The sequence below is a fragment of the Euleptes europaea genome, chromosome 1, assembly GCF_029931775.1.
Source record: "Euleptes europaea isolate rEulEur1 chromosome 1, rEulEur1.hap1, whole genome shotgun sequence".
Classification (NCBI taxonomy): Eukaryota; Metazoa; Chordata; class Lepidosauria; order Squamata; family Sphaerodactylidae; genus Euleptes; species Euleptes europaea.
Window position 1 is genome coordinate 181,281,585 of NC_079312.1, and position 140,315 is coordinate 181,421,899.

The 140,315-nt window shown below is 50.4% G+C and overlaps 5 protein-coding genes and 1 non-coding gene across 7 annotated transcripts; 3 read left to right on the forward strand and 3 right to left on the reverse strand.

Annotated features, from left to right (window-relative positions):
- Window positions 1-992: 992 nt before the first annotated feature.
- On the forward strand, window positions 993-23,678 carry DCAF15 (DDB1 and CUL4 associated factor 15). The gene is made up of 13 exons (XM_056867035.1): window positions 993-1,117; window positions 4,987-5,084; window positions 6,641-6,776; window positions 10,314-10,420; window positions 11,155-11,291; window positions 12,484-12,654; window positions 15,706-16,275; window positions 16,747-16,838; window positions 18,324-18,452; window positions 20,782-20,867; window positions 21,515-21,619; window positions 22,646-22,761; window positions 23,553-23,678. Exons 1-13 carry the CDS (start codon window positions 998-1,000, stop codon window positions 23,606-23,608), a joined length of 1,923 nt encoding a protein of 640 aa, XP_056723013.1. The 5' UTR covers window positions 993-997; the 3' UTR covers window positions 23,609-23,678.
- Window positions 23,679-28,773: 5,095 nt separating this feature from the next.
- RFX1 (regulatory factor X1) lies at window positions 28,774-68,135 on the reverse strand. Of its 2 annotated transcripts, XM_056867033.1 has the most exons (20): window positions 67,810-68,135; window positions 55,963-56,072; window positions 55,247-55,330; window positions 54,853-54,945; window positions 53,540-53,635; window positions 50,979-51,074; window positions 44,668-44,762; window positions 42,655-43,003; window positions 40,817-40,998; window positions 38,496-38,615; window positions 38,134-38,249; window positions 37,244-37,362; window positions 36,559-36,668; window positions 35,733-35,884; window positions 34,226-34,323; window positions 33,247-33,396; window positions 31,782-31,990; window positions 30,662-30,815; window positions 29,890-29,935; window positions 28,774-29,066 (listed from the first exon to the last, which is right to left on the reverse strand). In XM_056867033.1, exons 1-20 carry the CDS (start codon window positions 68,087-68,089, stop codon window positions 28,900-28,902), a joined length of 2,826 nt encoding a protein of 941 aa, XP_056723011.1. In that variant the 5' UTR covers window positions 68,090-68,135; the 3' UTR covers window positions 28,774-28,899. The 2 variants fall into 2 exon arrangements, with proteins under 2 accessions (XP_056723011.1, XP_056723010.1); XM_056867032.1 differs by lacking the exon at window positions 55,247-55,330 and having other exon boundaries at window positions 67,810-68,123.
- TRNAV-GAC (transfer RNA valine (anticodon GAC)) lies at window positions 57,637-57,708 on the reverse strand. The gene has a single exon. It is a non-coding gene; the product is annotated as a tRNA-Val (tRNA).
- A 17,063-nt stretch (window positions 68,136-85,198) lies between the features above and the next one.
- Window positions 85,199-88,786, forward strand: RLN3 (relaxin 3). Its single transcript, XM_056867037.1, has 2 exons — window positions 85,199-85,398; window positions 88,539-88,786. Exons 1-2 carry the CDS (start codon window positions 85,227-85,229, stop codon window positions 88,784-88,786), a joined length of 420 nt encoding a protein of 139 aa, XP_056723015.1. The 5' UTR covers window positions 85,199-85,226.
- A 9,522-nt stretch (window positions 88,787-98,308) lies between these two features.
- Window positions 98,309-120,488, forward strand: IL27RA (interleukin 27 receptor subunit alpha). The gene is made up of 14 exons (XM_056850540.1): window positions 98,309-98,375; window positions 100,596-100,719; window positions 102,807-102,973; window positions 104,005-104,159; window positions 105,638-105,791; window positions 108,225-108,304; window positions 111,586-111,784; window positions 113,570-113,761; window positions 114,433-114,534; window positions 115,444-115,608; window positions 116,034-116,162; window positions 118,122-118,212; window positions 118,631-118,745; window positions 120,327-120,488. The coding sequence occupies exons 1-14, from the start codon at window positions 98,309-98,311 to the stop codon at window positions 120,486-120,488; spliced, it is 1,902 nt and encodes a 633-aa protein (XP_056706518.1).
- Window positions 120,489-127,871: 7,383 nt separating this feature from the next.
- On the reverse strand, window positions 127,872-139,890 carry PALM3 (paralemmin 3). Its single transcript, XM_056867034.1, has 7 exons — window positions 139,838-139,890; window positions 136,366-136,446; window positions 134,487-134,611; window positions 132,552-132,675; window positions 131,827-131,857; window positions 130,690-130,797; window positions 127,872-129,760 (listed from the first exon to the last, which is right to left on the reverse strand). Exons 1-7 carry the CDS (start codon window positions 139,880-139,882, stop codon window positions 127,872-127,874), a joined length of 2,403 nt encoding a protein of 800 aa, XP_056723012.1. The 5' UTR covers window positions 139,883-139,890.
- Between the last annotated feature and the right edge of the window lie 425 nt (window positions 139,891-140,315).

Consider the following 140,315-nt stretch of genomic DNA (forward strand, 5'->3'; position numbering starts at 1 on the left):
TCCCTCTTCATCACCGGGCAGAGGTTTTTGGGATGGAGCCTAAGGAGGGCAGGGTTTGGGGAGGGACTTCAATGCCATAGAGTCCAATTGCCAAAGCAGCCTTTTTCTCCAGGTGAACTGATCTCTATCGGCAGGAGATCAGTTGTAATAGCAGGAGATCTCCAGCTAGTACATGGAGGTTGGCAACCCTAGGGGTATTCATGGCTACTAGTCAAAATGGATACTAGTCATGATGCATCCCAATTCTCTCCAGGGTCAGAGGAGCATGTCTACGATATTAGGTGCTTTGGTGCTTAAGCAGAAAATGAGTACAGTGGGAGCAAGCAAAGTTGGTGTCTTTTTCCTTGAGGAGCTAGTTCGCTTCTTGCAGGGAGCAGCTTGTTTTGGTCCTTGCAGGGATTTCCCCGCCCTTCCCAGGGAATTGTCCTACAAGCTGCAGCCTCACACCCATCTTCTCTGTGGTCCTCAAGGAAGGGGGCGTGCAGGCCCATCCGTTGCCCCAGCAACCGTCATGGCAACGCGTGGGCGGGGCCAGGTACCCGGGAAGGCGCCTTTCTCCCTCTTTCTCCGCGACCTCAAAGCCGTTCCTGATCGAAAAGCGATCTGTCCAATGGGAACTCGGCGAGCGTTCTGACACGGGCAGAAGGGGCGGGTCTAAGCCGAAGGACGCCTCGCCGCTTGGGAACGGGTAGCCGTGATTGACGGCCCGCGACTGCAATCTGTCCAATGGAAACTCGGCGAGCGTCCTGACACGAGAAGAGGGGGCGGGATCTAAACCTGAGGACGTCTCGCCGCTCGGGACGGGTAGCCGTGATTGACGCCCCGCGCCTGCCAATGACGGCCGAGCCGAGGGCTGGTCTTCGGGGCGAGGGCCAATGGCCGCCAGCTCACGTGGGAGGGCCGACCAATGAGCGGGCAGCGACGGGGGGGCGGAGCCTGGCCGGACAGCTCGCGCGGTTGAAAGAAGGAGGGAAGCGGCGGCCGGAGGAGGTGGAAAATGGCGCCGAGCTCGAAAACGGAGCGGGGCGCCGCCGCCTCAGGGGGGAAGCGGGGCGCGTCCGAGTCGGGGCGCGGGGGGCGGCGGGAGCACGTGGTGAGGCAGCTGGAGCGCGTCAAGGTGAGGAGGAGGAAGGGGGGCGTCGTCGGGAGAGGGGGGCGGGGAGGGAGGCCTCACCCTCAGGGCCAGCTTGGGGCCAGTGTGTAAAAAAGGGGCTCGAGGAAGGGGAGCCCCCCACTCTTCCCGCTCTGGAGGCGGACACAGAACCAGGAAGCCGTCCTTGGAGACCGGGTTGTAGGGCAGTTTGGGAACCAAACTTGGTCGTTTTGGCTCTCAGCCTAGCCTACCTCGCAGGGTTGTTGTGAGGACGCAATGGAGGCGAGGAGAATGAAGCAAGCCACTCCAGGGACAAAAAGAAGGGTACCTGCGAAGTAAGTTAGGCTGAGCGGCTGTGGCCGACCCCAAAACCATACATGACAGACACAGAACCAGGCAGCCATCCTTGGAGGCTTTGGAACTGACTATATATAAACTATATATAAAAAACTATATATAAAACTATATGTAAAAACTATATATAACTATATATAGAAAAAAATAAAAGGGACTACTGCCCTCCCAGCGCGCATGTTTCCCTTTCTTGTCTCGGTCAGTTCCAAAGTGTATATATATATAGAGAGAGAGAGAGAGAGAGATAATTTACTTCCCTTATATCTTTCTTTTTGTCCCTGAAGTGGCTTCCTTCATTCTCCTCGCCTCCATTGTGTCCTCACAACAACCCTGCGAGGTAGGCTAGGCTGAGAGCCTGTGGATGGCCCCAAAACCACCCACTTTGTCCCCAGACTAGTTTGCATCGTTGACATAAGAAAGGCCAAGGCCCATCAAGGCCAGCAGTCTGTTCCCACAGTGGCCAACCAGGCGCCTGTAGGAAGCCCCCAAGCCAGATGACCGCAGCAGCACCATCCTGCCTGTGTTCCACAGCACCTAACATGATAGGCCTGCTCCTCTGATCCTGGAGAGGATAGGGATGCATCATGACTAGTATCCATTTTGACTAGTAGCCATGAATGCCCCTCTCCTCCATGAACATGTCCACTCCCCTCTTAAAGCCTTCCAAGTTGGCAGCCATCACCACATCCTGGACAGGGAGTTCCACAATTTAACTAGTTTATCATCACAACAACCCTGTGAGGTAGATTAAGCTGAGTGTGTGTAGCCAAAATTCACCCAGTGAGCTTCCTTTTTTGTAATTTTAATTTGTTATTTAACCAAAAACCCTAATAAAATAAAATACGCGAGTCTAGAACAGAAAGTACTACAGAATATGCCAGCGCAAACTTAACTGCACATTCTAGACACACGCACACAAAAAAACCATTGTTTTTCAAACTTTTCAGACTTTTGGCCAAAAAGCCAAATAAAATACACCACGAGAGTCTAGAACAGAAAGTACTAAATACATCAGCAACAGAATATAACAAACTAACTGCATGTTCTAGACAAAGAATACATTCCATTTTTCAAACTGTTCAGACTTTTGGCTGTGTAAAAGTCAGTTTACTCAGATGGATTACACTCAAACAGCTCACCAGGTGAACTTCCTGGCAGTCTGGGAATTGGAACCCGGGTCTTGTAGATGCTAATCTGACACTGTAATTACTACATGATGCTGTCTTTTTTTTTGGCGGGGAGAGGATGAATTCTGTGCTAGGGATCATGAAAGGGATTAGAAAAACAAAACAGCCAATAATTATCAGTGGGAGGGGGCCCTGCCTCTCAATCTAGAACCCCCATTTTGTTTCAGATTTTGCCCGGTTTTAAATTCTGCAATCCTAATTCACGGAGGTCTATTGGTGACTAAAGGGAACCTCCCCATTCAGAGGCAGTCAACCTCTGAATCCCATGCCAGAAGGCAACATCAGGGGAAGGCCTCGGCCTCTGTGCCCTGTTGCTGGACCTCTAAAAGAATTGGTTGACCACTGTGCCAGACAGGATGCTGGACTAGAGGGACCCTCACTGGTGAGATCCAGCCGGTCTCTTCTGATATTCTCGTCAGGGGAAGGCCTCAGCCCCTGTGCCCTGTTGCTGGACCTCCAGAGGAACTGGTTGGCCAGGGTGTGAGACGTGATGCTGGTCTGATCCAGCCAGGGCTGCTCCTAAATTCTTATTACATTGATTATTGGATGCCTTATGAGGCAAGGCTTACAGATCTGGTGCTTTTTGGTTGGGGAGGGGGGAGGAATGGGGCTTTTGGGCTGAGCCGCAGGGCCTGCTTTTGGGCTTCCTTTTGATTGGCCACTATTGGGAACAGGATGCTGGACCATTGGTCTGAGGATGGCTACTCTTATGAGAATGAGGAGGGGCTGTGGCTTGGTGGTAGAGCATCTGCTTGGCATGCAGAAGGTCGCAGTTTCAATCCCTGGCATCTCCCGTTAAAAGGATCAGGTAGTAGATGATGTGAAAGGCCTCTGCCTGAAACTATGGAGAGTTGCTGCCAGTCTGAGTAGAGTGATGGACTGATTCAGTATAAGGCAGCTTTATGTGCATATTCAACAATGGGGTAGCATTGACTGCACTACTCAGACTACAATTCGCATGTTACATCCAGCCCCCGTACACTTGATTGAAACTGAACGTATATCGAGGTTTTGGCCCCCGGTTTCATTTGTAAAGTGAATGTGCTTTGGCTCTTTCTTACAAACGGGTGCATGTATGTACATGCAGGATGTACATGCGTTCACTGTAACTTGTGGACAAAGTAAGGTTTTATGGCGCTACAGTCCTCCTCTTTGTTTTTTATTGGAGAATGTTGGTATCCCAGGATCGGTCGTGCTATGAACTGTGTCCGAGAGGAGAGCCAGTGGGTGAGGATGGAGGAGGTGGAAACTGCTTCATGTATGGGGAGAGTTGTGAAGTGCCAGAGGGGGGGGAATGTATCAGTGGTATCAAGAGGCGAGCAGAGAGAATGGGTTTGTGATAGATGGGGTGTGTTTGTGTGCGTGCGTGTGCATAGTGAGGCCTTTAAGAATATTTGAGCCAAAAGATGATGTTGCATTTATTTTTGATGTAAATATAGGAATGTTAAAATTTGGTTTGCATTGTTTTCCTATTCTGTAATCTAATTTCCTATTCTGTATTCTAGTCCTGTTGCATTTTTATTGGATTTCATGTGCTGTCTGACTGTTATTTTATGTTTTGTAATCTATCGAGTCCAAGTGAGAGAAGCAGCCTATAAATAAAGTTAAATAAAATTAAGGCTGTATCTGTTGGAAAGATGCCATGGTGAGTTGTGGTCCATGCGTATGGTGTAATATCACTGAGAATGCTGAAGTAAATTATATACATAGGAACATAAAAGCTATTTAATATGTCTGAAACATGAACAATGAAATTTGACATGTGTGGAGTCTCTGAGTTCTAGTATGGGAGAGGGAGAAAAGCTCCATCTGTTCACTTGCTCCACGCATGCATAATTTTATAAACCTCAATCACGCTTCCCCCTTCTTTTTTCTAAACTAAAAGGTCTCTGCTAAGCAGAGGCAGGCAATAACAAACCACCTCTAAACGTCTGTTGCCTTGAAAACCCCATGGGGGTCGCCATAAGTCAGCTGTGACTTGACAGGGAAAAGGAAGATGTTTCAGACTCCCTGGCCTTTCCTCCTAGTAAAGATGCTACAAACCCCTTGATCATCTTGATTGTCCTGTACTTTTCCTTTCTATGATACAGCTGCTAGAGCAGCACACAGTATTCCAAATAAAGCCGCACTGTGGCTCTCTATACAAGGGCATTGCAATATTTGCTGTTTAATTCTCAATCACAAAATGCACTTGATATGTGTGTGCTGTTCGTTTAGCACCATTAATTTGCATGTGACCCGGAGGTGGTGCATATTCCTCTTCCTTTCCTCCATTTTGTGGTCCCCCTGGGGGTTAGATACCTTATGTTCTGTAAGAAAACCTAATATATTGTCTTTTATATCCTTCTGTAGATCAGCGGACAGCTCTCGCCTCGTCTTTTCCGTAAGCTTCCGCCCAGGGTTTGTGTCTCCTTGAAAAGCATCGTGGACGAACATTTCTTGTGTGCAGGGTAAGGTTGCAGTGTGCTGCCCATGTATTTCTCTGTGGTGCTAGCTGGAGAAGGCCCTGGGGAACCCCCCCCCCCAAAAAAAAATTCATTGGATCCCCCCCCCCCATTTTTCCTATAGAAAAATTTGAAAATTTCTGGGAGTGCTTGGTGGAGGGGAAGCGCCTATGAAATATCTTCTCTTCTCACACACAAACTACATAGCGTGAAGAAGTCCGAGGAGTCTTTCCATTTTTCCACAGAAAAAAATTGGAAAATTTGGGGGAGTACTGGAATTTTTTTTTTCCAGGGGGGAAAATTAGGGAATTTGGGGGACCACTGGGGGGAAAAGTCGCACAAAATATCTTCTCTTTTACAGTGAGTAAAATGCTTTTTAAGGCGAAATATACCACTGTACTATGAGCATATACAGCATTTTCAAGTTTTGTTTGTTTAAATGTAAATAATTTTGGCAAAAATTAATATCATGATATACTAAAGAGTTCAATATTTTCAGCATTACAAAAGTTCACCTTATTTTCCAAATATCTTGGCTGTCCTATCTGTTGTGACTGTTTCTAAATGATATGCTTTCTTTCATTTACCACAGTTTTGTATCTTGAATTCCTCCCCCCACTTTACCTCTCAAATGGCAAAAGTTTAAGATAACATGCACTGTGTTAGCATGGAGTACAACAGTTTGCAATTCTTTCTCAACTATTGGGTATATTTGCAGGATTTTTAATAGAAAGTTCAATATATTTATAAATTTAAATGCCATACATATTAATGCAAAAATGTAATAATATATATAATAAAAATAACACACACACCAAAGGCGGGGCAAAGTGAAACAAAAACTTCAGAAGATCAAGTGGAGGTTTAAAAAATACAAAAGAAAACAGAAATAAAAATAATAGAACAGGAAAAATAAGTGAAATTAAAACGCCAGCAAGACACTGCTAGCAAAACACAGCCTGAACTTGGCAATATTCCTAACTTTAATTAAATAACGAAAACTCCACAAAATATAAAGTACTACCTAAACAGATATTAAATAACCCCCAATCTCCAGTTTGAATGCAATCAATCCCAACAATTCTAGCAAAACTTAAATATATGCCAAATGGTACAGCTTTATATGCTAAGTTAGAAATGATGCATTTTGTGTTCTTAAATCAGAAAAAGGCATTTAGGTATGATAGGAAAGTAAGTATTGCATATATAGGGTAAAATGGTCCTGTCCCCCCCGATGACTTTGAAATTTTTGGGAATTTTACATCTCTAATTCGAGTCCAGGAGCACCTTAGAGACCAACAAGATTTTCGGGTTGTAAGCTTTTGAGAGTCAAAGCTCCTTTCATCAGATATGGAGTTCCGACTTGCAAAAGCTTATACCCCAAAAATCTTGGTCTCTTAAAGTGCTACCAGACGCAAATCTAACTGTTCTACTGCAGATAGACACAGCTACCCTCTGAAACTATCTCTAGCTGCTGTGGAGGTAAGGGGGGGGTTTCTATACACTAGTGGACTGTATCTGCGAGGGTCTAAGTTTCATCTCCTTTTTATGTTATACTACAGGCACATTTTCCTGGGCTTCTCTAAGTGTGGGAGATATGTGTTGTCCTACACCAGCAGCAGCGGCGATGACGACTTCTCTTTCTACATCTACCATCTCTACTGGTGGGAATTCAATGTCCATAGCAAGCTAAAAATGGTATGATCAGTGCTGCATGAGATGGTAGTGGAATGTTTTCTGGGATTGTGGAAGTTGTCGCATTTGGCTGGACCCATGTTCTTAAGGAAGAGTTGGCTTTTTAAGGGTGGGACACCACGAGAGATGCTTAGTGGGAGGGGGGATTCACCTTCATAGCAGGCAGCATTGTGTGATTTTTCATGCACCATCATTAATGGAAATTGCATCAAGCAAATGAAATGTTCCATATCTGTGGTGTTAATTAATTGTGTGAACTTTAGTTCCTCCTATATAGTTATATCCCAGACAATAATTATACTATAGCAACCCTGAATAGAAATTCAGCAGGATGCTGTGTCTTCTTAAAGCCTTGCCCTGATATATTTTTACTACATTTTGCTGATCACAGAAGGGGTGATTAACTTCTTGATATTCAAACAGCTCTGATTCATTAACACATGGCTAATAAAGAGGTTTGAAAAGACCTTACCGTTATGAGAACAAGTGATAAGAGCTAGTGTCTAAATATTTCTTTGTGCTGGTCACAAACCCTTTATGCGTTGCTGGGATGCTTGTGTTCTTTTATGGTAAATGCCAGTTGTGGTTATAGATTACTACTGGTTGAAGATTGTCTTGTAAGGTTTGGGGAAATGAGAGCTTTATTGACAAATCCAAGCTCAGCCTGTTGAATGGCTTATTTAATAATTTAGGCTCTAAATTGGTTTGACTAGATGTATGTATGGCCTGTGGTAACCAGAAGGCCTCTTACACTAATTCCCTCTTGTAAATAGTTTCCTACCTTCTCTTCGGTAGTTAGAATTGGTGCCAGCTTGCCTGGGCAGGGAAGCTTTTGTGAACTGAAGGAATTCTGCCTCTTTCCCTGACAGGTAATCTGTATGCCATGAACTACTAACGCTAGGTATTTGTGGGTAGGTAGGCTAATCCATATTGTTATGGTTTAGAAGAAGAGTTGGATTTTATTTGCCGACTTTCTTTACCACTTACGGAAGAATCAAAGCGACTTACAATCACCTTCTCCTCCCCACCACTGACACTGTTGGAGGTAGGAGGGGCTGAGAGAGTGTGACTAGCCCAAGGTCACCCAGCTGGCTTCTTGTGTAGGAGTGGGGAAACCAACCCAGTTCACCAGATTAGCCTCCGCCGCTCATGTGTACGAGTGGGGAATCAAACCTGGTTCTCCGGGTCAGAATCCACCACCCCAAAGCACCACTCTTAACCACTACACCACGCTGGTGATTCTGTCAATTTATTTGCAGGACTGTCCCTGCTGTTATAAGACCACTGATATCAGTTGACATAGAAGGGGAGTAACTCTGCTTAGGATGGGACTGTGGAGTTCTCATGCTGTGGGAAGCGCTCCTTGAGAGCAAGAGGCCACAGGGTAGAGATGAACCACAGGGTAGAGATGAACCAGGAATAGAGAGAGACATAGGCCCTTTCATCTTGCTGATTCTCCGGGGGCGGGGGGGAAACTCAGGTGCTATAAAATCATGATTTATTTCCTCAGGGGGACCCAATGCATTCTAAACGTATTGCTCTGTCAAGGACAGTACGGAAACATACATATATGCTAATACGGCAATAATATCTCAGTTGTTATTAAAACTAATGTGTTTGTTTTACAGGCATTGAATTTATATTTAACAATCTTTTTAAAGTGAGGATCATATTATTCCTCTTTAAATCTGCTCATCTGAGTCAGTCTTAGGAATATCACAATAGCCATAGAGCTTATCTTTTCCAACTAGCCCTTTAAAATAATATATTTTTTTGTCTGAAAGTGTCTCCACATACCTCTTTTTTTTTTTGAGAGACCTGTAGTCCTTTATTTTTATTTTGAAGGAACATATCCCCCAAAAACACTGCCAGCCCCAACTAAAAAGTTCTTTGATTCTGTATTTAATGTGTACATTACATTTAATGATAATGAGAATGATATTTCTGTTCTGAAATATATGTTTTTTTATTTTAAATTTTTATTATTTTTTTTAACAAACGAAAAAGAAAAATAAACAAACAAATAAGATAAAAACAAATCATAAAAATACAAAAAGAAAGAAGAAAAATACAGAAGGGTATCTATATACCGTAATCGTTACATCTGTAATTATGATATTACAAAGATAAAGAAGATACCCCTTTCCCCTCCACCCACCTATAAAAGTGACCCTTCACCCGACTTCCGAAGAAGTGTCTAGACAGTTTATAACACTTAATAATTAAAAACTTCTAAGATCATTAATGCTAATTTCTATAACTCGTTAATTAATACTGTAAACTCCATTTTTGCCAAATTATCCCAATATCAGGCGGCCTTAAACCATGTTTTTTTTTAATCTTCCATATCTTTTCCTTGTAGGAATTCTGTTAATTTGGCCATCCTCACATATGTCCATAATTTCTCTCTCCAGTCAACGATTGAAGGTTTATTCACTTGTTTCCAAACTTTAGCTATCACAATTCTTGCAGCAGCAAAACTATATTGGCTAATAACCCTGTCCTGGTCATTCAAATTTTTTGGTGGAATACCTAATAAACAAAATGCAGGTTTCCTTTTTATTCTACCAGTAATCAGATTATTCGTTTCCATCGTTATTTTTTTTTTCTTTCTGAAATATATGTATTCTTGGTAGCACCCCTGACCAAAGGCAATATGCTTGACACATGCTGGGTCAACCTCAAAAAAGATCATTATTTTACAGTGACGGTAGCTATTTTGCTCCTGGTTTGATGTGGGTTGTTTCTGGTATAGCTCTGGATTGCATTTAAGTATTTTTAGTCACTGGTTTACTGTGAGCCTGTCCTACGCAGCACAATTCTATACATGCTTATTCAGAAGCAAATCTTCTTGTATTCAAGCGACACAGGATTATAGCTTTACCGTCCAGCACTAAGCAGAGCTGCCCCCTTATAAATCCATTGAGGTCGCTGGGCTTAGTAGGACTCAACTCTGTTCAGGATTCCATTGTCAGTCTCGCTTTTAGGAAATCAGTCCAATTTAGATATGAATATGAGAAGCTGCCTTATGAATATAGAAAAGCTTTTTTTAAACTAGTATGTAGTATATCTAAGGCTTTTGCTGCTTCCTCCCAGGATCTGACAAAAGCAGACATCATTGTCTAGTCGCGCCAAGGATCTTTACCGCCTGTAGCTAGGTTGCAGAGTAGGTTGAGTCCACGGTAACAATAAAGAGATGACTGTTCAGCACCATATTACCTCACTAGCTGTTGCTTGAATACATGGCAACTTGCAGGTGAGAAACTTGACTTGCTCACAGGTGAAAAAGTCTTATTGGGGGATATCTTGATCACATTATCTGTTATTGCTCGTTTGAAATTTTCTGTCACTTAACAATGGCAGTTCTCTGAAGAGGATCTGTACAGCCCATTCTCAAAACACACTGAGATTCTGATTAATTGGTTGGATTAATACATTTTAATGCACATCTTGTGCCTTTGTTTGTTTGCTTTTTGGCTTCTCCTGATAGTACGTTTCTGTCCAGCCATGTCCCAGAAAGTCTCTTGCTGTTTTTTTCAGGTGCGTCAGGTTCGGTTATTCCAAGATGAAGAAATCTACAGCGATCTGTACCTGACCGTATGCGAATGGCCCAGTGACTCCTCCAAGGTCATCGTCTTTGGCTTCAAGTATGTGTCTTTGAACCAAACTTGGCTGTGAACCTACCTGAGACGTGCCTGCCCCCCCCCCCCTTGAACGTCCCATGTTCCCTGTGACAGCAAGGAGTGCATACACTTGCTCGAGGCATTCTGGACTCTTCCCTCTTATACCCTGCCACACCAGTCAAATGAAAGATCTGGGGAAGAGGCGTGTGTCATATGACGACTTCACGAGATTTGAAAGTTGACGTTAATGCCCTGCCTTGACTTTCTGGTGCTTTTTAAATTGCGGTGGGACTAGAAGTAAGGTAACCCACGTTACGCTGAGCAAAAATTAAAACCCCACATCTTAGTTTGGCAGAATAAGAGACCAGAGCGGCACATAGCCAGTTCTGCGCCAAAGCCCCAATACATTTAGGATTGAAAAGGTTGTGGTATTTCAAGTTAAAGTGATGTTCTGCTCTCACTGTTAGAAAATTCTTCCTAATGTCTAGACGGAAACGCTTCTGATTTAATTTCAACCCGTTGGTTCTGGTATCCGAACCGTGAGGCAGCCCCATCCCCACCCCCCACTCTCGATCTGGGCTGGTGAGGCGTGCCCGGCCCAACCAGGTGACATTTATGTCATATCCGGCCCTTGTTAACAATGGTGTTCGAAGCCCTCGGTGTAAGTGGCCTTTAACGGGGCTTCTCTGTTTGGCTGTAAGAGCCAGAAGGGCGGGTCTTTGTGGCCTCCTCTGAAACTGATTCCTCTTTCTTGGCAGCACCCGCTCATCTAACGGCCTGCTCATAAACATGATGATGAGTGACGAAAACCATCGGGACATCTACATTAGTACAGTGGCCATGCCTCCTCTTGTGCACTGCGCCAGCTGCAGGGACATGGCCCTTGCGCATCAAGGTGAGCAAAACCCTCCCTGGCACAGAGGCAGATCTTTCGTCCTTTTCTCTCTCTCTCTCTTTCTTTTTGTGGGGTACCTTTAATTGCAGAAAACCTTAGTGGGAACGATTTATATGGTTAACACACTTGAGAAGCAGCAGTGTAGTACAGGGGTCCCCAAGGTTGTGCCCATGGGCACTATGGTGCCCACCAAGAAACTGGGTGGGGGTCTTTGCTCAGCAGAGCTTCTGATTGGTCACTGGAGATCTGAATGGCTGTGCAGATTTTTTAAAACATTACTTTGGAGGCAGCTGCCATCACAGCCTAAGGATCTTTACTGTGCGACTGAAGGTGAGCTGCGGCAGCCATTTCATGGCCACGCCCCCACACTGTGTCAGAATTTCAAAAGTGCCTGCAGGCCCCAAAAAGGTTGGGTACCCCTGGTGTAGTAGTTGGAACCTGGCTGCGAGAAACTCAGGAGATAATGTTTGGAAAACAGTTCTGCCTATTTTTATTTATTTATTTTGCTTTAACATGTTTTCATATTTTGGGTGCTGCCAGTCATTTGAGGCTCCCCCTCACAATACTCAAGCCAGTGATCAGTCAGAGAGCCAGCGTGGTGCAGTGGTTAAGAGCGGTGGTTTGGAGCGGTGGACTCTCATCTGGAGAACTGGGTTTGATTCCCCACTCCTCCATGTGAGCGGCGGAGGCTAATCTGGTGAACTGGGCTGGTTTCCCCACTCCTACACAAGAAGCCACCTGGGTGACCTTGGGCTAGTCACAGCTCTCTTAGAGCTCTCTCAGCCTCACCTACCTCACAGGGTGTCTGTTGTGGGGAGGGGCAGGGAAGGTGCTTGTAAGCCGGTTTGATTCTTCCTCAAGTGGTAGAGAAAGTCAGCGTATAAAAACTAACTCTTCTTCTTGAGAGGCAATAAAAATGTGCCGTAAATACGTCAGCCACAAAATACTTGCTTAATTTTATAGCCTGCCCTTTCCTAAAGCTCGAACCATGTAATGTTCCCATATTAATTTTCAAGTGTTCACCGTCACACATCTGGAAATATATCTCCACTGTGAATCCTTTGGCAGAAAACCGCAGCTTTCTGCCAAGTGTTTTTATGGCGAACTGTTTTCCCTCGCCTGCTGCCTGTGTTCGGGGCTTTCCCGGAGTCCTTGCTGATGCCGCTTTGTGCTCGCTCCCTCCCTCCCTCAGGTGACCCTAATGCCAAATGCTTGCAGCACGGCTTCATGCTGCACACCAAGTACCAGGTGGTGTACCCCTTCCCCACATTCCAGCCGGCGTTCCAGCTGAAGAAGGACCAAGTCGTGCTCCTCAATACCAGCTATTCTCTAGTGGCGTGTGCGGTTTCTGTGCATACATCAGGTAAGAGGTGTGTGTGTGTGTGTGGGGTGGTGGGTGCTGTACAAAGTCTTCCTGTTCAGATACTACACTAAACCGCTAGGTGGGGGGGGGGGTCCGTACAAGACTTCCAGCCGCTTTCTAAATAATTTTTTTTAAAGACCAGCTGATGAATGCGACAGTGCAAACTTGTCCGCCCGTTCTTTTGAGACAGGGGCTCCGATTTATCACATTTATACATGGAAAGCTTCTTTATGGTTGGGGATGTGAAGCAGGTATCCCCTTGTAGTAATGAGATTGAGCACTTCTGTGCTTTTCGTAAGCACCAGAAAAGCCCTGCTGGATCAGACCACTGAGGGTCCATCCAGTCCAGCATCCTGTCTCACACGGGGGCCAACCAGTTCCTCTGGAGGGCCAACAACAGGGCACAGAGACGGAGGCCTTCATAAGAACATCAGAAGAGCCCTGCTGGATCAGACCACTGAGGGTCCATCCAGTCCAGCATCCTGTCTCACACGGGGGCCAACCAGTTCCTCTGGAGGGCCAACAACAGGGCACAGAGACGGAGGCCTTCATAAGAACATCAGAAGAGCCCTGCTGGATCAGACCACTGAGGGTCCATCTAGTCCAGCACCCTTTCTCACACAGGGGCCAACCAGTTCCTCTGGAGGGCCAACAACAGGGCATAGAAGCTGAGGCCTTCTCCTGATACTGCCTCCTGGTACTGATATTCAGAGATTGACTGCCTCTGAATGTGGAGGCTCCCTTCAGTCACCATGGCTAGTAGCCACTGACAGACCTGTCCTCCGTGAATCTGTCTTAATACCCTCCAAACGTTGTCTATGCCTGCAGCCACCACGGCATCCTCTGGTAGTGACATTTTAATCGCTTGTTGTGCAAACAAGGATTTTCTTTTGTCCGTCCTGAATCTGCTACTCGTCAGCCTCATTGGATGTGCTTCAATTCTAATATTTTGGGAGAGGGAGTACAAGTTCTCTTTGTCAGCTTCTCCGGACGGCCGCCTGCAGTTGCCGTAACTTTAGCTGAGTCGTTCCAAGTTCTCTTTGCGCACTGCTGTTCCCCCAGCACCCCTGAAGTTTATTGTCACGTTGTCGTCTTCGCATGGCATAATCAGGCAGTGCAGATTTTTTTGTTGTTGCATAAAAACTTCTTGTGTGGATTAGACTCTGAACAGTGAAGTCAGTGTATCAGGAAGGCTCCCTTTATCCTAGAAAGCCTACTTCAAAAGGAGAGCAGTTTTGTGTTTGTCTGGGTGGTGAAGATGAATCAGCTCTTGAAGCGCTGATTTCAATCTTCTCAATCTGTTGGAATCCCTTGACAAACTGGTTCCGTTGCTTTCTGTAACGTTGTAGAAGCCGAAACTTGATGGACAACAAATGCAAGCTCCTAGTGGCCATGGTAATTTCCTTCTCGCATAGACTTTAAACTTTGGGGTGTGGAGCCACTCTCTGAAGAAGAATCAGGTCCCGTTTGGGGCCTTCTTGGAGAAATAGCTTGGGTCACTTTCTGAAGTTAGGCCTACGTGCCTTTACCAGTGAACTTATTTATTATTTTACTTATTTGCTTCGTTTATACCCCGCCTTTCTCCACAGCGGAGACCCAAAATGGCTTACGTCATTTTCCTCTCCTCTCTTTTATCCTCATAACGACCTCATGTGGCATGTTAGGTGGAGAGCGCATGACTGGCCCAGGGTCCCTGCAGCAAGCTTCCTCGGCAGAGTGGGGGTTCAATCTGTGTTCTCCCAGACCCCAGCCCAACACTCCACCATTACACATGAACACATGAAGCTGCCTTCTACTGAATCAGACCCTTGGTCCAACAAAGTCAGTATCGTCGAAGGCTTTCACGGTCAGAGTTCATTGGTTCTTGTAGGTTATCCGGGCTGTGTAACCGTGGTCTTGGAAGTCAGTATTGTCTACTCAGACCAGCAGCTGCTCTCTAGGGTCTCAGGCGGAGGTCTTTCATATCACCTACCTGGCCTAGTGACTATTTTATCTGACTTAGTGGTGCTGGAAAGGGCTGTCAAGGTACAACCAAGTTATGGAGACCCTGCAGAGTTTTCAAGACAAGAGATGAACAGGGGTGGTTTGCCATTGCCTGCCTCTGTGTAGCCACCCTGGAGTTCTTTGTTGGTCTCCCATCCAAGTCCTAACCAGGGCCGACCTTGCTTAGCTTCCGAGATCTGACAAGACCAGGCTAGCTTGGTTCATCCAGCTCAGGACACATCTGACTTAGAGAGAAATAAATATGCCACAGATGTTACACGTGTGACTGTACCAATTTCTGTGCCGGGGGTGGGGGGGGTGCACTGTTACAGGTAAGAGAAAAGGCTAACGCTGAATCTGAGGTGGTGTATGGCAGGGCTTCTTAAATGTTTTCCACTCACGACCCCTTTTCTCCTGAGAAATTGTTACGCTACCCCAGGTATATAAGGTAAAGGTCCCCTGTGCAAGCACCGGGTCATTCCTGACCCATGGAGTGACATCACATCCCAACGTTTACTAGGCAGACTTTGTTTAAGGGGTGGTTTGCCAGTGCCTTCCCCAGTGGTCTACACTTTACCCCCAGCAAGCTGGGTACTCATTTCACAGACCTTGGAAGGCTAAGTCAACCTTGAGCCGGCTACCTGAAACCAACTTCCATCGGGAACGAACTCAGGTCGTGAGCAGAGCTTGGACTGCAGTACTGCAGCTTACCTCTCTGCGTCACGGGACTCCTGGGTATACAGGTATATAAAATAGGTAAAATAGAAAACTTTTACTGTTGCCAGATTTTTCACGACCCCCACATTCAGCTATGTGACCCCATATGGGGTCGCGACCCACAGTTTAAGAAGCTTAGGTCTACAGGAAGGAGGGAAACGAATCTAATCCCCTCCCAGACTGAGGGCAGAAGTCCCATTACTGGCATCTAAATATCTTTTCAGCCAGACTAAACTGCTTATAGCAATGCCTGAAAATGTGGGCAGGAGTTACCACAGAGGTTGGCAGCAGAAGTCCGTGCACCACATTAAGCCAGCTTTTCTTACGCTTCCCTTTGGCGCTTCCTTTCAGACGACAGCGGCTTCTGCCAAATCCTTTACGACAGAAGTCACCAGCCCCGGTCCTCTGCCAGCGAAGCCTGCCCTGCGGCCGTCCCCTCGCAGTGTTCCACCAGCCCAAAGGACGGGCTGGAAAGAGACAATGGCCCTTGCCGGAGCGCAGCTTCCTCCCACCAAGCTGTACCGGAGCCTCTGCAGGATGCAGAAAACCACGTCTCGCCCGCGGTAGCTCTCGCGAAGGAGTTTGTCGCAGATATCTTTCGAAGGGCTAAAGAAGCCAAAGGCCCTGCCCCGGTGGAAGAGGAAGCTGGCGGCGGGCCGGAACACCGTCTTGACTCAGGGGCTGCGGGCCAGGGTTCTTTAGCCTCTTGGGATCTCGGGAGGAGTTCGGGATCTTGTTTGCACAGCAGCGGCATTCTCAGCTCTCAGTCTTCTGGGGCAGGGAGCGTTTCCGACACGGGGGGGTCGCCCAAGGATTCCCCCGGCCTCGAGCTGGAAAGCGAGCCGGCCGAGCCGGGCTACGTGAACTATACCAAACTGCGCTACGTTCTGGAGCCCGGCGACCTCTCGGAGGCAGAGGATGGTCAGTCCCTTTTAAAATCCTTTCTGGGGAAGGAGTGGGTAGCAGAAAGGGAGGTGCAGAATGGAACCAAGAACGGATGGCCAGTCCAAAGGGCAAGGGCTGCGGAAGGAGCTGACAGTTCTCACCCTCATGGATGAGAGTTCTATGTGGTTCTTCTTTTTGGGGTGCTTTCCTAGCCCTTCCTGTGTGTAGTTAGTCAGCTTGCAAATGAACAAAGGAAGGAATGTGTGTACTCTTGCAGTGAAAAGAAAACCAAACTCTGTGCCAAGAAAAGCTGGATTGTTGTGACCCGAATAAGCCATGCAAATGTGTGGAATGGTTATGTAGCATACATCTACATAGAAAAGGCCAACGGAAAAATTGGGAATTTTTGGGGAGCACGGGGGAACTGTTATTTTGCATGAGGTCTACTTTGATGATTTCTCTGCTCAGTTGTCCTCCGCCTGCCCTCTCACTGTTTCTCCTTTTCAGAGTATGAGGATGACAAAATCTCCTTGCCGTTTGTTGTGACGGACTTGCGAGGAAGGAACTTGAAGCTCCTAAAAGAGAGGGCTGTCTGTCAGGTAAGGATGGCTTTCAAGGAGCCCCCCCCCCCCGTTGTTGCCAGAGGAGAGAGACTCTTGCTTTGATGTGGGGGGTTGGGGGGGAGCATTCTTGACCTGAAATCCAACAAGGTTGGCAAAACTGGGTGTTAAGGTTGGCTTGGCTCTAGATCATGAGGAATCTGGGAGGACTGACTCAGCAAGGGAAGACCCATTTAAATTGTTGACAATTTAAAGGCAAAACTGGATCATAGAATCATAGAGTTGGAAGGGACCACCAGGGTCATCTAGTCCAACCCCCTGCACAATGCAGGACATTCACAACCACCTCCCCCCTCACACCCCCAGCGATCCCTACTCCATGCCCAGAAGATGACCGAGATGCCTTCCCTCGCATCATCTGTTTAAAGTCACAGAATCAGCATTGCTGACAGGTGGCCATCTAGCCTCTGCTTCAAAGCCTCCAGGGAAGGTGAGCCCTCCGCCTCCCGAGGAAGCCTGTTCCACTGAGGAACCGCTCTAACTGTTAGAAAGTTCTTCCTAATGTCCAGATGGAAACTCTTTTGATTTAACTTCAACCCGTTGGTTCTGGTCTGACCTTCTGGGGCAACGGAAAACAACTCGGCACCCTCTCTCTGTGACAGCCCTTCAAGTACTTGAAGATGGTTATCTTATCCCCTCTCAGTCTTCTCCTCTCCAGGCTAAACGTGATGAGATGAGGCATTTTCAGTGGTGTGTGTGTGATTGGAGGGCCCCCCCCCACTGAGAAGTCCACCTGGCACCTAGTCTGCTGTCTTCTAAATTTAAAGTCACAATGTTCTTATTCATCCTGGTTGGTTTGTTTTTGTTGGTAGCATTTGTCTCTGCTGCCTCGGCCAGCACTGAAACACATAGAATTCATTTAACAGTTAACTATCTGTCCCAAGGCATAGTGTGCTGTCTTTTTCCTTTTGTTTCATACTTTTTATACTGCTTTTAATTCGCTGTTTTATCTGCCATTTTTGTGTTTGAGGCAGTTCTTCCATTTCTTCTTTTATTTGTCTGTGCTTTGACTTTAAGCTGCTTCGGAGGTGATGCACGGACTTTAAATAACATAATAAATTAGTCGCCCAGCAATGTAAACATCTTCAGGCCTCGAAAGGGATATTGCAGATTGTCCGAAGGGCCCGGCCACGGAGACCTTTGATCTCTTTTTGACTGCCGGGACCATCTCTGGCTCGCAGTCAGTCAGCGGGGCCTTGAATGATTGTTCATACCATGACCTTTTTAGGACTGTGAAAACGCCTTTGCAGTCGAAACTTCACAGGCTCTCTTTGGTGGGGGGGGAATGGGATTGGAAAAAAAGAGGGAACGCGGTTGACAGCTCCCTAGAGCCAGTGGTTAGAGAGCAGAGCGTATTGTTCCCAGCTGGCTGTAAATCTCTGCCTGAGGATTAGGCTCTTGGGAGGAAGCGGAGGAACAGAGGCCTGCCTCGTGGAGAAGCCTCATCTTTGATTCTCTTTCCAGGGCCAGTATTTAACCGTGGAGCAGCTCACTCTGGATTTCGAGTACGTCATTAACGAAGTCATCCGGAACGACGCCTCGTGGTCCAAGCAGTTTTGTTCCTTCAGCGACTATGACATTGTCATCTTGGAGGTAGGGACGCACTGGGCACCTGTCATAGAGTTGGAAGGGACCACCAGGGTCATCTAGTCCAACCCCCTACTCCATGCCCAGAAGATGGCCAAGATGCCCTCCCTCTCACGACCTGCCTAAGGTCATAGAATCAGCATTGCTGACAGATGGCCATCTAGCCTCTGCTTAAAAATCTCCTGGGAAGGAGCGCTCACCACCTCCCGAGGAAGCCTGTTCCACTGAGGAACCACTTTGTTAGAAAGTTCTTCCTAATGTCTAGATGGAAACCCTTTTGATTTAATTCCAACCCGTTGGTTCTGGTCCTACCTTCAGGGGCAACAGAAAACAACTCAGCCCCATCCTCTCTGTGACAGCCCTTCAGGTACTTGAAGATGGTTATCATATCCCCTCTCAGTCTTCTCCTCTTAAGGGTAAACACACCCAGCTCCTTCAACCTTTCCTCATAGGACGGTCTCCAGACCCCTCACCATCTTTATTGCTGTCCAGATGGCCAACTCTTTTCCTGGGGCATTCTTGGCCCCCTCCCATGTAGTAAATTCTCTGTCGCTTGCTTGAGATTTGAGGAAGGGCAAAAGCCAGGATATTTCTGGCCAGTGAATACCGCTGAAGCATCTTTAACCAAGAGCCTCTTGCGTTGACCTGCAAGGGTCATATTCTCTCCCGAGCAGGGAAAGAGCCGGAAATGGGTAGGAGCCTTTCCTTCGGGTTTCTTTTGACTTTGGTTGGCTGTAACAGGTGCCTAAACCATTAGTGGAAGAGGGGTCCCTTCGAGGCCGTTAGCTCTAGCAATGGAAGGAAAGCTCTGCATTGAAAGGTTGGAACACTCTCCGAATAACAGGGATGCAGAGCAGTGGGTGTTCAGCCGGCTGCTCTGAAGCAGGATGCTAGACCAGAGAGACTGTTGCTCCGGCACTGCCGTTCTCGCATGACAACCAACCCTCTCTGGCAACTGTTGGTTTTGCATCCCGGCTGTTCCCACGTTAAGGCTGCCTGGCGTTTGAGAGAGCTCATCCCGGGTGGGTGGGAGAGAATTCCTTGCTTCAGTTCAATTTAGTAACGCAGAGGGGAAAGACCTTCTCCTGTCCTCCGATACAGGCTGACGATGGATCCTTTTTTAAAAAAAAAAAGCACGGCTGGCCCACTGTCATTTTTCTACCAGGTTTGAGACACGACTTTGTTGCTGCTGCTTCCCTCTCACTTCCTGGGAAGGGGCTAATTCAAATACGGCTCAGGGGAGGTACTCAGGAAGGGAGGGGACAGCCCTAAAGGTTTCTCTGGGTTCACAAATGGAGAGGTTCCTGCCAAGTTCTTGAGAGCCAGAGTGGTGTAGTGGTTAAGAGTGGTGGTTTGGAGCGGTGGACTCTGATCTGGAGGAATTGGGTTTGATTCCCCACTCCTGCACATGAGTGGCGGATTCTAATCTGGTGAACCGGGTTGGTTTCCCTACTCCTACCCATGAAGCCAGCTGGGTGACCTTGGGCTAGTCACAGTTCAATTAAGAGCTCTCTCATCCCCACCTACCTCACAGGGTGTCTGTTGTGGGGAGGGGAAGGGAAGGAGAAAGTCAGCATATAAAAACCAACTCTTCTTCCTCCTCTTCCTTTTCCTCTTCCTGTGAGTCTGGGCCAGGGTGTTGGAGGTGGGGTTAGGAAAAGAAATGACTGGAGCATTTGAGACCGATCCCTGGACAGCATTCCTTGGGATAGTCTATTCCAGGGTCCCCTGATGTAGGGCTTGTGGAGCACCAGGGTGTCCACCAGTTGCTTCCTTCAGCGCCCACTGAGCTGTTAAGAAAGTGGGAAGGGACCCTGGTAAGGTGGGGTTTGTTATAAGTTGCCTTCATTCAAACGCAAGGGTTTCCCACGGCTGCAACAACAGGCAGCCCACTGGAGGCCGAGGAGGGCTTGTAACCATCTGGGGGCTTTCCTTTTGGCAGTGAGTGGTTCCTTTGCCCCCCTGGGCTATCCTTCTTCCCAGGAAGTGCGAGGGGGAGGCATCCCATCTGGCTCTGCCGTGTGCGGCAGCCGTTTTAGGCTTGGCTCCACCTCCTGCGGCAGCTGCTCAAATTCCCAAGGTGTCCGCAAAGCTCAGAAAGGTTGGGGACCCCTGGTCTGTTCGCTCACCCACCCCCCCAACCCATTAAACCATTATTGGCCCATAACTTGTTGGGGGGACAGGATGGCTAGGCCTCAGTGCTGTCCGTTCAGGAGCGTGTTGGGTCGGTTGTTCCTCTGAGTTCTGACCAGCGAATGCAGGGCCAAGGGCAACCAAAGTGCCTTTGGAGTCCCAGGTAGCCTCATTTGCCCACTTGCCGAATTCATCTTTCTAGGTCTGTCCAGAAACCAACCAAGTGATCATCAATATTGGACTTTTGCTCCTAGCCTTCCCTTCCCCCGACGAGGAGGGACAGCTCCGGTGAGTCCGCCCTGCTTCCGGGCCCTCCTTGGGTCTCTGTTAGCCCTCTCCCACCCGGACACCACCTCACGTGTTGAAATGCCGTTCACCTTGATTCATGAGAGCTGAACGCGTGAAGCTGCCTTATCCTGAATCAGTCTCCTGGTCCATCAAAGTCAGTATTGTCTGCTCAGACGGGCAGCGGCTCTCCAGGGTCTCAGGCAGAGAAAGCTCTTTCACATCACCTACTTGCCTGGTCCCTTTAACCAGAGATGCCAGGGATTAAACCTGGGACCTTCTGCCTGCCAAGCAGAGGCTCTACCACTGAGCCACAGCCTCTCCCCTTTGGGAAGACCTCTTGGAGCTCTCTCGTGGCACAGAACACAGTGAAATATTTAGATTTGGTTCTCTGCAGCCTGGCCCCTGTCAGTTTGAAGTGAAGCTTTAGGGTTGAACACTAAGAATAATTTGCCACTGGACTAAGCAGCCGTTGGCTAGGGGAGACCTGAGGTTCTGGGGTGATGTGAGAAGGTATACTGGTGGGCTTACCAAAACATAACTGTCACGTGTTTATGTACTAATACTTGATAGGGACCGCTTGTGTTTCCAGTAGTGTCCTGAGCTTCACATCTAATTAATTTTCTCCCCGCATCCAAATACCCTTGCAGGCCAAAGACCTATCACACCAGCCTCAAAGTGGCATGGGATCTGAATACGGGCGTCTTCGTCACCGTCAGTGTGGGGGATCTCACGGAAGTCAAAGGACAGACCAGGTAGGATGGAAGTGTGCGAGGTGGGGTTTTCCTTTCCTTGGCAGAAGCCTGCCTTGGATGGCTTGTGCCGGAGCATTGCCAAGGCTGCTGTGCGAACATCTCCTGGGAGGAATGGGGGGGGGGGTGTTTTCCTCTGTCACGTGCTCTAACTAAGCTTTGCACCCAGAACACTTCGGCTGGAAAATCTCCAGTCCAAGCGAGTTCTCCAACTCTGCAGTTCAACTACTCTCAGCTTCCCTTTATTTTTAGGGTCTACCTTCTTTGTCGTGATAATAACTTTCTTTGGAAATGGCTTTTGGCTGGCTGAATTTCACTTTTGTTTAGTCGTGGGTTGAGTGGGGAGGCTGGATGGGGATCGTGGTGTAGTGGTTAAGAGCGGTGGTTTGGAGTGGTGGACTCTGATCTGGAGAACCGGGTTTGATTCCCCGCTCCTCCACGTGAGCGGCGGAGGCTAATCTGGTGAACTGAATTGTTTCCCCCAATCCTACTCATTAAGCCAGCTGGGTCACCTTGGGCTAGTCACAGCTCTCTCAGCCCCACCTACCTCCTAGGGTGTCTGGTGTGGGGAAGGGAAGGTGACTGTAAGCTGGTTTGATTCTCCCTTAAGGGGTAGAGAAAGTCAGTATATAAAAACCAACTCTTCTTCTTCTTCCCTTTATTTTAAGGTCTACGTTCCTTGTCGTTATATAACTTTTTTTTGGAGATGGCTTTCAGCTGGCTGAATTTCACTTTTGTTTAGTCGTGGGTGGAGTGGAGAGGGTGGATGAGGATCGTGGGTTTTGCCTTGTGAGCGGTCAAGAGAGCTTACAGAAGCCAGCCAAGAGCTGCAGCCTGGTAATTCCTGCTTTGATTTGAGCGAGCCAGGTGTCCCCACGTGAGCCGGAAGCGGAGGCAGGTGTCACTGCTCACCTCTGCTGGCTTCAGGGTCTGCGTTCTGCAGAAACAGTGCCAGGGACCCAGGGTGGCCTTGGCTGGTGGGCCCCGCTTGCTGACACCTCTTCCGCCCCTCTCCTCTCCCTTCCTCAGTGGCAGTGTCTGGAGCTCCTACCGCAAGAGTTGCGTGGACATGGTGATGAAGTGGCTGGTGCCCGAAAGCAGCGGCCGCTACGTCAACAGGATGACCAACGAGGCCCTTCATAAAGGTGACCGGCCAGCTTCCCTGCCCTTACCTCAATGGGAGGGCCCTACCTCAGGGGTGCACTTGGAGGGCTAGGCAATGCTGACCAGCAGCCTGCTCCAAACCAAATACATTACACCTGTGTAGCGTTAGTGGTTTGGAGCGGTGGACTCTAATCTAGAGAACCGGGTTCAATTCCCCCACTCCTCCACATGAGCGGCCGACTCTGGTGAACCGGGTTGGTTTTCTCCACTCCTCCACATGAGCGGCAGACTCTAATCTGTAAAAGCAGGTTTGATTCCCTACTCCTCCACATAAAGTCTGCTGGGTGACCCTGGTTTCCTTCCCTGGAGGTTTTTAAGCAGAGGCTAGAGGGCCATCTGTCAGCAATGCTGATTCTGTGAACTTAGGCAGATCATGAGAGGGAGGCCATCTTCTGGGCATGGAGTAGGGGTCACTGGGTGTGTGTGTGGGGGAAGTAGTTGTGAATTTCCTGCATTGTGCAGGGGGTTGGACTAGATGACCCTAGTGGTCCCTTCCAACTCTATGATTCCTTTTGTTTGGGGTGCTCTGCCCTACTTGTCTCCTGGGTCCTCATTTTGCCCATGGGGGAAGGGGCTTCAGGGTGCTGTGACTCGCATAACAGTGCGAAGGTTGCAGACATCCGGCTTCTGCGTTAGGGGTCATACCCACCCACCCCGGAAATGCAACATGGTGGGTTCTTGGGAGACCCTGTGGCGAATTGGAAGGGAGGTGTTCCTTCTCGCAGGAGGGGGTGTGAAATGGTGCTGATCAGCTATCCCCCTTTCCCTGCAGGCTGCTCCTTGAAATTCCTCGCAGACAACGAACGCTACACGTGGATCGTCTTGTGAAGCTCCAGTAGTGCATTCCCTGCCATAACTGCGTTGAATTCAACTACCTCCGTGTTGGAAAGGTTTTTTTTTAATTTCCCCATCCCTTGGCCACAGACGGCCTCTTGTTTTGCATTGGGTGGAACCCCACTGCCCGGGCTTCACTGTCTCCGTGTGTGGGGCGGGTGCCGCAAAGCCTTCTGCTCCTCGTGGGCTCGTCCTGCTGGCGTGGAATGGCTGGCGTGCCGCTGCTGGATCCTTCCCAGAAAACAAGCGGTTTCTGCTGGGAGGCAGCAACCGGGTTCATGTGCACTTAGCAAAACTTTAGGGAGGGGAGCCACCTCTCCAGTGCTGAGTGGAACGCTGAAGCGTGAACGGTTCCAGGGAAACAACAAGTCTTTGCAGGAGACAAAAGACCCCCACCTCTGTTGGAGCCTCATCCGTGTTCTCACTGGAAAAGTGATCCCCCGTCTCAGTATAAATGCCATCTCTCCCCCCCTCTCCCAGATGTGCGACAAATGTGCATTTCCCCTCCTTTGAGTTTATCTCAGGCAGGCTTTCTCTTACCTGCAATAAACATTTAAATTTGAGCCTGCCTGCCTCTCGCTGGTTCTTTTACTCCGGATGGGGGATTTTAGTGGGGAGACTGCTGATTGGGATTGAGGAGGAGGTTTGGTTTTGATACCCCACTTTTCTCTACTGAAATGAGTCTCAAACCGGCTTACAGTTGCCTTCCTCTCCCCACAACAGGCACATTGTGAGGTAGGGGGGGCTGAGAGAACTGTAATTGGCCCAAGGTGACCCAGCAGGCTTAATGTGGAGGAGCGGGGTATCGAACCCAGTTCTCCAGATGGGAGTGTGCCGCTCTTAACCACTACACATGCCAGCTGCTGAGCTTTCGGTTCCTAGAACACCCCCCCCCCCGGCTATGACTTTCGTTCTGACCAGTGATTAAAAGCTGCAGGGGAGCAATTCAGACGTCTCGTCCATGGCCAGTCTCTGGATCACTGAACAGCAAGCATGTCTGTCTCCCATGGAGAGCTGCTGGCGGTCTGAGTAGACAATACTGACTTTGATGGACCAAGGGTTTGATTCAGAAGAAGGCAGCTTCATGTTTTAGGGAAGGGCTATGGCTCAGTGGCAGAGCCTCTCCTTGGCATGCAGAAGGTCCCAGGTTCAATCCCCAGCATCTCCAGTTGAAGGGACTAGGCAAGTAGGGGATGTGAAAGACCTCTGCCTGAGACCCTGGAGAGCCACCGCCGGTCTGAGTAGACAATACTGACTTTGATGGACCGAGGGTCTGATTCAGTAGAAGGCAGCTTCAGGTGTTCAACCCTTTGGCGTAACAAAGCCCCAGTAATGCCCGTGTTTGGCTGCTTTCAGACTTGCCGCCCAACCTGGTGTGTGCTCGGAGTTCAGAACGCGCCGCTAATGCCCCCACAGCAGAGTTTTATGGTGGCAAGAGTGAGCAAACGGCACGGTAGGCAAAGAACACGGCTGAATTTATTTCTTTTAAGAAAGAACTACAAAAGGTAGAAAACAGCTTTTGCACTCTAGACTACACACACGCACGCCAGCTGACCACAGGCACTGCCCGTCTCACGGGCCGGGGGACGTCTACAAAGCTCTTCACACTCCACTGGAAGTCTATCGAGCGGCCCAAAGCCGCTGCTGCCGCACAAAAATCGACACAAAATATATATTTTGTACAATATGTAGATTTTTGCAATAAACATCTATATCACAGGTTTAAAACACTGGAAAAATCGAACAAATAAGGCCATGATGGTTGAAAAACCCAAAAATATCAAGTAATTTTATCTTCACCAAATCTCACAATATTTAGGTGGTTTATAGAACAAGAATTAGTAATTACATATAAAAGCACGGAAATTTTTTTTGTCTGTTTTAAAACTAGAATATCTAATATTCAGTTACAAACCAGAAGGTTGGTTACTTTCTGTGGGTAGGAAATAACCAGATCCATTGGCTGGCTGGCTGGCGCAGAGGGGGTGCTGAGCAGAGGGGGTCCTGCTGACCGCCGCCCCCCTGCATGCTCTGCAGCCAGCCTGCTTGGTTGACAAGGAGAATCTTGGTTTGGAGGGGAACGGGGTTTGTCACTGTGTAAGGCAGCAAAACAATTTAAAAACAACAATAAAAGGTAAGCTCGTTCATGTTGTTGAGTCCTGCGCGAACGGCGGATCCGCCCTTTCTGCACGCTTCGTGGGTGGAACAGCTAGCTCACAGAAGCGAGGGTCGTGTGAATGACGAGATCCGTTGGCGCTGCTAGAGTTAGGACTTTTCTAAAGCTAAAAGAGGTGCAGGAGAGCAGGGACGGGCGTGGAGCCGTGGGAGAACGGCGCTCCACTTCTTCGACCGTGATTACTGCCCGTCCCTTAAGAGATCATTGGTTTTTTTCCCCCACCCCCGTCAGAGCAGGAAATGTACCTGTTACCCGCCGCTGGACACACAGCTGCCATCTTGGAGATGACAAAATCGATTTTTCGTTTTATGTACAACCTGAAATGGCATATTGTAAAAAACCGGGTGGCGATGTTGGAGCGTATGCGGTCGTTGCGGATTGTTAGGGAAAACTGCAGTATGGAGGAACAAAGGTGCTTTGGGAGGCTGAGCTGCTTTGGGTGGGGGGAATTTGCTGCGAGCCCAGCTGGGGGGTGGGGAATTAGGCATTTTCTATAGCTAAAAACTGACAGGTGCTTTATGTGCCACCCACCCCCAAAGACCCCTCTTCTCCAAGACAGCATGTTGCTACAGGAGAACAGCAAAAGGTTTGGCACCTCTTTCTCCCCCCCCCCCCCCGTTCAAAAAACGTCTCGGAGAAAAGTGCCACTCTTAGGCTAGAGAAACAATCTTCAGAAATGAGTCCTTCTCTAGAGCAGGTTGGCTTGGATGGCCCTGAAGCCATGAGCAGCTCCTGCCTGTTTGGACAAAGGAAGTTTTTTTGCACACCAGCCTGTAGCAAGGAAATGGGTTACCAGGAACTGAGGGGCTGCAGGGAAAGTAGGCGCGTTCCCTGTCGAGGGTACAGGATTAGCCAGAGGGACTTTGAATGCTGCTTGATGGCTGGATACATGTGTGTGCTGGGGAGGGAGAGGGAATTGACTGCATTTGTATCACTTGAACACTTCCAAGGGTCAAAGGATGCAACTGCTTAGAGAACCTGTCCAGAAGCCAGAGCTGAGCTAAGGACTGGGGCTTTTACTCTGAGGCCTGCCTGATTGAACCCCTGGTTCAACCCATGAGCCAGCATAAGAAAGGGCATCTGATGCTCCAGCCTGGCTGTGCCTTCTGGGCCTCCTACACGCTAGTGATACAGGCAGCCTGCTGGGGCAGGAGTAGCCCCTGCCCACCCGCAGACCAATAGGAGGTGAGCACCTACAACCCAGATCCTGCCTGAATCCACCACCTCCTCGCCTGGCGCTTTCAAATCGGCTTTGCATCTGGGGAAAGCAAGCTGGCTGCATTCTTGTAGCAACAGGAGGAGAGTTGGGGCACTGTAGCTGTGAGCAGGCTGGGAAAGGCCATGGTGGGGTAGCCGCTCCTGTAGTCCAAGCAAGGCCGTCTCCGGCTTCCACGAGGACCCCCTCTCTCTGCGAGCGCCATACCGAGTGAGACGAATGACAAGCCGAACGGGACGGGCCTGCCTCTGATCGTGCTATGGAAACGAGAGGCTTCCGTAACAAGCAAAAGTCACGGCGGCATGGAGGGAAGTTTAACCGAAGCAGTACAAAGATTGTGTATCCCCCAAAGAGAAGCCTCATGATCCCAGGTTTTTTCTGAAGCCTACACACGGAGCTGGGGGTGGTGTGAAGGCGGAAGCCCCTCTCTGGCTGCCTGTTCAGCTGGGCCAAAGGGGCTCTGATTCAATCCTAACCTCCTCCCGGGGCCCGCACCCTTGGTGGCATAATCAAAGGGGAGGCCAGGTGGGGCTTTTCGCTCACTGCCCGTGTGGCTGACTCCTGAGCCACCCACACACACTGACTATCAGCCGGCCCCAAGCTGCAAGACGCAGCCGGAGCTGTCACACCTCTGAGGAGGGTGCTGCTGCCCCCAGCTGGAAAGAGGAAGCAGTCAGGTTGGTTTGTTTTTGAACCTAGCAGTGTAGTTTGGGGCCAAGCAAGATGTCTGCGTGAGAATGGGGAGAGGCTGGGATTAAGACACGGATAGTCGAACTCCGAGAACCCGAAGGAGCTGCCAGGTGCGGATTTCAGGGCCATGGTGCTACCGCGGACTCGCGGGGGCCTGCTTACAGCCTGCTTAGTTCTAAAGGCGGACGGTGCATTCACGTGCCTGCGTTTGGGCCTTTGGGCACAGGCTGGTGGCAAAGGAGAGCTTCGCCACCACTCCAGCGGCTCAGAACGGAGGCTGCCCAGCTCCACGTTAGAATCGTCATGCCCATTTTTTCATGAGGCAGTCTGCAGCACGCGCCAGAATGAGAGAGACGGCCCCGCTGGGCTCGACTGGCAGAGAAAGCAATGCTGGAGCGACCCTTGAGTCCGTGTGCCCCATGGTCAAAACTGGCACATCTTGTGGGAAAAGGAATAATCCTAAACGAAGCTTGCCCCAAACTTCTCAAAACCGGAGAGTGTTCAGAACTACAAAACTAAGGAAGGTGCCAGGACCAGCAGTAACTCCCGGGGAGCTGCCAGGAAGATTCCCTACCAGTCACACCTGATTCCAGGAGGCCCCTCCTGTGGGTCGGACTGCCACCCCACCAAGTGGCAGGCTCAACAGCCCCTCTGGGTGCCCACTAAGGGAGGCCCAAATTGCTAGATGTTGGCATATCTCAGTCCTCGCAGAAAAAGCCAGAGGTCGGGTGTGCCTGGACCAGTCTTGGGAGTTAAAGGCGTGGATCTCCTCCACGTCTGGCAGGGTCAGTGGGGCTGGGGGGTGGGGTGTTAGGCAAGGATCCCTTCCTCCTACCAAGTAATTAAAAGCAGCTATGGATTAGAGGGGTGGGGCACAAGATGCAACCCAGCTTCTAACATCCCACGGGAATCAGGCACCTGGAAAGAGGCAGAAACCAGCCTGTGTGACCGGAGACCAGGGCCGCCCCCACCCCCGGTGCTACCCCCCAGGGGTTGTGCACGCCTTCGGGGCAAACGCTCCAAACCAGGGCCTTGCCTGGGCCGCCCCAGCCCACCAGCGGGGCAGGGAAAGAGGCGAGAAATGAAAGCGCGTCGCATACCACTAGGAGACGGGACAGCTCATCTTTTATCACAGAGCGGCGGCGCAAGGTGCATCCCGGCTTCCTGCCGGCCATGGGTTCAGTCCATCCCTCCCTGGCTGCTCTAGCTGGAGGGCAGCGCTTGCACGAAGATGCCCCGTGAGTCTGCCCGCGCCAGCTTTGAAGGGGGCTCCATAGGCTCCGCGGTGAGGCTGCTGGACTCGGCGGAGCTGAGCGAGAGCTCTTGGGGCATCTCCTCGTCGCTCTCTTCTTCCTCTTCCTCCTCTTCGTCTGGAATTGAGAGGGGGGGGGTAAATTACAGCAAAGCCGGAGCAGGCAGCGCTCTCAAGGGGGCCTCGGGGCTGGGCGACTGGGTGGAACAGGAAGAGAAAGGGGACGGCCTGGGAATTCTGGGCCAGCTTGCTAGTGAATGGCCAGATTGCACAGGGATTCCAGGTAACAGCAGAGGACGGGGCAGCTGGAGGATGAAAAGGCCGTTAAGTCACAGCTGGCTTATGATGAACTTGAGACCTTCGGAGCTGTTTGCCACTGCCTGCCTCTGCGTAGCAACCCTGGGCTTCCTGTGGGGGGATCTCCCCTCCAAGTATGGACCAGGGCCCACCCTGCTTAACGTCTGAGATCTGATGAGATCAGGCTAGCCTGGGCCACCCAGGTCAAGGCAGGAGATGAGGAGAGGTGGTTGGCCAGCGCCTGCCTGTGCGTGACAACTCTGGACTTCCTTGATAGTCTCCCATCCAAGGCTGACCCCGCTTAGCTTCCAAACTCTGACAAGATCAGGCAAGCCAGGGCCACAAGCAACGTCTGGACCCGGCCCTTTCCATGCTCCGGTTGCAGAGCCGCCTCCCCCCAGAAGGCACAGCTGACCCGCAGCTCCTTTGAATGCTCCCAGCACTATGCACATGTCGGCTTTTCCGCACCGTGAGTTCTGGGCTCGAGTCCCTGCCCAGCCCTGCGGTCAGGGAGCGGCTGAGCGGCCCTCTCTCTTCCGCTCCAGCTAAATGGGATCAGCCGTATTCCCCCGGGACAGCAGTGATCACAGAGGTCTCCCGTCCCGCCCAAGCCCCAGAGAGGCGCCCACGTGGCCGGACAATACCTTTGTCTGGGTCCAGGGGGTTCAAAGAACTCGCCAGGTTCGCGAACTGAAACGAGAAGCAAAGTCAAGCCGCGATGGTCCCTGTCTCACAGACTGCCCTGCTGCCAGAGGAGGGACTCCACCCGAAAGGGAGTCCTGCAGAGCCGTTCTGATTGATGCGAGGGCTGCTGATCCCCCCCACCCCAGGCAGAGATACAAAAGTCAGGTGCCGGGTGGGAGAGGAACAGGTGAGGGCTTCTGCTCCCCAGAACATGGCAATGCGCGCACTTCGCGCCCTGGGAATTTAGGGGTAAGGGAACAGACACGGACACTGTGGCTCAGTGGTAGAGCCTCTGCTTGGCATGCAGAAGGTTTACACGTTCAATCCCTGGCAGCATCTCCAGTTAAAGGGACCAGGCAAGTAGGCGATGTGAAATTCCTCTGCCTGAGACCCTGGAGAGCTGCTGCCGGTTTGAGTAGACAAGACTGACTTTGATGGACCAAGGGTCTGATTCAGGATAAGGCAGCTTCATGTGTTCATTGAGATTTTAAATTGTGGCCTTTGATGGCTTTTTAAAATAACTGTTTTAATTATGTTGCAAGCCGCCATGAGTCCTGCAAGGCAGAAAGGTGGCAAACAAACAAACACACAAACGAATAAACAAATAGAAGTGCTTTTCCACTTTGCTGACAACCCCGTCCAAAAGGGGTGTTAAGCCGAACGTCTCCTGCTCTTCAAGCAGGGGGTCCCAGAGGCCCCTCCCCCTTAAGGATCCAAAGACCCTGGACCTACCTCTCCCATGACTGCTATCGGGGTCTCGCCCTTGGCCTGAGCCACACGGTGCTCTATCAGGTAGTACATGTACTCATCGTAGAGGAGGCGGATGAGATGGAAAGAGCCGAAGCTGGCCGCGCTCCGCAGGGTCAGGTCCCGAATGACCATGGAGCTGCAGGGGGGACAAAGAGGCCCATGCAGTGGAATGAAGGCTCCTTAACTGTACCCATGTTACAGAAGTGCCCCTGAAGCCAAGCCCTGGGCAAGTCTCTTGCTGGCGAATGGGCCACCAAAGACAGGGTGGCCAAAATGAATTTAACCCGCAACAAAGCCCCAAACTGAGCTGATAACAAGCTTTTCTTTTCTTAGCTGTCAAGTCGCAGCTGGCTTACGACGACCCCTTGTGGGCTTTTCGAGGGAACAGAGGAACAGAGGTGGTTTGCCATTGCCTGCCTCTGCGTAGCAACCCTGGACTTCCTTGGTGGCTTCCCATCCAAGTACTAACCTGGGCCAACTCTGCTTCCAAAACTTCATGAGATTGGGATAGCCTGGGGCCATCCAGGTCAGGCCAAAAGACAAACAGAGGTGGTTTGCCATTGCCTACCTCTGCATACCAACCCTGGACTTCCTTCGTGGTCTCCCATCCAAGTACTAACCACGGCCCACCCTGTTTAGCTTCTGAGATCTGACAAGGGAATGGGAACAGGTCTTGCAAGACCATCTCTGCACAGCATGTACTGGACTGCATTTGGACAAGTTTTAGACAAGATGGACCTCCTTGACAGTCTCCCAGCCAAGTACTAACCAGGGGTGACCCTGCTTAGCTTCCGAGTTCAGATGAAATTAGGCTAGCCTGGGCCATCTATTTCAGGGCAAGAGACAAACAGAGGTGGTTTGGCATTGCCTGCCTCTGCGTAGCAACCCTGGTCTTCCTTGGTGGTCTCCCATCCAAGTACTAACCAGGGCCGACCCTGCTTAGCTTCTGAGATCTGACGAGACTGGGCTAGCCTGGGCCATCCAGGTCATGGCAAAAGGCATTCGAAGGTGGTCTCCCATCCTGGGCCTAGCCTGGGCTGACCCTGCTCAGCTTCCGGGGGTCTGATGAGACTGGCCCGGCCCGGCACCCCCAGCTCCTTACCTGTAGAAGGACCACTTGAGGAGGAAGAGTTTGGCGGCTTTGGGGAAGCTGGGGCTGCCGTGGTAGGGCTTCAGGACCTGGCTGACCACGCCGTCCAGCCACACGGCCCACTGCTCCAGGGAGTTCTGCTGCTGCAGGGTCATCTTGAAGTCCTGCTCGAGGCGCTGCACCACACGGTCCTCGCACCGGCACACCCACGAGGCCTGCTCCTGCGGGAGAGGAGGGGAGGGGTGGGGAAGGCGAGGTGCACGGCTGCAGCCCAACAGGAAGCGCTCATGGGTCGCTCTAGGGGTTGTGGCTAAAGGCCATCCATTACAACATATATCCACTGTTTAAATAACACCATCAATAATATTCCGGATTAAAGAATGTAAAGTCCTTACGCAGTGCTTGTTCTCTTAGGGGAGGAGCTGTGGCTCAGTGGTAAAGCATCTGCTTGGTAGAGCATCTGCTTGACGTCCCAGGTTCAGTCCCCGGCATCTCCAGTTAAAAGGACCAGGCAAGTAGGTGATGTGAAAGACCTCTGCCTGAGACCCTGGAGAGCCCCTGCCGGTCTGAGCAGACAATACTGACTTTATTGTCGAAGGCTTTCACTGTCAGAGTTCATTGGTTCTTGTAGGTTATCCGGGCTGTGTGACCATGGTCTTTTTCTTTCCTGACGTTTCGCCAGCAGCTGTGGCAGGCATCTTCAGAAGATGCCTGCCACAGCTGCTGGCGAAAAGTCAGGAAAGAAAATACCAAGACCACGGTCACACAGCCCGGATAACCTACAAGAACTAATACTGACTTTGATGGTCCAAGGGTCTGATTCAGTAGAAGGCAGCTTCATGTGTCCTGGCTTAAAAGTAATCACGTGGAAGTCCAGGATGGAGTTATGTATTTTGATATTGTTATTTGTTGTTGTAACTGGATAGTGTGAAGGCATGTTTTATTACACATATTACTGTCTAAGGTTTTATTTTCATTTGTAGAAGCTCTGATGAAGATTTGCACGAAATGGGACCGGGAGCTGGCAGCCCGTCTGATTCACTGATTTAGTCTTCGACTAATGGTTATAACTCCATCCTGGACTTTCACATGATTACTTTTAAGAAAGAATCATAGAGTTGGAAGGGACCACCAGGGTCAAAGAGAACAAGCACTGCACATAAGGACTTCACATTCTTTAATCTGATTGATGGTGTTATTTAAACGGTGGATATATATCACAATATATGGCCTTTAGCCACATGCTTTTGTATTCTTAGATTTGGGTATTTGCAGGTGTGGCATAGCTACCCGTTTTTTGTTAATTTGCTCCATAGCTCGGCCATTTTAAAAAAATTAAACAAGGATCCGCATTTAACGCAAACAATGACGCTCAGAGGGTTCCAAGAGGGAGAGGAGAAGAAAAGTCTGGTCTGCCAGGCGGCTCCCCGCCCCCCAGGGGCTGTTTTTGGCAGGCGGAGCTGGGCGTGGCCCTTACCTGGACATTGGCAAAATCTACCCGGTTGAGATCGCTCAGCATCTGATTGATCTGGGCTGTGTTCTGTAAGACCGCCCGGGCAGCCTGGGCAAGGTGGTTCAGGGAGGTGTAACGCCTCAGCGTCTGGGCAAAGGCACTTGCTGCCGCCACCTGGAAGACAAAGCGCAGGTCACACAACCTGTCCCATCCCAGATGAGTGCTGTGTAAGGAGAAGGAACTAAAGAGCTGGCGGGGGTGGGGTGGAGAAGAATAGCTGGTTTTTATACCCCGCTTTTCTCTACTGTTAAGGAGTCCCAAAGTATTTTACAATCTCCTTCCCTTCCCCTCCCCACAACAGACACCTTGTGAGGTGGGTGGGGCTGAGAGAGTTCGGAGAGAACTGGGACTGGCCCAAGGTCACCCAGCAGGCTTCATGTGTAATGCGGTGTAATGGTTAAGAGCGGTGGTTTGGAGCAGTGGACTCTGATCTGGAGAGCCGGGTTTGTTTTCCCACATGAGCGGCAGAGGCTAATCTGGAGAACCGGGTTGGTTTCCCCACTCCTCTACATGAAGCCAGCTGGGTGACCTTGGGCCAGTCACGCTCTCTCAGCCCCACCTACCTTACAGGGTGTCTGTTGTGGGGAGGGGAAGGGAAGGAGATTGTTAAGTCGGTTTGATTCTTCCTTAAGTGGTAGAAAAAGTCGGCATATAAAAACCAACTACTTCTTCTAGAAGTGGGGGGAATCAAACCTGGTTCTCCAGATTAGAGTCCACCACTCTTAACCACTGCACCACGCTGGATCAAGGAAGTATAGAAGGGAGTGTGGCACCAAGCTAATGTCCTCTGAGGCAGCAGCAGAAAACTTGATGGGGCATAGTTAGGAAGCCACGTATCAGACTGCTTTGGCCCAGGCAAAAGGCTCCAGGGGGCTGTCCCAGGAAACGGTAAAGAGAGGCCAGAGATTCTCCCCCATCCCTAGGGTCCCTTCCTCGGGCTCACCTTCACGCGGACCATCTCTTCTGGAATATTCATCATGGCATTAGTCAGCCAGCTCTCCAAACTTTTTGCAAAATTTCGGATTGCTTGCGTCAAGGCACCTGGGGCAGAACGTGACAGCGGGAGTTATGCCGGGGGTGCGCAGCTCAAACAGCTAAGTCTGCTGTAAGGGGTCCGGACTGAAGGTACGTGGACTGTGACAGCACCTGGCTCCACCCTTTGATGGGGCCGAATTCCTTTATGGCCCAAGCAAGTTTCTTTTGGGTTGGGTGGGTGGGTGGAGGCCGGAACACTCTCTCAGCTGTTCTCTTTGCTGAAAGGCAGAGTTCAGCACCCCACCCCAAAAATGTCTTCGTTGCATCTGGGATGCGGTGGGGAAATCTTCCATGAGAAGGGGCCGAACGCTTCTGAGAGATGGCACCCCCAAAAAAGTTCCTGCCCCATCTCTGGAATGCAGGAAGAAGTGGGCTGGGGGAGTCGGAACGTTGCTTCTTAGTAATCTGACCCCCCACCCCGAAACTCCTTGCTGGTTCCCAGCAGCGACACAGCAAGGGGTTTCAGAGTAGAAGTATCACATTAGTGACTCCCACCTAGGAGATTCTGATCTCTGCCCCTTCCTGGGTTGGAGGGGAGGGCTCAGAATGACAGTGTCCACCTGGGGGTCAGAATTCTAGTTTCCCCAGGGGGTGGGCTGCACAATATGGGTCCCCTCCAGGCCACACAGAGCCCCTGTATGCTGTGCATCCCAGTGACATGATCCTGACCTTCCAGAGATACTGGCAGTCTTTCCTGTATGACAGGCCCCCTCCCCCCAACCTTTTTGAGCCTGTGGGCACCTTTGGAATACTGGCACAGGGTGGTGGGCGCAGCCACAAAATGGCTGCCACAGGAGCCAACCACTAAATGTCAGGGAGAGAAGTTAGGCACAAAGCTCTGTTTAACAAGATGCCTTTTGAAAATGCTGTGTGTGTGTGTGTTGTGTTAAGTGCCATCAAGTCGTTTCCGACTCATGGCGACCCTACTGCTTTTAAAATACTTGCTTACATGCACACAGCTTACCTTCAGTCCCACACCTAAGACCCTGGTGCTGGGGTGGAAGCTGCTGCTGAAGCAACATTTTTAAAGATCTGTGCAGCCAATCAGATCTCCAACAGCCAGCCGGAAGCCCTGCTGGGCAAAAGCCCCATTGGGCCCCACCCACTTTCTAAAAACACTTGGTATGTGCCAGGAAAGGTGTCGGCGGGCAGCACGCCACCCATGGGCACCATGCCAGGGACCCCCTGTTTTATGATGATAGGGAACAAGTCGAGATGGGGGGGGGGGGCTTTGAAAACTCAGTCCTGGCCAAAGGCGTCCCAATATTGCAACACCAAGCCTGCTGCGAGGCGGCCAGAAGCGCCAAGCGGAGCCCCGTGAAATGCACGAGCCTCCCCCCCTTCAGCATCCGCATTGTCCGCGCCCCGTGAATGCCCGAGGCTCGGCTGTCGCAGGTCTCACAGGGTGGGCTTACTCGGAATGGGCCGGAGCACATCTGGGATCAGGACCTCGACCAGCCCCTGGTACAGCAAGTTGTCGCAGTCCTTCGTCCATTTGAGGACCGGCTCGTACTTGGACAGGGTCACCAAGCAGCTCTTGGGGAGACGCTTCTCCGCTTCATCGTGGCTGGAGGCAAATGCAAGCGCCAAGTTAGAGAGAACATAAGACCATAAGAAGGTAAGAAAAGCCCTGCTGGATCAGACCCAGGCCCATCAAATCCAGCAGTCCGTTCCCACAGTGTCCAACCAGGTGCCTCCAGGAAGCCCACAAGCAAGGTGACTGCAGCAGCACCATCTTGCCTGTGTTCCACAGCACCTAAGATAATAGGCATGCTCCTCTGATCCTGGAGATAATAGGTATTTACAACTATTATCCATTTGGACTAGTAGCCATGAATAGCCCTATCCTCCATAAGAACATAAGGAAAGCCCTGCTGGATCAGACCAAGTCCACCAGTCTGTTCACACAGGGGCCAGCCAAAGTGGCCAACCAAAGTGCTACTGTACTCCAATCTATAAATGGACAAAGGATCTGATTCAGAACGAGGCAGCTTCATAGGTTCATGGAGTTCACTCCAGGTCTAGTCTTGTTAAGGGGATTAGTGGGGAAAGAGCCAACAGGGACAATGCCAAAAGTCTGGCCTGAGGGATCAGGGTGAACACACTGTGGTTTCCTTGTCCCGGTAGCTGCCAAAAGTGGAAGTGCGGCTGAGCGACAATGGTCCTCGGTGCCCGGCGACGGGAGGCGTTCTTTAGCCCAAGGCGTTCCCGGCCCCACCCGCTTCCATCAACCATACTCACACGACGATATTGCTGGCTTCGCTCGGCTGGTTCATGTTGTACCTCCAGAAAGTCTTCCAGAGCGTCTCTACCAGTGTGAACTGGAGGTTGATCATCACGTCAACAACAGCCTGAGAAGGAGGACAAGGAGGAGGAGAAGACGTGGTCGTTAACAGCCCACATGTACGATTGGTCCATAAATCTGGAGTAACGAGGGCAGGATTTGACATTCTTCCTAATGTCTAGACGGAAACCCTCTTGATTTAATTTCAACCCGTTGGTTCTGGTCTGACCTTCTGGGGCAACAGAAAACAACTCGGCACCCTCCTCCATATGACGGCCCTTCAAGTACTTGAAGATGGTTATCACGTCCCCTCTCAGTCTTCTCCTCTTCAGGCTAAACATACCCAGCTCCTTCAACCTTTCCTCATAGGTCTCCAGACCCCTCACCATCTTTGTTGCCCTCCTCTGGACACGTTCTAGCTTGTCTACATCCTTCTTAAATTGCGGTGCCCAAAACCGAACACAGTACTCCGGGTGAGGTCTTCCCGTTCTGTTTCCACTGCTTGGGCTCTTCAAGCAAGCTGAGTCCTGCCAGGCCTAGCGGCTCAGAATGGGCATGGAGCAGGGTGGTCCCAGCAGACCCTCACCCTACCCGAAAGACACGACGGCCTGTTTCTCTCTGACCGCCTGGGCCCACACTTACCTCGCAATGCTCCCGGTAGAGCAGCTGGAAGGCTTTCACGTCCTCCGCCCCGATGCCCTCAGGGAGGGTCTTCCCTTGCAGATCCAACTCCGCAAAGTCAGGCAGGCTGCGGGAGGGATCTGCCAGAAGGAAGAGGGGAGAGAGGGCAGACTTCAGAGTTCCCTCCTGGCTTCTAGAGAGCAGCCCAAGGGTCATCTAGTCTAACCTTCCGAACAATGCAGGAAATTCACAACTATCTCCCCCCACACCCCATGACCTCTACTCCATGCCCAGAAGATGGCCCAAAAAATCCTCCAGGATACTTGGCCAAACTGGCCTGAAGAAAAATTCCTTCCTGACCCCAAAGTGGTGATCGGCATTTCCCTGGACATGTAAGAAAGGGCCACGAGAGCCAAACACTGACCCAACCGTTCCTGCCCTCCCTCTCGTGATCTGCCTAAGTTCACAGAATCAGCATTGCTTACAGATGGCCATCTTGCCTCTGCTTAAAAACCTCCAGTCGGAAACTCTTTTGATTTAATTTCAACCCGTTGGTTCTGGTCCGACCTTCTGGGGCAACGGAAAACAACTCTGCACCCTCCTCTATATGACAGCCCTTCAAATACTTGAAGATGGTTATCATATCCCCTCTCAGTCATCTCCTCTTCAGGCTAAACATACCCAGCTCCTTCCACCTTTCCTCGTAGGACTTGGTCTCCAGACCCCTCACCATCTTTGTTGCCCTCCTTCTGCCCCCCTACATCTTCCCACAAAGCGGTGTTTGCCGTAAGCTGGGCGGTCATCGTCTTTGGCTGCCGGGGGTGGGGGAGGGAGATGGGTGCCGCAGCCATCTCTGGACCCTGTGCAGAGAGCGGGCAGGTGGAGAAGCCCCCTGACACTGGGTTCCTTACCCAGGAACTGCTGGTACTGCTGCACCTGGGCACTGATGTCAGACAGCCCCGTGGCCTGCTGCTGCCCCACGGCCACTCCGTTGGTCATGCCCTCCATCTTCTGAATGGGCTTCAGCCTGGAAAGCAGAGGGACGCAGGGTCAGGGCTGGCCACGCCAGCTGGCCCCCGAGGCACGCGGGAAGGGAGGGAGCACGCGGGACAGGGAAGGGGTGCAGCTGCAGCCTGCCCCGCGAGGGTGCTGCAGGGGAGCAGGCCACTCAGGGGGCCACGTGTGCACCTCACAGCGAGTGTTCCCAGGGCCTTCTGGAGAGCCGCGGTGGGCAGGGAAGGAGGAAGAGCGCCATCCCGGCACCGCCCCCTACCTTTGCTTCTGAGAAAAGGGCTGCTGCCTCATGGCCAGGTGCTGCTGGTCCTCCATGAGCCGGAGCAGCGGGGAGTTGGCTTTGATGCGCAGCCCGTAGTAGTGGTACTTGGAGTTTCCTCTGAAAGACAAGCGGGGAGAGAGTACAGGCCTGCCGGTCACTCCCTCTTCCCTCGGCGATCGAGGGGATGTGGCTCAGTGGTTCCGCATCTGCTTGGCATGCAGAAGGTAATTAATCTAAATGTGCTTCCCCCCCATGTCGTCTTCTCTTTTTTCAGGTTTCAAAGCTTGATCAGAAATGCGTTATTTTGTATTTTGAATGCTTTTACTTTCAAGGTGTGCATTTTAACAATTTGTACCACTAAGGAGGCCCTATTGGCCGAAATGCATTGTTTTAATATTCTTTTACTATTTGTAATGTATTAAAGCTTTGTTAATTTATCGTATGTAACCAACCCATTAGCATTCATTCTGTTACTAGTCTTTTTGTTACTGATTTTTTCTGGGTTGAAGTTTTTCTCTTCCCCTTTCTGTTTAGGCCTTTTTTTGCTTACAGGCATCCCCCTAACCTACAAGAATTTCTCAACACGAGCAACGCGCCGCCTAACCAAGAGACTGGACACTTCAATACACCAGGATGCCAACTTTGCTCCCGGGTACGCAGAGGCAGCACTGCTATAGAAGAAGAATTGGTTTTTATATGCTGACTTTCTCTACCACTTAAGGGAGACTCAAACCGGCCTACAATTGCCTTCCCTTCCCCTCCCCACAACAGACGCCCTGTGAGGTAGGTGGGGCTGAGAGAATGTGACTTGCCCAAGGTCACTCAGCTGGCTTCATGTGGAGGAGAGGGGAAACAAATCCAGTTCACCAGATTAGCCTCCGCCGCTCATGTGTAGGAGTGGGGAAGCAAACCTGGTTCTCCAGATCAGATTCCAGCGCTCCAAACCACCATTCTTAACCACTACACCACGCTGGCTCGAATAATGTTAACTCTACCCTCAAAACAGGTCAAGAAGTTCAGCCCCTACCCAAAAAGAATGGATGTCAATAAATGGCACCATTCAGAAACTGATGGGATAACACTTTCAGAGGCCAGCCGTGTTAGTCTGCAGTAGAAGGGCTGGGTTCAAGTCCAGAAGCTCCTTAGAGACCAACAAGACTATTTGGGGTATTGGTTGAATAAAAGACCTGTCGGGGAGTTCCAGAAAAAATGGAAACCATATTATGATTATGCATAATGTAATCTTAATATTCAATGGTAGAATAATTAGATAACAATCAGAAAACAATGAAATGTAGGAAATATAGGTAGAATCGATGTTTTATTCGATTAAATACAAACTTAACTTAAAGGAGAATGAAATATAAATAAAAATATTGTATCTAATTAAGCGTGAAATAGAGTTAAGAACGGAAGTTTGCCACTAAAGAGACCAGCAGAGTAGAGACTGTGGTGAAATAAGAAGATTTAAATACATAAGTTATTAGGCAGTATAAAGGGACCAAAATGTCAATTATAAGTGCATTTAGTGAGAGGTTTTTTTGATTATAGCAGATTATTTATGGCAGCCATAAACGGCACATTAAGGAAGGATGATTTGTAGTATGTATGACTGGTGTATGTATGATTTGTTGTTCTTTTTTCTATGTTAAAAAATAAATTATAGTAAAAAGACTATTGGGATATGAGATTTCGACAGTCAAAGATCTCAAAATCTGACAAAGGGCACTTTGACTCTAGTAAGCTCATAACCCAAAAACTTTGTTGGTCTCTAAGGGGTTACTGGAATTGAACCTAGCTGATGGGAGAACTTTTCAGTCCACTAGGACACTCTGTGGCTGACCAGAAAATCAACATCTGTCAGCAAAAAAAAAAAAGCTTCAAAGGGAGAGTCCAGTGTGAGCAGCGATTCATTAACAGGAGTTTTGTGGCACCTTAAAAGCTATCATTTTATTTCAGCTTAAACTTCCCAGGACTGCAGTCCACTTCTGCAGACGCAGGAAAAACCCCATTTATTTTTTTGCTACATCAGGCTAACATGACTACCCCTCTGGATTGCTTAACCAGTTCCACACTAACCCCCTACCCAGACTGAACCAGGACTTGGGATTTTTATCTTATTACTAGTGCTAACTACCTTAGCGAAACCTGAGAAACCCCATCTATTACAGCTCTTTTTTTCCCTGTCACTTTGTGAACTTGGTTTAACACACGTTATCGATCTTAACTAGCTTTGTGCTTCCCCACTCTCTTGATTCTTTCTCTCAGAGTCGTGGGCGGAGCCACAGCAGACCCTTCTTCTTCCTGGATCCATTTACCTGGTTCCAAGCCGACGGGTGCGGAGTCCCATGAACACTGAGCGGATCAGCTTGCCGAAGGAGGCGGCATTGACCGGTTCCAGCTTTTGCTCCTGACAGTGCAGCAGGTAATGGCAGTACAAGGTGCTCCGAGGAAGACTCACCCCTTCCGCGGTCTCGTAGTTATCCAGGAGCCATTGGACCTGCGAAGAAGAGCCAGGATACAGGATGATCTTGACAGCTGGAGAATTGGGCTAAAACTAACAACAGAGAGAAATGAAAAGTTCTGCATTTATGTAGGAAAAATTGAATGCATGATTACAGAACGGGGGAGACTTGTCTCAGCAGTAGTGTGTGCGAAAAGGATCTTGGGGTCTTAGTAGACCAAACACTGAACATGAGTCAGCAATGTGATGCGGTAGCTAAAATGGCAAATGCAATCTTGGGCTGTATCAACAGAAGAATAGTGTCCAGATCACATGAAGTGATGGTATCACTTCGCTCTGGTTAGACCTCACGTAGAGTATTGTGTTCAGTTTTGGGCACCGCAGTTTAAGAAAGATATAGACAAGCTGGAAGGTGTCCAGAGGAGGGCAACAAAGATGGTGAGGGGTCTGGAGACCTATGAGGAAAGGTTGAAGGAGCTGGGTATGTTTAGCCTGAAGAGGAGAAGACTGAGAGGTGATACAATAACCATCTTCAAGTACTTGAAGGACTGTCATAGAGAGGAGGGTGCCGAGTTGTTTTCTGTTGCCCCAGAAGGTCGGACCAGAACCAACAGGTTGGAATTAAATCAAGAGAGTTTCCATCTAGACATTAGGAAGAACTTCCTGACAGAGCGGTTCCTCAGTGGAACAGGCTTCCTCGGGAGGTGGTGAGCTCTCCTCCCTGGAGGTTTTTAAGCAGAGGCTAGATGGCCATCTGTCAGCAATGCTGATTCTATGACCTTAGGCAGATCATGAGAGGGAGGGCATCTTGGCCATCTTCTGGGCATGAAGTAGGGGTCACTGGGGGTGTGGGAGGTAATTGTGAATTTCCTGCATTGTGCAGGGGGTTGGACTAGATGACCCTGGTGGTCCCTTCCAACTCTATGATTCTACGATTCTAAAAATGAGGCTACAAGTTACAGGCTCCCCTACTGAGTCTTGATTATGAGTCTTCTTTAGTTTGCCATGATTAATGGTCAGTTTTTTGGTGGTCACTCTTTGCCTCTCAGGGAACAGGGCCAAATCCTGCAACTTGCACTTGGAAGGCAATGACTGCAGGTAGCAATTGTTGAGAGCCAGCATGGCACTGTGGTTAGGAGCGCTGGACTAGGAACTGGTGGCCATTTTCTCCAGGGGAACTGACCCCTTGTTGCCTGGAGATCAGCGGTAATAGCGGGAGATCTCCAGCTAGTACCTGGAGGCTGCCGACTTGGAAGGCTTTAAGAGGGCAGTGGACATGTTCATGGAGGAGAGGGCTATCCATAGCTACTAGTCAAAATTAATCATAGTTACGATGCATTGGAAGGCTTTAAGAGGGGAGTGGACATGTTCATGGAGGAGAGGGGTATTCATGGCTACTAGTTAAAATGGTTACTAGTCATGATGCATACCTATTCTCTCCAGGATCAGAGGAGCATGCCTATTATCTTAGGTGCTGTCAAACACGGGCAGGATAATGCTGCTGCAGTCATCTTGTTTGGGGGCTTCTTAGAGGCACCAGGTTGGCTCCTGTGTGAACAGACTGCTGGACTTGATGGGCCTTGATCTGATCCAGCAGGGCTTTTCTTATGTTCTTATGCATGCCTATTCTCTCTAGGGCTGGACTAGATGACCCTGGTGGTCCCAACTCTATGATTCTAGTGGGAGACTTACGGTTGCTGGGGAGGCACGGGTGGTGTGTGAGTAAGACTGGCTCGAACTTCCCAGCATGTAACCCCCTTGGATCACGTAGGTCCCTGTACTGCTGCCGCCACTGCTTCCTCCACTGCTGCTGCTGCTGCCGCCGCCGCCTCCTCCGCTGGCTACGGTATTGCCGCCCCCGCTCGGGTTGGCTATGATTTGCCCGCTGGAGACATACATGGGCACTGACCCGCTGCTGGCCACCGTCTGGGAGGTGGCTGGGGTGGACACTTGTGTCGGGGTGGTCTGAGACTCATAGTAGCTGGCTCCCGTGTTCTGAGTGTAGAGCGGGGTCTCTGTGTAGGGGTAAGTGTTGGAGCGTCTGAAAGGGAGAAATGCAGTCAGGGGCCGGCACCATCTGCTTCCCCCTTCCCAATGGTGGGAAAAGGGGCACAGCGAGGAAAGGGAAGTATTTGGTGAAAGTGAGCTGTGAAACACAAAAGCTCATACCCTACCAGAAAATTTGGTGCTACTGGACTCTTGCTCTTTTCTACTTTTGGAGACCGACAAGATTTTCAAGTGTACCCTTTCTTCAGAGTAAGCCCTCCCCCCGAGTAGGATTCTGATTCTTAGGACTTTCAATAAGGGGTTTAACTTGTGGGCAGAAAGGTACTGGCTGGATATTAGGGGAAAGTTTTTTACAGTAAGAGTTGTTCGACAGTGGAATCAGCTACCTAGGGAGGTGGTGAGCTCCCCCTCCCTGGTAGTCTTTAAGCAGAGGCTGGACAAGCACTTGTCAGGGATGCTCTAGGCTGATCCTGCATTGAGCAGGGGGGTTGGACAAGATGGCCTCTGTGGCCCCTTTCAACTGTGATTCTACTAAGAAGAGGCAGGGCTGCTCACTAGAAGTGAACTCTGAAGCCTGCCCTCTTCCTTCTGGCAGATCCCTCCCGCGGCCTGCCTGACTTTGCGGAATTGGATCTGCAAGGGAAGACCCTCCCCAAGGGAATCGGGGTGGAGGACATGAAAGCCTTCCAGCTGCTCCACCGGGAGCATTGCGAGGTATGCGTGGGCCCGGTCAGTCGGAGAGAAGCAGGCCGCCAGGTCTCTTGGGAAGGCTGGACAAGCACTTGTCAGGGATGCTCTGGGCTGATCCTGCATTATGCAGGGAGTTGGACTACATGGCCTCCATGGCCCCTTCCAACTCTATGATTCTATGACTGGACCTGCTTAGTCACAGAAAGAATCCATTTGCATCAGATCATGACTATGTACAGCAGAAGTCCCTTTTTATTTTTTATTTATTTATTTATTACATTTCTACCCCACCCTCCCCAACTTGAAGGTTGGGCTCAGAGCAGCTTACAAAGTTTAAAACACAATAAAACAATAACCCATTAAAATAGTTTAAAATACATTGGTTCTTGTAGGTTATCCGGGCTGTGTAACTGTGGTCTTGTTATTTTCTTTCCTGATGTTTTGCCAGCAGCTGTGGCAGGCATTTTCAGAGGAGTAACACTGAAGAGGAGAGACACTGTCCTTCAGTGTTACTCCTCTGAAGATGCCTGCCACAGCTGCTGGCGAAACATCAGGGAAGAAAATACCAAGACCACAGTTACACAGCCCGGATAACCTACGAGAACCAATGAACTCTGACCGTGAAAGCCTTCGACAATAGTTTAAAATACAATTTAAAATAGTCCAATAATGCCCCTCAATGGCGCCAAAACTCCAGAGACAGAAATTTGCAGGTAATAAATTAATCTAACCACACCCTAAGGTGGTATAGAAGGGGTGGTTAGATTAAGGGGTGGTTAGATTTCCTCAGCAGCGGGGAAAGGGGGGGAAAGGACTAGGGAGGCCAGTAATTATAATGAGAACCGGCGATGGCCTCTACCATAAGCCCGGTGGAATAGCTCCGTCTTGCAGGCCCTGCAGAACTCCTGAAGGTCCCGCAGGGCCCTGATCTCACTAGGGAGGCTATTCCACCAGGCAGGGGTCAGGGCCAAAAAAGCCCTGACCCCTTGATTCTCCGGGCACACTCACATGGTACTCGCTGCATAGCTGGCATCGCCTCCTTCCACGTACTGCACTTGATTGGGATAGACGTGCTGCACCGGGACTTGCTGGAGCTGCTGGACCTGCGGAGGCAAAAAGTGGCAAGGAGAGGAAAGGCAGAGGTAGGTGAGGCAGAGAGGGACCGGTCTCTAGTCTCAGCTGGCAGGGCTGCCTCCCCGCAATTCTGCTGACACCCCTCGTAAAACTAGCTTGCCTTTGTGAACTGGCTCATGGCTGACATTCTGTCTTTGTTCTGTGCCTGACACTGTAAAAGGTAAAGCTCCCCTGTGCAAGCACCGGGTCATTCCTGACCCATGGGATGATGTCACATCCCGACGTTTACTAGGCAGACTTTGTTTATGGGGTGGTTTGCCATTGCCTTCCCCGTTCGTCTACACTTGACCCCCAGCAAGCTGGGTACTCATTTTACCAACCTCGGAAGGATGGAAGGCTGAGTCAACCTTGAGCCGGCTACCTGAAACCAACTTCTGTCAGGATCAAACTCAGGTTGTGAGCAGAGCTTGGACTGCAGTATCTGCGCCACGGAGCTCTTTGTGCCAAACACTGAGCCGTCACAAATCCCCATCTCAGAGAGATGGTGCCAGTGTGGAATAGGGGACATAAAAACCATGGAATTTCTGGTTTTAAAAAGGATCAGGCCGGTTAAGGGACAGATAGACCTTTCTCTGGGACCCTGGAGAGCAGCTGCCAGACTGAGTAGACAATCCTGACTTGATGGCTCAGTGGTCTGACTCAACAGGAAGAAGCTAGAATCTAAACCGGTTAAGCATGACAAACGCCCTGGCCCATGTATGTAACATATAGGGACATTTGTTAAGGAGTTGTGATGGATTGTAACTCCCTGGCACGTACACCACTCAGTAGTTTGCACAAGGTGTGAAACAGCCCTTGAGTAAGGATGGCACGGTATGGCTTCCAAGACTGGCATTACGGCATAAGCCCTGCTGGAACAGGGACCCTGCTTGTAAAACCAGAAGCCCTGCGCTTGCTGTGATGGTTCTGGGGCTTTAAGATTTTAAGTAACTCTTTGGAGCAGGTTCATAGCTTGGGGTGGGGATGCTCCTGGATGGGGGCCCCCTGATGGATAAACAGGTGGTAGTGGTAGCTGTGGGCACCAGCATTGGCTGGTGAACCAGAAGTGGCCCTTCCTAGGCAGAAAAGACCTTGCCACTGTGGTGCATGCCCTGGCAACATCTAGATTAGAGTACTGCAATGTGCTCTGTGTGTGGCTGCCCTTGAAGACTGTCCGGAGGCTACAGCTGGTACAGAATGCTGCAGCCAGAATGTTGACTGGAGTGAGTTACAAGGACCATCTCCAGTCTTGTTCCATCTACACTGGGTCCCATTTTGCTTCTAGGCTCAGTTCGAGGCGATGGTATTGACCCTTAAAAACCTGACTGGGTTGAAAGTTGGTACAGAAATGTTTTAAATAAATTTTTAAAAAATTGCCTGCAAGCCCCCTTCACTCCTCCCCTTGAGTGCTAAGTGCCACTTAAGCCACCTGGGTTTAGGAAGCCTCAAATCAAGCTCCGGTTCATTGTAATGTCCAAATGCAAGCGACTGTGCCAATGGGAGTTTCCGTTCCCCTAAAGGCAAAGTGTAGGGTTGTCAGCTCCTGGTTGGGAAATACCTGGAGATTTATGGGGTGGGATCTATGGAGGGCGGGGTTAGGGGAGGGGAGGGACTTCAGTAGGGTATAATGCCATACCCTCCAAATCGGCCATTTTCTCCAGGGAAACTGATCTCCCTCCCTGGAGACCAGTTGTAATAGTGGGAGATCTCCAGCCACCACCTGGAGGCTGGCAACCCTAGCAAAGTGGGACAGGTGGGATTCGAGCAGGGCGTAGGATCCTGGTTTGGGAGGAGAAAACAAACTGCAGTTGGCCTGGGGGGGGTGCATTCAGACAGGAGCTTCATTCAAGACTTCCCAAGCTGAGAAGTTTTCGACTGCGCTCTGTGAGAGGGAGAGGGGAGGATCAGCATTCGCACCCACCACCCAAACAAGCCTCGGTTTGCCGTCATGACTCAACGCAGTTGGAGGCAACTCAGCTCCCACCCTACTAAAGCAGTCACCTCCGACCCAGGGCCTCCCTCTTGCAGTACCTGCGTGTAACTACTGAGGGTAGGAAGCCGAGGAGTCTCCACGCAGCGATCACTGCCGGATCCAGCTTCCGTACACTCAACTGTCAGCCTGACGGCAATGAACTCGCAGCCCGGCTCATTCCGACAAGCCCTGCTTCTAGCTCCCAAGCCCCATGGAAAATGTTGCCCCTTAAGCCCTGATGCCTCCAAATTGCCATATGTCGACTCAAGGAAATGACTCCTGGATAAAAACTAAAGCTGAAGCCATCCCTGCATTTCAGATCCTGAAGCCGGGCAGGGTGGGGGAGAGGAAGACCGGCTGGTTCGCCACCCCCACCCCCCAGTAGTGGAGAGTCCCTGGGAGAAGGAAGAAGAAGAGTTGGTTTTTACATGCCGACTTTCTCTACCACTTAAGGAAGAATCAAACCGGCTTACAATCACCTTCCCTTCCCCACCCCACAACAGACACCCTGAGAGGTAGGTGTGGATGAGAGCTCTAAGAGAGCTGTGACTAGCCCAAGGTCACCCAGCTGACTTCATGTGGAGGAGTGGGGGAACCAGCCCGGTTCACCAGATTAGCCTCCACCGCTTCTGTGGAGGAGCAGGGTATCAAACCCGGTTCTCCAGATCAGAGTCCACCGCTCCAAACCACCGCTCTTAACCACTATGTCATGCTGGTGTAGCAGATGCCCCCACCTTGACACCTCCGTGAGCAAGTCTCGCTCTCAGAAAACACTGCTGTGTAAGAACTGAGATTGCTGCTTCTTAAAACAGAAGAAGAGCTGGTTTTTATATGCCAATTTTCTCTACCTTTTAAGGAGAATCAAACCTGCTTACAATCATCTTCCCTCCCCCTAACAGACACCCTGTGAAGTAGGTGAGGCTGAGAGAGCTGTGACTAGCCCAAGGTCCCCCAGCTGGCTTCGTGTGTAGGAGCAGGGAAACCAACCTGGTTCACCAGATTAGCCTCCGCTGCTCATGTGGAGAAGTGGGGGAATCAAACTCGGTTCTCCAGATCAGAGTACACTGCTCCAAACCACCGCTCTTAACTACTACACCACGCTGGCTCTCTTGCCCAAAAAGAAGGGTCACGGGACGACTCTGGCTAGGCTCCCTAGCCGGCCTCTTCGGGAAGCAGAGTGCACCCAGAGCTCGCCGCTCCCGGATCTCAGAGGGCACCCTCGGCGGGACCTACTTTCAGCGCTGTCGCGGCCGTTCCGAACACTAGCACCTGGGGGACTCTCTGAATCTTGACTCTCTGGTCGGGGCCGGCGTGGTGAGCGGAGAGGAAGGGCAGCTGCTCTATCACCACCTTTTGATGCGGCAGAAGGAGGGGCTGTGGCAGCATGCGGACCAGCTCCACCCACTGCTCCGGGGCGCAGTCTAGGGAGGGCAGGTAGTGGAGCCTGTGCTCCGGGCCCGACAGGCAGCAGCTGGCCAGCTGGGGTGCGCCACCGCCTCCGCCGCTGCACTCTAAGGAGAGACCTTGCTGCACTGCGCGTTGCTCTTGCTGCGGCGACGGCTGACTGCTCTTAGGTGGGCCACTGTCTGCGCTCTAGACAATAAACAGAAAGACTGACGGCGTCAGGGGGAGGGGAGGAACTGAGCAAGACCTATGGGGACAGAAGGGGCCTAGGCAGACGGACGTGTCTCCCGGCCCGCATTTTAACCAGGGGTTGTGGCTCAGTGGTAGAGCATCTGCTTGGTACGCAGAAGTTCCCAGGTTCAATCCCCGATCCCAGGTTCGATTCAGTTAAAGGGACTAGGCAGGTAGGTAATGTGAAATACCTCTGCCTGAGACCCTGGAGAGACATAGGGAGGGTCCATGGCTCAGTGGCAGAGCATCTGCTTGGCATGCAGAAGGTCCCAGGTTCAATCCCTGGCATCTCCAGTTAAAGGGACTAGGCAAGTAGGGGATGTGAAAGACCTCTGCCTGAGACCCTGGAGAGCTGCCGCCAGTCTGAGTAGACAATACTGACTTTGATGGACCAAGGGTCTGATTCAGTAGAAGGCAGCTTCATGTGTGTGTTTAACAGGACCCTGCAGCAGCAGGAAGGGCACGTCTTTATTTTTCTAGCTGTCAAGCAGCAGCTGACATATGCTAACCCATAGGGTTCCCAAGGCCAGAGAGGAACAGAGGTGGTTTGCCTTTGCCTGCCTCTGTGTAGCAACTCTGGACTTCTTGGTGGTCTCCCATCCAAGTACTAACCAGGGTCAACCCTATCTTGTTTCTGAGTTCTGATGAGGTCAGCCTAGCCTGGGCTATCCAGGTCAGGATAGAGATAAGCAGAGGTGGTTTGCCATTGCCTGCCTCTGTGTAGCAACCCTGGACTTCCTTGGCGGTCTCCCACCCAAGTACTCACCAGGGCTTCCCTTCTTAGCTTCCAAGATCCAACAAGGTCAAGCTAGCCTGGGCCATCTAGTTCAACGCAAGAGACAAACATAAATGGTTTGCCATTGCCTGTCTCTGCGTAGCAACCCTGGACTTCTTGGTGGTCTCCCATCCAAGTACTAACCATGGTTGACCTTGTTTAGTACTGAGTTCTGATGAGATCAGGCTAGCCTAGGATATCCAGGTCAGGATAAAGATGAGCAGAGGTGGTTTGCCATTGCCTGCCTCTACACAGCAACCCTGTGCTTCCTTGCTGGTCGTCCATCCAAGCACAAACCAGGGCTGACCCTGTTTAGCTTCAAAGATCTGATGAGATCGTGCCAGCATGGGCCACTGAGCTCTGGACAGGTGGTTTGCCTCTGTGTGGCAACTCTATTCCTCCTTGGTGGTCTCCCACCCAAGTACTAACCAGGGCTGGCCTTCTTTGCTTCCAAGATCCGATGAGATCGGGCTAGCCTGGGCCATCCAGTTCAACACAAGATACACACAGAGGTGGTTTGCCATTGCCTGCCTCTGCACAGCAACCCTGGACTTTTTTGGTGGTCTCCCATCCAAGTATTAACCAAGGCCAATACTTCTTAGCTTCCAAGATCTGGCAACATCAGGCTAGCTTGGGTATTCCAAGTCAGGGAACAGACAAAGAGAAGTGGTTTGCCATTGCTTGCCTCTGCATAGCAACCCTGCATTTCCTTGGTGGTCTTCCATCCACGTACTAACCAGGGCTGACCCTTCTTAGCTTCCAAGATCTGACAACATCAGGCTAGCCTGGGTCATCCAGGTCAGGGGAAAAACAAACAGAGGTGGTTTGCCATTGCCTGCCTCTGCATAGCAACCTGGGACTTCCTTGGTGGTTTCCCATACAACAATGAACCAAGGCTACCCTGCTGAGCTTCCGAGATCTGACAAGATCAGGCTAGGTAGGGCCATCCAGGCCAAGGCAAGAGACGAACAGAGGTGGTTTGCCGTTGGCTGCCTCTGCATGGCAACCCTGGATTTCCTTGGTGATCTCCCATCCAAACACAAACCAGGTCCAACCCTCCTTGGCTTCTAAGATCTGATGGCCAGAGTGGGCCATTGAGCTCTGGGCAAACATACAATAAAAGGCAAGAAACAGGCAGAAAATTGTCACTGTTTCATTCCCTGGCAGCCACAGCAGATATTAAGCTGGAGGAGGAAACAATCCACAAGGGTAGTAGAGTTTTGAGTGACTCTTAATTATATCCTTAGGGAGACCGGGGGAGGTAGAAAAAGAAGAGTTGGTTTTTATATGCCGACTTTCTCTACCACTTAAGGCAGAATCAAACCGGCTTACGATCACCTTCCCTTCCCCTCCCCACAACAGACACCCTGTGAGATAGGTGAGGCTGAGAAAGCTGTGACTGGCCCAAGCTCACCCAGCTGGCTTCATGTGTAGGAACGGGGAAACCAGCCCGGTTCACCAGATTAGCGTCCGCCACTCATGCGGAGGAGTGGGGAATCGAACCCGGTTCTCCAGATCAGAGGCCACCGCTCCAAACCACCGCTCTTAACCACTACACCTCGCTGGCTCAGGTGGAGATTTGAAAAGCCATTCCTGGACTGGGAAGGTGATGGGCGGCTTGAATGGAATGCAGCAGGATGGTTCTCTGCAAGGGAGGGGTTTCAGCACGTTGTTCGGAATTTAAGACGAAAATGGATACAAAGGGCTTAGGTGAAGGTCCTGGCATTAGCCGGCCGTCTCTGGATACATCCGGCCTAACTGAATTCCGGCAACATTGGGCAGGCTGCAATGAGGAGCACCGAACAGAACGGAAGATACACGCACCTCTTGAGTAACATGAACCTGCTGGAGTCCTTGCACCGCTAGCTGTTGCACCGTGCCGGCTTTGGGGACCGAGGGCGTCGTCTGCACTACGGATCTCTGTGGGGTGAAACAAACCAGATTCAGTTGGTGCCCTTCGGGGAAGAAAGTGGGCTAAAAAACACGCTTGGGAGGCAAAAGGGCCCCTTGCCCAGAGGATACCTCTAGCCTGGCATGAGAAAGGGTGAGAAAATACAGAGCACTGTACAGAGCACCTGTTCACTGAGAACCCTCCAGGGAGGCCAGAGCGGAGACTCTATGGTTGACTGACAGGAAGCGCTTCTTCGCCATGCTGACAGCCATGACTCTGAGGGTGAAGGAACTCGCCCAAAGGAAATGCACGTAGTGTTTTTGGAGAGGTTTAAGCTCAGTCCACAAAATGCTGTTTTTATAAAAGTCATGGTCAAACTGTTCAGGAAACAGTGCTACCAACCTCCAGGTGGTGGCTGGAGATCTCCTGATATTACAATTGATCTCCAGACAAAAGGGATCAGTTCCCCTGGAGACATTTTTGTTCTGTGAGCATATCTGGAATTCTGACACAGTGTGGTGGGTGCAGACACAACATGAAGTATAACAAATAACGGTCTGTGTGTGTGTTTTTTTTTTTAAATCATGAGAAATTACCACTTCTCAGAAACCACACACACAAATATTTTATATGGGCAGTCAAAAATATATTAAAAGGAAAGCAATTAATTTTAAACGCTGAGGTTGTGCCCCCCTGTGCGTGCCTCAGCTGGAAAATATCTAGCTCCTGAAATTTAGCAACGCAAAAAAATTACTCCTGATCACCAATCAAAAGTATTTCACAAAAACACAACTATATTCTTATTTGTATTGAAAAGAAGAAGAGTTGATTTTTTACATGCCGACTTTCTATACTATTTAAGGAAGAATCAAAATGGCTTACAATCACCTTCCCTTCCCCTCCCAACAGACACCCTGTGAGGTAGGTGGGGCTGAGAGAGCTGTGACTAGCCCAAGGTCACCCAGTTGGCTTCATGTGTACGAGTGGGGAAACCAACTCAGTTCATCAGATTAGCCTCCGTCGCTCCAAACCATGGCTCTTAAAAATAACAGACTGCAAGACTGTGGTGTGAAACAACAGCTTGTCATGGTAAACGGCCACAGGCCGGCCTTTTTGGAGTGGCACAAATCTGGGAGTCAGTGCGACAAAAGAAGAGTATTGCATGGGGATCCCAACATGTTGCCTACAGGAGCCATGCTGCCCGCCAAGAACTTTCCTGGTGCCCACCAAGTGTTTTTAGAAAGTAGGAATGGCCCAGTGGGGCTTTTCTCCAGCAATGCTTCTGATTGTCTGAGCAGTTTTTTTAAAATGTTGCTTTGGCAGCAGCTGGAATTGTTTCCCCACTCCTACAGCTGGGTGACCCTGGGCTCGTCACCCTGTCTCAGCCTCACCTACTTCACAGGGTGTCTGTTGTGGGGAGGGGAAGGTGATTGTAAGCCAGTTTGATTCTCCCATAAGGGGTAGAGAAAGTCGGCATATAAAAACCACCTCCTCTTCTTCACAGCACAAGAATCACTGCGGGACTGAAGGTAAGACGTGGCAGCCATTTTGTGGCTGGCTCTGCCTCCTGCGGGAGCCATTTTGTGGCTGCACCCACCATGCTGTGTTAGAATTCCCACAGTGCCCACAGGCTCAAAAAGGTTGGGGACCCCTAGAGTATTGTGAGGAAGATCACAATGAACTTAAAAACACAATAGAATGCAATAAAGTGATCCTGGAAACACCGAGCAAACAACCATCTGAGATTCTGGCATGACCCCTTTGACAAGCTCTGGCTCCTGCCACCTAAAAACCTGACTGGGTTGGCTGGGCTGGGCAGTGACCCCCAAACTTCTAGGGTTGCCAGCTTCCGGGTGGAGGTCTCCCAGAATTACAATTGGCCTCCAGACAACAGAGATCAGTTCCCCTGTAAAAAATCGCTGACTTGGAAGGTGCTATCTATGGCATTCTATGCCTCTTGAGGTCTCTCCCTTCCCCAAACCTCACCCTCACCAGGCTATACCATCTTCAAGTACTTGAAGGGCTGTCATATAGAGAGGATAGTGCAGAGTTCTTTTCTGTTGCCCCAGTAGGTCGCACCAGAACCAACGGGTTGAAATTCAATCAAAAAGAGTTTCCGTCTAGATATTAGGAAGAATTTTCTAACAGAGCGGTTCCTCAGTGGAACAGGCTTCCTCGGGAGGTGGTGGGCTCTCCTACCCTGGAGGTTTTTAAGCAGAGGCTAGATGGCCATCTGTCGCTATGCTGATTCTATGACCTTAGGCAGATCATGAGAGGGAGGGCATCTTGGCCATCTTCTGGGCACGTAGGGGTCACTGGGGGTGTGGGGGGAGGAAGTTGTGAATTTCCTGCATTGTGCAGGGGGTTGGACTAGATGACCCTGGTGATCCCTTCCAACTCTATGATTGTATGATTCTACCCCTAAATCTCCAGGGATATCCCAACCCGGAGCTGGCAACCCTACGGAACACCCCCAGGAGAAAACACAGAGCACCTCTTGAGCAACAGGCACTTGCTGGACTCCGTGGACCTGGAGCTGCTGTACTTGTCCTGGTTTGGCTGAAGAGCTGCTGTTCTGCACGGGAGAGCGCTGAAAGGCAAGCAAGAAGACATCACAAAGGAACATGGTGCAGATCCCTGTCTGGCGGGAGGCTGCCTACCAAATCCTCCCTCTCAGCCTGATGTCAGGTTAGGGTGGCCAACCTCCAGGTGGCAGCTGGAGATCTCCTGCTATTACAACTGATCTTCAAGTGACAGCTATCAGTTCCCCTGGAGAAAATGGGTGCTTTGGCAGTTGGACTCTAAGGCATTGAAGTCCCTCCCCTCTCCAAACCCCAGCCTCCTCAGGCTCCACCCCCAAGATCTCCAGGTATTTCCCAATCCAGAGCTGGCAACTTTAGGTCAGGTCCCACCCTCCCCTTTTCAGTGCTTCAACACTTGATTCAAGAAAATCTGGGATGGCATCAGCTTACCATCAGGTGGGGCAGCTGCCAGGGCCTGGGGCACATCGCTTCCCCCCCGCCCTCCCCCTGCCGGCGCTGTTCACAGCTGCAGGCCCTTTCCAGCACCATCAGAACCACAGATTTGGAAAAGGCCATACAGGCCATCTAGTCCAACCCCCAGCCTAGAGCATCCCTGACAAGTGTTTGTCCAGCCTCTGCTTGAAGGCTGCCAGTGAGGGGGAGCTCACCACCTCCCTAGGCAGCCCATTCCACTGTTGAGCAACTCTTACTGTAAAAATTTTCCACATAATATCCAGCCGGTACCTTTCCTCCCATTATTTAAACCCATTATTGTGAGTCCTATCATCTGCTGCCAACAGGAACAGCTCCCTGCCCTTCAAATACTTAAAGAAAGCAATCATGTCCCCACGCAATCTCCTCTTCTCGAGACTAAACATGCCCAAGTCCCTCAGTTCTTCGACTCATGGTCGGAAGAAGAGTTGGTTTTTAAATGCCGACTTTCTCTACCACTTAAGGAAGAATCAAACCAGCTTACAATCACCTTCCCTTCTTCTCCCCACAACGGACACCCTGGGAGGTAGGTGGAGCTGAGAGAGTTCAGAGAGAACTGTGACTAGCCCAAGGTCACCCAGCCGGCTTCGCGTGTAGGAATGGGGAAACAAATCCAGTTCACCAGATTAGCCTCCGCTGCTCATGTGGAGGAGGGTGGAATCAAACCCGGTTCTCCAGATTAGAGTCCACCGCTCCTAACCACTGCTCTTAACCACTATACCATGCTGGCACTGGAACATATAAAGCATGCTTTCCTCAAACCTGCAAGGTCTGAACATCTGGTCTTACCCACCTCAGGTGAAGAGTGGACCTGCTGCACACCGTGGACGGCCAGGGTGACCGCTCCTCCTTTACTAGCTTGTGAAGTACTCTGCACCACCAGTCGCTAAAGCGGGATGACACAAAAGAAGCAAGGGTGATTAAGTCAATGGACCTCTTGCAGGCGGGGGCCCGGTCGCACCGGCTCAGACAAAGCTAAGCTGGCCAATGGGCTACACAGAGTCCGATCCCGAGCCACACATCGCACCCAGTTCACCAGATTAGCTTCCGCCGCTCATGTGGAGGAGAGGGGAATCGAACCCGGTTCTCCAGATTAGAGTCCACGGCTCCAAACCACCGCTCTTAACCACTACACTATATTGGACATATGGAAGGGTAGCAGCATCGTAGAGATCGGTGAGACTCACCTGCTGGGGTACTTGAACACCTGTGAGCTGCAGAGGGGAGACCGTCCCTGCCTTGGTCTGCACACTGGCTTGGACCAGCAACCTCTGCCAAGCAAAACAGCTCAGGGTGAAGGCAAACGGAGACGACTCACAGCGGTGGCAGGTAAACGTGGCGCCCCTGAGCGGCCCACGCCGCTTCTAAAGCCCTCCCGCTCCAAGAAATCTAGCCAATCAAGCACTTCTTTTTTTGCGTTTAATAGAGAGGGATGCCAAGGCCGTGGGAGGCGTCGCCAACTACAAAATGGCTGCCACAGGAGGCGGAGCCAGCCACACAATGTCAGGGGGGGCGATGTTATGCTTAAGTCTAATAGTAACTCTTCAACAGATTTCCAGCAGCCAATCGGAAGCCCTGCTGGAAAGCCCCACCTGGCCCATCGGACCCATATGGAAAGATATGCCCCAATTTTTGTGTTACATCACATGAACACAAGAAGCTGCCTTCTACTGAATCAGACCCCTGATCCATCAAAGTCAGTATTGTCTACTCAGACCAGCAGCGGCTCTCCAGGGTCTCAGGCAGAGGTCTTTCACATCAGCTACCTGCCTAGTCCCTTTAACTGGAGAAGCCGGGGATTGAACCTGGGACCTTCTGCATGCCAAGCAGCTGCTTGGCCACTGAGCCATGGCCCCTACCCAATATCGACCTGCCCCACGACAAAGCTGGTTGATCTCCATACCTGCTGCGTTGCCTGGACTTGCTGGACCACCTGCGTCGGCACCCCTGACTGTGTGGCGGTGGAGCCCGGGCTGGTCTCTGACACTGTGTCGCTGGGCCGCATGGAGCCTTCTGTAGAGAGGCAGAAGAGGAAGGTTGATGCATTGACCCTAGGAAGGCAATCAGAGGAAGGCCTGGCTCCCCCTCCCTCAAAAGGACGGCAAAGGGAAAACAGAGGAGATGAGAGGATGGGATTATTGAACCCCTAGAAGGGGAGGGACATCTAGCAGCCCAGCCATCAGGAATTCAGTTTCATAGAATCATAGAGTTGGAAGGGACCACCGTGGTCATCTTGTCCAACCCCCTGCACAATGCAGGAAATTCACAACTACCTCCCCCCACCCTGCACCCCCAGTGGCCCCCTACTCCATGCCCAGAAGATGGCCAAGGTGCCCTCCCTCTCATGAACTGCCTAAGGTCATAGAATCAGCACTGAGGACAGATGGCCATCTAGCCTCTGCTTAAAAACCTCCAGGCAAGGAAAGCTCACCACCTCCCGAGGAAGCCTGTTCCGCTGAGGAACCGCTCTCACTGTTTGAAAATTCTTCCTAATGTCTAGACGGAAACTCTTTTGATTTAATTTCAACCTGTTGGTTCTGGTCCGACCTTCTGGAGCAACAGAAAACAACTCAGCTCCATCCTCTATATGACACCCCTTCAAGTACTTGAAGATAGTTATCATATCCCCTCTCAGTCTTCTCCTCTTCAGGCTAAACATACCCAGCTCCTTCAACCTTTCCTCATAGGACTTGGTCTCCAGACCCCTCACCATCTTTGTTGCCCTCCTCTGGACACATTCCAGCTTGTCTACATCCTTCTTAAATTGCTGTGCCCAAAACTGAACACAATACTCTAGGTGAGGTCTAACCAGAGCAGGGTAAAGGGTCACTTCATGTGATCTGCGACACTGGAGCAAACTGAATGTGGGAATAACTTCATGAGCGTATTCGAAGCAATATATTCCAACCAGCAGGCCAGACTTTTGATAAACGGGAAACTTACAGAGAACTTTGAAATCGAGAAAGGTACCAGACAAGGATGCCCGTTCTCCCCACACTTATTTGATTTGACAATGGAAGTTCTTGCTAACTACATTAGAGTAGACTCTCACGTCAAAGGTCTGATGTACAGAAAGGAAGAGCATAAGATAAAAAGCTATGAAGGATGATGTGGTATTAATCTGTCAAGAACCACTTGCATCAGCTTCTGCGATTAAATCTCATATTGAGATGTTCTCCCAATACTCAGGATATAAGCTCAATAAGGTAAAAACCAAAATTATAACCTTCAGTCTTACTGAAGAAGAACAAGCACTTTTGATGGAGATCATTTGGTAAATGTCAACTCACAAAAGACCCAGTAAAATAAATGGGTATATGTATAACATCCCAAAATAATATCCTCTTTCAGACCAACTATCTCAAAGTATGGAAAGAAATTGAGAAAGACCAGGAATTTGGTTTCTGTCACTCCACTTTCTAACCGAAGGCCAGGTCACATGAACACATGAAGCTGCCTTCTACTGAATCAGACCCTTGGTCCATCAAAGTCAGTATTGTCTACTCTGACTGGCAGCGGCTCTCCAGGGTCTCAGGCGGAGGTCTTTCACATCACCTACTTGCCTAGTCCCTTTAACTGGAGATGCCGGGGATTGAACCTGGGACCTTCTGCGTGTCAAGCAGATGCTCTACCACTGAGCCACAGCCCCTCCCCTAAACATATACTGAATCAGACCACTGGTCCATCAAGTTTTGCTCAGACTGGCAGTTTTCCAGGGTCTCAGATGAATGTCTTTCACAGTACCTATTACCTGGTCCTTTCAACTGGAGATGCCGGGGATTGAACCTGGGACCTTCTGCAAAAACTAGCAAGGTTTCATCCAGCAGCAATTTTCTACTATTTTAGAAACCTGTTCTAAAAAATGTATTTATTTATTTACAAAATTTATACCCCGTCTTTCTGCCCTCACTAGGCGGCTAAACATATGTAATAAAAACACATCTTAAACACCATTAAAAACAAACAGAACGCATCACTAAAACAATTCAAACCAAGCTAAAATACACATACAAAAACATAAAAACAACAATGAAAAGATAAGAGGAGGAAGGAGGGAACACCAGATGAAACAAAAAGGTTTTCACCCGCTGGTGGAAGACAGCAACAGAAGAGAATAGGTGAGTCCCTCTGGGGAGAGAGTTCCAGAGATTTGGTGCCATGACCGAGAAGGCCCTCTCCTGGATTGCCAGATCTAGGTTGGGAAATATCTGGAGATTTTGGAGGTGGAACCTGGGGAGGGCGGGGTTTGGGGAGGGGAGGGACCTCAAAAGGGTATAATGCCATAGAGTTCCCCCTCCAAAGCAGCCATTTTCTCGAGGGGAACTGATCTTGGTCGTCTGGAGATCAACTGTAATAGCAGGAGATTTCCAGGTGCCGCCTGGAGGCTGGCAACCCTAGCTGCCACATGTCTAATCTCAGAAAGCGGGGGGGGGGATCTGAAGCAGGGCATTGGAAGATGATTGTAGCAGTCAGGTAGGTGCGTAAAAATTAATTCTTTGAAGTCAGTGGGAACCGCACAGTTCTCCCATCTCAGAACTGTCTACAGTCAGGGATATGGCTGGTTGGGTCCTGCGTACACAGGGTGATTTTTGCTCACACAGCAATCCCAAACACCCCCAACAAAGCTGATCGGGAGGGGGGACAGAGGGCCCCAGAGATAGCTTGGAGGGGGATGTTGGAGGTCTCCTGCAGGGGGAAGGGAGATCAGCAAAAGTCAACCACTGCCCCACCCCACACCCACAGAAACTGACTGCTCCCCTGACTGCAAGCTTATCGTGAATGATGACAGGCCAGGGTGCTGTAGATAAAAAAGGAGGAAATCTCCAGGAGACCACAAGTCAGCTTGCATAGCCTTCCATCACAGTGAGTAAATAAGAACATAAGGAAAGGCCCTGCTGGATTAGACCCAGGTCCAGCAGTCTGTTCACACAGGGGCCAACCAGGTGCCTCCAGGAAGCCCACAAGCAAGTTGACTGCAGCAGCATTGTCCTGCCTGCGTTCCACTGCACCTGATATACTAGGCCTGCTCCTCTGACACTGTAGAGAATAGGTATGAATCATGACTAGTATCCATTTTGACTAGTAGCCATGGGTATCCCTGTCCTCCATGAACATGTCCACTCCCTTCTTAAAGCCTTCCACGTTGGCAGCCACCACCACATCCTGGGGCAGGGAGTTCCACAATGTAACCATGCTACTCCCAATAACAGAGTGACCTTGAAACAGGAGATCTTAAACTTTTTTTTATTTTGGGATGCCTTTCGAGGTTCTTCTCCTTTTTTGTCCACCTGCACTGGGACCTGCTCTCCACCCCAACCCCAAAACAGGATATTGTACTACTCGTCTTAAATCTATGCTAAGAAGAAGCTTAAGAGGGAAAACAGGGCCTTCTTATTTTCTGGAAAGAGCTTTCACTTCACAGATAACCCCCCTGGGCAGCAAACAGAGCTCTTGGCCAAAAAGCAAGACGGAGCGACGAAAACCCTGCAGCCACTGGGGCAACCAATAAAATTTCAGCAGTGAGATCAGAGCCCTGAAGTTGCAGTGCTCAGGAGCCTGATCTCAGCTGCTTCTCGCCCGAAGGGGTGGCTGGCCAGCTCCGGACAGCCAGGAGATTTCGGGGTGGAGCCTGGGGAGGGCAAAATTTGGGAAGGGGAGTGGCCTCAGCAGGGTATGATGCCCTGGAGTCCACCCTCCAAAGCTGCCACTTCCTCCAGGGGAAGTGGTCTCTGGGGGATCTGCTGCAAATTCTGGGAGATCTCCGGGCCCCGCCTGGAGGTCGGCGACCTTACTGAACGGAGCTCGCCGGTTTCCCTGGCCACAACGGATCTGCAAGGAAGCTCTCCCTCCACGGCAGGGGTGGATCTGAAGCGGAAAGCCCTTTGCGGATACTTACGGTCGAAAGGCACGGAGTAAAGGCAGTCATAATACATGGTGAGGCTGCCCAGAGGGTTTTCGGCGCTAGCAGTCCCTTTCCTTGAAAACAAAGCAGGCAAAGGCTTTTATAACCTGGAACCTTGGCCAGCTAATCCCTGCTAGTTCCCACCAAAGCTCCGGCCAGGTTGCTTTTGAATAAACATTCGCGTCCTAGTAGGTGCAGAAACCAACCGGCGCCCTCCGTTTTCTCATGGGGTGGCGGATGCCGGCTGCTCCTCCGATTGTAATCACAAAAAGCCGGAGTTCACATTTCAAAAGTTGTCTCATTTGACATGCTCAGGTGGGGGGCGGGGAGAGAAAAGGCCCAGGGAGTCACTCTGGGCCACCTGCATGAGGATTGTTGGTTTGTTTACTTCCTTATGATTTCTACGTTTTCCAGGACAGCTTCCTTGAAAAGTGGATGCTTCTGTAACACGAAGGCTGATCGGCGCCACAAAGCGATACCACTGTGCACATATACCACTGTAAACACATATGAAGCACCTTTTAGAGAGCCAGCATGGTGTAGTGGTTAAGAGTGGTGGTTTGGAGCGGTGGACTCTGATCTGGAGAGACGGGTTTGATTCCCCACTCCTCCACATGAGCGGTGGAGGCTAATCTGGTGAACTGGGTTGGTTTCCCCACTCCTCCACACGAAGTCAGCTGGGTAACCTTGGGCTAGTCACACTCTCTCAGCCTCACCTATCTCACAGGGTGTCTGTTGTGGGGAGGGGAAGGGAAGGTGATTGTCTGCTGGTTTGAGTCTCCCTTAAGGGGTAGAGAAAGTCAGCATATAAAAACCAACTCTTCTTCTTCTTTTACTGAATCAGACCATTGGTCCATCAAGGTCAGTACAGTCTACTCAGACTGGGAGCGGCTCTCCAGGGTCTCAGCTAGAGGTCTTTCCACTGAAGATTCCGGGGATTGAAGCTGGGACTTTCTGCATGCCAAGCAGATACTCTGCCACCGAGCCATGGCGCCTCCTCAATGCCTTATACTGAATCAGACCGCTGGTCCGTCAAGGTCAGTACCATCTTCTCAGACTGGCAGCAGCTCTCCAAGGTCTCAGGCAGAGGCATCTCACATCCCCTACTGCCTGGTTCTTTTTTAACTGGAGACGTTGGGGATCGAACCACGGACCTCCCATGTGCTAAGCAGATGCTCTACCATTGAGCCACTGCCCCTTCCCAATACTGTTAAAGACGCTATCTGCTCCTCAATCATCTCTCCATTCCTTTCACTCTCTGGGTATGTTTAGCCTGAAGAGGAGAAGACTGAGAGAGGATATGATAACCATCTTCAAGTACTCAAAGGGCTGTAATACAGAGGAGGGTGCCGAATTGTTTTCTGTTGCTCCAGAAGGTCGGACCAGAACCAATGGTTTGAAATTAATTCAAAAGAGTTTCCATCTAGACATTAGGAAGAATTTTCTGAGTCAGAGGGGTTCCTCAGTACAACAGGCTTCCTCGGGAGGTGGTAAGTGCTCCTTCCCTGGAGGTTTTAAGAGGTTAGATGGCCATCTGTCAGCAATGCTGATTCTGTGACCTTAATCAGATGATGAGAGGGAGGGCATCTTGGCCATCTTCTGGGCACAGAGTAGGGGTCACTGGGGGTGGAGACAGTTGATAATTTCCTGCATTGTGCAGGGGGTTGGACTAGATGACCCTGGTGGTCCCTTCCAACTCGATGATTCTATGATTCTCTGAATGTTTGACCTATTGCCTCCAGATTTTGCTTTTATTGTGGGATGGCTGGTCAATTTGTGCCACTGCAGCTCAGCTCCCTTGCCCACAGGTGGATATCCTCAGACACATTTTTTTGCTTCTTCAGCTTCCTGCGACAAGCTTTCTCTCCCTTTGAAAGGCAGCAAAGCAAGATAACTGTCTGCAAATCAACATTTCCATCAGCACAGATGAGTTTCGGCTAGTTTGCCTATCCCCACCCCGTTTCAGTGCTTCTGTAAGGTAACATCCCTCGAGGCACACACCTTGGCCACTCAGGTGAAGGACATTACTTGAAGCAGGACCGTAAAAAAATGAAAGGCAGCCATGGTAACCCTATCCAGCTGAAACTCTGAACCAAATCCTCTGTTAACTACAGACTCATTTAATTTAGCTCCATTTGAAAGATGGAGGGACTCTTTCTTTTTCTCGGGGGGGGGGGGGTTTGACATATAACTGCAAAGGGCACCCTCGTGGCCTGCTCAAATGTGTCAGGCATTGTCCTGGGGCGGCAAACGGGAGGGGGTAACAAGGTAATCTGAGCTCTCTGAATATCCACGTAAGACACCCAGAGAAAACTACACAGCACAACCATTTGGCAATGTATATAAGGCAGCAGAACTGGACTTCTGCAGAATGATTTTAAAAACTGAATTTGTAGGTTCTCTGTCTCAGGACAGCTAAAAATCAGCAGTCTTTTCCCATTTGCTGGATAATGGTGTGTGTGTGCAATTCAAAACTCCAAAATCCCTGCCTCAGAAGAAAGATATATCATCTTACTCCTTTGTTATCTCTTCTTTTGCCCAACACAAATATCTACACCAGTAATAAAAAAATTAAAAATTATGATTAGGTCTACACTCTGAAAAGGCTACAGTAAAGAAAATCTTAACATGAATGCAACCCTTCTTAGATTCGTTCAGGTAAGTGAAATATGACCATCTATGTGCACACGAAACTCGCTGGCCAAACTACCTTCTGTGTGTTTGTGTGTGTGTGTTACGTGCTGTCAAGTTGCTTCCGACTCACAGAATCAAAGAGTTGGAAGGGACCACCAGGGTCATCTAGTCCAACCCCCTGCATAATGCAGGAAATTCCCAACCTCCTACCACACACACACCCAGTGATCCCTACTCCATGCCCAGAAGATGGCCAAGGTGCCCTCCCTCTCATGGTCTGCCTAAGGTCATAGAATCAGCATTGCTGACAGATGGCCATCTAGCCTCTGCTTAAAAACCTCCAGGGAAGGAGAGCCCACCACCTCCCGAGGAAGCCTGTTCCACGGAGGAACCGCTCTGTTAGTATGCTTTAAAATTTTGTTAACTGCCTTGGTGGCAAGATACAAATTTTGTAAACAATCACTTTGCTGGAAAACTCCAGGGGACATCCCCCCCAGATGTGGTGCTATCTGGTTCAGGGAGAAGGATGAAGACGATGGACTGTTGGCTGTTTGCAAGGCCACCATATGCAAAAGCAAATGCTTCCCCAGTTTCTCTCCGCTGCTGGAAAATCTAATATCTCCAGTAAAACTCCCACCCACCACACAAATCAAAGGGCTCCACTCGGGCAGCTTAAGGCGCTACCCGATTAGGATCAGAGACTGGCCAGGTTTCTCGGGATAATGTTTCAGGCCAGATGAAGCGCTGAATTACACGGCCCAAAAGGCAGAAGGAATTCTACCGCGCCTGTTTGCCTCGCCCTTGGCAAGCTGCAGAGATGGCTCTGCGGTCAAGAAAGGGGGAAGCTGCCAAATTCGGGAGGCCTTAAAGACAGAAGAGTGGGAGACGGAGAGCTCCGACCTCTGCCGTTCTTGCATAGGTCCCGTTCATTGAAATGAAGACTGCACAGGAAAACTTCTTGGAGAACTGAACCTCATCTTAAAGAGAGGAGGGGGACCACCGGGGACTTCTAAAACCTCCGACATCAAAATGTTTTATTATACTCCAGAAATTTACCAACCCATAGCTGGCAACCCTATTAATCTCCCCCTCCCCCAATTTCCCCCAGGGAAAGGAAAAAATATTTTAAATTACATCTCTGGGCCAGGTATGTCTGTGGCTCAGTGGTACAGCATCTGTTTGGCATGCAGAAGGTCCCAGGTTCAATCCCCAGCATCTCCAGTTAAAGGGATCAGGCAAGTAGGTGATGGGAAAGCCCTCTGCCTGAGACCCTGGAGAGCCGCTGCCGGTCTGAGTAGGCAATACTGACTTTGATGGACCGAGGGTCTGATTCTGTAGAAGGCAGCTTCAAGTGTTTGGGGAGGAGCTGTGGCTCAGTGGTGGAGCAGAAGGTGATGGGAAAGACCTCTGCCTGAGACCCTGGAGAGCTGCTGCAGGTCTGAGTAGACAAGACTGACGTTGATGGACCGAGGGTCTGATTCAGTAGAAGGCAGCTTCATGTGTTCATGTGAACTAAGAAACAAGCCGCTGCAAGTCTAAGTCTGGAACCCTTTAGACAGGCATGGCCCACATCTGGCTGCCTTTCCCTTTAGCCTAGCTGCCTCTCAAGTGTCACGTCGGTGTTAAGGTGTCCCTCCAAGCTGATTAATCACACGACAGGTCAAAACGTGGCAGTGGAAACCACTGCTCATGTTTCCTAGCCTAGCCTGATCACTATTGTGGGAAACAGTGGGAATAAGCCGAAGACAGCTCTGTGCAGCGGGCATAAACGCTGCCTAGTGTAACTTCCCATCCGAGGCACAACACAGCCCAAGTCAAATGTTCCCAAGCGCGGTGCCCTCCGTGCAAACGGCAGAGTTAAGCAACTGCTATAACTCTCTCGCACTGAAGCCACAAGGACTTGTCAGAGGCCCTCGGGCTGGAATCTCACCGTCAATCATCAGCAGTGCATAGGGTTCATTTCAGGTGTCCAAGAGATAGACCGGGTACAAGCTTGATCCTCAAGAATAGTGACACACGGATTTACGGATACAACAGCGATGTACGGATCAAATTCACTAACTATGGCAAGCTCTGATTAGTGACAGGAAAGCCCTGTTGCGGGAGATTGAGCTCGATTCTCTTGGAATGGCCACCCCGGGTTCCAAATGCAAATCTTCATTGTTGATGCAGGATCCAGAAAGAACTCGGCAAGACCCAGCTCCGACTTGCAAAAGCTGATGCTGGGAAAAGCGTCGTTCATCTTCAAGGAGCCCCTGGCGTTCTTGTTGGTTGTGCTATCAGTACTGCCTAAACACACAGAATTCTCGCTGGTTTTCACACCTGGGAGAGCCAGAGTGATGTAGTGGTTAAGAGCGGTGGTTTGGAGCAGTGGACGCTAATCTGGAGAACCGGGTTTGATTCCCCACTCCTCCACATGAGCTGCTAATCTGGTGAACCAGGTTGGTTTCTCCACTCCTCCACAGGAAGCCAGCTGGGTGATATTGGGCTGGTCACAGCTCTCTTAGAGCTCGCTCATCCCCACCTACCTCACAGAGTATCTATTGTGGGGAGGGGAAGGTAATTGTAAGCCGCTTTGATTCTTCCTTAAGTGGTAGAGAAAGTCGGCATATAAAAACCAACTCTTCTTCTTCTTCTTCTTTATGGTCTTATCCCAGTGACCTGTAGTGTGTGTGAAAAGGATCTTGGGGTCTTAGTAGACCAAACACTGAACCTGAGTCAGCAGTGTGAGGTGGTAGCTAAAAAGGCAAATGCGATCTTGGGCTGTATCAACAGGAGGGCAACAAAGATGGTGAGGGCTCTGGAGACCAAGTCCTATAAGGAAAGGTTGAAGGAGCTGGCTATGTTTAGCCTGAAGAGGAGAAGACGAAGAGAGGATATAATAACCATCTTCAAGTACTTGAAGGGCTGTCACAGAGAGGAGGGTGCCCAGTTGTTTTCTGTTGCCCCAGGTCAGACCAGAACCAGTGGGTTGAAATTAAATCAGAGTTTCCGTCTAGAGCAGTTCCTCAGTGGAACAGGATTCCTCAGGAGGTGGTGACCTCTCCTTCCCTGGAGGTTTTTAAGCAGAGGCTGGATAGCCATCTGTCAGCAATGCTGATTCTATGACCTTAGGCAGATCATGCGAGGGAGGGCACCTTGGCCATCTTCTGGGCATGGAGTAGGGGTCACTGGGAGTGTGTGGAAGGGGAGGTAGTTGTGAATTTCCTGCATTATGCAGGGGGTTGGACTAGATGACCCTGGTGGTCCCAACTCTATTATTCTATGAGTGTGGTTCATTAAAAATATCAACTGTGCATGGTGGCGATAAAAAAAAAGACACGTTTCCTGTTAGGAATTATAAACAAAAAGGATGAAAATAAATAAAACATCCTGTGTAAGAATGTGTGTGTAAAGGGCAGTCAAGTTGCAGCCGACTTATGGCTACCCAGTAGGGTTTTCAAGGCAAGAAATTAGCAGAGGGGGTTTGCCATTGCCTTCCTCTGCGTAGCGACCCTGGTATTCCTTGGTGGCCTCCCATCCAAGTAATAGCCAGTCCCAATCCTGCTGAGCTTCTGAGAATGCCTCCATGTAAATATATGGAGAGGTCGAGTTTGGAACTCTGTACAGTTTTGATCACCCCAACTCAAAACAGGTATTGTCGCTCTGGAAAAGGTAAGAATAGCCAAAATGATGGTGGGATAGGAGCACCTTGACTATGAGGCAAGTCTACACTATCTGGAGATTAAAAACATTATTAACAGATTGGGTAGAGATTTTCTCCTTCTGTTATAACAAAATCACTGACAGAAGGGCCACTGTAGACAGTGTAACAAAAGAGTTTCAAAATCTAATGGCGGATTCATACCATTTGCATTTATCACTTAAGTTTAGAGCAACCTACATTCACCCACTAATCACATGAATCCCTTTAAAGAGTCCTCTGAGGATAAACCAGAAAGGAAAGTTAGATTCAAAGTAAATGTGGGGAAAGTTACCAATTATACTGTGATTCGGCAATGGAACATGTTTGCCTAGAAATACGGTAGGATCTTGTTGTCCGTAGGGTTTTTAAGGGAAGGCTTACCAAGTACCTTCGAAGGATGTTTTAGAGTCACAGCTGTAAGAAGCTAGTGCTCCTTACGCATTTTAAGGGGAAGGTTAACCACACGGTGTGGGCCTTGAGTGGTTCAGGAGATGGGTTCGCTTGTTATCGCTCTGACTGGTAATACCTGGAATCGACCCTCCCATGGCACAGATGCCAGAGTCCCTCATAATGCTATAAACCGCTGCCCCAACCGCTTCAGGTCCCACGATTCACCGTATTTATTTATTATTGAACTTGTATCTTGCTTCTCCCCAACAAGTCGGGCTCAAGGCGGTTTACTTCAATATAACCAGCATATAAAATTAATTAAAACATGGTGAAACCCGTAAAACACACGACATGCTATTAAAACTAATAAAACAGCAATTTATATAATGCCAACAAATCCAAGATTCAGGAACCACATGTAAACCCTTAACCAGGAGAGCGAGACAAGTAGGTGATATGGAATCAGGCTAGTTATATCGGTGCCAGAACAGTGAGGCCAGTTTTGATGGAAGCTGGTGCTGCCCTCGACCACAGGCCTACTCCAGGGTTGCCAACCTCCAGGTGGGGCCTGGAGATTTCCTGGGGTGCCAACTCATCCCCAGAAAACAGAGATCAGTTCGCCTGGAGAAAACGGCTGCTATGAAGGGTGGACTCAAGACATTAGGAAGAATTACGTATAGACATTAGGAAGAAGTTTCCAACAGAGTGGTTCCTCAGTGGAATGAGGCTTCCTCGGGAGGTGGTAAGCTCTCCTTCCCTGGAGGTTTTTAAGCAGAGGCTAGATGGCCATCTGTCAGCAATGCTGGTTCTATGACCTTAAGCAGATGATGAGAGGGAGGGCACCTTGGCCATCTTCTGGGCATGGAGTAGGGGTCACTGGGTGTGTGGAAGGGGAAGGCAGTTGTGAATTTCCTGCATTGTGCAGGGGGCTGGACTAGATGACCCTGGTGATCCCTTCCAACTCTACTATTTTATGATTCCATGACTCCTTGGCGTTTGACCCCACTGAGGTCCTTCTCATCCCCAAACCCTCCCCGGGCTCCACCCACCCCCACATCTCCAGGGGTTTCCCACCCCAGAGTTGGCAACCCCATTCACCCTTCTCCTGCCGCTCCCGCCCCACCCCGGCAGGCACTTACCAGAGACGGTCACCACAATATATTGCTGGGGGGCCGGCGCCGGCGTTTGCTGTCCCGTGGGCGGAGCCTGTGCCTGGGGAGGCGGGATTTCCGAGACATACTGTTTCGGAGCAGGCTGTTGCTGCTGCGCACTTTGCAGTTCGGCCACATACTGTTGCTGAGCCGCCGCCACAGGGGCCGCCGTAGCCGCCGTTGCTGCTGGCTGTTGCTGTGACTGTTGCTGCTGCTGCGGCTGTTGCGGGGCTGCCTGTAATTCCGTAATGTACGCCTGTGTTGCCATGCCAACAGTGGGGAAAATGATAATAAATAAGGCTTTTTTTTTTTTGCTTCCTTGCGTTGAAGAAAAAAAAGAGAGGAAAAAAAAACAAATAGAACAAAAAAGAAAAGAAAGAAAACGATTAATCAGTTATAAAAAGCATTCCACAGGCAGAAAAGAGCTCCCTACAGTTCTATTTACTTGAGCGCTAACTTAATAATACGCTGTGCTTTAATACTTAATTGTAGACAATTAGAGGAAAGAATAACAGTAGGTAACGTTGATTGCTCCGTGTGGAAGTCGAGCATGGAAACCTGGCAGTCACCATCATGCGCGCGCAAGCATGCACTAACACAAACACACACACACTTCTCACAAGCTTCAAGAGACGGCTTGTTCTCCCACAGTTTGAACAAATGAAGCTGCCTTCTACTGAATCAGATCCTTGGTCCATCCAAGTCAGTATTGTCTACTCAGCCCGGAGGTGCTGGGGATTGAACCTGGGACCTTCTGTATGCCAAGCAGATGCTCTACCACTGAGCCACAATCATAAACATATGAATACATGAAGCTGCCTTCTACTGAATCAGACCCTTGGTCCATCGAAGTCAGTCTTGTCTACCCAGACTGGTAGTGACTCTCCAGGGTCTCAGGCAGAGGTCTTTCACATCACCTGCTTGCCTAGTCCCTTTAACTGGAGGTGCCGGGGATTGACCCTGGGACCTTCTGCATGCCAAGCAGAGGCTCTACCACTATGCCACGGCCCCTCCCCTGATCCAGCTCACGGTTCAGGTACCGGGACTTGTGGTCTAATGAAACGCCTCGCAGTCCCAAGGACTGCAGGAACGAACAACGCAAGCTCATAAAAATGCAGGATAGCATTATTCTGTCTTTTGGTAAATACCCCTTCTTCCAGTGAGCTGACATTCTGATGACTGAAACGGGGGACACGGGAACATCCCGTGGAGACATGGACACATGAAGCTACCTTCTACTGAATCAGACCCTTGGTCCATCAAAGTCGGTATTGTCTACTCAGACGGGCAGTGGCTCTCCAGGGTCTCAGGTAGGGGTCTTTCCCATCACCTACCTGCCTGGTCCCGTTAACTGGATTGAACCTGGGACCTTCTTCATGCCAAGCAGATGCTCTACCACTGAGCCATGGCCTTGGTGGTGTTGCTATGTTACCTGTTGCTTAGAGCTTTACCTTTTCTGGTTTTGTGCTGGGAGAACACAGCACACCAACTAGTAATTCTTAGGAACGTCGCTGTCTGGCTAAAGTGTCTATTATTCTCTCTGGAACTTGCTGGGATCTGGTTTCATCTGTGAATAGGGGGAAAGGCTTTCAGGAATCTCCCGCAACGGTGTGGTTCGCCTGGGCCAGGGCAAAGTCCCCTTCCTCATCCCATAACACATGCGGAGCCCTTTGTTGAGGAATGCATCGTTTCTTGGTTACAGGCGCACAAAACTGTCTTATCTTGAGTTTACCCACTCCAATAGCGCTGAAGCAAAATGACAGCAGCTCTCCAAGACATTAGGCAGAGCAAGATTTCTCCCAGCCCTGCACAGTGAGTGAGCAAACTGTCTCTTTTGGTACATCACCCTTCCCTCCCCCCCCCCCAAAAAAAAATCTAGAAAAAATCCAGGTCCAATTGGCCATATGAATGGCGCTCAGAAAAGTGGCACAGCAGTCTAGGACTTTTGAAATTTTTTAAAGCTATGGTGGTGGCTTCTGGAAATCTGACCTCATTTAAAGGCCTTGTTCCGCTCAACTGTCTCCTCTGCCGCCTTCTTCCCCCTTGGAAATGTGCTTCTAGCTGCGTGTTTCTCACATGACCACTGTCGAGAGAGCCGGGATCACTTTCCCTCCAGGCCGGCGCTGCATGGTCCCCTGCCCGGCAGCCCTCTGCTTGGCCTGGATTCCAAAGGTTCCTGGGACCCCCTAACCGCTCCTTTTGGAACGAGCCAAACTTGGAAATGACCTGGCTGTTTATGAACCCTGTAAGGATTTTCTCAGCTACGGTAAAGAGCAACTGGGCTGCATCCCGACTGGGGCAGCATTCTCAATTCTCAGGGCAGGTGCTGCCAGTACCTTTGTCTATCAACTGACATTATTATCAAAGCCTGCGTGGCGTAGTGGTTAAGAGCGGCAGACTCTTATCTGGAGAGCCGGGTTCGGTTCCCCACTCCTCCACGTGAGCGGTGGACTCTAATCTGATAAACTGGGGTTTGAATCCCCACTCCTCCACATGCAGCTTGCTTATGCTAGACACAGTCCTCTCCGAACTCTTTCAGTCCCACCTACCTCACAAGGTGTCTGTTATGGGCAGGGGAAGGGAAGGTGATGGTGAGCCGCTCTGAGACTCCTTACAGGAGAGAAAAGCGGGGGTGTAAAACCCAACTCTGCATGAATTTGCTCCTAGCAAGAAAAATGTAAATGCGTAAGTATGAGTCTGTCAGTAGTTTGCGTTGTGCTAGGGTTGCTAACAGACCTGGAGAAAAATGCCCTGTCCCTTTGACAGGGGCTGAATTTGCAGAGATGAGCAACTGAAGCTTTTCATGGCATTGAGGTAAATAAAATCCCCTTAATAGCATTTTTTTCTCCAGGTAGTTGGCATCCATATGTTGTACTAGCCCAAAAGAACATCAAGACAAAGCATAGATAAACCAAAGGTAATATAAACTAGTGTGTCTGTCTACTCTCATACAAGTTACTAGCCTACCGACATTTTTTACTTGTTTGCCTGCTCACATATGACCTACTAGGACTGCCAACTGCCTGGAGAAAAAAATGTGTTGTCCTTTTCATACAGGCTTAGTGGTATGTTATTTACCAGGTGATGTAGGTTACATCAATTCCATGAAAAGTTTCAGCTGCTGGTTCCTACACATTAATCCTCTATTGAAATGTCAGGCGTCAGGACATTTTTCTCCAGGCCCGTTGGCAACCCCAGGCCAACAGCATACAACCCTTACCAACTTGTCTTGCTCTCCAGAAACAAAATATGTACAATGGCTTGTTTTCCTTTGCAGAGGTTTTCCAAATTCCCACATAGGAATTTAAACAGAGGTCACTCACTGGCTAACAGACAATTTAAAAAAAGTAGCTCTCCAGGGTCTCAGGCAGAGGTCTTTCCCATCACCTACTGCCTGGTCCTTTCAACTGGAGATGCTGAGGATTGAACCAGGGACCTTCTGCATGCCAAGCAGATGCTCCGCCTTTGAGATACCCCCTGTTCTGAGGGATGCAGCATGGTCCTTCAACACCCCAGCCACCAAATACAACCGCTCTGTGGTCCAATACTGAAATAATACTTTAAAACCTCACAAGGTATCAGGTACGCTAACATACCAGCAGGCTGCCATGCGGCGAATCGGGCCTACAAGGTGGCATAAACAACTTGGGTGTGGAAAGGAGATCACATGTTTGTAGAGGAGGAATCTAACAATGCTAAAGGCCAAGCCTACGTTATGGAAGTCCCGACTGAAGCTTCACCCACACCTTATGAAACTGCATTACGGCAATATACGTTTTTGGCAGAATCCCAACTCCTGACACGAAGCAATTACCTCTCTCCAACACGAGGCCAAAGCCACAGCCAAGGTGACCGCAAGCGGTTGCCGTGAGCAATTAAAGAGAAACATTTTCAGTCTTGGATTTTCTGGGTAAAGTCAATTTTCTATAGTATTTTTTTTTTGCACTGATAATTAACTTTTGGCCAGGGGTAGAAACACTAGGCCTACTGCACATTAGAATTGCAACCTCTGTCATGATGCAATTTGGGACGTTGATCTAACTGGCCTACATTCAAGGTCCGTAGGACCTTAGAGACCAAACAGATTTTCAGGGTATGAACATAAGAACATAAGAAAAGCCATGCTGGATCAGACCAAGGCCCATCGAGTCCAGAAGTCTGTTCACACAGTGGCCAACCAGGTGCCTCTAGGAAGCCCACAAACAAGACGACTGCAGCAGCACCATCGTGTCTGTGTTCCACCGCACCCAAAATAATAGGCATACTCCTCTGATCCTGCAGAGAATAGCTATGCATCATGACTAGTATCCATTTTGACTAGTAACCCTCTCCTCCATGAACATGTCCACTCCCCTCTTAAAGCCTTCCAAGTTGGCGGCCATCACCACATCCTGGGGCAGGGAGTTCCACAATTTAACTATGCGTTGTGTAAAGAAATACTTCCTTTTATTAGTTTTGAATCTCTCACCCTCCAGCTTCAGCAGGTGACCCCACGTTCTGGTATTATGAGAGAGGGAGAAAAGCTTCTCCCTGTCCACACTCTCCATACCATGCATAATTTTATAGACCTCTATCATGTCTCCCCTTTCGAAAGTCAGATGCCAAAGGGAACTTTGACTCTTGAAAGCTCATACCTTGAAAATCGTGTTGGTCTCTAAGGTGCTACTGGACTCAAATCTAGCTGGTTCTATTGCAGACCAACATGGCTACCCTCTGAAAATAACTGGCTATGACACTATCATATGATCTGTCAAAAGACAGTGTTATAACCAAGCTCCTCAAAGGCTATGGATCAAAGCATCAGGAGAGGCAAATGCATGCTTATCGATGTATTATTTATTTTGGAATTTCCACCCCATCTTCCCAAACAAAATATCACCGAAGGCTGCTGGGGAGCCTCCACATGTGGAGGGATTCTGGATGCTGAACATGAGGAACATGGATATAATGGATCACAATGCCAGATCCATTGGGGTCTAATACTGGATTGTTTTACTTGTTATCAGAGCAGACTGAATAGCTCTGACTAGCCCAGTCTTGTCAGATCTCAGAAGCCAAGAAGGGTGAGCCCTGGTTAGTTTTTAGAAGGGAGACCACTGAGGAAGTCCAAGGTTGCTACGCAGAGGCAGGCAATGGCAAACCGCCTCTGAATGTCTCTTGCCTTGACCTAGACGAAGTCTAGGGTTGCTACACAAAGGCAGGCAATGGCAAAACCAACTCTGTTCGTCTCTGGCCCTGATAACCCCACGGGGTCACAGTAAACCAACTGTGACTTTTGTCCCACACACACCCCCCACACACAAAATACTTTTTTTGTTTTATTGTGAAACATACTTGAAAATGACAAGTAGCACAATATGTTTCGACTACGGGGTATTTAACTGCATAAAGTTAATCTCTGGATCTCTTAAAGAAATTGAACTTTTAGCACATCATATTGTCAAATAAATGTCAGGAAAACAAGTAATCAGTGACAGTTATTTTACTTTGATTACACTGGGAGTTGAATATCCTCTGAATCCTTGTTTTTATGTTGAACAATTTTTCCAATTACTACCCTAATAATGAAAATATGATACCTCAATGGAACGGTTTTTATTTCTTTATTTGTTCTTTATTTCACAGTGGCCCAATACCAAAGCACTTAACAATCTTTGACACAATTCCCCAGCACAACACTACACAAAGTACTAGCCTCAAAAACACTTTTTCTTTATCTACCCATGCCTCACAGAGCTCCCCAGATTATGATGAAGTCGCTGCAACATTGCAAAACTCTTTGGCAATGGCTGCCACTCAACACACCTAGCGTGCTACTTCGCTTACACGTGTGCTTACACAGACATAAAAACACACAAGACCGTCTCACATTCTCTGGTCCCTCTTTCCTTATATGGCTCAGGACAGCGCTCCAAAGTTTCCCCCGCCCTCAATATCCCTTCACTGGAGATGCCAGGAACCGAATAACATGCATGCACGCCACCAGTATGAGACACCTGTGGTTGCCAACTCCAGGTTGGGAAATTCCTGGAGATTTGGAGGCAGGAGCAACCTTAGCAGGGAGTAGTGCCATAGACTCCACCCTCCAAAGCAGCCATTTCTTCTAGGGGAACTGATCTCTGTGGGCTTGAGATCAGTTGTAATTCTGGGAGATCTCCAGGCCCCACCTCAAGTAGGGTGGCCAAGGGATGGTGTGTGTGTGGGGTGGGTGAGTAGGGAGGCAAGATCCGAGTTGGGAAACTCCCGGAGATTTGGGGGTGGAGCCTGGGGAGGACAGTAGGGTTGCCAACCTCCAAGTGGTGGCTGGAGACCTCCTGCTATTACAACTGATCTCCAGCCGACAGAGATCAGCTCACCTGGAGAAAATGGCAATTGGACTCTATGGCATTGAAGTCCCTCCCCTCCCCAAACCTCGCCCTCCCAAGGCTCCGCCCCAAAAACCTCCCACCAGTGGCGAAGAGGGACCTGGCAACCCTAGAGGACAGGGACAGTGGGGTATGATGCCAGATTCTACCCTCCAAAGCATCTGTTTTCTCCAGGGGAACTGATCTCTGTAGTCTGGAGATGAGCTGGAATTCCAGGGGATCTCCAGGTCCCACCTGGAGGCTGGCATCCCTAACCTGGAAGTTGGCAACCCTAGGTATATATACCCCATTGCATAGGAGCTCCCATATGGGTAGGGCTGCCAGGTCCCTCTTCGCCACCGATGGGAGGTTTTGGGGGTGGAGCCTGAGGAGGGCAGGGATTTGGGGAAGGGCTTCAATACCATAGAGTCCAATGCCCAAAGCGGCCATTTTCTCCAGGGGAACTGACCTATATCGGCCGGAGATCAGTTGTAATAGCAGATCTCCAGCTAGTACCTGGAGGTTGGCAACCCTACATATGGGGGTACTATGACATCACTCTTTTAGGACACCAGTTCCAGAGGTGTAGAGGGGCAGGCCTCTTGCAGCCAAAATAAACACTTAAACTGCAAAATAAACGAGTTTTTCAGTACTTAAATTAAGTTTTATTTTAGCAAGGAGCTGTTAACAAAAACAGCTGTCGCTAAAAACCTCCCCCTCCAGGCAAGAGGCCGACTGTTTTCCTATGACGTCACTTCAAAAGGATTACACAGTGTGATGTCACTGTTTCCTGGCCAGTGCCACCCAATCATGTTCAAGCAGTTCCACGAGGAGGCTGACGCTATTGGCTCAAGCGTCACAGCAACGGACTTTTTTTTAAAAAAACCGTCAAACCTCGCTGCGCGTGACGTCACCGCCACGTTACGACGCGCTCTGAACTCAGCGACTCACTCGCTTCCCGGGAGGGGGGAGGGTGGGCCACGCCCGCCTCTCACCAGCTCCCATTGGTTGCCCTCGGGATCCCGGCCGCCTCCCATTGGCCCGCCCGCCCACCAATCACCGGGGAGCGCCGAGGCCCCGCCCACCCGGGCCTGGGCCCTTCCCGACCAACCTCGTCCGGAGCGGCCTCCGCGGCAGGGACGGAAGCCGTGCGGGGGCAGAAGGCGCCTCCCGCCCGGCCTCCTTCCCCGGCGGGCCGGCCGCTCGGCCCCCCGCCATCTTTGAGGCGGCGCGAGGGGAAGGGAACCGGACTCGGACCCACCTGGACCGCCCCGGCCCCGCGAGGCCGCGTCCCCTCAGGGGGAGGGGGCGGGGACGGAGCCGCGGCCGTCGAGGCCTCCTCTCCCGATTTTGGCGGGAAGCGCTGAGGCGGGGAGGGCGGGCGGTTGTTGTTGTTGCCGGGTTTCCTGGTCGCCACGACTACGGTGGCTATGGCGCCCTCCGTGTTCCCTCACCGGGGCAACTGTTGCTACCCACCTCGGCGCGGGGAGGGGGAAGTGGGAGGCGCCCGGCGCCGATTGGACGGGGCGGGGAGGCCCATTGGGCACCGCGCCTGTCCGTCACCCGCAGGCGCTTCCTCCACCCTGTCGGCTCTGGGTGACGCCTCTCTCCCGGATGCTTGGCTCTCCCATTGGTCGGCCCCCCACCGTCCGCGGGACCGATTGGGCCGAGGCCCTGCCTGTCTGGCAGGAAGGGCAAGCCGCGAAGGCGGGTAGGGACAGAGCGGGAGTTGGCAGCTGGCGATTGGCCGGCGGGTTTGTCAGTGAGCTGGTGGGCGGGTGGGAGGAAGCGTGCCCTTGATGCGTCAGTGACGCCAATGCGCGCCTCGCCGTGTGGCTTACTGGGAATTGTAGTTCGGGTGAATCAGGAAGTATCGCCTATCTGCATAGGAGACCACTAAGGGGCGTCTGCGTCGCCCACTGAACGGCCTCTTGTGTCTGCAGGGGCTCTGGTTGCCAGCTGTGGGTTTGGAAACATCTGGAGAGTTGAAGGTGGATCCTGGGAGAGTGGGGTTCAGGGAGGGATGGGACCTTGGGAGAGTATAATGCCATGCAGTCCACCTTCCAAAGCAGCCATTTGCTCCAAGAGAAGTGAAATAAATGTTTTTTTTATATATTAGGGTTAGATATTTAACGAAATTAAACATGAGCATCCAGTGGGATGCAGCGACAAAAAAGGCTAATGCGATCTCGGGGTGCATCAACAGAGGCATAATATCCAAATCGCAAGATGTCATATTTCCTCTGTACACTGCATTGGTCAGGCTGCACCTGGAGTATTGTGTGCAGTTCTGGAGGCCACACTTCGAAACAGGACGTGAACAGAATGGAGCGTGTGCAGAGGAGGGCGATGAGGATGAGGGAGTTGGGAATGTTCAGTCTGGAGAAGAGGAGGTTGAGGGGGGACAGAATTGCTCTCTTTTAAGTATTTGCAGGGCTGTCAAATAGTGGAGGGCAGGGAGCTGTTCCTGTTGGCAGCAGAGGACAGGACTCGCAATAATGGGTTTAAATTGAGGGCGGAAAGGTACCAGCTGGATATTAGGAAAAAATGTTTACAGCAAGAGTTGTTGGACAGTGGAATCAGCTACCTAGGGAGGTGGTGAGCTCCTCCTCACGGGCAGTCTTTAAGCAGAGGCTGGACAAACACTTGTCAGGGATGCTCTAGCCCCGTGTTGGCGAACCTATGGCACGTGTGCCACTTCTGGCACGCGTAGCCCTCTCTGCCGGCACGCGCGGTTCCTCCAAGCCGCTGGCCTTTCCGGCTCTGCCCCGCCCCTTATGGGGGAGGCTGTAGCCCAGGGGTGGGGAACCTCCGACATCATTGGCGGTGGCCCCCAGACTCTCCCACAGAAGCTGCTGCCATTGCCGCCGCTGGAGCGTGCGCGGCCAGCCAGGCAGGTGGGAGAGCGGGGAACAGAAGCCGAGCGCCCACACTGGGCATGGCCGGCGGCTTCTCCGGTACCCTCTGGGCCTGAGCGGGCAGAGGGGCGTGGCTGGCCGGTGGGTGCGAAAGAGGCGCCCTCTGCCCCAAACCCCACCCTCCTCAGGCGCCACCCCCAAAACCTCCCACTCATGGCGAAGAGGAACTTGGCAACCCTAGCTGCTCCCTCTGGGCCCCCTCTGGGGGTGATATTCAGGTTAAATTGCCTCATTGGCACTCGGCGATAAATAAGTGGGTTTTTGGTTGCAGTTTGGGCACTCGGTCTCTAAAAGGTTCGCCATCACTGCTCTAGCCTGATCCTGCATTGAGCAGGGGGGTTGGACTAGATTGCCTGCATGGCCCCTTCCAACTCTGTGATTGTATGTAGTCTGGAGGTCTGTTGTAATTGGATAAGGAGCATTAAAAACGTATTTGCATTACTTATTTGTATCCCATTTTTGTCACCAGGTGAGATTCAAAGCAGTTTTTAGAACAGCATCTGCCCCTGCTCCATATTGCTCACAACAGCACCGTGAGGTAGGCCAGGCTAAGAATTTGTGACAGGCCCAGGGTCACCCAGCAAGCTTTCATAGTAAAATTGAGGATTCGAACCTGGGTCGTCCAGGGTCCTAGTCTGCTACTCTGTCTGCGATTACCCTACAGTTTTAGTGGCCCGGCCCAGCCCACTTCATTTGGTGGCTTGTGTTCGCCTTCCTTTTCTGAAGGAAGAGTGGGATAAAAGAGGTGTGGGGGTATTAAGAAATCTCCTGATCTTTCCATGTAATGGAGGCCTTTTACGCATGGCTGTTTCCTCGCGGTCACACACACCCCCTCCCCGACTGCTTCAGGGCTTTCCTTTTGCGTGCCTTTTCCAACCATAAGAAGTCGCCTCACTCTCCCCATGCCTTTCCGCGCATTTTGCCCACGGGGAAAACATGCTGAAAGGCTCAGGGAGAGCGAGGCGACCTCCAATGGTCGGAAAAGGCATGCATAATCAATAGGGTTGCCAACCTCTCGTGAGAATGAGCAAACCGTAGCACTGTGGCTAAATAAGAGAATGGTATAATATTACAATGATATATATGTCTCATTACACATCAAAGAATCAACACTAGTGAATTTTCAAAAGCAATATATTGTTGCAAAAAGTCCTTTGGGTTGCTAACTCATGCAACCGTTGCATAACATAACTTCCAGTATATACATGCCAGAAAAATCCAGTTTACATACAGTCGGAAATAAGAGTCCCAATACAAAAACTGCAAGACAGCACTAGATCTTCAATGAAGATGTAATTGACAAGAGCGAGGTGGAGGGGCTGTGGTTCAGTGGCAGACCCCTGTTTGACACCCTGGAGAACCACTGCCAGTCTGAGTAGACAATACTGACTTTGATGGACTGAGAGTCTGATTCAGTATAAGGCAGCTTCATGTGTTCATGCGTATTGCCACAGACACTGCAAACACAGCACAAATCACAGGCAACTATCACGACTGGCAAGACAGGCAAGCAGCTCATGGCCCATTTCACTCGGAGGTTTCTTCAGTCGCCGATCAACTTGCATATAACCTAAAGCTGTGTTCAGCACTGGCGCACATATAATATTATAATCCGACGTGTAATGTCACGTCATCAGTTGCAGGTGCATAGATCCAAGGACAGTCTCTGGCCGGTCTCAAAGGATCCTGTTATGTTATATGGGAGTTTATTTTTCTGGCATGTATATATTGGAAATATAGCCCTGTGGCGCAGAATGGTAAGCTGCAGTACTGCAATCCAAGCTCTGCTCACGACCTGAGTTCGATCCCGACAGAAGTCGGTTTCAGGTAGCCGGCTCGAGGTTGACTCAGCCTTCCATCCTTCCGAGGTCGGTAAAACGAGTACCCAGCTTGCTGGGGGTAAAGGGAAGATGACTGGGGAAGGCACTGGCAAACCACCCCGTAAAACAAAGTCTGCCTAGAAAATGTTGGGATGTGACGTCACCCCATGGGTCAGGAATGACCCGGTGCTTGCACAGGGGACCTTAACCTTTATATATTGGAAGTTATGTTTTGACAACTTAAGGGTTATGCAACGGTTGCATGAGTTAGCAACCTAAAGGACTTTTTGCAACAATATATTGCTTTTGAAAATTCACTAGTGTTGATTCTTTGATGTGTAGTGAGACATATATATCTATTGTAATATTGTACCATTCTCTTATTTAGCCACAGTGCTGTGGTTTGCTCAGCCTCCAGGTGGTGGTTGGAGATCTCCTGCTATTACAACTTATCTCCAGCCGATTGAGATCACCTGGAGAAAATGGCCGCTTTGGCAATTGGACTCTATGGCATTGAAGTCCCTCCCCTCTCCAAACCCCGCCCTCCTCAGGCTTCGCCCCCAAAATCTCCAGGTATTTCCCAACCTGGAGCTGGCAACCCTCATAATCAAAGCCCTGAAGCAGTTGGTGTGCGTGTGACTCTGAGGGAAACAGCCTTTTGTAAAGGTCCGGAGAAAATTGCCCCAATGTCATCGAAGTCTCACACAACCAGACCGTTAATAGGGTCAGCAGCTGTTCAGTCTTTACATATCAAGTATAATAAATATTTTTTGTTTGAAGTGCTGGCTTTAAAAAATAAAACTTGCAGCAAAGAGTGAACATTTGTATCCTAACAGGGATATTGGGACGAGGTACACGTTAAGTTGGGCTGTATTTTCAAGCAATCCAAGCCCGTCTGTCCTAGCAATGTGCAGTGGGAAAATTACTAATCGTGATGCAAAACAACTTATAAATCCTGCAAATGCTTCAAGAAGAACAGAACTATTTTTGGCAGCAGTTGGAAGCCTCCCACTCCAACCATTTACTCTGGCATCTCACAGTTGGGTTCCATTTTGCTGGGCGGTGGGTGGGTGTAGTAAGGATAGAAGGACTCCGTAGATTTGTGCCTAACAAGGGCTTTTCTGCATGTTTCCCCCCCCATCAGCTCTGGCCCCGTACTGCTTTGGTTTATTCCATGATTTCCCCATGCGTTTTTGTGCATTTAATTTTCACTTTTTTTGTTTTCTCCCCAGTTTTCCCCCCCAGCTCTTTTGAGACTACTTTTACCCCAATGTTTTTCTGGAAGCCAATTTTGAGTTGGCTTTTTCCTAGTGCATAATGTTGCTATCAGTTAGAACATGAAAGGTGGAGTGTAATTTTCCTAAAGAGCTGTTTAGAGATTCAGAATCATAGAGTTGGAAGGGACCACCGGGGTCATCTAGTCCAGCCCCCCTTCACAATGCAGGAAATTTACAACTACCTTCCCCCCCACACACACACACAGTGACCCCCTACTCCATGCCTAGAAGATGGGGAAAAAACCCTCCAGGATCCCTGGCCAATCTGGCCTGGAGGAAAATTGCTTCCTGACCCCAAGTGCAGGGGAAGAAAGAATTATTCCGGTCTAAGGCTGAAAAAGTACAAAACGGAGCTGGAACGCCTGGCTGCAGAAGTTCTTGGCACTGTCCGCGCTGCCACTTCTTGTCTCTAGGGCTTCAGCATTTCCTGTACAAAGACGTGCTGCTTCCTCATGCATTCAAGAACTGCTCTTTAGCAAGCAGGAGTAGTTGTTTGGGGTTTTTAAAGACAACCCCAGGTTAAGAAAGGGGCCTGCTGCAACATTTTTTCCCCAGGTTAGAATACAGCAAGAGTCCAGTAGCACCTTAAAAGACTAACAAAATTCCTGGTAGGGTATGACCTTTCGTGAGTCACAGCTCACTTCTTCAGTTCATACCCTACCCGAAATTTTGTTAGTCTTTATGGTGCTTAGTGGACTCTTGCTCTTTTCTACTGCTTCAGACAGGCTAACACGGCTCCCCATCGTGATCTTTTCCCCAGGTAGTACAGAAGTGGGAGGATGGAACCATGAACCCTTCTATGTGTAGAGGTTGCCAACCTCCAGGTGGTGACTGGAGATCTCCTGCTATTACAACTGATCTCCAGCTGATAGAGATTGGTTCAACTGGAGAAAATGGCCACTTTGGAAGGTGGACTCTATGGCATTTAATCATGGAATCGTAGAGTTGGAAGGGACCACCAGGGTCATCTAGTCCAACCCCCTGCCCAATGCAGGAATTTCACAACTACCTCCCCCGCACAGCCCCAGCAACCCCTACTCCATGCCCAGAAGATGGCCAAGGTGCCCTCCCTCTCATCATCTGCCTAAGGTCATAGAATCAGCATTGCTGACAGATGGCCATCCAGCCACTGCTTAAAAACCTCCAGGGAAGGAGCACTTACCACCTCCTGAGGAAGCCTGTTCCACTGAGGAACCGCTCTGTTAGAAATTTCTTCCTAATGTCCTGACGGAAACTCTTTTGATTTAATTTCAACCCATTGGTTCTGGTCCGACCTTCTGGGGCAACAGAAAACAACTCAGCACCCTCCTCTCTATGACAGACCTTCAAGTACTTGAAGATGGTTCTCAAGTACTTGAAGATGGTTATTGAAGTCCCTCCCCTCCCCAAATCCCGCCCTCCCCAGGCTCCACCCCAAAAATCTCCCACCGGTGGCGAAAAGGGACCTGGTTGGCATGAAAGCACAGTAAGGGGCTGTGGAAGGAATTGCCTGTTAGAGAATGGAGAGCGAACCATCGCAGGATGCTTTATTTCATGCTTGTTTTCATTGATGCTTTGCAAACACAGCCTTTGGGATGGCATAACACAAGAGGAGACTTGGGGGGGGGTATGGAGAGAGGGAGACACTGACCCACTCCCAGGAGCTGTTTTCCTCACTGGGGCCAATGCAGCTTAGCATGGAACTGGTTAAAGCTTCTTTCTTTCCCTGGGCCAGTCTCTGCCTTGATCAAAGCAATCCTGGAAGCTGCATTTGCAAAAGGATGGTGATGATGATGTATGTGTGTTAAGTGCCACCAAGTCCCTTCCAATTTATGGTAACCTGCTGGGTTTTTTTTTTTTTTTTTTAACTTGAACCAGTAACTCCCAGTCTATCCTACACGCTATCCATTGCAACACACTAGCCCCCACCCTTAGCCCCAAGCAACCGCCTGGCACTTTTAAGAGCAGCACCACTAAGGAGGCCGTTGCTCCAAAGTGAGGGAGATGACTCCCCCCAGGAAAATTTCAGCTCAAAGGCTGCATGGGGAGGAAGGCAAAGGACCTTCTCCGTGCTGCAGTTCTGAGTCAAATTGGGCTCCCAATTATTTTTAATTTTTTTAAATTTTATGAACACATGAAGCTGCCTTATCCTAAATCAGGCCTAAATCAGGCCCTCGGTCCATCAAAGTCAGTATTGTCTACCCAGACCGATAGCGGCTCTCCAGGGTCTCAGGTAGAGGTCTTTCACATCACCTACTTGCCTGTTCCCTTTAACTGGTGATGCCGGGGATTGAACCTGGGACCTTCTGCATGCCAAGCAGGTGCTCTACCACTGAGCCACGGCCCTTTACAATCACTGACACAAGGACACAAAAAAAGAGGGGGGAAACTTCATCATCGAAACAATAAGTACAACAAAAAAGAACGAAAACACAAAAAAGGGAAAAAAATTACAGCGTTATTGGTCGAGGGCTTAATATTTGTTGCAAGTTCATATGTATGTATGTATAGATGATAGATAGATAGAGATAGATAGATATTCTTTTAATTACAGGTATAAATGGAATACAATAATAGCACAGGTGATTGATACGATTAGAAATGAAAAGAAGGGTCATTATAATTTTAATTCATCTTCCGTAATCTTTGAAATGGCTTGGATAGATGTTGCATTTCTTTCTGGTTTGTGTACGAGATGAAATTGTGCCACCTTTCATAAAAATCCCATAGCTTTGCCTTTGATAGCTCTAAGCTGACGTGTCAGTTTTTCTGCCATAGCCATTTGCCACAATTCAGAATACCAAAAGCGTAACGTTAAAAATTCTGCTGTTTTCCAGTGATGATTTTTAAAAATCACATTACCTGTGGCTGCTGTGTGACGGCAAGGAGAGGGAAAAAATGTATGTGTAGTTTGGCCTGAAGAAACCCAAGTTTTCAGCCTTCCTTCTTCTGACTGATCGTGGTGTAGTGGTTAAGAGCGGTGGTTTGGAGCGGTGGACTCTGATCTGGAAAACCGGGTTCGACTCCCCACCCCTCCACATGAGCGGTGGAGGATAATCTTGAGAACCGGGTTGGTTTCCCCACTCCTCCACACGAACCCAGCTGGGTGACCTTGGGCTAGTCACACTCTCTCAGCCCCACCTACCTCACAGGTGTCTGTTGTGGGGAGGGGAAAGTGATTGTAAACCGGTTTGAGTCTCCCTTAAGTGGTAGAGAAAGTTGGCATATAAAAACCAACCTTTCTTCTTCTTCTCGCTGGTAAAATTAAAAGTTTCACAACCTCTTTGCTCACAAAGTAGGAACTTTTTTTGGGGGGGGGTGCCTCGGTTGCTGGCAGGGTCTGAGGAGTGGGCGAGGAATTCTTTTGTTTGAAACATTACACTTATCATGCGCAAAGAGGGCATGCACTTGGGCCAACGTTTATCTCTGGTGCGCCAGGCCAGGCTGGTGGCATTTGCCTCGAGCTGGGAAGGCGCTGGGTTTCTTATCAGGAGGCATAGACTCACTTCTTCTTATCTCCCACAAGCTGAAAGGACAGGACGCGGAGCGATAAGCAAAGTTCATTCATGTTCCTGCTGACGGCACAGCCTGGAAGACATTTCACGCCGGCGGCAAAGAGGAAGAGTAGAGGCTGGCTGCCCAGGAGGTCCAGGGGGCAGCCATCCTCAGGTGATGTATTGTGAGTGGCAGGCAGATAGATCTGATTTGCCTGGCCTGGCACAGTCTGCCGGGAAAGTTCCTAGCACAAGGGCAGGGCTGTTGTTCTGCACCTCTCCATCATGTAAAAAAATAGTTTTAAAAAATTCAATCCCGAAGTTTAGATGATACATCCAAGCTCCTAATTTTAAGAGCAGAAATAATAAATTCAACTGCAGAGGGCATAACTCCCTTATTGCTACCAGCCAAGAGAAATAAAAGGTAGAAATCATGTGAGCAGACAGGAAATGTAGCAACAAGAGGTGTTATGAAGCAAGCCCTTTGAGTGGAACATAAAACAACTAAAGAAAATATAAGTTAATTATTCAATGTCTTCTCTTCTGCATGGACAGGATTTCTGGACTAGAGGGACTCCAGCGTAATGCTACACTTTTTTCCAAAGGTAGAAGAAGAAGAAGAAGAGTTGGTTTTTATATGCCGACTTTCTCCACCACTTAAGGCAGAATCAAACTGGCTTACAATCCCCTTCCCTTCCCCTTCCCCTCCCCACAACAGACACCCTGTGAGGTAGGTGAGGCTGAGAGAGCTGTGACTTGCCTAAGGTCACCCTTGGCTTCGTGTGTAGAGTGGGGAAACAAATCCAGTTCACCAGATTAGCCTCTGCCACTCATGTGGAGGAGTGGGAATCAAACCCGGTTCTCCAGATCAGAGTCCACCAAACCACTGTTGGCTCCCATTTACCTGGCCTAAAAAGAAAAGCTCACGATAATATTGGGACTGTGAGAAAATTAAAATATTGTTGCTGGGCAGGAAATAAAGGGCTTTCCCCAGTAAAGTGCAGAACAAACTCTTTTTAGCGAGCCCTGCCTTAGTTTATGAACTGCCAAAAGGCATGTAAGTCTGGTGGGTCAGAGCAGCAGAAAGAAAGGGTGCACAGGCGGCAGGCAATGGCGGAGGAAGTTGCCGAGATGAAGCCAGGAACTTCGACACGTTGGGGAGCCGTCCTTCGCAAGTTTGCCTCTGCAAGTCCTCATCTGTGCCGAGGAAAGGACGAGAAGTTGTTGAGCATCGCCTTTCCCTCTCCCCCCTCCCGCTCTTGAGTCTAGTCATGCATGTTAATGCGCACCTGGAAAGGACAGGTAAGTGACGGACACAGTCTGTCACCCTCGCTATGCTGATAGGGAGTGAAAGGTTATCTCTGAGAAGCTCATGTGGTGGACGGCTCGGCTCCCTGCCAATGTCCCAAAAGGTCCCCATCCCCTCCCGGCCAATAATTGGGCAGATGGCACAGAAGGATGTCCTAGCCACCTTGGCCGTGCATCTGGAGGCTATAAAGAGGAGCGAGGCGCACTGCAAGAAGCTGGCTGGTGGGTCTCAGCTGTGGCCGGTGCTTGCGTTCCCGCCCTGTCTATGCGCCCAGCCATGCACAAACTCTTCCTGGCACTGGTCCTCGGGGTGCTGTGGTCTGAGATGAGGCTGGAGAGCGAAGCCAGGACGCCTCCCTACGGCGTGAAGCTGTGCGGGCGGGAGTTCATCCGCGCCGTCATTTTCACTTGCGGAGGGTCCCGATGGAGACGGGCAGGTGAGTGGTGGGCACTGTAGGGGGGAAAGAAGAAGAAGAGTTGGTATTTATATGCCGACTTTCTCTGTCACTAAAGGAAGAATCAAACCGGCTTACAGTCCCCTTTTCCTCACCACAACAGACACCCTGTGAGGTAGGTGGGGCTGAGAGAGCTGTGACTAGCCCAAGTCACCCAGCTGGCTTCATGTGGAGGAGTGGGGAATCTAACCCGGTTCTCCAGAGTTCACCGCTTAAAACCACCACTCTTAACCACCACACCATGTTGGGCATAGGCTGGTTATGAAGACAGGGGCTGTGTGGTGTAGTGGTTAGCGTGCCAGACTAGAATTTTGGGAGAGCCAGGCTGGAATTCCCCGCTCTGCCCATGGAAGCTCGCTGGGTGGCCAGTGATGCTTTCGGCCTAACCTACCTCACAGGACTGTTGTGAGGATAACTTGCAGGAGAGGACAAGGATGTCCTCATTTTGGGGAGAAAGGTAGGGTATAAATGAAGTAAATAAATAAGTAAATAAATAAGAGGCATTGGCGTTCATACCAGGGTGGGGCTTGTTTGAGCGTCCACACAACGGGGGCCACTTAGTCACCCACTATCTAGGTTTCCCCTTTCTTTGCTCCAGTCTTTCCCAACCTTTTGATATGGGCCATTTATTCAGGGCTGTTTCCTCGCGGTCACCCCACCGACTACTTCAGGGCTTTGCTTTGACTATGCTTGCCTTTCCCAACCATCAGAGGTTGACTCGCTCTTCCCGCGCGTTTCCGTGCATTTTGCCAGTGTTTTCTAGACCAAAATGTGCAGAAATGCGCGGGGAGAGGAAGGTGACCTCTGACGGTCAGGGAAGGCATGCATAATCAAAATGAAGCACCGGAGCAGTCGGCAGGGGTGACCATGAGGGAAACAGCCCTGCATAAATGGCAATGGTCTTCTGGAAAAGACCGTAGAAAAACCACGTTTGCCCCACTCTGCTGATTTGTGTGGGGTTTCCAACTTAAGAACTTTGGAGCCAGCCCGAGAGGACAGGAACCTCTCCGCCTATCAGCTTGGAAGTGGAAAGGGCCATCAAGGCTCAGCAGGAGTGTGGCAGCCCCTCAAGGGGTTTGCCAGGCAACAGATGAACTGGGGTGGCTTGCCACTGCCTGCCTCCCTTTAGCAATCCTGGACTTCCCTGGTGGTCTCCCATCCAAATACTAAGCAGGGCCGACCCTGGTTAGCTTCCCAGATCTAAGGAGATCGGGCTAGTCTGGGCCATCCAGGTCAAGGCAAGAGACAACAGAGGTGGTTTGCCTCTGCGTAGCAACCCTGGGCTTCCTTGGTGGTTTCCCATCCAAATACTAACCACCACAGCATAAGGATCTTTACCGAAGGTAAGCTGTGTGTATATAAGAAAATGTGTGTATTAAGTACCGTCAAGTCGCTTCCTACTCATGGCGACCCTATGAATGAAAGTCCTCCAAAATGTCCTATCTTTGATAGCCTTGCTCAGATCTTGCAAATTGAAGGCTTTGGCTTCCCTTATTGAGTCAATCCATCTCTTGTTGGGTCTTCCTCTTTTCCTGCTGCCCTCAACTTTTCCTAGCATGACTGTTTTTTCCAGTGACTCTTGTCTCATGACGTGACCAAAATACGATAGCCTCAGTTTAGTCATTTTAGCTTCTAGGGTCAGTTCAGGCTTGATTTGATCTATGACCCACTGATTTGTTTTTGTTTTTGTTTTTTGGCAGTCCAGGGTATCCTTAACACTCTCCTCCAACACCACATTTCAAAGGAATCTATTTTCTTCCTATCAGCTTTCTTCACTGTCCAGCTTTCACAACCATACATAGTAATAGGGAATACGATGGCATGAATTAATCTACTCTTGGTGGCCAGTGACACATCCTTACACTTCAAAATATTTTCTAGCTCCTTCATGGCTGCCCTTCCCAGTCTCAATTTCCTTCTGATTTCTTGGCTGCAGTCTCCCTTTTGGTTGATGGTGGAGCCAAGGAATAGAAAGTCTTGAACAATTTCAATTTTCTCATTGTCAACCTTAAAGTTGTGTAATTCTCCTGTAGTCATTACTTTTGTTTTCTTGATGTTCAGCTGTAGTCCTGCTTTGGCACTTTCTCTTTTTACTTTCAGCAGTAGTCGTTTCAAATCTTCACTGTTTTCTGCCAATAATATAGTGTCATCAGCATATCTCAAATTATTAATGTTCCTCCAATTTTCACTCCACCTTCATTTAATCTAATCCAGCTTTCCTAATTATATGTTCTGCATACAGATTGAAGAGATAGGGAGATAAAATACATCCTTGTCAGACACCTTTGCCAATTGGAAACCATTCTGTTTCTCCATATTCTGTTCTAACTGTGGCCTCTTGTCCAGAGTACAGGTTGCGCATCAAAACGATCAGATGTACTGGCACACCCATTTCCTTTAAAACCAGCCATAGCTTTTCATGATCCACACAGTCACAGTTTTTTTTTAAATTAAGTATTTTCTGATATCCACACTGTGTGTGGATATAAGAAAATACTTAATTTAAATATATATATATATATATGTCCATTCTAAAAGGTCCCACTTGGATGTTGGAAAGCCTAACTCAGACACACACACCCGGCGCTCTGATTCGCTTAGCCTTAAAAAGGAACTGGGTATGTTTAGCCTGAAGAGGAGGAGACTGAGAAGGGATAGGATAACCATCTTCAAGTACTTGAAGGGCTGTCATACAGAGGATGGTGCCGAGTTGTTTTCTGTTGCTCCAGAAGGTCGGACCAGAACCAACAGGTTGAAATTAAATCAAAAGAGTTTCCGTCTGGACATTAGGAAGAACTTTCTAAAAGTCAGAGCGGTTCCTCAGTGGAACAGGCTTCCTCGGGAGGTGGTGAGCTCTCCTTCCCTGGAGGTTTTGAAGCAGAGGCTAAATGGCCATCTGTCAGCAATGCTGATTCTACGACCTTAAGCAGATGATGAGAGGGAGGGCACATTGGCCATCTTCTGGGCATGGAGTAGGGGTCACTTGGGGTGCGTGGGGGGGGGAGGTAGTTGGGAATTTCCTGCCTTGTGCGGGGGGTTGGACTAGATGACCCTGGAGGTCCCTTCCAACTGTATGATTCTAAATGCTGCTCCCATGTCTCCATCTTGGTCTGTCATTGCAGGAGATCTCGGTGCCCTCCCGGGAGGCGATTCCACAGAAGCCTTCGTCGCAACATCTTCTTCCAGCGAATGGGACTCAATCCGTGTCCCCCCAAAGGACCCTTCTGATTATTTTGGGAGCTGGAGGGGCCACAGTCCCTCAGACGAGGCCTGGGCCTTGGACCGCGGTGCACGTGACGTGATGGCCGGGCTCAGCAACGCCTGCTGTAAATGGGGTTGCAGCAAGAGCGAAATCAGCTCTCTGTGCTAGGGGGCAGGGGGCATGTTTGCACGGGTGCCTCTGTGTGTATATATACATGACAAAAAGGAAGCATTTTTTAAAAATATCCATGATCTTAGACCAGGGGTCCTCACCATGGTGGCCATGGCACCCACAAACACCTTTCCAGCGCCCACCAAGTGTTTTTTTTTAGAGCCAGCATGGTATAGTGGTTAAGGGCAGTGGACTCTAATCTGGAGAACTGGGTTTGATTCCCCACTTCTCCACGAGGAAGGGCGGACTCTAACCTGGTGAACCAGTTTGGTTTCCCCACTCCTATACATGAATGGAGAGCCAGCGTGGTGTAGTGGTTAAGAGCGGTGGTTTGGGGTGGTGGACTCTAATCTGGAGAACCGGGTTCGATTCCCCATTCCTCCACATGAATCATAGAGCTGGAAAGGACCACCAGGGTCATCTAGTCCAACCCCCTGCACAATGCAGGAAATTCCAAACTACCTCCCCACCTCACACACCCCAGTGACCCCTTCTCCATGCCCAGAAGATGGCCACGGTAGACTCTAATCTGGTGAACCAGGTTGATTTCCCCACTGCTCCACATGAGCAGCAAACTATCATCTGGAGAACCGGGTTTGATTCCCCACTCCTCCACATGAGCGGTGGAGGCTAATCTGGAGAACCGGGTTGGTTTCCTCCACATGGAACCTGCTGGGTGGCCTTGTGCCAGTCACAGTTCTCTCCAAACTGTCTCAGCCCCACCTACCTCACAAGGTGCCTGTTGTGGGGAGAGGAAGGGAAGGCGATTGTAAGCCGGGTTGATTCTCCTGAAAAGGCAGAGAAAAGTGGGGTATAAAAACCAACTCTTCACCTTCTTCTGATTGGGCTGCTGCCCAGGAGGACTTCTGACTGACCACTGGCGATGCAATTGGTTGGGCAGATTGAAATAACATTTTCTCAGTGACAGCTGCCATCAGTCTTGGCTTTATTCTTTCCCACTCCTCTTTCCCAGTCTATTTTTTTTATAATTAACCCCTTTCTTCCCTGCGCTTGGGCTTCTTCTGTGTGTGTGGCTCCGCCTCCGGCAGCAGCCATTTCCCTGCCTCCTGCGGCAGCCGTTTCGTGGTTGCGCCCACCACCCTGTGTCCAAATTCCAAAAGCACCCACAGGCTCAAAAGGGTCGGGGACCCCTGTCTTAAACCATCATACACCATAACGTATGCATCGTCGGCCATGAACCCAACCACTAGACGTCCACTATAATCACAGAGCTAGCAAGAGATTCTTCGCACATTGTTGAGTCACTCGCAAATGGCAACCTGTCAGCCACAAAGGACACGGGGGGGGGGGTCTCTTGTCCCCTAGCCTCCCACCCTAGTATTACCACTGCATGGCAGTCCTTTCCAAATTCTGAAATAGGGAAACCCCTGCCGTTTTTCCGTGGAGCTGTTCTAGCCACAGAAAGGGGTCCTGGTATGAGACCGGGGGCCCTCCTCGGCCGGCACAGAGAAGAATTGGGCAGGGAGGCGGGAACGCCAGGGAGTCCCCTGGAGAATTTGTGTGTGTGTGTGTGTGTGTGTCTCGCTGGTTATCTTGTGCATAGATGTCTCTGGGCTTTGCGCTGGCCTCTCCGATGAGAGGTCCTTCCATTGCTGCCCCCTCGTCCTGTTTTGAGACTGGAAATATGTCAAAAGCTGAAATTAAAAAAAAGATGGAATAAACATGAAGCATGTTGACTTTGAGCTCTAACGGGATGAGCGGATACCGCACTGAGCAGAGCGGATTGTAAGACTCCAGCACCTCGTTGCATTTCTCTCATAAGGAACTTTACTCCAGACATAATCGCGAGTTTAAAAGTTTTATTTAAGAAAGCCAGCGAGTTCAGTGGGTCCGTTGAGACATAAGGCTAGAACGCAGACATGGGGAAACACCAGTACATTTAAAGGATTCATACCATAGGATCGATTAGTTTCAGGATTCAATACAAAAGGGCCGAGTTGAGGCAGAGTTGCCTTGATGGTTTAGGTATAAGGAAACATTACAGAAGGTAACAGCCAGTAACTATTCACAGGAAAAACCATACATGAAACTAATGTGTGAAATAGCTAGGTGATTGCCAGGGCTCCCAGGCATTGTTCCGCGGGACCTGGTAACTCAGTAATGATTAGCCTGGCCAGTCTCCATTGAGGTGTAGATGCCGGGAGGGATGGGCAGAGGCAGAAAGCCAGGAAGCCTTAGCTGACACGGATTTCTTACCAAATGCTGTCATAGGATTGCCAGCTCTGGGTTGAGAAATACCTAGAGATTTTGGGGTGGAGCCTGGGGAGGGCAGGGCTTCGGGAGGGGAGAGACCCGAGTGGGGTATGGTGCCCTGAGTCCACCCGCCAAAGCAACCATTTTGTCCAGGGGAACTGATCTCTGTACTCTGGAGATCCAAATCCAAGCGCTGGGACTGATCCTTAGAACCCTAAAAGCCCTGGGCTCTCTCAAGGACCACCCTTGCCCATATGACCATACCTGCAGACCCTGGTTTTCATCCTACCAGTTTAGCCTGAAGAGGAGAAGACAGAGGGGACATGATAACCATCTTCAAGTACTTGAAGGGCCGTCATGTAGAGGAGGGTGCCGAGTTGCCCCGAGAAGGTCGGACCAAAACCAGTGGGATGAAATTAAATCAAAAGAGTTTCCGTCTAGACATTAGGAAGAATTTTCTAACAGATAGAGCGGTTCCTCGGTGGAACAGGCTTCCTTGGGAGGTGGTGGGCTCTCCTTCCCTGGAGGTTTTTAAGAAGAGGCTAGATGGCCATCTGTCAGCATTGCTGATTCTATGACCTTGGGCAGATGATGAGAGGGAGGGCACCTTGGCCATCTTCTGGGCATGGAGTAGGGGTCACTGGGGGTGTGGGGGGGAGGTAGTTGTGAATTTCCTGAAGTGTGCAGGGGGGTGGACTAGATGACCCTGGTGGTCCCTTCCAACTCTATGATTGTATGATCTGAGCTGCAGTCCATTGCAATGCAAGACAGGGTCTTTTGGATGGTGGTACCCAACCACTGGAATGTAGTTGCCCTTTTCTTCATTTGTTTTAATGAAATGCTTTTGCTTTTAGCATTCAGTTAGGTCATGAGTTATTCCTATTGGCTGTTGCCCCATTCACTGATTTCCCCCCTTCCTTTTCACGCATATGTTTAAATTACCTTGCAAGTGTGTCCAAAACCCTACAGGTGGAAATAGTAGCTGGGGGGGGGGGTTAGAAAAGTGGTGAGGTGGAAAAATGGTAGGTGGGCAAAGGGTAAAGCCCCTACTCCCCCTGACATTTCCCCCTCCAAACCACTCCCTCACGTGTTCCTACCGAAGAAGGGGAACATTATTTGCATGCAATGCTTAGTTAGACCCCCCCACCCCCAGAGACGCTTGTGTGTAAAAGTCACAAACCTCTTCAAAGTTTTTGTGTGTTGATGTGCTAGGGCTCTCTCACCAGTATAGTGGTTAAGAGCAGTGGACTCTAATCTGGAGAACTGGGTTTGATTTCCCCCTCCTCCACATGAAGCCAGCTGGGTGACCATGGGCCAGTCACAGTTCTCTCCGAACTCTCTCAGCCCCACCTACCTCACAAGGTGTCTGTTGTGGGGAGAGGAAGAGAAGGAGATTGATTCTCCTTAAAAGGTAGTGAAAGTCAGCATATAAAAACCAACTCTTCTTCTTCTCCTTACGCATAAGATCCAGCTGTTGCTCAAGCAACTTTTTAAAAATCCACATAGCCATCTCCAATGCCCAATCAGAAGCCCTGGTGGGAAAAAGGAACAGGAATGCAGGCTATTATTTATTTATTAATGTACTGGAAACATATATAAGCTGCCTTTCTTCCTGATGGAGCTCAAGCCGGCTCACAATAGAGACAGAAATACATATAAAATCCATTTTAAAACAACCCAAAATTTAAAAGCACAGTTTAGGACTGCTAGTAAATGAATCAAATGCGGTTCTCAATAAAACCATCTTCAGCTGCCACTTAAAATTGAAGAAGAAGAGTTGGTTTTCATATGCCGACTTTCTCTACCACTTGAGGGGTGAAGAATCAAACTGGCTTTCAGTCCCCTTCCCCTCCCCTGCCTGAGACCCTGGAGAGCTGCTGCCGGTCTGAGTAGACAATACTGACTTCGATGGACCAAGGCTCTGATTCAGTGAAAGGCAGCTTCAGGTGTTCATGTGTCCCAATACACCCCTGTGGCTCAGTGGTAGAGCATCTACTTGACATGCAGAAGGTCCCAGGTTCAATCCCCAGCATCTCCAGTTAAAGGGACCAGAGGCAAGTATTTGATGTGAAAGGCCTCTGCCTGAGACCCCGGAGAGCCGCTGCCAGACAATGCTGAAAATATTGTCGAAGGCTTTCACGGTCAGAGTTCATTGGTTCTTGTAGGTTATGACCGTGGTCTTGGTATTTTCTTTCCTGACGTTTCGCCCGCAGCTGTGGCAGGCATCTTCAGAGGAGTAACACAGAAGGACAGTGTCTCTCACTGTCAAGTGTGTAGGAAGAGTAATATATGGTCAGAAAGGAAGAGAGTTTAGGAATGAATAAGGCTTGGCTTCCTGTCCTGAAAACCTCCAGACTAACAAAGACTACAGTCCACAATAGCCCTGCAGATTAGCTTTGGATTTCACACATTAACAGATCCCTTCAGGATACAATGGTTCCACATTAACATACCACACCCTCATCAGCACATTATCTTGATACTTACAGGGCAATGGTTAGCACATTACCTTTTGCAGGACAATGATTCAGCTCAAACCCAACCCCCTGCTGATTATATATATTACTCTTCCTACACACTTGACACTGAGAGACACTGTCCTTCAGTGTTACTCCTCTGAAGATGCCTGCCACAGCTGCGGGTGAAACGTCAGGAAAGAAAATACCAAGACCATGGTCACACAGCCCGGATAACCTACAACAGGGGTGGGGAACGTCAGGCCCGAGAGCCGTATAAGGCCCGCGAAATAATTTGGTCTGGCCCTCCATGGGTCCTGGCAGAACTCTAGCTCAGAAGGATGCTGCCTTCCTGAATCTCTTGGGCTCAGCTGGGGACAGCAGAGCTCAAAAGTGAGTCGCTCTATGTGGCAGATATTCGGAGCCGTCTCCGGTCGTGCCTGTTGGCTAAATGTTTGACCAAATATAGCAGGCTAATTTTCAAGTTGATCATGTCGTATGGCCCGCAAATGATGTTACAAATATCCAAATGGCCCTTGGCAGAAAAAAGGTTCCCCACCCCTGACCTACAAGAACCAAAGACAATGCTGACTTTGACGGACCCAGGGGGGTCTGATTCAGCAGAAGGCAGTTCCAGGTGTTCAGGAGCTTTCCAGGCCCGCCCTGGAGGCTGGCACCCCCGTGCGCCCCTCCTCTGGACACGTGTCGGCCCCGACGCCCACCCCAGGCGCGTGGGAAGCGCCCTGCCTGTGAGTCAGCGCCTGCTCGGCGGCGCTCCCTGCCCCAGCCGGAGAGCCAGCGAGCGAGGCGGGCGGCGCCGGCTCCCCGCGTCCCCGACGGCTGGCCCGGCTGGGCGCTGCGCTGCGCTGCGCTGCGCTCCGAGCCGGCCTCGGGGAGGACCAGCGGGGCTTGGCGGAGCCGGGGGGCGGCCGATCCAGGAGCCGGGGGGCGGCCGAGCCGGAGCCCCGCCGGAGGAGGAGGAGGAGCGGCCGGCCGGAGCTCTGCAACCGGCCCGGAGGACGCCGGAGCGCCTGGACGGGCTGGGGCCGCCGGCGAGGAGCGGCCGGCCCCGACCCGGAGGGCGCGGCTTTGGCAAGGCAGGGGCAGCCGGGCGCAGCGGTGAGACCCAGGCTCGAAACCTCCCGCTCTGCAAGATGGGGAGATGGAGGGAGACCCGGGCCCCTTCCCCGCCTACTAGCGTCCGGGTTGGGGGGACTTAGTTCCTCGGCGGAACGGGCATCCTCGGGGGGCGGTGAGCTCCCCTTCCCGGGAGGTTTTCAAGCAGAGGCTGGGTGGCCATCTGTCAGCAAGGCTGATTCTATGACCTTAGGCAGATGATGAGAGGGAAGGCATCTTGGCCCTCTTAGGGGTCACTGGGGGTGCATGCGGGGGAGGTAATTGTGAATTTCCTGCCTTGTGAAGGGGGTTGGACTAGGTGACCCTGGTGGTCCCTTCCAACTCTGTGATTCTATGACTTTTTGGAGATTGAAGAGGGCGGGGACCTCAGCAGGGTATAAGGCCACCCTCCAAAGCGGCCGTTTTCTCCAGGGGGGAAGGGACTGATCTCTGTAGTTTGCAGAGCAGTGGCATGCGGAAGGTCCCAGGTTCAATCCCCGTCATCTCCAGTTAAAAGGAACTAGGCAGGTAGGTGATGTGAAAGACCTTGGAGAGCCGCTGCCGGTCTGAGTAGACAATACTGACTTTGATGGACCAAGCGTCTGATTCAGTATGAGGCAGCTTCATGTGTTTATGTGAGACCCCGGAGAGCCGCTGCCTGTCTGAGTGGACAATACTGACCTTGATGGACCAAGGGTCTGATTCAGTATAAGGCAGCTTCATGTGTGGAGAAGAAGTTATGGCTCAGTGGTGGAACATCTGCTTGGGATTCAGAAGGTCCCAGGTTCAATCCCCGGCATCTCCAGTTAAAGGGACTAGGCAAGTAGGTGATGTGGAAGACCTCCACCTGAGACCCTGGAGAGCCGCTGCCGGTCTGAGTAGATGACACTGACTTTGATGGACCAGGGGTTTGATTCGGTATAAGGCATCTTCATGTGTTCATGTGTAATTTCGGGGTTTCCCCAGGCCCCAGCTGGAGGTTGGCAAGCGTACCACTCACCCTGGGGAATCCCCATTTGGCCCAGAGGGATCTCTTGGGTCTCCCTCTGCCAGCTGGTCCAAAGGTCTTTTAAGACGGTTGCCTACAATGGTTTAAGAAGGCAGGCAGAGCCTGGGGGAGGGCAGGGATTGGGATGGGGGGAGGGACCTCAGCTGGATGTGATGTCATAGAGTCTTCCTTCCAAAGGAACTGTTTTCTCCCGGTGGAGGGTGGGGAGGCTGATTGTAGTCTGGAGATCAAATAGTACCAAAACCACAACAATTACATATGTTCTCAGACAATCAGCAAACATGCAATTATATTGAAGTCTTCAGTGATATGACCCTGTCCACGTGAGGATGAGTTTACAAGAATATTATTTTGGAGAACTGAAAAAGCCTAGCTCATTTTCAGCAATGCGAAACAGTTCTTGAATGAGGCTGCCAGGCCGTCTTCTCTTCTTTGAAGTTTTCTCCTTTGGAAAGACATTGTCTCCTGTTAAAGTTTCCTGGGAAGAAAAGGAAAAAAAATACTGTGTGTTAGTCTGAAGATTTCAACATAATTGCACGTTTGCTTATTACTCTGAGAACATATGTAAGCGTTGTGTATATTTTATGGTTTGGGTATTATTTGATAGACATATATATTGCACTTTTCTACCTATTTTTATTGACTTTAGTACAATAGCATAAGGGTATTCCTGTTTTGTACCACCACCTGGAGGTTGGCAGCCGTATCAGGAGAACGGAGGGGCGGTGGCAAAGACTCCGAGGAAGCATTTAATAGGGTTTGGCCCGTGTTTGGCACAACACGTTTGTATCAGAGCTGTGCCTTTGCACTTGGATGCATGGCTACTACTAGCCGTGCCTTCGCCTTGCAGTTCCCGCTGGTGTTTCTGTCCCAAGCCCCATGTGCCCTGCTACTTATGCAATCCCTCCTCTATAGGGTGCATAGATTGCAAACACATATTGGCTGCTGCCAAAGGCGTCACACACAGCATATTTTGCAAGCGTCACAAACTCCTGTTGGCTGATGCCAAGGACATCAATCCATGACAAGATACCCCGCTCCCTCCCATGCCGCCAATTAATACTTATGCTGTTCGTGACATCTACTAGTTGGGGTGTGTATGGATGCTGCTACACCACTTTAGCGCTCTCAGACTGAAGTATTTGGAGAAGGTAAAGCTAGAGCAATAAACAGAAATTCGAGTACAGTAGCATAGAGGAACATGTGCCATTCTCCCTGTAGCCAAGGTAATACAAACATCAGCATAAATGGTGCAATTGGAAAGCATCCGGGCAATGGCTACTAATAATAGTAAAAATAATTCACCATAGATCTTTTTTTTTGTTTATTCTTCCTGTAGCAATAGCCGACGGCGCTGTGATCGTTTGGCATTTATTGAATTTGCAGCCTAAATCCTATGCGTATTTACTCTGAGATACATTCCACTGAGTTCATTGAGCCTTATTGCCAAACAGATGTGCATAGGATTTTAAGGAGTCAATGCAACCCATGACGTATGGACTGCGGCTTCATTGATTGGAGACTTTTAGGAATCTCACACAACAAATGAAATGTAGGTCGGACATCTTTGTCTGGCTGCATGGGTACGTCTAAAATTCAGCTTCTAACCCTCCTTTTTACAGCAGTTTTTCTAGACAGCAATGGTTACACTGGGGAAGGGGATCTGTTCCCGGAGTTCATTGCTATTCACTGGTTGCTTGAGATTCAAAGATTTTTCCTCTGTTACAAGGATTTTACCGTGTCAGTCCTATGGCAGTGATCCTTGGTTTGCTTTCCTTGCTGGGAGAGTGAAGTGTGATGTACTGGTTCGAGTGTCAGGCGGGGTTCTGGGAGACTTAAGGTTTGGGGAGGGGCCATGTCTCAGTGGTAGAGCATCTGCTTTGCTCCCAGGTGCAATCCCCAGCATTTCCAGCTAAAGGGACTAGGCAAGTAAGTGATGGGAAAGACTTTTCTCTGCCTGAGACCCTGGAGAGCCGCTGCCAGTTGGAGTAGACAAGACTGACTTGGTTGGACCAAGGGGCTGTGGCTCAGTGATAGAGCACCTGCTTGGCATGCAGAAGGTCCCAGGTTCAATCCCCGGCATCTCCAGTTAAAGGGACTAGGCAAGTAGGTGATGTGCAAGACTTCACCCTGAGACCCTGGAGAGCTGCTGCTGGTCTGAGTAGATGATACTGACTTTGATGGACCGAGGGCCTGATTCAGTAGAAGGCAGTTCCATGTGTTCAAGGTTTGAATCCCTGGTGTCGCATGGAAGCTGTAGCTTGGGCCAGCCACACACTGCCAGCCTAGCCTACCTGCCAGGGTTGTTGTGAGGATAATATGGAGGGGAGGAGAATGGTGTAAGCAACTTTGGGTCCTCATTGGGGAGAAAGGCGGGGTATAAATGAAGTAAATAAATATCTATTTCTATGGCAAATGATGCCCGGTTATCATAGGCTGTGCCTGAGACATTACTAGTGTTGAGCAAGCCGTACAACCTCTTTTCTCCTCCTTCCCACACATTTTATTGAGTGCTTTATTAGAAATAACTGCTCAAATGTCACAATTAATACTGTAAAAACCTTAATGTTTTGGAGTGGACCACCCCAAGGTGGATGCTGTCATCTAGCCCTCAACAGTTGGCGATCGGAGGGCATTGGGGGGGGGGTCTTTTGGCTTCATCCTGTCTGATGATTTCTCCACCCCCCACCCCGCTGCTTCTTGTTGCAGGACGCGTCTAGCATCATGAAGAGCCGATGGAATACCGCTTGGCTGCTGCTTCTGGCATTAAAGGCCTTTGGGCTGAAAGAAGGTAAGGGGCTGCCCACACCGTCAAAAACCTTCTATAACAGGATTGTCAAACATACGGCCCAGGGGCCAGATCCGGCCCCTGGAGAGTTCTTATCCGGCCTGCTGGTTGGCCAGTGTGTGAGACGGGATGCTGACTAGATGGACCCTCCATGGTCTGATCCAGCAGGGCTCTTCTGATGTTCTTACTCTCATTATGTAAGTGTGTGGCTGGGGTGTGGTACACCAGGCTTAGGAATGAATGAATGTGCAGCTTTGTTTGGCTCTTGCTGAGAGCTGCCGCTGGTGGGAGGGAAGGGGGGTTGGCAGGATGTGCTGTGTGGCCCAGAGGCCGGAAGGAGAGAGAGAGCGATGTGAGAGAGCAGAGCCCTGCTCCTGTTTCATTGACTCTCTTGGCTGCAGCAGCCGGGCTTGAAAAGATAAAAGAGGACATCAGGAAGACCTGAGTCCAGGTCCTTATTGAGAGCCTGTTCACCTGGCTTTTCTCAGAGCAGCTTATGATAAATAACGCATCACTGTGCAAATGCAGTTTCTGCCTGGAAGCAAATGCTTGGAACCTCTTTTTCAAATTCTTTGCTGTCAGGGAACACATGAAGCTGCCTTATGCTGAATCAGACCCTCGATCCATCAAAGTCAGTATTGTCTACTCATAAGAACATAAGAAAGGCCCTGCTGGATCAGACCAAGGCCCATCAAGTCCAGCAGTCCGTTCACACAGGGCCCAACCAGGTGCCTCTAGGAAGCCACAAACAAGACGACTGCAGCAGCACCCTCCTGCCTGTGTTCCACAGCACCTAAGATAATAGGCATGCTCCTCTGATACTAGAGAGAATAGGCATGCAGCATGACTAGTATCCATTGTAACTAATAGCCATGAATACCCCTTTCCTCCATGAACATGTCCACTCCCCTCTTAAAGCCTTCCAAGTTGGCAGCCATCACCACATCCTGTGGCAGGGAGTTCCACAGTTTAACTATGTGTTGTGTGAAAAAATACTTCCTTTTATCTGTTTTGAATCTCTCACCCTCCAACTTCAGCAGATGACCTCGCGTTCTAGTATTATGGGAAAGGGAGAAAAACTTCTCCCTGTCCACTCCCTCCAAGCCATGCAAAATTTTATAGACCTCTATCATGTCACCCCTTAGCCGCCTTCTTTCCAAGCTAAACAGCCCAAAGCGTCCTAACCACTCCCCATAGGACAGTTGCTCTAGTCCCCTAATCATTTTGGTTGCTCTTTTCTGCACCTTCTCAAGCTCTATAATATCCTTTTTTTAGGTGCGGTGACCAGAACTGTACACAGTATTCCAAGTGTGGTCTCACCATAGATTTGTACTAGGGCAGTATGATAGCAGCAGTTTTATTCTCTATTCCTCGTCTATTCCACGTGCATACTCAGACCGGTAGCTGCTCTCCAGGGTCTCAGGCAGAGGTCTTTCACATCACCTACTTGCCTACTCCCTTTAACTGGAGCTGCCAGGGATTGAACCTGGGACCTTCTGCATGCCAAGCAGATGCTCTACCTGGAAGCAGGTTCCTGGTAGCAGCTGCAGGGTCAGCCCTGGTTAGTAATTGGATGAGAGACCACCTAAGAAGTCCATGGTTGCTACACAGAAGTAGGCAATGGCAAACCACCTCTGTTTGTCTTTGTCCCGGATGGCCCAGGTTAACCCGATCTCATCAGCTCTTGGAAGCTATCCAAGTGAACCCTGATTAGTGCTTAGATGGGAGACCACCAAGGGCACCCAGGGTTGCTGAGCAGAGGCAGGCAATGGCAAACCATCTCTGTTTGTCCCTTGCCTCAGCCTGGATGGCCCAGGTTAGCCCCCCCTCATCAAATATCAGAAGCGAAGCATTGTCAATCCTGGTTAATACTTGGATAGGAGACCCCCGAGGAAGTCCAGGGTTGCCACGCAGAGACAGGCAACATCAAACCGCTTCTGTTCCTCTCTTGCCTTGAAAACCCTACAGAGTGGTCATAAATCGGCTGCGACTTCTAATGCAGGGGCGATATCCAGCTACCTTGCAGGGCTGTCGTGACGACAGAGCCATGTGAGGTTCTTTTTCTTACTGAGCTGACTCTGAGTCAACACCTCTTCTGATAAACTTCCTTTCTTACTGAGTTGGTTCAGGTCAACACCTCTTCTGATAAACTTTCACAATATGACGGCAGCCTGTGACCCCACTGGTTTGGAAGTCCGTTCGGAAACATCTCTCTATTTGCAGGTGATCCACGCGCCTCCATAGACCTGCAGTGTGTGTGGATGTTACCCAGCGGTGGGATGAACTGCAGCTGGTCTACCCAGGATGTGAACTCTGCCCATGTCCTCTTCTACCAGAGCCTCAAATTGTAAGTCAAGTATTGCCAGTGAGCTTCCGTGTCTTGGGGGCAGGGGTTTCGACTAGAAGGACGCAGGACTTCCAGAACGTAAGGCCATAAGAAAAACCCTGCTGGATCAGAGCAAGGCCCATCAAATCCAGCAGTCTGTTCACCCAGTGGCCACCCAGGTGTTTCCAGGAAGCCCACAAGCAAGATGAAAGCAGCAGCATTATCCTGGCTGTGTTCCACAGCACCTAAGATAATAGGCATGCTCCTCTGATCCTGGAGAGAATAGGCATGAAAACAATAAAAGCCCTGCTGGGTCAGACCCAGGTCCATCAAGTCCAGCAGTCTGTTTACACGGTGGCCAACCAGGTGCCTCCAGGAAGCCCACAAACAAGACGACTGAAGCAGCATTCTCCTGCCTGTGCTCCACAGCACCTAACATAATAGGCCTGCTCCTCTGATCCTGGAGAGAATAGGCATGCATCATGACTGGTAGCCATTTGGACTAGTAGCCATGGATAGCCTCATCCTCAAGAGCATAAGGAAAGCCCTGCATGATCCGACCCAGGTCCATCACGTCCAGCTGTCTGTTCACACAGGGGCCAACCAGGTGCCTCTAGGAAGCCCACAAACAAGGCAACTGCAACAGCGTTATCCTGCCTGTGTTCCACAGCACCTAATAGGCCTGCTCCTGTGATCCTGGAGAGAACAAGTATGCATCATGACTAGTGTTTATTTTGACTAGTAGCCATGAATAGCCCTCTCCTCCGTGAACATGTCCACTCCCCTCTTAAAGCCTTCCAAGTTGGCGGCCATCACCAAATCCTGGGGCAGGGAGTTCCACAGTTTCACTTCTGTTGGAAGCTTCTGCGGGGCCATCTCTCTGATCCGTGTTCCGCTGGCGGTTCCAAAGATTCGCTTCATGATCGGCTGCGCTGATCTTCTGTTCTTGCTCAGCATTCCTTGGGAGTATTGAGGGGCTTCTGTACCGGTTTCGTGACATCTGGAGAGGCCATGGGAGTCTTTCATTCTCTCATTCCCTGTAGTGCCTTAGTAACTTAGTTTATGGGGAAAACATATCTTTCATATATGCATATTCACATAGCATAACACACATACATATATATATTCTTATGTACAAATCCAGAATCACTAAGCATGATGGGTAAAATACAATTCTTTGGTCAAGAGACATTTACTAGTGTAAGGCCTGGGTCAAATTGACCCAATACACAGTTTGCAAGGCAGCTGCAGGTGAGATCATTATTTCTGATGTGTGTTTGGATGGTACAGTCAGGTTTCTTAATTAAGCCTGGGGCTTTGATTTAAGACAAGAAGTGTCATCCTGGAATGTAAACTTGTGTTCCCTCATTAACCATTAGGGAATGCCTTGAAAAGCATTTTCTATTGGATATGCAAATAATTGCTTATACGTCTATAAGGATTCATTGGGCAGTTGAGTCTTACGTGTGTATTATGCTTCTGTAACCACCCATTATCAAAGTCTATATCCATGCTTGCAATCCTTTGATGTGTGTGGAAATTGCTCTGCGCTTTAGGCAATTTTCACCAGCTTTTTGCATATTGGCCAATAAAGGCAAACTGCTTTGAATCTTCAACTTCCAACTGTTTTATTGTGATTGAATATTGATACAACAAGGCAGACATAACATCCCCCCCTTTTATTGCCTTTAAGTCAGCTGACTTCCGGCGGCCTTGTAGGGTTTTCGAAGCAGACGTTCAGAGCTGGTTTGGCATTTCCTGCCTGTGCCTTACAACCCTGGACTCCCTTGGTGGTCACAGCTCTCTCCGAACTATCTCAGCCCCACCGGCCTCAGAAGGCGTCTGTTGTGGGGAGGGGAAGGAAAGGGGATTGTAAGCCACTTTGAGACTCCTTAAAGGTAGAGAGAAGTGGGGTATAAAAACCAACTCTTCCTCCTCCTCCTCCTCCTCCACTTTGGAGCCCCATTGGGAAGAAAGGCAGGATATTAATAAAGATAATAATACTAATACTAATAATAACAAACAACCATTTGGTGCAAATTTGCCCTCTTGATCAGCTGGTGTGGGCGATGGCTTTGATTTGTGTCTCGTTTTGCTTTCTTCGCCAGCCACCCGGGTGAGACCCGCCGAGTGGAGGCACACCAGGGGCAGAACTGGGTGGTCGTTCCAAGAAGCCATCTGAAGCTGGGGGACGTCTACAACGTGCGGCTGGAAGTCCGCCGTGCAGCTGGGGTGGAAGCGTCCGAACAGTTAACCTTCTGCCCGGATGAGAACGGTTAGAGGGCTAGAAAACGGGGGGGGGGGGCGGCCTTGGAAAAGAGGGTCTCCAAACAGCCTTGCGGAGGAAGTAACGCGAAAGCTGGCACTGAGTGTGGTTGCCCACCTGTGCGGGACTGTGGGTCACTCTCTCTAGAGTGGATGGAGAGTGCGGGTTGCTGGAAGAAGGTTTTTTTTTGCTTTGGAGTCAAAGTGGACGAGCGGAGGGGCCCGTGCGAATGCTCTGGGACCTGGCGAGTGTGGGGAGGTCACAGAACTCACTGCAATCTAGCTTGCAATAAGGGTGGGGTGGAGAGAGAGCCTGTCTTTTTTGCACCGCGGCAAGAACAAGTTAATTTTTTGATTATTTATTAAAAACCGCCTTATATATTCATATTAGTTATTTAAAACCGCCAGCACGGTGTAGTGGTTAAGAGAGGTGGTTTGGAGCGGTGGATTCTGATCTGGAGAACCGGGTTCGATTCCCCCACTCCTCCACAGGAACGGCAGAGGCTAATCTGGTGAACTGAATTTGTTTCCCCACCCCTCCACATGAAGCCAGCTGGGTGACCTTGGGCTAGTCACACTCTCTCAGCCCCACCTACCTCACAGGGTGTCTGATGTGGGGAGGGGAAGGGAAGGTGACTGGAAGCCAGTTTGAGTCTCCCTTAAGTGGTAGAGAAAATCGGCATATAAAAACCAACTCTTCTTCTTCTTTTCTATAGCTAAAGTTCACAGTAACTGGCCTTTTCAAAAACAAAAACGTGGGAGCGATGTGGTGCGTTCAGAAGCAGGGATCCAGATTAAATGTTATGCTAACGGGAAGGGGTGGGGTAATTTCCACCAAACCCCTGTTTCCCTCTGCAGACTCCTTAATTTTCCTCTTCTGTTGGCCCCGAGGGTCCCTGGTCCTCTAGGAACAGCATTTTGGGAATTGCCGTGGGAACGGGGGGAGGCGGAAGCGCCTTGCATGTGTGGAAAATTTCATCCGGATCCATCCCAGGATTCCCAAAGGCCTCGTTTCTTCTTTTCCTGTTTTGCTTCTTTCAGTGCAACCCCCGGCTCCTGAGCTGGACCCTGTGGCGGTGAGTTCCTTGGGAGTTACGGTGACGTGGAAGAACCCTTACTGGTCTGAACACTTCCCTCATCAGCACCTTGTCTGTGAACTTCAGTACAGGACATCCAGAGATGACGTGTGGACTTGCGTGAGTTTGTGTCCTCTGCCTAGTTTTCTATTCCACCTGCTGGCATTTTCTGGACTGGAAGAAGAAGAGCTGGTTTATGTACCCCGCTTTTCTCTACCTTTAAAGAGTTTCAAAGTGGCTTACAATCACCTTTCCTTCCTATCCCCACAACAGGCACCTTGTGAGGTGGGTGGGGCTGAGAGAACTGTGACTAGACCAAGGTCACCCAGCAGGCTTCAATTGTAGGAGTGGGGAATCAAACCCCGTTCTCCAGATTAGAGTCCACCGCTCATGGGGAGGAGAGGGGAATCGAACCCGGTTCTCCAGATTAGAGTCCGCCGCTCGTGGGGAGGAGAGGGGAATCGAACCCGGTTCTCCAGATTAGAGTCCACCGCTCGTGGGGAGGAGAGAGGAATCGAACCCGGTTCTCCAGATTAGAGTCCACCGCTCGTGGGGAGGAGAGGGGAATCGAACCCGGTTCTCCAGATTAGAGTCCGCTGCTCTTAACCACTACACCACACTGGGCTAGTGGTGCCAACCACCAGCTGGGGGCAGGAGGTCTCTGGAAACTTCCAACTGATCTCCAGGTGGGTGGACTTTATGGCATTATACCCTCCTCACCTCAAACCTCCAGGACTTTCCCAGCCAGAAAATTCTTCCTAATGTCTAGACGGAAACACTTTTGATTTAATTTCAACCCGTTGACTCTGGTCCAACCCTCTGGGGCAACAGAAAACAACTCGGCCCCATCCTCCTCCATATGACGGCCCTTCAAGTACTTGAAGATGGTTATCATGTCCCCTCTCAGTTGTCTCCTCTCCAGGCTAAACATACCCAGCTCCTTCAACCTTTCCTCATAGCACTAGGTCTTTGAGTTGACAAAGATAACTTTTTCTCCCTCTCCCAAAATACTAGAACTCAAGGGCATCCAATGAAACTGATAGGCAGTAGATTCAAGAAGGGCAAACGGAGATACTTCTTTACATAGCGAGTGATTAAAATGTGGAATTTGCTGCCAGAGGATGTAGTGATGGCTAAAGTCATAGACAGCTTTAAAAGGGGATTAAGCCAGGTTCATGGAGAAGAGGTCCAGCAGCGACTACTAGCCATGGTGACTAAAGGGAATCTCCACATTCAGAGGCAGTCAACCTCTGGAGTAATCTGGAGTAACAAGGGCAGGATTTGACATTCTTCCTAATGTCTAGACGGAAACCCTCTTGATTTAATTTCAACCCGTTGGTTCTGGTCCGACCTTCTGGGGCAACAGAAAACAACTCGGCACCCTCCTCTATATGACAGCCCTTCAAGGACTTGAAGATGGTTATCATATCCCCTCTCAGTCTTCTCTTCTTCAGGGTAAACATACCCAGCTCCTTCAACCTTTCCTCATAGGACTTGGTCTCCAGATCCCGCACCATCTTCGTTGCCCTCCTCTGGACACGTTCCAGCTTGCCTACATCCTTCTTAAATGACTCAGTCTCATTCCTTTTCGTTCCCAGCTGGGCGCGGACTCCATCTCCCAAGAGAATCACGATCTCGATGACCTGGACCCATTCACTTCGTACGAGGTGCAGGTTCGTTGCATCCCGGAAGACGGACAAGGTTTTTGGAGTGAATGGAGCCCTTCCCAAACCTTTATAACCCCCGAAGCTGGTGAGTGCAACCCTGGAGAACCTACCCCCCTTCTCACTTGAAAGAGATGTGGTTGAATCAGAGCCGATGCACAAGATCGCCAATGCGCGGTGCATGCTTTGAGATTTATTTTGTTTGTTAAAATATTGTGTGCCCCACCTTTCCATTAAAATCTTCCAGGTTTTCTGGATTGGGTCCGGGACCCTCAAGTTGATTGTGGAGACATAGATCCCCCAGAGCAGGGGTCCACAGCTGTTTTGAGCCTGCAGGCACCTTTGAAATTCTGACACAGGGCAGTGGGCAGATCCCCAAAACGGCTGCCGCACTGGGTGGAGCCAACCACAAAAGGTCAGGGATCGAGGTTACCTATAACTCTCATAGTAAGTCTTCAACATTTCAGGCGGAAGCTCTGTTTAACAGGGTGCCTTTGAATCTACACAGGCAAGCAGAAGCCAGCGTGGTGGTGTAGTGGTTAAGAGTGGTGGACTCTATTCTGGACAACTGGGTTGGTTCCCCCACTCCTCCACATGAAGCCAGCTGGGTGACCTTGGCCTAGTCACAGTTCTCTCTGAACTCTCTCAGCCCCACCTACCTCACGGGGTGTCTGTTGTGGGGAGGGGAAGGGAAGGTGATTGTAAGCTGGTTTGATTCTCCTTAAAAGGTAGAAAAGGTCAGCATATAAAAACCAACTCCTCCTCTTCTCCTCCTCCTCCTCTTCTCCTCCTCCTCTTCTCCTCCTTCTTGTCCTTCTTCTCCTTCTCCTCCTTCTTTTTCTCCTTCTTCTTTTTCTCCTTTTCCTCCTCCTCTTCTTTCCCTTCTTCTCCTCCTCCTCCTCCTCCTCCTCTTCTCCTTCTTGTCCTTCTTCTCCTCCTCCTCCTCCATTTTCTCCTTCTCCTTCTTCTCCTCCTTCTCCTCCTCCTTATTTTTCTCCTTCTCCTTCTCCTTTTCCTCCTCCTCCTCCCCACCGAGCTCCACCCTAAAAGGACTTGGCGGGCATCAGGAAAGGTGGGATCGGATGCCCCAGAGCAACGATCCCCAGTGGGGCACCCATGGCCACCATGACACTTCCTGATATGCTTCAGGGCACTCTCTTTTTTCTTGAGTCTGGGAGATAAAATTTAAACAGTCTTGAATGGAACTGAAAACGCACGGCGAAGCAGGATGTTTTCCGCCAGCCGCCTGGCTCAGCGCTTTCTCTTGGGCAGGCGCCAGAGACCTACACTTGCTGAAATCGCTAGGCTTGGAAACCTCTCCCTGCGCTTGCACACAAAAAAACACTTCCCTTTCTTTGGAAACAGAAACCAAACAGCATCTCTCTCTCTCTCTCTCAAAGCAAAGAGCCAGCGTGGTGTAGTGGTTAGGAGCGGTGGACTCTAATCTGGAGAACTGGATTCGATTCCCCATGCCTCCACACGAAGCCTGCTGAGTGACCTTGGGCTAGTCACAGCTCTCTCCAAACTCTCTCAGCCTCTCCTTAACGGTAGAGAAAAGCAGGGTATAAAAACCAGCTCTTCTTCTTCTCTGCTCCTCCTCGGCACAAGAGATTCTTTAGAAGAGCTCACGAGGTCTCTTGCCGTCTTCCAAGAGCACGCATTTGGAAGCAGCCCTTTCTGTCATAGGAGGACGCTGGGGTTAGAACATAGCGTGGTGGGCGCAGCCACAAAATGGGTACTCTAGGAGGTGGCTGCCACAGTTTACCAGTCACACAGCAAAGATCCCTGTGTGGTGGTAGCAGCTGCTGCCAAAGCAACATTTAAAAAAAAATTGCGCAGCTGGTCAAACTCTGATAACCTTGGAGGAATGGCTGGATAAAAATTGGTCAGCTCCTAGAGCAATCCTTGATAGAGTAGAATAGAATCATAAAGTTGGAAGGGACCACCAGGGTCATCTAGTCTAACCCCCTGCACAATGCAGGGAATTCACAACTACCTTCCCCCACACACACACCCCTAGCGACCAGAAGATAGCCCAGATGCCCTCCCACTCATCATCTGCCTACGGTCACAGAATCAGCATTGCTGACAGATGGCCATCTAACCTCTTCTTAAAAACCTCCGGGGAAGGAGACCTTACCACCTCCCGAGAAAGCCTCGTTCCACTGAGGAACCGCTCTAACTGTTAGAAAATTCTTCCTAATGTCTAGACGGAAACACTTTTGATTTAATTTCAACCAGTTGGTTCTGGTCCGACCTTCTGGGGCAACAGAAAACAACTCGGCACCCTCCTCAATATGACAGTTCTTCAGGTATTTGAAGATGGTTATCATATCCCTTCTCAGTCTTCTCCTCTTCAGGACCCAGTTATTTTCCATCCATGCAGGATAAACAGATTGTGCATGGTTCTAGTCCTTATTAATCCGGTTCTCGCCCTTACTGCTTTTGCGAGAGTACCAGTGATCGTCCTCCTATTCTGTAAGCTCTCGTGAATCACCTGGTTCATCTCTGTCGTCCACAGCTCCGTTGGGCCAGGTCGACGTGTGGCGGGACGCTCACCTTTCAGAAGATTCGGAACCGAGGCTCCACCTTTTGTGGAAGGTAAGGCGGACTCGAGCCGCCCGTCCCTTCTCTGCGCCTTTCTTGTGGTTGAAAGACAAACCAGGCCGGTTTCTACCAGAGTCTCGATGGGGGTGAGCTAAAGTGACACCCCCTCAGAGAGAGGGCAGCCCACAGTGTCCACCCAGTTAGGCTACCTTCTGAAGCACGTGAACACATGAAGCTGCCTTCTACCAAATCAGACCCTCGGTTCATCAAGGTCAGTATCATCTACTCAGACCGGCAGCGGCTCTCCATTGTCTCAGGCAGAGGTCTTTCCCATCACCTACTTGCCTTGTCCTTTTAACTGGAGATGCCAGGGATTGAACTTGGGACCTTCTGCATACCTCTGAGCCACGGCCCCTCCCTAAAGGAAGCCTTAAATCAGACCCTTGGTCCATCAAAGTCAGTATTGTCTACCCAGACCAGCAGCTTGTTCAAAAGAAGGCAGTGTAAAAACAGCTTTCCCTAGAAATAATACCACAGAATTCCCAAGTGAAGAACTCGCCAAAAAGGTATCGGAGAGCTTTTTGCTCTCTCGGTGCAGATGAAGCTGCCCCGTGCTGGGTCAGACCAGGAGAGGGGCCGTGGCTCAGTGGCAGAGCATCTGCTTGGCATGCAGAGGGTCCCAGGTTCAATCCCCGGCCTCTCCAGTTAAAGGGACCAGGCAGGTAGGTGATGTGAAAGACCCCTGCCTGAGACCCTGGAGAGCCGCTGCCGGTCTGAGTCGATGATGCTGACTTTGATGGACCAAGGGTCTGATTCAGTGTAAGGCAGCTTCATGTCTTTATGTGTTCAATTCTCAGGCAGGGCTACCTGAGATCTTTCGTCAGAAGTGCTGGGGTTTTTCTTTATATCCTTGAGCCCCTTCTATACCACCTTTTTTGGTTCAGGAAACTGCGCATAACAGCTCACAAACGAATAAAAAGCAAATATCATAACGTTCAAAAAGCGTTTTTAAGACGTCACGAATTATTTCACAGAGGTTAAAACCGGTGGAGAAGAACTCAATTGCAAAAAAGCTTTCTGAAATATTTATTTAAGACATTTATTAGCCCCCTTTCTACCTGAATTTTAGTTGAGTTTTAATTTTTACCTCTGTCCTGCCCCCCTTTTCGCTACAGCGGAGCTCGAGATGGCTTACAATACAAAATTAGGAATTCACAGCCAATACCACACATTGTGCTTTTTTTTTGCCTTTACACATTTTCTGAGCTCCTTTGTTCAAGATTTGCAGATTTCTTCCAGATCTCCTCCTCCTCCTCCCCTCCCCTCAAGGGCAGCAGCCGTGGGACTTCTGCAAACGCCGAGACTTCCCCCCTCTCCCTCGGGTCCTTTCTGCAGCCATTTGGCCTTCTCTTCCTCTTCTGAGTAGCTGAACAGCATTTCTCAGATGCGCCAGAAGAGAAGCCAGCAGTGTCTCTCGCCCGGGTGGTCTCCTTGGGAAACCAACATTGGCCAGAAGCCTGCTGGGGAGGGTGGGGGCCGTTCCTTCTGCGAAGCTGCAGAGGAAAGGAAACGGGGGGGGGCAGGGAAAGGGGGGGCCAGTTTGTCTGCACTGTTTTTGGTGGACATATAACACAGACACACACTTAACATACAATGCATAATGTCTGCTTAACAAATCTTAAGATAAACAAACCTTAAGTCTGTAAGTGAATATACCACGTTTGCCTTTGGAAATTCTTCTTGCAGAAGCAAGAGATAAGAACTTCAAAACCTTCATATAAACCGTTTATTAACTCTCCTGTGGCTCCAGTGCCTCTGTAAAGAAAGAAAGACATTAGGAAGAATTTTCTAACAGTCAGAGCGGTTCCTCGGTGGAACAGGCTTCCTCAGGAGGTGGTGGGCTCTCCGTCCCTGGAGGTTTTGAAGCAGAGGCTAGATGGCCATCTGTCAGCAATGCTGATTCTATGACCTTAGGCAGATCATGAGAGGGAGGGCAGGAAGGGTAGCGTCAGTGCTTGGCTCTCGTGGCCCTTTGTTACATGCCCATTGCCACTTTGGGGGTCTGGGGACAATGGCAAGAACAACTTCTGCAGCCAGGCGTTCCAGCTCCGATTTGTATTTCTTCCCCTGCTCTTGGGGCCAGGAAGCAATTTTCCTCCAGGCCAGATTGGCCAGGGATCCTGGAGGCTTTTTGTTTTTTGTTTTTTTGCCATCTTCTGGGCATTGAGTAGGGGGTCACTGTGTGTGTGTGTGGTGGGGGGAAATGGTTGTGAATTTCCTGCATTGTGCAGGGGGTTGGACTAGATGACCGTGGTGGTCCCTTCCAACCCTGTGATTCTAATGAGGGTGTGAGCAGGGGCCAGAGATGGGCAGAATTCCCTGGGGTTTATGTGCTCTATCCCCCCACCCCCACATTTCCATGAAAAGCTGTGCCTGTTGAATTTCTGGCTTGTGTGCAGCACATTCGAGGCACAAAACAGCACATCTGTTAGAAAGGCAGCAACCCCCAGCATGCCTTGGCTGTTGTGTGAGGGGTGCCTGCCAATGTATTATTTCATCTTATTCATTTTGAAACATTTATTACCCGTTTTTCTTCCTTCTGGCGCTCAAGGCGGTTTGCCATATAAACAAAGTAAAGAGCCCACAAAAATACCAAAATTAAAGAGCCTGCATAATACCAAAATTTTAAAATCACAGTTTAGGACTGTGTTAATCAAACGCAGCCCTAAATAAAACCATCTTCAGCTGCCTCCCAAAGAGCCAAAGGGACTCATGGCCACTTGCCCATATCTTCGGGGTTTTTGATAGAAGAAGAGTTGGTTTTGTATGCCGACTTTCTCTACCACTTAAGGAAACCTCAAACCGGCTTACAATCACCTTCCCTTCCCCTCCCCACAACAGACACCCTGTGAGGTAGGTGGGGCTGAGATAGCTCTAAGAGCTGTGACTTGCCCAAGGTCACCCAGCTGGCTTCATGTGTAGGTAGGGTTGCCAACTTGCAGGTACTAGCTGGAGATCTCCTGCTATTACAACTGAACTCCAGCCGATAGAGATCAGTTCACCTGGAGAAAATGGCCGCTTTGGCCATTGGACTCTATGCCATTGAAGTCCCTCCCCTCCCCAAACCCCGCCCTCCTCAGGCTCCGCCCCAAAACCTCCCACCGGTGACGAAGAGGGACCTGGCAACCCTATGTGTCAGAGTGGGGAAACCATCCCGGTTCACCAGATTAGCCTCCGCCGCTCCTGTGGAGGAGTGGGGAATCGAACCCGGTTCTCCAGATCACCCTCTTTCTTGCCTCTTCCCCCCCCTCTCTCTCCCCCCCACCATATTACAGGAACTAGATCAAAAAGCAGCCAGGGGGAACATCCTGAACTACACCGTGGATTTCTGGGACCACCGCAAGACCCTCGTGGCCAGCTTGGTGTGTGGTTGCTGCAGCGTTCCCATCCCCACCTCCGCCAGCTACGCCCAGGTCTCGGCGTGCAATTCTGTAGGGAAGACGCTGCCTGCCACCCTCAGCTTGGAGCAGACAGGTAAGAGGCAAAGCCACACTGCAAGCAGGTGGGGCAGCCCCTGCCAAGGGGTCTACACCCTGCTCCTTTTCCTGCCCCGTTACCTCCTTCATGATAGGAAAACCGAATCATCTTCCCCCTGAAGGGAAAGAGGTCGGGGCTGTCTGCAACTCACCTACCCACATCCTGCCCGCAGGGGAGTCAGTTTCTCGGGGTGCCCCGCACTTCCTGCTGTGAGTAAGCGGAGCGGGTCATGCCTTCCTCACCCTTTCAGTGACCTGCAATGCAATATGTTCCATGAGCCAGGCGGACACAAGCAAGCCCTTTTCTCTCTGTGCCACGGTGGCAGATGCCAAGAGGAAGGCGCTGATCGCCCCTTCCCTGCAGTGTGGGCAGGCTTCCTGTGCAGCTGGGCAGAGGGCGATATGGCAGCTTCTAGCTTGGCAGGGTGTGAACTCCCCCTCGCTGGCAGTCTTCAAGCAGCAGAAGAAGAAGAGTTGGTTTTTACATGTTAACTTTCTCTACCACTTAAGGCAGAATCAAACCGGCTTACTATCACCTTCCTTTCCCCTCCCCACAACAGACACCCTGGGAGTTAGGTGCCGTGCCGAAGTCCGAACTCCCCCGCTTCGGATCCCCAAAATTCAGGGGGGATCCGGAGTTCGGGGGGAAATTCGGCCCCCCACGCGCCTTCAGGGGGATTCCCTGAAGGCGCGCGGGGGGGCCTTTAAACAGATCTGCGCCTCCCAGCTGGGAGGCACAGATCTGTTTAAAGGGCCCCCCAACAAGCACCTCTGCGCTGTCTGCACAGGCAGCACAGAGGGGTCTAAAGACCCCCCCCCCCAGCCTTGCCGGGACTCCCGGGAAAGCTGGCAGGGGGTTGTCAAACCCCTCTGCGCTCTCTGTTCACAGAGCGCAGAGGGGTCTAAGGACCCCCCCCAGCCTTGCCGGGACTCCCGGGAAGGCTGGTGGGGGGCTGTCAAGCCCCTCTGCCCCCTCTGCGCACAGAGCGCAGAGGGGTCTAAAGGATCCCCCCCCCAAGCCTTGCCGGGACTCCCGGAAGGCTGGCGGGGGGCCCGAACCGAATCAACAGCCCTAACCGTGACTAGCCCAGGGTCGCCCAGCAGGCTTCATGCAGGGGAGCGGGGAAACCAACCTGGTTCTCCAGATTTACAGTCCGCAGCTCATAACCTCTACACCACGCTGGCTTAAGGCAGCCACATCTGGTAATTGCAGCTAATGGGAAGTTGAAAACTTTGGTTGTCGGTCTCACTGTGATGTGCAAGAGGAGGGAGGAATCACGTGACCTTGATGGTCAGTGGGGGTCACGCCTGCCTCAAAAACAAACCCGAGCTGGTTTATGACATGTGGCGCGAGTGTCAGTATCAGGCGTCCGTCCCTAGCATCCCATAAGCAAACTCATCTAGGCAGGTAGCTCTGAAGCAGTAATACTTTATTAGGAGCAAAAAGGCAGATTAAAGGACTGACTGCCTACAGGCAGGTGAGGCTAGTAATGGGGAACACAGGCAGGTTACATGCTTAAGACACTACGGACTGAAAAGGTAAACATTGCTAGGCAGCCCCGAGATAAGCGGTTCCCAGGAAGACAGACTAAACATTGCCACAGCTGCAGACAACGGGATGAGCGGAACTGTACACAGATGTTCATAGGCATGAGAACCAAGGACTTGACGTGTGGCCGGAACCTGGCCTGACTCATGTCAAGAGCCTTTGCTCCAGCAAAAAAAAGGCAAAGGCCTGACAGCGAGCCCCGGGGAATGGGGAATCACATGTTCTTTTCTCCAGACCTCCCAGCCCCTCGGGACGTTCGGGTGCTGGCCGCGCAGAGCCTGGGTCTCAACGTGACGTGGACATTCAGCCCCAGCCCTGGGGGGGCCCAACCCGAGCAGTACGTGGTGGAGTGGAGGAAAGAGATTTCCAGGGAGTTGCTGGGTTGGATCTGCAGGCCTTTTGGCTGCAGCAGCAGCCTGCTGGTTGGTGAGTGGAGCTGAGGAGGTGGACGACGCTTGGTGCTTGCAAACTCCGGGAGGGGGAGCGGAGGAGGCGGGGGGGGGGTGCCAAGGGGCTGGGTTGTGTTGGGGTGTGTGTGCTCATTTTGGGCAGGGGGGACTCAGTGGCCACTGGCTGCATCTCTCCCATTTGCACATAAGAACATAAGGACAGCCCTGCTGGATCAGACCCAGGCCCATCAAGTCCAGCAGTCTGTTCACAAAGTGGCCAACCAGGTGCCTCTGGGAAGCCCACAAGAAAGACGGCCGCAGCAGCATTTATCCTGCCTGGGTTCCACAGCACCTAAGATAATAGGCATGGTCCTCTGATCCTGGAGAGAATAGGGATGCATCATGACTAGTATCCATTTTGACTAGTAGCCATGAATACCCCTCTCCTCCGTGAACATGTCCACTCCCCTCTTCAAGCCTTCCAAGTTGGCAGCCATCGCCACATCCTGGGGCAGGGAGTTCCACAATTTAACTGTGCTCAGTTTGTTTTTGATTATTCAGTTGATTAGAATGTGGAATTGGTTTCACTGTATTGTATTTATGCGTTAGCCACTCTGAGCTCGGCCTCGGCTGGGGATTGAAGGCTGGGTATGAATTGAAATATAAAATAAAATAAATAAATTCTGTCTCTTTGCTCCCTCTTGCCAGGTGACTATGAACCCGAGGAGCCCTACCTGGTGACTGTTTATGCTGTTTATCCTCAAGGAAGCAACTCTTCAGTTCCTGTTCGAGCCTACTTCCAGGAAGGAGGTAATGCCAATGTTTGTGGCTGTGGCTCGGTTTTAATAGGAGGAGTGTTCAAAATGGATATCCTCATCCCCGGCCTGCCCTAACCGGATGGACCCGGCTAGCCTGATCTCATCAGATTGCAGAAGCTAAGCAGGGTCGGCCCTGATTGATGCTTGGATGGGAGACCACCAGGGAAGGGCAAGGCCGATATGCAGAGGCAATGGCAAACCACCTCTGCATGAGAGCCAACAGGGTGTACTGGTTCAGAGCGGTGGTTTGGAGCAGTGGACTCTGATCTGGAGAACCAGGTTTGATTCCCCACTCTTCCATGTGAGCGGCGGAAGCTAATCTGGTGAACTGGGTTGGTTTCCCCACTCCTACACACACAAAGCCAGCTGGGTGACCTTGCGCAAGTCACAGCTCTCTCAGCCACACCTACCTCCCAGGGTGTCTGTTGTGGGGAGGGGAAGGGAAGGTGATTGTAAGCTGGTTTGATTCTCCCTTAAGTGGTAGAGAAAGTCGGCATATAAAAACCAACTCTTCGTCTTCGTCGTTGTCGTCGTCGTCTTCTTCGTCGTCGTCTTCGTCGTCGTCTTCTTCGTCGTCGTCGTCTTCTTCTTCTTCTCCTTCTCCTCCTCCTCCTCCGTTTAGTCATTTTAGATTCTAGGGTCAGTTCAGGCTTGATTTGATCGAGAACCCACTGATTTGTTTTTTTTGGCAGTCCGTGGTATCCATAACACTCTCCTCCTGCACCACATTTCTAAGGTGCTCCTGGACTCATCGAGCTGTTCTACTGCAGACCAGCACGGGCTGCCCTCTGAGAAGATAATCTTGGACATCCTGTTCTTTTGTAGTAATTCATCCATCTGTTTTTGTGCTGAAGTTCCTTGCTGTTGTTTCTAACCCTGCCCCGCCCCTCTGTCTTTGCAGTCCCGTCCATTGGACCCCAGGCACTGAAGGACAGAAGCCTTTCCCCGACTGCCTCGCTCATCTCCTGGGAAGGGATTCCCTTGGCGAATCAAAGCGGGCAGCTCACCCACTTCACAATCTACCTGGAGCATCCCACCTTAAGGGACTCCCAAGGATACAGGAACAGTGAGTCAGACCCAGGCTGTCACCAAGAGTTGGGGGGGGGAGGAGTCTTCCTTCAAATACCTGCCTCCATTTGTTTCTCCGGGTTGGGAAATATCTGGAGATTTTTGGGGTGGAGCCTGAGGAGGGTGGGGTTTGGGGAGGGGATGGACTTCAATGGGGGTATAAAGCCATAGGGTTCACCTTCCAAAGCAACCATTTTCTCCAGGGGAACTGATTTCTATCACCTAGAGATCAGGTATAATAGTGGGAGATCTCCAGCCACAACCTGGAGGTTGGCAACCCTAGGGCGAGCCTAGGCACAGCTGTGGGGCCCCACCACCCACCCAGGATGTTGCCGGTGATCAAAAGATGGAGCAAGAACCCACAGAAAATACCAATGCATCTAAAGTGTGCAACTCACTCTCTGTCTCCTTTCCCAGTTGCAGTTGCTGCTAGAGAAAGGAGCTTTGCTCTCGAGGGCCTGGAGCCTGGAACTTCCTACAAGCTCCAGATGACGGGTTCCACCTCTGCCGGGGAAGGCCCCGCCGGTCCCATCCACAAATTCCACACTCCCAGTAAGGAAGGGTGCTGAAAGTTTTCATGTCCTCGCCTCTTTAGAGCCTTCTTTCAAGCTAGATTAAACACTAACCCTTCTATGGTGATGCAAGGCAGAATTCTGAATTTACCATACTCGGAAAGGACTTGGCTCTGTCGGCTCATTAGCTTGTGTGCTCTTGGAATGCCGTTTCTATGAGAGCCAGCGTGGTGTAGTGGTTAGGAGCGGTGGTGTGGAGCGGTGGACTCCAATCTAGAGGACCAGGTTTGATTCCCCACTCCTTCACATGAGTGGCGGAGGCTAATCTGGTGAACCGGGTTGGTTTCCCCACTCCTCCACATGAAGCCAGCTGGGTGACCTTGGGCTAGTCACAGCTCTCTCAGTCCTACCCCCCTCACAGGGTGTCTGTTGTGGGGAGGAGAAGGGAGGGTGATTGTAAGCCAGTTTGATTCTTCCTTAAGGGATAGAGAAAGTCGGCATATTAAAAGCAACTCAAACTCAGAAAGGACTTGTCTGTGCTCTTCTGGCTCCATAGACTCATTAGCTCATGTGCTCTTGGAATGCCATTTCTATGAGAATCTTAAAGGTAAAGGTCCCCTCTGCAAGCACTGGGTCGTCATTGACCCATGGGGTGACGTCACATCCCAACGTTTCCTAGGCAGACTATGTTTACGGGGTGGTTTGCTAGTGCCTTCCCCAGTCATCTTCCCTTTACCCCCAGCTACCTGGGTACTGATTTTACCGACCTTGGAAGGATGGAAGGCTGAGTCAACCTTGAGCCAGCTACCTGAAACCGACTTCCGTTGGGATCAAACTCAGGTCGTGAGCAGACCTTGGACTGCCATACTGCAGCTTACCATTCTGAGCCACGGGGCTCTTAAATGAGGATATCTCTCTCCTCTTTTAGTACATAAATCCAATGCTTCTGTGTCTGATATAATGCCTTTTTAATTAAGTGATAGGGGTCCCAAGGCTACACTGGCAGTAGCAAAATTTATCTTAGTCCTTATATCCCCCAAACATTAGATTTAAAATTACGCTGCTCAAGATCAATCGATCAAGGAGCTTCTAAGGGAGAAAGGAAAGTTTTCATGCTTAAAGCAAGAAAGGCTCAGCAAGCCAGAGGCTGCAAGACGTCGAGCGTGGGGGTGGGGAATCTCGAACCTAGGGACGAGCTCTGATCTTGGGGCCCTCTCAAAGAAGAAGAGTCCCCAGGAGCCGGGACTACCACCGAAGCTGGGTGGGAGGGGGTGGGCCATTTCCTGTCATTGGCGAGTATAGCCACTAAGCCAGCATGGTGTCATGATTAAGAGCAGTGGTTTGGAGCAGTGGAGTCTGATCTGGAGAACCGTGTTTGTTTCTCTGCTCCCTGCTCCTCCACATGAGTAGCAGAGGCTAATCTGGTGTACTGGATTTGTTTCCCCACTCCTCCACATGAAGCCAGCTGGGCGACCTTGGGCTAGCCACAGCTCTCTCAGCCCCACCTACCTCACAGGGTGTCTGTTGTGGGGAGGGGAAGGGAAGGTGATGGTAAGCCCGTTTGATTCTCCCTTAAGTGGTAGAGAAAGTTGGCTGCTTGTTCTTCTCCTCCTCTTCCTCCTTTTCCTCCTCCTCCTCATCCAACATTTTTAAAAATCTGCATGGCCAATCAGGTCTCCAGTGGCCAACCAGAAGCCTTGCTGGTCAAAAGCCCCACCTGGCCCTGCCCACTTTCTAAAAATACTCAGTGGGCTCCAGAAAAGGCATCAGCGGGCAGCATGGCGCTGATGGGCAACACGTTGCGGACCCCTGTCCTAATGACCGTTCCTAATCGAAATCCCCTCTCTGGTCCGGACAATGCTGGGATTTGTTTCTTGGTCATGTAGAGGTGTTGGGAAGTGGCTCCTAGATAATGATCTGTGATGGGGCGGGGAGAGGACTGGTAACAGTCAGTGCCCGGTGAGGGTAACCCCAGCGCCATCCTTGGAATCTCCTGCAGGTTCCCATTGGCAGGACTACTTAGCGGCCTTCTTGAGCGTGGGATTCCTGCTCATTCTCGCTGTCGTCATGGTGCTCATTAAGCGTAGATGGTAGGTGTTGCATCATAAAGGGGTGTTGGGTTAGTTTTTTTGGAGGTGGGGACGTGGATTTGTCTGGTGGTGGCTTGCCCAGCATCTGGGCCTGGCTGGGCCTTGCCCTGGGCACCGATTGCCCCTTTCTCCCCCACCCCACTGAGTGCTCGTTGGCGGCTCCAGGCACCAACTCCTCTCTTCTTTGGAGTGGTGGACTCTGATCTGGAGAACCAGGTTTGATTCCCCCTGCTCCTCCACGTGAGTGGCGGACGCTAATCTGGTGAACTGGGTACGATTCCCCACTCCTCCCCATGAAGCCAGCTGGGTGACCTTGGGCTAGTCACAGTTCTCTCAGTTGGCATATAAAAAAACAAATCTCCTCCTCCTCCTTCTCTTCCTTCTCCTCCTCCTCCTTCTTTCTCCTTCTCTTCTGCAGGTTTCTGAGCTTCTGCCACAAAGTCCTGCCCTTGTGGTGTTGGGAAAGTGTTCCGGATCCAGGGCGTAGTACAGTTATCGTGAAGATGGATGCCCCGTGTGCGGCACTCATTAAGGTAGGGACCGGTTAAGAACCTAAGGAAAGCCCTGCTGGATCAGACCCAGGCCCATCAAGTCCAGCAGTCTGCTCACACAGGGGCCAACCAGGTGCCTCCAGGAAGCCCCCAAACAAGACGACTGCAGCAGGTTCTGTTGGGGTGTAGCGGTGGGGGTGTCGGACTAGGGTCTGGTAGACCCAGCTTCGCACACACCCCACCCCCTGTCTGCCCACTGTCGGCCTAACCTGCCTCACAGGGTTGTGGTGAGGACAAAATGGAGGAGAATGATGTGAACCTCCTTAGGTCCCCATTGGGGAGAAAAATGGGGGTATAAATGAAGCAAATACATAAAATTGGAGGGGGGAGAATAAGCTGGTGAGGTGAGAAGTGTCTGGAGGGAGGCAGTAGATCCACCGGCTGCTGGAAGTTCCTCAGAGAAGCTCGGCTGTGGACAGATAAAAGTATTTAAATTAAATGTAAATAAATGGGGTTTTGCCCAAGTCTTCAAACCTCCCAGAAAGACTGGTATAGCGCACGCACGCCGTGACACTTCCTTCAATGGCAGGACATGAGACTTACCTTTGTTTTTTCAGCACTGAAGGAAATGTTAGGGTTAGTACATAACCGGCCACCCCTTTCAAGATTAAAGGTACCCTTCCAGCATGGTGCAGTGGTTAAGAGCGGTGGTTTGGAGCGGTGGGTCTGATCTGGAGAACCGGGTTTGATTCACCCACTCCTCCACACGAATGGCGGAGGCTGATCCGGTGAACTGGATTTGTTTCCCCGCTCCTCCACACGAAGCCAGCTGGGTGACCTTGGGCTAGTCACAGCTCTCTCAGCACCATCTGCCTCACAGGGTGTCTGTTGTGGGGAGGGGAAGGGAAGGTGATTGTAAGCCGGTTTGATTCTTCCTTAGGTGGTAGAGAAAGTCGGCATATAAAAACCAACTCTGCTTCTTCCTCCTCCCAGAAATCTCTTGGCGAAATGTGGGCTCCCTGCCCTGCTTTGGGGAAGGACCATGACTCAGTGGTAGAGCCTGTGCTCAGCATGCAGTGTCCCAGGTTCAATCCCCAGCATCTCCAGATAGAAGAAGAAGAGTTGGTTTTTATATGCCGAATTTCTCTACCACTTAAGGGATACTCAAACCTGTTTACAATCACCTTACCTTCCCCTCCCCACAATAGACACCCTGTGAGGGAGGTGGGGCTGAGAGAGCGTGACTTGCTCAAGGTCACCCTGCTGGCTTCGTGTGTGGGAGTGGGGAAGCCAACCCGGTTCACCAGATTAGAGTCTGCCTCTCATGTGGAGGAGTGGGGAATCAAACCTGGTTCTCCAGATCAGACTCCACCACTCCAAACCACTGCTCTTAACCACTACACCACACTGGCTCCCAAAGTTAAAGGACTAGGCAAGAAGGTGATGGCAAAGGCCTCCGCCTGAGACCCTGGAGAGCTGCTTACAGTCTGAGTAGACAATACTGACCTTGATGGACCGATGGTCTGATTGAGTAGAAGGCAGCTTCATGTCTCTCTCCAGCGGGTGGGTCCCATTTCTGGAAATCTCTTTGGCTTCTCTGCCACTGTGCTTCGTTTCTTGTAGGATGCTTCTTGCCAAGCCCCGGTTGAGCCCCCAGAGGATCCGGACATCCTTGAAATAACAGAGCTGGCCCCGCCACCGACTATCCCCCCTGCCCAGGTGGTGTTTTCCGATTACGAGAAACATTTCATGCCCACCCAGGAGGAGCTGCAGAGGCTGGCTTGAAGAAAGGAGGGATGAGATTCCATCCTCTGAGGACCCCAGAGGGGCATAAAGGGGACGGGGAGAGCATCTGTCTCCCTCCAACCCTGATCCCAAACCTCAGGAAAAGCTTGCTGCGCCATCGTCTGGCTAGCAACGCATTTGTCGCTAAGCCTCAGGACCAAGGAGAAGGGTTTGGTCGTAGCCCTGAAGGAACCACCTGGTCCTCTTGGCCCCAACCAGCCCAGCCTCATCGCCCTGTGCTGGAGATTCCTCAGGGGTAATCCCTAAACTGGGATGGGGGCTCTTTTCTTCCTACTCTCCTGCACATACTTGAGCTCATCGACCTGAATCGCACAAGCCTGGATGCTGGAGCCCTGGGGCCAAATCCTGCGATGCCGGGTACAAGGCCCTGCCCCACCTTTGGCAGGTACCAAAGACTCCCTCCATCTGACCCAGCCCATTTTCAGACATTCCATCGGATTAAGAACGTACGAACATAAGAAAGGCCCTGCTGGATCAGACCCAGGCCCATCGAGTCCAGCAGCTTGTTCACACAGAGGCTCAACCAGGTACCTCTAGGAAGCCCACAAGCAAGACGACTGCAGCAGCATTTATCCTGCCTGTGATCCACAGCACCTGATATAATGGGCATGCTCCTCTGATTTTGGAGAGAATAGGGATGCATCGTGACTATGATCCATTTTGACTAGTAGCCATGGATACCCCTCTCCTCCATGAACATATCCACTCCCCTCTTCAAGCCTTCCAAGCTGGCAGCCATCACCACATCCTGGGGCAGGGAGTTCCACAATTTAACTATGCGTTGTGTGAAGAAATACTTCCTTTTATCTGTTTTGAATCTCTCGCCCTCCATCTTCAGCAGATTGTACCTGAGGAGCTGCTGCCTCTAGAACTGGGGCCTTCTCAACCGTGGTGCTCGTTCCCTTGGCATTTTTAAAGCCATTTTTTTGGAAAACTTCCTGTTTTCATTGTATCTCCCTGCCCCAATGTGTGTGTGTGTGGGAGGCGTGTTTCTTACTGAGAGCTTTTCTGTTTTTAAAGATTTTTTGTACTGATTTTAAATATTTTGTTTAGCATTTTGTACGTGTCGAGCACCCTCACCCGGATGGCCCAGGCCAGCCTGATCTCGTCAGATCTCGGAAACTACTTGGATGGGAGTACTTAGATGGGAGACACCCGAGGAAGACCAATGTTGTAGTGCGGAGGCAGGCAATGGCAAACCACTTCTGTTCGTCTCTTGTCTTGAAAACCCTACAGGGTTGCCATAAGTTGGCTGCGACTTAACGGGACTCTCTCCCATGCATTTTAAAGCCATAACCTGGTTGGCCCAGGATAGCTGAATCTCATCAGATCTCAGCAGCTAAGCAGGGTCGGCCCTGGTTAGTACTTGGATGGGAGACTACTGAGGAAGTCCAGGGTTGCCACGCAGAGGCAAGCAATAGAAAATCACTTCTGTCTCTTGTCCTGACCTGGAATGGACCAGGCTAGCCTGACCTCGTCAGATCTGGGAAGCTAAGCAGGGTCAGCCCTGGTTCGTACTTGAGTGGGAGACCCCCAAGGAAGTCCAGGGTTGTTACGCAGAGGCAGGCAACAGCAAACCACCACAGAAGTCTCTTTCCCTGAAAACCCCATGTGTGGTTGCCATAAGTTGGCACTAATTTGATGGCACGGAGAGATGCTAGAGGAGGACAAATGCCCATCCTCAGGTACTTGCAAGTATCGCCTGTAGGCGAGAGACTGGAAATGGGAAAGGCACAAGAATCCTCTTCCCCCCGCGAGGGGGGCAGCACAGCACAGGTTTCTGTGTCCAGCATTTATATTCTCCTGGCCCTGGTTTTGTTACTGAAATAGAGACATCTTTTCCCAAAACTTACTGGATTCCTGGCTTCTGTTTTGTCTTGTTTCCTTCTAGTGACCTGCTCCCCACACTATGTGTGAAAATACATCCTTTTAAAACATTTTTATAAACCTTCCTTTAGTAGGGTGGCCAACACCACGTTGGGAAATTCCTGGAGATTTGTGGGTACAGTCTGGGAAGGGCAGGGTTTGGGGAGGGGGGGGACCTCAGGGGAGTAAAATGCTATAGAGCCATTTCTTCAGGGGGGCTGATCTCTGTCGCCTGGAGATCATTCTTTCCAGGAGATCTCCAGGCCCCACCTGGAGGTTGGCAACTAGGGTTGCCAGGTCCCTCTTCACTAGCAGGAGGATTTTGGGGCGGAGCCTGAGGAGGGTGGGGTTTGTGGAGGGGAGGGACTTCAGTGCCATAGAGTCCAATTGCCAAAGCGGCCATTTTCTCCAGGGGAACTGATCTCTATCAGCTGGAGATCAGATGTAATAGCGGGAGATCTCCAGCTACTACCTGGAGGTTGGCAACCCTATTGGCAATGCTAGACTTAATCCCCCATAGCGGGACCCGAAGGTGGGCCAGTCCACCACGCACATTTTCTGTGGACAAATTGATACCTGCAGAAATACCCTCTGTGGCACTTTTTCCTCCCCGCCCTCCTCAGGCTCTGCCCCCAAAATCTCCAGGTATTTCCCAATCTGGAGCTGGCAACTCTAATGTGGGCTTATCCTGCCAAGAGACGTCCTCCTTGATTTGTCAAGTCCTCTGTATGGGCTCATCTTTGCACACACAAAAAAAGACAACGGCACGCTCGCTCTGCTTAGTTTTAACGGCCCGGGGAGAGGACAGGGCCTCCAGACAGGGAAGGGCTGCATCTTCAGTTTGCGGACCAGAGCAATTCTGTCCCTGCCTCTTCATAGGTGACAGCAACCAGAAGAGGAAGAAGAAGAGCTGGTTTTTATATGCTGACTTTCTCTACCACTTAAGGGAGACTCAAACCAGCTTACTACCTCCTTCCCCTCCCCACAACAGGCACCCTGTGAGGTGGGTGGGGCTGAGAGAGCTGTGACTAGCCCAAGGTCACCCAGCTGGCTTTGTGTGGAGGAGTGGGGAAACTAAGTCCAGTTCACCAGAATAGCCTCCGCCGCTCATGTGGAGGAGCGGGGAATCAAACCCGGTTCTCCAGATCAGACTCCACCGCTCCAAATCACCGCTTTTAACCACTACACCATGCTGGCTTTCCAGCAGGTGTCCTTACAGATGTGGGAAGGTGACAGAGGCGGCTCACCAGGACTCGTGGGTTCCCGTATGCCAGTGGAGTCCAACTTCTTCCTCCCCGTGAGCCATGTTTGCCACAAGGGAGCTGCTTCCGGAGGACTTTGCAAGTCTGCTCTCTCTCTCTTTGGTGAAGTGCTTTTCTAACTAGGGTTGCCAACCTCCAGGTACTCCACAAAAATATAGGCTCAGTGCTGAAAGGATAATCCCTTCATGGCTTTGCTCCAAATGCATTATATTCAGCCTTTTGGAACCTGAAAACAAAAACTTTTAATTACTTAAGACTTTATCTCAAAAATACATCAGTGGTTTATAAAAATTGTACTTACCTGTTTATTAGGATTTGAGACATCCTTCTATTGGTCAATTTCAGCTGGATTGCATATTGTAAATATTGTATCTTGTACTTCTATTTTGTACTATTTTGTATATAATGTTTCATTTTTGCACTTCCTCACTTTTATAACATTCACTTAGTTTTTGCATTTGTATTTGAATTTATTATAGTGCTGTTTTGGGTTTATCCAACCTCCAGGTACTAGCTGGAGATCTCCTGCTATTACAACCAGCCGGCGGAGATCAGTTCACCTGGAGGAAAATGGCTGCGTTGGTGATTGGACTCCATGGCATTGAAGCCCCTCCCCTCTCTAAACCCCGCCCTCCTCAGGCTCCGCCCCAAAAACCTCCTGCCGGTGGCAACCCTATTTGTAACCCGCCCTGTAAGATTGCAGAATGTGGGTCAGAGCCTCCCCCCCACCAAGGTCTGCCTAGAACAGGAAGACTTACTGGGCAAAAGCCCAATATAGCATATACAAAATAGCACGTGTAAACCAGTGCAAAGTCTGGTAATTATTGGACAGTGTTTTGATACGACATGGAAAAGAATCTGGTTGTGTTTTGTGTTGGAAGTGAAGGACTTTGCACTGTCTCTTAACCCCAGACTTCAGAGGGGAGACAAGACTAGCGAGTCAGAGAGACAAGGCACTGGGCATCCTTTCTCTACTGCTCTGAACTATCATTTGATGTGTAAAGTGCTACTCGCAGGGAATCTTCCTTCCTTCCTGCTTCCACACCTCCACTCCACACACAGGTACTCTTCTCCATCTTGCCACCATGAGGGAAGGACAAAAGTCCTGTATTTCCCTCCATCCTAGTTAGTTAGAATAGAGAGGGAACCATATTTTACTCTATCCTGTTCAGAAATTGATTTCCTACAATGAAGGAAGTATATCAGTTGAATAGACAAAAGGCTCCGAGCAATTTTGTTCCTGGAACACACAGAGATTTGGATGGGCTTCTCTCCGCGCAATTAGCTTTTGTGCCCTCTGCTAAATTAACAAGGGTTTGTGCATAACGAAACCTTTAAAATTCCAATATTTTGTTCATGCATAGAAGGTAAAAATTAGGTCTTATGGGTCACGCCAGTTCATTAAAAAAAAAAAATTTAAACAGAAGCAATTCAAAACACCCAATTTATTAGGACTAAAAGTCACAGCTGGATTTTGGATTTTATTTTATTTTAAAAAACCATTTGCTCAGGATTTGATGATTGACCTGCAATTTAAAATTACCTCTGAATGTAATCCCGGGTTCTGGCAATCCCAAAAAGCACATTGTCAGAAAAGCTCAATCTTTTTCGTGTACAAATCTTGGGGCTTCAGGCAGAGGTATCTGCATTCCGGGCAGAGGTATCTGAACTCTATGATTCGACGGCCAGAAGTGTATGATGTGTGCTGTGAGCCATCTCAGCCATTTATGCCAAAAACTTCACATTGGGATGTTTTCTTTCCCAGGGGGCCCTGGGCGTAGATGTCCTCCTAGAGAGCTCTACGTAAGAATTTTCAGCACCAGCACCGCATGACAGCTCCCAAAATTTGGTGAAAGAGGGAGAAATTGACCAGATTAGTAACCCATTAGTAGAAATTGACCAGCCACGAACACATGAAACTGCTTATAACTGAATCAACTACTTAACCCATCAAGGTTGGTATTGTCTACTCCGACTGGCAGCAGCTCTTATGTCGAGGTCTTTCACACCATCTACTACCTGACCCTTTTAAGGTGGAGATGCCGGGGATTGAACCTGGAGGTCCTTCACGTGACCTATTACCTGATCATTTCAACTGCAGATGCTGAGGATTGAACTTGGGACCTGCTGCATGCCAAGAAGATGCTCTACCACTGAGCCATGGCCCCTTCCTAGGAAACCGGTTGGAAGCTATTAGTTGCTCTGAGCTTTACAGAGAAAGATCATTAAGGAACATCCATGAAACTGCCTTATACTGAATCAGACCCTTGTTCTGTCAAGGTCGTTATTAGACTTTCAATGGCTCTCCCAAGGTCTCAGGCGGAGGTCCTTCACATCACCTATTGCCTGATCCTTTCAACTGGAGATGCTGGGGATTGAACTTGGGACCTTCTGCATGCCAAGCGGAGGCTCTCCCACTGAACCACATTCCCCCAAACACCCATGAAGCTGCCTTCTACTGAATCAGACCCTTGCTCCGTCAAGGTCAATATTGTCTACTCAGACTGGTAGTGGCTCTTCAGGGTCTCAGGCTGAGGACATTCACATCACCTACTTGCCTGGTCCCTTTAGCTGGAGATGCTGGGGGATTGAAGCTGGGACCTTCTGCATGCCAAGAAGATGCTCAACCACTGAGCTACAGCCCTTCCCCGAACTGCCTTGCAGGACAGTTGCAGAGAGAATGCGTTCCAAGTACTCTAAAAGTGCTATATCAATGCTAGCGATTATTTGTTATGAATAACATTCCCTGCGTTGGAAACGTGGTCCCAGAGGCGGAGGCGGCCTCGTGCTCCTTCCACCAGCCGGCGAGCATCACCAGCTGGCATTCCAGCCCGAGGCTGGCAACCAGAACAAACGCTGTCCCTGCCAAGCGAATACCACCTTTCCCCAGCCCTCGAGATTCCTCTTGCCCCAACCGAAGGTTGTGCTTGTGGTTGAAGTCGACTTTAATGAAGAATCTATTCTGAACGAACATTTAAAAGGCTCGAACTGGCCAGCAGAAGTTTTACAAGAAGAATTAAAAGGAAGTGCATAGAAGAAGTGGTATGTGGGGGAGTCGGGGGCTGCGTCTGGGGGTCTTTGGGGGCATGGCAGAGCACAGGCCCAGTGGCTGCTAGAGGAATGGAGGGGGGCACCGTTGGGAAAGGTGTCTTATCGTCCATCCTTTGGAGAGAGGGAGTACAATTCAGCACCACAAGAGTTCTTTGCTCAGTTCAGCGGAGAGAGCGGTTTTTGCGGAGCACCTTCTGCTGGAGGGGAAGAGTGACAGTACTGAACATTTCAGTTTGCAAGACCTGAGCGAGGCTGTTAGTGATTGGATATTTTGGAGGTCATCGATACATAGGGGTGCCATAAATCGGAAGCGACTTGACAGTACATAGAACACACAAGAAGCTGCTTTATACTGAATCAGACCCTTGGTCCATCAAAAAGAAGAAGAGTTGGTTTTTATACCCCAGTTTCCTCTACCTTTAAGGAGTCTCAAGCCAGCTTACAATCACCTTCCCTTCCTCTCCCCACAACAGACACCTTGTGAGGTAGGTGGGGCTGAGAGAGCTCTAAGAGAACTGTGACTTGCCCAAGGTCACCCAGCATGCTTCATGTGGAGGAGTGGGGGAATCAAACCTGGTTCTCCAGATCAGAGTCCACCACTCTTAACCACTACATCAGCTGGCTCAGTCTTGCCTACTCAGACTGGCAGCAGCTCTCCAGAGTCTCAGGTTGAGGTCGTTCACATCACCTACTGGTCCTTTTAACTGGAGATGCCGGGGATTGAACTTGGGACCTTCTGCATGTCGAGGAGATGCTCGATCACTGAGCCACGGCCCCTCCCCAAACATATGAAGCTGCCTAATTCTGAATTAGACCTTTGCTCCGTCAAGATCAGTATTGAACTGGGAGACCTTCTCCAGATCAGAGTCCACCACTCCAAACCACTGCTCTTAACCACTACACCATGCTGGCTCTCAAGGTATGCAGGAACCTCCCAAACCTCTCCTCCACCACAGGGAGGGGAGCCGCGGCACGGAAGCGAGGAGGCCGCGCCACTCTTGAAACTTAACGTCCTCTGTCTAGGATACAACAACCCCTCTCAACCCCAGCTCCCCAACCAGCGTTGTGCCCCTCCAGGGTCGTGTGATGCCCGCACTGGACTATGGGAAGTCTGTGCCACTGCCTATTTGGGAAGAACTGTCCTTGAGGAGGGCATCTCCGCCAGGGGGGCAGCTTCCAGGTCTCACATGAGTACGCAGCACTGGCAGGACCGGCGCTTGCCCTTCTCCGGCTCTTGGTCTTCCTCTTGGCGGGGCACAGTAGCCTGGTGCTGATGTGAGTAGGCTGTGTTGGCAGAGGTCCGGGGGCTGTTGTTTGGGGCTTGCTGGCTTGCAGCCCCCGGGGGCTGTAGGACCCCAGCCTTGGATTGCGGCTCTCCAACGGAAATGTCCAGAGGGGCTCCTGACGCCTTGGCTTCCTTCAGCAGAGGCTGCTGCTCAGAAGGGAGATTTTCCAGGGCTTCCGTGATCTCTCCCGCTGAGGCCGCGCTGGCTTCGCCACTTCCTTTTGCATCCAGCACATCAGTCTTGTCCAGGAGTGGCTGGAGGGTCTCTTGGGTGGTCAAGAGCAGAACACTGGGAGGGAGGGACGCATCCTGTAACACGGGACTTTGGGCTTTGTCAGAGGACAGGGTTTGTTCTGCCAAAGTAGACCTTTCTTCAGGGGGATCTGAGGAGTTCTGTCCTTCTGGAGGAGACTTTGCAGCATCCTGAAAAGATGGAGCCTGTCCTAGCAGAGAGGCTGTTGATTGGTCTTCCGAAGTTGGTGGAGCCTGAGCCGGAGAGGATCCTTTGTCTTCAAGGAGGTCAGGCGAGGTCTGGATTGGCAGGGGTGTCTGAATCTCATCTGGAACAGCTCCATCGGCCTCTTGCCGGGAAGAAGCAGGGGTCTTGTCCACTGGAGATGTTGAGTCCATGTCCCGCAGAGCTGGTGGGATCTGGTCTAGGAGAATGACGGGACTCTCGCATGGGTCATCCGCAGAGGGTGGGACCTGGCTTGGAAGAAAGACATCAGCCTCTGGCCAAGGGGAGACCTGGGCCTCTGGAGGCACTGGCGTTTGGTCCTCCAGGGGTACGGGGTTCTCTTCCAAAGCCGATATTTTAGCTTCCGGAAGGGAAACAATTTGATCAGGCAAAGAAGACAGCTGGTCGGTTAAAGAAGGGGTTGCGACTGGCAGGGATCCATCTACCTCGTGCCTGAAAAGTTTTTGTCCCTGTTGAGTTATCGTCCTCTTCGTTTCCTGCCCAGAGGAAGGAATAGGTTCTAGCACAAATGGTTCGACTTCTGGCAGAGGGAAAATGACCCGCTCTGCCAGAGATGGGGTTTGCGTCTGTACTTGGCTCGAGTGCGAAAATTCCTCCAGCTTTCCCCCTTCCTTTCTTGCCTCTGACTCCTGCTGCTCCGGCATCTTCATTTGACTTCCCTCACTCTGCTCCATAGGTTCTGGTGTAGGCGCATCATCAGTGGCCAAGGCTGGGGCAGGCTCCGTCTCCAGGGCACCCTGCCCTGGCACTGCCATCTGCCCCACTCCCTCCCCATCAGCTTCCTTGGCCAGAGAGCCCATCTCCAGCAGTCCATCTCCTTGCCCCTCGGGATCACTGTTCTCATTCTGTCGGAGCCCGGAGGGGCCTTGGTGATCCTGGCAAGTGAGGGACTCTCCCTCTGGGCCATTGTGGCTGCCAAGCTCATGGCCCGGCGGGCCTTCTCCAGGGGCTTCCTCTCGATCTGGGATACCATCAACAGACACCAGCTGGCCCCAACCGTCCCGCCTGTCCCCCGAGTCAGTGTGACCCTCCAGCTCCTCGTCCTTCTCGAGGGAGCTCTGGTCCTGCCCAACGGAGTCCATGCAGCCCACCTCTTGGCCTAGGTGGTCTCGGATGACTATCTTCTCCATGGCCAGCTTCCTCTGGCGGGCGGCAGGGGCTTTGCCAGGATGCAGGCTCTGCTCGGCTGGGTTGGCGGCAGAAGCAGCCTCCGAACTCCCCTGATGCGGCGGAGAGTCCCCCTTTTCCACAGCCATGGGGATTGCCTTGATTTTGGCCTCTTCGGGACTGCATTCGTTGCCAAACAGATCTAGGAGGCAAAAATAACATGGTTTCAGCCACTTGGTTCCTCTGATTTAAGAAAGATGTAGACAAGCTGGAACGTGTCCAGAGGACAGCAACAAAGATGGTGAGGGGTCTGGAGATCGAGTCCTGTGAGGAAAGGCTGAAGGAGATGGGTATGTTTAGCTTGAAGAGGAGAAGACTGAGAGGGGATATGATAACCATCTTCAGGTACTTGAAAGGCTGTCACATAGAGGAAGGGGCCAAGTTGTTTTCTGTAGCCCCAGAAGGTCAGACCAGAACCAATGGGTTGAAATTAAATCCAAAGAGTTTCCGTCTAGACATTAGGAAGAATTTTCCAACAGTTAAGAGCGGTTCCTCAGTGGAACAGGCTTCCTCGGGAGGTGGTGAGCTCTCCTTCCCTGGAGGTTTTTAAGCAGAGGCTAGATGGCCATCTGTCAGCAATGCTGATTCTATGACCTTGGGCAGATCATGAGAGGGAGGGCATCTTGGCCATCTTCTGGGCATGGAGTAGAGGTCACTAGGGCTGTGGTGGGGAGGTAGTTGTGAATTTCCTGCATTGTGCAGGGGGTTGGACTAGATGGCCCTGGTGGTCCCCTTCCAACTCTATGATTCTGTGATACATTGTCTGCATTTAAGTTTCCCCGGTAATAAAGGAAGCAAGGCCTCTGGATGTCTCTGGACAGAACTACACCATTAAATCAGGGGCCTGGAGATCCCCTGGGAGTACAACTTATCTCCAGGCAACAGAGATCAGTTCCCCTAACTGCTTTGCAGAGTGGACTCTAGGGCACGATACCCCGCTGAAGTCCCACCCCTTCCCAAACCCCGCCCACCTCAGGCTCCACACCCCAAATCTCCAGGAATTTCCCAACTTGACGCTGGCATCCCTGTCCCTTGTGCAGCTGCAACGGAGGGTACTACCTGAGCTCTCACCTCCATCCTGCATCTCTCCGTTCTGCAGGTTCTCCTTGGCCTCCTCACTCACGGGCCTCCTGGGTGAGGCAGGAGCCGGCTCAAGGACGGATTTGGCCCCGCTTCTGCCTGCAAGGAATTCATGAGACAGTGGGGTCACACTTATCCATTCAGCTGATTTGCTCGCCTCCTCCATATGTCAGAGCTGCATATTTTAGCTCAAATATGGTTCAGTGTTCTCACACACTTGACAAGATTAAACCAAAGAGCCACGAATTGTGTCTGAAAGGTAAGTGAGTGGAGAATGGTGGTTTGGAGAACATGCTTGCACCAGGTCCCTTGGGACCTGGATGTGGGGAGCCCTCCAGTTTGATCTGTCCTCTTCCCTAAGATGTACTTCTTTCCCCAGGAGAAGGCAGCTAAAAACCCCAAACTAAACATGACATAGAAAGAAGAAGAATTGGTTTTTATATGCCGAATTTCTCTACCACTTAAGGAAGAATCAAACCGGCTTACAGTCACCTTCCCTTCCCCTCCCCACAACAGACACCCTGTGAGGTAGGTGGGGCTGAGAGAGTGTGACTAGCCCAAGGTCACCCAGCTGGCTTCGTTTGGAGGAGTGGGGAAACAAATCCAGTTCACCAGATTAGCCTCCGCCGCTCATGTGGAGGAGTGGGGAATCAAACCTGGTTCTCCAGATCAGAGTCCACCGCTCCAAACCACCTCTCTTAACCACTACACCACTCTGGCTCTCAAGAAGAGGGAGCAAGCATCTTTTCCAGAAGACAGGACTACAACTTAGGGGTGGAAATTACAAAGACATATATTGGACTTTTCAATTTAGAAAAGAGATGCCTACCTGGGCGGGGCGGGGGTGGGCGGGCGGACCTGATAGAGGTTTTTTAAATTATGCACAGGGTGGAGAGTTTTGACAAAAAGCACTTTTTCTCCTCTCCCAAAATATTGGAACTCGAGGGCATCCAATGAAGCTGATGGGCAGCAGATCCAGGATGGACAAAAGGAAATACGTCTTTACCCAAGGAGCGACTGAAAAGCAGAATTCGCTGCCAGAGGATGTTGTGGTGGCTGCAGGCAGAGACAGCTTTACCTGTATCCCAGGGAATCCTTCTTGTGGAAAAATAATATGGAATAACTCACCTTCTGAAGAAGACAAAGCAGTCCCATCGACCTAAAAGCAAAAGAAGAAGAAGAAGAGTTGGTTTTTATATGCCAGCTTTCTCTACCACTTAAGGGAGAATCAAACCGGCTTAAAATCACCTTCCCCTCCCCACCCCACAACAGACACCCTGTGAGGTAGGTGAGGCCGAGAGAGCTCTAAGAGAGCTGTGACTAGCCCAAGGTCACCCAACAGGCTTCGTGTGTAGGAGTGGGGAAAACAACCTGCTTCACCAGATTAGCGCCCGCCGCTCATGTGGAGGAGTGGGGAATCAAACCCCGTTCTCCAGATCAGAGTCCACCGCTCCAAACCACTGCTCTTAACCACTACACTACGCTGGGAACTTTACGGCAAGAGTTTCCAAACCTCAGGACCAAGTGGCATTTCTTAGGGCTGGCAGTTGCTCATTCTCAGGGTATCATTTATTCCAGGGGTGTCAAACTCAATTGTTATGAGGGCTGGATATGACATAAATGTCACTCGGTCGGGCCGTGTCTCGCCAACCCAGATCAGGGCTGGAGGGGTAGCTGCCTCAGCCAGCTGTTCAGGCTGGATAAGAGCTCTCAGGGGGCCGGATCCGGCCCACGGGCCTTACACCCCTGATAGTCATAACATTCTCAAAATGCAGTTTTGTGCCAGATACACAATTCTGTATTTGCACTGGAATCCGGTGGCTGTGCAGAGCCAACGTGCCCTCCGCTCCTACCGTCTCTGGGCCATCCGGGGGCTGATTCACCTCATCCACATCTCCGATAGGCTCCGCTGACGGGGGCTTTGGCGGAACCTTCCGGATCTCTAAGTTGTCCAGCTGCTGCATCTGAATTTGGAGGCTTCAGAGAAGACAGAGAGAGGCCATTTACGCAGGGTCGGTTTGGAGGCACGCTCAAAGCTCCTTTTTTAAATCCAACCTTTAAAATGCAAATTCACGGTCCCGATGCAAGAGGAGAAAGTCAAACAAATTCCACCCCCCCCACTCGCCTGCTCCTTCATTCTAACCCACAGCTGTGATTCTTCATGCTTCCGTGAGTGGGTGCTTCGAGGCGGGGACGGAGCAAATAAAAAAGGTTGCGTTAAAGGGGCTGTTAAGAAATGCGAAGCAGGTATGCGCTGCCTTCGCAGTGACTTCTGGAATGATGGTTCAGCGTGAAGAACTCAAAAAAATATGTGGGGCACTACAGCCTGTAACGCACTACTAATTACCAAGCATAAATGGTCAGAGAAAGAAAGCTGCCATTAGGGGCAACCCATCCCATGCCCTTGCCAGACCAAGAAGTCATGGGGAGATGAGCATTTAGGAGCACACGTTCTGACTATTCTGGCTCAGAGGCCTGCAAACCAGACCACCGGGATTCTGCACACGGATGTAGATGGATGGACTCCTAGAATGAATAGCACAACTTGTTCTACATGAGATCCAGTGCTGGAGAACCTTCAGAAACTCTGTGTGTGCATGTGTGAGTAAAGTGCCGTCAGGTCGCAGCCGACTTATGGCGACCCTGTGGAACAGGCTTCCTCGGGAGGTGGTGGGCTCTCCTTCTTTAGAGGTTTTTAAGCAGAGCCTGGATGGCCATCTGTCAGCAATGCTGATTCTATGACCCTAAGTAAGTACCGCGGTGTCTGTTTGCGGGCCGGCGTTTGCAGGGCTGTCGCGAGGGGATTGGAGCGTTCAGCTTCCTGCGTTGCCTCCTCTTCCAGGTAAAGCGGCAGCAGCGGACCCCAATGCGGCTTGGGCGGCTTATTATTCGCACTACTACCAGCAGCCTCCCGGTCCAGTCCCGGGAGCGCCGCCCACCCCCACAGCGCCGCCCGTGCAAAGAGAACCACCACAGCCACCCCCCACTGGCCAGTCAGACTACACTAAAGCCTAGGAGGAGTATTATAAAAAGCTAGGTAATGGACTCTCCGGGCTTCTCTCTGGGTGGGCAAAACGGTCGCCGAGGAATAATCGTGAGGCTTGCAGGAACCAAAGAGGCGAGGTGGCCATCTGTCCGCAAGGCTGATTCTGTGGACTTAGGCAGATTGTGAAAGGGAGGGCAGGAAGGATTGTGTCGGTGTTTGGCTCTCGTGGCCCCTTCTTACATGCCCAGGGTAATGCTGATCTCCACTTTGGGGTCAGGAAGTAATTTTCCTCCAGGCCAGATTGGCCAGGGATCCTGGAGGTAGATATTTTTGCCATTCTCTGGGTGTGGAGGTCACTGGGTGTGTGTGTGGGGTGGGGGGAGGTAGTTGTGAATTTCCTGCATTGTGCAGGGGGTTGACCCTGGTGAACCCTTCCAACTATGATTCTATAAGGTTGTAGTGGCCTGGAGTTAGGGCCTCCAAATATTTTGGGAGATCGCCAGACCCCACCTGGAAGTTGGAAACACTAGAACTTGGAGGTCAGAATAAACTTCCCTCTGCATCTTTGTTGGGCAAGCTAGCTGTTCCTCCACCACACCCCAGAGAAGGCTGCAACAGAGGACCAAGGGTGCATCTCCGTGAAGCAGTTCAATGCAGCTGCATCTACATGTTCATTGGCAGCCTGAAATGGCGGCGTTTCTGTGCCGGATGAAACCCTGGGAAGTGAAACTCCTTTCCGCTGCTAGCAGTGATGCCCCCCCCCGCCACCCCCCCGGCATCACCCAAGACATGCAGCCCCTACCTGGCCAGACTCTGCTGTAATTCCTCGATGCGGGTCTCCGCCTCGCGGAGAGGACTCAGGGGGTCTCGGTCATCTGGCGATGGCGAGGTTCCCTCCATCAGCCACTGCTCACGCAAGGACTTCCGCTGGGGGGATAGAGAAAGAGAGAGAGAGAGCACCGATCACTCATCCCGTACTGGACGGACACAATTATGGGACACGAAGACTTCTATCAAGAAAAGAGCTTGCGTGGTGTAGTGGTTGAGCGGCGGACTCGAATCTGGTGCACCAGGTTTGATTCCCCACTCCTCCACACGAGCGGCGGACTCTAATCTGGAGAACCGGGTTCAATTCACCACGCCTCCACATGAGCAGTGGAGTCTAATCTGGTAAATCGGGTTGGTTTCCCCACTCCTCCCCATGAAGCCAGCTAGGTGACCCTGGGCCAGTCACAGTCCTCTCCGAACTCTCTCAGCCTCACCTAGCTCACAAGGTTTCTGCTGTGGGGAGAGGAAGGGAAGGAGATTGTAAAGCTGTGTTGAGGCTCCTTAAAGGTAGAGAAAATTGGGGTATAAAAACCAACTCTTCTTCTTCTTCTAGAGACACACATTCAGACACAGCTGCATGCCTGCTTCTGCATTCACTATGATGCACCCTCAGAATACCAGGGAGGGGCTGTGGCTCAGTGGCAGGGCATCTGCCTGGCATGCAGAAGGTCCCAGGTTCAATCCCTGGCATCTCCAGCTAAAAATGGACGAGGCAGGAGGTGATGTGAAAGACCTCCGCCTGAGACCCTGGAGAGCAGCTGCCAGTCTGAGTAGTAGACAATACTGATCTTGATAGGTGTGATTCAGTATAAGGCATTTAGGGAGGGGCCATGCCTCAGTGGTAGAGCATCTGCTTGGCACACATAAGGTCCCAGGTTCAATCCCCGGCACCTCCAGTTAAAAGGACCATGCAGTAGGTGTTGTGAAAGGGCCCTGCCTGATACCCTGGAGAGCAGCTGCCAGACATCTGCCAACTTGGAAGGCTTTCAGAGAGGAGTGGACATGTTCATGGAGGAGAGGGCTAGCCATGGCTACTAGTCAAAATGGATACTAGTCATGATGCATACCTATTCTCTCCAGGAGAGAATGGATAGTCAAAATGGATACTAGTCATGATGCATACCTATTCTCTCCAGGATCAGAGGAGCATGCTGAATATATTAGGTGCCGTGGAACCCAGGCAGGATGGTACTGATGAGTGGTTTTGTTTGTGGGCTTCCTGGAGGCACCTGATTGGCCGCTGTGTGAACAGACTGCTGGACTTGATGGGCCTGGGTCTGATCCAGCAGGACTTTTTGTATGTTCTTACATTAGATAAAACAACATATACATTGCCCTGCCCCAGGATGTGGTGATGGCTGCCGACTTGGAAGGCTTTAAGAGGGGAGTGGGCATGTTCATGGAGGAGAGGGCTATCCATGGCTACTAGTCCAAACGGATACTTGTCATGATGTATCCCTATTCTCTCCAGGATCAGAGGAGCAGGCCTATTATATTAGGTGCTGCAGAGGAACCCAGGCAGGATGGTGCTGCTGCAGTCGTGGGATTCCTGGAGGCATCTGGTTGCCCACTGTGGGAACAGACTGCTGGACTTGACGGGCCTGGGTCTGATCCAGCAGAGCTTTTCTTACGTTCTTATGTTCTTAATACTGTCTATGATGGACCAAGAGTCTTGATCCAGCATAAGGCAGCTTCGTGTACCACTGCCACTCCCTCCCCTGACTTGCCCCTTGGCCACGCTAGCCAAGTTCCCACTGCCTCCCTTATCCCTCCCCTCTTTCTCCCTCCATCCCCACGTCTGCCGTCTCCCTCCTCTGGTCCAGCCGTTCCTGCATCCCAGCCTCAGGCGGTACCTTGAGGCGCTGAGCCCGCAGCTTCTCCTGCTCCAGATCCAGGCGGGTGCTCAGGATGAGCTCATTCAGCTTGCGCCGGGCCTGCAGTGAAGCACAGGGAATGGATAGGTCAGGTGAGGCAGGAGCTGAGAGGTGGGGGGCGAAGGGGAAGACAAAGGCCGAAGGGTGACTCTTTCTGCCCCGTCAGGGTGCTGCAACCTTTTCGTGTTTCCTCTTTTAAAGGCAATTGGGTAGGGGGGACTGGGGGACAGATAGAGTTGTCAACTCCAGGTTGGGAAATACCTGGAGATTTTGGGGGTGGAGCCTGAGGAGGGCAGGGTTTGGAGAGGGGAGAGCCAGCGTGGTATAATGGTTAAGAGCAGTGGCTTGGAGCGGTGGCTTCTGATCCGGAGAACCGGGTTCGATTCCCCACTCCTCCACATGAACGGCGGAGGCTAATCTGGTGAATCAGGTTGGCTTCCCCACTCTTACACATGAAGCCAGATGGGTGACCTTGGGCCAGTCGCAGCTCTCTCAGCCCCACCTACCTCACAGGGTGTCTGTTGTGGGGAGGGGAAGGGAAGGTGATTGTAAGCAGGTTTGAGTCTCACTTAAGCGGTAGAGAAAGTTGGCATATAAAAATCAACTCTTCTTCTTCTCTTCTTCTAATGCCATAGAGTCCAATTGCCAAAGTGGCCATTTTCTCCAGGGGAACTGATCCCTGTCGCCTGGAGATCACATGTAATAGCAGGAGATCTCCAGCCACCACCTGGAGGAGTACACCTATGCTGTACTCAGTAGATGCACCAAAAATAACAGCACTCAGGCTCAAATCAATTATTCAAAAAGCTATTTATACTACACTAAGCAGAATAATATACATTTATCACCTTCAAACAGGGGAAGTGAACTAAGAATTAACAATCAACAATCAGATAACACCAATGAAAAACATTTAAACAACCAAACAACAATCTGTGCAAAAAAAGTCCATCAAAGTTTTCTACCGGTATATATACTCAGGACTTGACTGAGTATATATAGAAAACTTTGATGGACTTTTTTTGCACAGATTGTTGTTTGGTTGTTTAAATGTTATCTGATAGTTGATTGTTAATTCTTAGGTCACTTCCTCTGTTTGAAGGTGATAAATGTATATTATTCTCTTTAGTGTAGTATAAATAGCTTTTTGAGTACCGGTAATTGATTTGAGCCTGAGGGCTGTTATTTTTGGTGCACCCCCTGGAGGTTGGCAACCCTACATGCACCGGCCACGCCCAAATCCCTGTCTGGCTGCGTGCGTGTGTCTGCTCCCAAGGGCGTCTTGGCTGCCACTCCAGGGCCACCAACCCCAAATCAATCGGTGCCTGCCCCGTCCTGGGCTGGGCTCCAGGCCTTTCTCCGTCTTCCGATTTGGTCCCGGTTGGAGCCGCTGCCTGGTGAATAATTCATTTGGTTCAAGAGAGGATGAGCAAAGGAAAGGGGCTCAAGTAACTTCAGGTCTGCTCAGAGCTTCCCGTAGAGCAAGGAAAGAGCTTGGGATGAACCTGCAGAGGTTGGAAATATATTCATCGACTGAAGGCAGGATCCTCTGCGGAAATAGCCAAAATGGGGGGGGGGAGAGGGCAGTGCCCCCCTCCCTTCTTGTGGGCATACGGTTACCAGGTCCCTCTTCACCACCAGTGGGAGGTTTTTGGGGCAGAGTCTGAGGAAGGCAGGGTTTGGGGAGGGGAGGGACTTCAATGCCATAGAGTCCAATTGCCAAAGCTGCCTATGGTACACTTTGTTCCTTTATGTTTGTGGTAGTGTGTTGATCTTATGCATTTTGCCTTAGAATATAGCATTTGCTTTTTGTTAATTTAGAGCTTGTGCTGTTTTTTTGTATTGAATTACCTGGAGGTTGGCAACCCTACACGGGCATGCTGTGTATTTCCCAGAGAAGCTGACATGTTTCTGGCTATGCTATCCTCTTGCAGCCAAAGGAAATGAGCAGAAGCAATTATTTGGAGAGCGGTGACCATACCCTGAAGCCTCCCAGGACACGGCATTAGGAACACACAAACACAGAGTAGGAGGGGACCTCCGGGGTCATCTAGTCCAACCCCCTGAACAATGCAGGAAATTCACAGCTACCTCCAGGAGCCCCCATAAGGAATAGCTTGGGTGAGAACCTTTTTCACTCGATGTGCTCAGGAAGTTTTTTCTTGTTCTTTTGTTGTTGTTTTTTTATTATTATTCATACAACACAGACACACATATTCAAATAGGGTTGCCAGAGGGGTCTGGCGATCCGCTGGATTTACAACTGCAGACTGCAGAGATTTGTTCCTCTGGAGAAAATGGCTGCTTTGGAGGATGGACTCTATGGCATTACCATATATCCCACTGGTTTGGGGAGAGGCAGGACCTCAGCGGGGTATAATGCCGTACAGTCCACCCTTTAAAGCAGCCATTTTCTCCAGGGGAATGGATCCTTCTGGTCTGGAGACCAGTTGTAATTCTGGAAGATCTCCAGGCCCCACCTGGAGGTTGGGAACACAATGGTTTGAAGCCACGTTTTAAATTCAACTCGCTGCTGAGCGTGGAAAAGTGAGCGTTCAGCAGCATGCACGCAAACACCCATGCAAAATCAGAGTGTGAAATAACCCACAATTATTGTAATAAATGCAAAATTGTCACCAATTTTTAAACCCCTCTTGCGTCTTGGCCAGGATACCAACAAGGATGAAAAGCAAAAATTCCCTGATCCTTTGACAGAAGCTGAATGGTATGTTATTTACTAGGTGGCGTCGTTTACCCAGATGCCAAGAAAAGCTTCAACTGCCCATTTCCACACTGCCAGCCTCCATTAAAGAGAAAGGACAGTTGGCAGTAGGGTTGCCAACCTCCAGGTAGCAGCTGGAGATCTCCCGCTATTACAACTGATCTCCAGCCGATAGAGATCAGTCCCCCTGGAGAAAATGGCCGCTTTGGCAATTGGACTCTATGGCACTGGAGTCCCTCCCCTCCCCAAACCCCACCCTCCTCAGGCTCCGCCCCAATCGCCTATGGCAAACAGGGACCTGGCAACCCTAGTTGGCAACTCTATAGGATTGTTCTTGGGCCGGATACCCCTCCTGCCCCACGCCGATGTGGCCACTGTATATTTCCATCCACCACCCCTCTGCAGCTTTGAAATACTGGGGGCTCTGGTGGGCAGGGCTGCCAACTCCAGACTGGATAATTCCTGGAGATATGCGGGTGGAGCCTGGGGAAGGCGGGGTTTGAGGAACGCAGGGACCTCAGTGGGGTATGACTCTATCGAATCTGCCCTCCAAAGCCACCATTTTCTGCAGGGGAACTGATCTCTGTCATCTAGAGATCAGGCGTAATTCCAGGAGATCCCCGGGCCCCGCCTGGAGGTTGGTAACCTTTGTGGTGGGGAATAGGGTCAGGATCTTGGCTGAGACCACGGAGCACTTCTGGGCATTTGGTGGGGCAGGGGGACACTCACCGCAATGGATTTCAGGCGCTGCGCAAACGGGGAGATCGGTTCCATTTTCCTCCTGAAAGACAAACAGAACCTCTTGGGAAGTGTCCAGAAGACAGGGATGCCAGTTGGATGCTGGCACTCCTCTTCTCTCTCTCTCTCCCTCCCTCCGCTTTCCTCTCCCATTCTTCCTTGCATTGATCTCTGCACACAGACTGGGGTTGCCAGGTCCCCCCCCCCCCCGGGCCACTGGCAGGGGGATGGGTAGAGTTGCCAACCTCCTGGTGGTCTGCAACGGAGTCTCCAGTACAAAAGAGGCAAAAAATTCTTATTGGTGCTTACACATATGACAACAATACAAGAGTGAAAGACACATATAAGAACAATCAAAGTTATATACAGTATGTACAATCTACGTAAGGTGCAGTCTCAGTGCACCATGTTCTTTCAAGTAAATGTTGTATTTTCTTCAAAAAGTCCAATAGTAGGTACTATCCCAAAT

Coding starts and splice junctions, on each gene's coding strand:
- IL27RA (XM_056850540.1), top strand. CDS start 98,309: ATGAAGAGCCGATGGAATACCGCTTGGCTGCTGCTTCTGGCATTAAAG. Junction 98,376..100,595: donor GGCCTTTGGGCTGAAAGAAG/GTAAGGGGCTGC, acceptor CTCTATTTGCAG/GTGATCCACGCGCCTCCATA. Junction 108,305..111,585: donor GGCTCCACCTTTTGTGGAAG/GTAAGGCGGACT, acceptor ACCATATTACAG/GAACTAGATCAAAAAGCAGC.
- RLN3 (XM_056867037.1), top strand. CDS start 85,227: ATGCGCCCAGCCATGCACAAACTCTTCCTGGCACTGGTCCTCGGGGTG. Junction 85,399..88,538: donor GTCCCGATGGAGACGGGCAG/GTGAGTGGTGGG, acceptor CTGTCATTGCAG/GAGATCTCGGTGCCCTCCCG.
- PALM3 (XM_056867034.1), bottom strand. CDS start 139,882: ATGGAACCGATCTCCCCGTTTGCGCAGCGCCTGAAATCCATTGCG. Junction 130,798..131,826: donor TGCTTTGTCTTCTTCAGAAG/GTGAGTTATTCC, acceptor AATTCCTTGCAG/GCAGAAGCGGGGCCAAATCC. Junction 129,761..130,689: donor CGGAGAGATGCAGGATGGAG/GTGAGAGCTCAG, acceptor TTTGCCTCCTAG/ATCTGTTTGGCAACGAATGC.
- DCAF15 (XM_056867035.1), top strand. CDS start 998: ATGGCGCCGAGCTCGAAAACGGAGCGGGGCGCCGCCGCCTCAGGGGGG. Junction 5,085..6,640: donor GAACATTTCTTGTGTGCAGG/GTAAGGTTGCAG, acceptor GTTATACTACAG/GCACATTTTCCTGGGCTTCT. Junction 18,453..20,781: donor ATGACATTGTCATCTTGGAG/GTAGGGACGCAC, acceptor TCATCTTTCTAG/GTCTGTCCAGAAACCAACCA.
- RFX1 (XM_056867033.1), bottom strand. CDS start 68,089: ATGGCAACACAGGCGTACATTACGGAATTACAGGCAGCCCCGCAACAG. Junction 38,616..40,816: donor ACCCGTCGGCTTGGAACCAG/GTAAATGGATCC, acceptor CTTGTCTTTCAG/AGGAAACTCCAAGTACCACT. Junction 37,363..38,133: donor GCAGTACCAGCAGTTCCTGG/GTAAGGAACCCA, acceptor TCCTTCTGGCAG/ATCCCTCCCGCAGCCTGCCT.